The sequence below is a fragment of the Apium graveolens genome, chromosome 2 (genome assembly GCF_009905375.1).
Source record: "Apium graveolens cultivar Ventura chromosome 2, ASM990537v1, whole genome shotgun sequence".
In the NCBI taxonomy this organism is placed as follows: domain Eukaryota; kingdom Viridiplantae; phylum Streptophyta; class Magnoliopsida; order Apiales; family Apiaceae; genus Apium; species Apium graveolens.
In genome coordinates, this window is record NC_133648.1 from 265,938,779 (window position 1) to 266,082,957 (window position 144,179).

At 35.1% G+C, this 144,179-nt stretch overlaps 1 protein-coding gene and 1 long non-coding RNA gene across 8 annotated transcripts; one reads left to right on the forward strand and one right to left on the reverse strand.

The window, feature by feature from the left end:
* The first annotated feature begins 1,089 nt into the window (after positions 1 to 1,089).
* Positions 1,090 to 81,259, forward strand: LOC141708446 (uncharacterized). 7 transcript variants are annotated; one of them, XR_012569482.1, is made up of 5 exons: positions 1,090 to 1,336; positions 1,508 to 1,634; positions 5,592 to 6,739; positions 7,109 to 7,293; positions 10,138 to 10,798. It is a non-coding gene; the product is annotated as an uncharacterized LOC141708446 (long non-coding RNA). The 7 variants fall into 7 exon arrangements; XR_012569483.1 differs by lacking the exons at positions 5,592 to 6,739; positions 10,138 to 10,798 and adding exons at positions 70,107 to 70,263; positions 80,210 to 81,259 and having other exon boundaries at positions 1,100 to 1,336; XR_012569485.1 differs by lacking the exons at positions 5,592 to 6,739; positions 10,138 to 10,798 and adding an exon at positions 78,528 to 78,686 and having other exon boundaries at positions 1,103 to 1,336.
* A 50,937-nt stretch (positions 81,260 to 132,196) lies between these two features.
* LOC141708447 (trifunctional UDP-glucose 4,6-dehydratase/UDP-4-keto-6-deoxy-D-glucose 3,5-epimerase/UDP-4-keto-L-rhamnose-reductase RHM1) lies at positions 132,197 to 135,676 on the reverse strand. Its single transcript, XM_074512090.1, has 3 exons — positions 135,446 to 135,676; positions 133,039 to 134,608; positions 132,197 to 132,955 (listed from the first exon to the last, which is right to left on the reverse strand). The coding sequence occupies exons 2-3, from the start codon at positions 134,593 to 134,595 to the stop codon at positions 132,512 to 132,514; spliced, it is 2,001 nt and encodes a 666-aa protein (XP_074368191.1). The 5' UTR covers positions 134,596 to 134,608; positions 135,446 to 135,676; the 3' UTR covers positions 132,197 to 132,511.
* Positions 135,677 to 144,179: the final 8,503 nt, after the last annotated feature.

Below are 144,179 nucleotides of genomic sequence, written 5' to 3' on the forward strand. Positions count from 1 at the left end.
AAACAAAATTGCATTGGAAATTAAATCACAGATTATGAAATTTAAAATATAATTAAAATAATATGATATGTAGAATTCCAATAGTTTATAAATACAATTATAAATTACAAATTATAATTATAAATTTTAAGATATATGTAAAACGTGTGTAATATGAAATTATAGTATTTATGATTTGGTCTATTCGGTCCGGACCGAAATATTTGTTTAAAGAAGAGAACCAAACCAAATTTTATTACGGTCTATTTGGTCCAGACCGAATAAACCGAATTTCTGAAAAAATTAAGACCGAACCGAACCGAACCGAATTAACACGGTTTGGTTCAGTTTTTTGATTTCGGTTCGATTTTATTTAGCGCTACTGTCAACTTTACCTTTTTTTTTCGGGATTTGTTTATAGGGTCACGGACTCACGGGTCCCAACTCCCAGCACAGCCCTTTCATCAAGTGCTTTTCAAACGTTTACATTTATAAAGTAAAAGTTAGTTTGTGATAAAAAAATAGTTATAATACTCGGAATTACATTAATTTATGAAAATTTAAACTATTTTTAAACTCACGCTCGGTCTAGTTAATTATTTTACAACTTCAAGAAGAACCATTAAAAAAATATTTTCTTTGAAACTGGAAATAAACGTGTATTGATAAAAAAAACATGTACTATTATCAAAAGAGTAATCCTACAGCACAAAAAAATTATAAAAAATTGTCACAAATTAATATGACATGGATAATGTGATATAATAAAATAATTTAATTGATGCTATTAATATAAATGCAGAGAAGTTGATTTATATTTAGCTAACAAACACATAACATATGACAATTATAATTATTTTAATAACTCATTTTGTACCTTAAACAATTTTCTTATTAAAAACAATATTTTTAAAAAAAATTGGAAATTTATGGTTAAGGGAACAAAAGCGGGACCCAAGGAAGCAAAGAGTGACTAGATATCAAAGACCTAAAAGAAAAAAATGGGGACTGGCACCAATATTCGAGAATCGCTTTTCTTTTGTCGTGAATCGCTTTTTCTTTTATTTACCCTTTATTACTTTATTACTTTATACTATATCTGATAGAAACACAGATATCTATAATTAATCTATAATCATTTATATGTTGTGCACGTCTTAATATAACCACTTATTCTTCTTGCAACAACAATGTACATTACATTGTTAAGAGTTGATGAAATGGTAGTTAGAAGCAAGAAACTTATGAGGGCTGTCAAGAAATTGTTCCAAACTTGTGTTGGTGCAGTGGTGCTGGTCCCTGCTCTTCCTCTCCTTCTACACCTCCACCCTTTGTCCATCCCCTTGCTCTTACTGCTGTATGCCTCTCTCTCTCTCTCCCGCTCTCTCTCTCCCTCTCTCTCTCTCTCTCTCCCCCGCTCTCTCTCTCTCTCTCCCGCTCTCTCTCTCTCTCCCGTTCCCTATAATTCTTTGGTGCCTATTATTATCTTTTTAACTGTTATATTCTGTGATGCATGAATCGGTGATAGTTTCAACAGTTTATAGATTAAAGCTTGCAGTTCCTCTGTCAGAAACACGGGGCTTCTCTCTCTCTCCGTTTAAATATCAAGTATTTAGTGATGAAATGCCCAACTGCAACACCAGTGCTCCTCTAAGGTACTAAATCAACCTGTACACTAATATAAAAATATATGTATTTCTTTCATGCTGCAATTTGGATTATATCAAGTATAAGAATGATCCTATTTAATTATTTATGTTTGAAATAAGTGAGGTTCGTACCATGTTGGATTTTTTTAAAATAAGTAATGTATTACTTAAGGACTTATAAGTGATAAATAGATGAATCCTTGTGTACGTTTGAAAAATCTTAAAATAAGTAACTTATGGCATAAGTGACTTATAAGTGATAAATAGTTTTATGTAAGTGTTTGAATAATTTACTTAGAAGTGAGATTTTTTTTTACTTAAATGAACTAAAATAAATATTTTTTTAAACACAATTTTCTTAATTCGTGAATTTTAAATTTAAATAATATTTACAAACATATATTTTAAAATAAAAATTAATAAAAAAGTGAAAAAACAAAATAAGTTGAGAAAAAGTACGTCGTTACTAACATTCAACTTATCAGCTTATAAATTATAAATTGGGTCGACAAACACTCGTCGATAAGTAATTACGGGCTTATAAGTCAATAAGGTACTTATTTGGTGACAGCCAAACATGCACCTTATAAATTAATATAAGTGTTTTAATTATTTTATTTATAAGTCAGTTTTTATACTTAAATAAATTAAAATAAATAATTTTAAATATAATTATCTTATTTCGCGAATTTTAGATTAGATTAACATTTAAAAATATATATTTTTTAAACTAAATTTAATAAAAAAGCAAAATATCAAAATAAGTTTGAGAAAAAGCACGTCATTACTAACATTCAACTTATCGGGTAATAAGTTGGAAATTCGACTTATAAATTAGGTCGACAAACACACGTCAATAAATAATTACAGGCTTATAAGTAAATAAATTACTTATACAATGCTAGCCAAATAAAACTGGCTCTATATATTTTTATTTAGTTAACCCCCAACCGCTACCATTCGGATGCGTACTAGGTAAACCCTACTGGCTCACGCAATAGTCTGCAAACCACGTGAACCAAGAAGAAGGTAAACTGCATACTTCATGACCCCCTTAATTGCAGCAATGGTGCACCTGTAATATTCTTCTTATTGTCTTTGTTAATTACATTTTCAAGACCTATTACTTGGACCGTTTATTTATAAATTTAAAGGTAAATATATTAACAGCAAATATATAATATCTGAACATAAATAAATTGAACTTAAAGTATAGAACTACAAAAGCTACTTATTATATATGCATGTACTTATTTAAATTAATGTAGTTTAAAAGAAATGAGAACCTGTTATCCAATGACATGTATTAAGCAAAAAAATAATTGATCAAAATTCATTTAGGCAAGACATCAATATTATTAGAAAACAACAAAAACAAATAAATTAATCGCTTAACCGCGTTAATCTTTTCACGGCTCGTAACCGAATCACGTTTTGGGGATAATCGCAAAACGCAGATTGGTTAAGGATGAAAATTCATTTTGGATGTGCTTTTAAATTTTTAAAAATCGCAAACTACAAAATATATTTATAATAAAATAAATTTAATAATAAATAACCTAATAAATTTTTAATTTTATTTTGTTAGGTTTTTATTATTTAATATTATAATATTAATAGATAAACCTTTTTTTTTATACTTCAAACTTAATACATTACTTTAAAACTCAAGTTTTAAGTTTTAAACTCATTAGTCTAGTTCATTACTGTTGATATTTGTTATTAACAGGGTTGTTATTAACAGGGTCGGGTAGCCAAGCACACTAGAGTTTGAAAGAGTCCTGCAATTTACATTTGTTATCATACATCGGCCGGTGACTGTGTATTTTTTTAATTCTGAATGTTAACTTATTAAATAACTCAAATTTAAATTTAATAATGTTATTATCTTTTTTTTATTCTAAATATTTTTTGGTAAATATTTTTTGGTAAATATTTTTTGGTAAATGGTTAAATCGCAAATCGAGCCGCAATTAACACAAATTTATAACCGCAATTGATGCAGTTAACCACAACCAAATGTAGTTGTTGATGAAAATTTTCTAAAACCGCTCTTAGCGGTTTGGCGGTTTGGTTCGAATTTTACCCCGATTCGAAACGCGTTAACCCATTGATCATAGGCTAGTACTTATATTTGTCATTCTTGCACATCAAGAGTTCCAACCTAAACTTGTAATAATTAAAAAACCTGGGAACTTATTTTTTTTAAAACCGGAAAATTTCAGGACAAGATATGGGAAACAATTAAAAATTGAATGGTGAAACAATTGGGACTATGGGAGGGACTGAGGTAGTATATGATTAAGCATATTACCATTAAAGTAAAGTATTTAATAGCCCATTTCATCCCCTCGAATAGAGCCTTGTATAGGTTAAGGATATTATGAAAATTTCTTTACTTATTGTATAAAATAAGAATATTATAAAGAATTCTTTATTGTATAAGACAAGAATAATTTTAATTTTTATAAATTTGGAATCGACCTTCTTTTCCGATATTACAATTCAGAAACAACAAAAAAACTCACACATTCAAATAAAGACTGAGCAGAAAAGCGATAAATCGTGACTCGTAGTCGTTACTATAATAGCTAGCATGGCTTACCTGAAAATCATTAGCCCTCCTAGTGGCGTATTTGCTATGGATGCTTCAGAATCTCCGGCTCCGATTTCTGTTGATTCTTATCAACTTTTACCTGAAACTTTAATGTTAGTTTACTTCGACCCCATGTTGAGTAACATGTTTTGAATCTCTAGTGTCGTGACTTTCATGATTTCTATCATTGTCATATTGTAGTATAGGAGTGGTTTAAGTATTAGACTAATATTAATGATTGTGCTCCCATGACTATTAATATAATTAACTCTCAAAGCCAAATTATTTATCTTTTTTGTTGTAAATGTCAGTATACAAATTCAGACTTTTGTTCCATTTAATAATCTCAAAAATATCAGCGACACTTATTATAGTACTATTATGGTGGATGAGAATTTACCTTATTATTTTTGTTTATCATATGATCTCCTTTATTACGATGAGGTCTTGTCGGAAGAAGACAAGTGAAGAAACCACGAAAGTTACTATTGTTCTATGGTTTCTTTACTTGTTTTCTTTTGACAAGTCTTACTTATAATGAAGAAGATCACGCTATAAGCAAAAATAATAAGTGAAATTTCAATTCACCATAGTAATCCTATAAGAAGTGCCCCTAACGTTTTAAGATTATTAACCGGAATAAGAGTATGAATTGGTATAGTGGCATTTACAGGACTAAAAAGGCAAATAATATGATTGTAAGAGTTAACCATGTTAACAGTCGTGGAAGCACAACCACAATTGTTAGCCTAAGGCTTATACCACTTACATACATAAATATGACAGTGATAGAAGCCATGAATGCCACGATATTGAAGATCCAAAACTTGTTACTCAACGTGGGGTAAAAGTAAAGCTAATATTAAAGTTCCAGGTAAATGTTGATAAGAATCAACAGAAACCAAAGTCGGAGCTTCTGAAGTATCTATTTAAAACACACCACTATGAGGGCTAATGACTTCCTGGTAAGGCATGCCAGCTATCATGGTAGCTTCTACACGTAATGATTTGTCACTTTTCTTCTCGATCTTCATCTGAATATGTGATTTTTTTATTGTTGTTTCTGAATTGTAATTTCAGAATAGGAGGTTGATTTCATATTTATAGAAATTAAAATTATTCTTGTTTTACACAATAAGTAATTTTTTATAATATTCTTGTCTTATACAATAAGTAAATAATTCTACACAATAGGGTTAGCAAATTGAGGAGGTTTAGGGATGAGTTGGGGAGTACGAGTTGACACTCAGTGAGTTGTTGGTCATTGGATAAGGTGGGTTGAACTAGAATGAGTGAATTATTTTGTTGATGTAGGATGAAATCATGAAAACGGGAGATATTGATAAAAGTTCATTTTCTCTTACCAGAATCTCTAATTGATGAAATGCATAGGGCTCTTAATTTATTCCGGTTCGGTGATGGAAAATACAAAACCCAATTCGATGGTGTTGCCGGGCAGATTTTTGTGTTTCGAAGTATTATGGTGGAATATTTTCTACTTTATTCTACATCACTTTTTTCCAGATGTCTTGGGGTTGCAATGTTGACATTCAAGTTGGATGCCAAATTTGTTCGTCTCTTTTTTTCTTGTAAAAGAACTCTTGATGCGATCCAACAACGTTTTTGTGAAATAGTTGTTGTCTGGAAGCTACAATTTTCTTGTAATCCTCTTTGCTTAGTCCTTTGTCAAAATAGGAAGTCATTAAGGCATGAGTTATTGCTAGATTGGCTTTTAGTTTATCTTTTTTCTGAATGTTAAATAATTTATTGATTAAAATCAATAACTTATTTTCAGCAAGTTCTCTTAAAACATTTTTCTCCAAAATGGATTTCATAGCTTGATTTGGAGAATAGATTTTTTCTTTGGCAAAACCAACCGGAATATAATGAAATGGCTGATTTGCTGGATAATCATATCCTTCTTCGTTTTTTAATCATATAATTATGCTAGTAGTTTTGATGAAGATATTGATTTCCCGTCATTTAAAATAATTGTTTTTGAATGTCTTAACTGTCTTAAAAGACAGGAAAATGATATCTTTATCAAAACTATAAGTACAATTATATGCTAGGAAAACGAAGAAGAATATGATTATCCAGAAAATCAACCATTTCATTACATTCAGGTTGGTTCTGTCAAAGAAAAAATTTGTTCTCCAAGTCAAGCTATGGAATCCACTTTGGAGAAAAATGATTTAAGAGAACTTGCTGAAAATAAGTTATTGATTTTAATCAATAAATTATTTAGCATTTAGAAAGAAGATAAACTAAAAGTCAACTTAGAAATAACTCATTCCTTAATGACTTCCTATTCTCAAAAAGGACTAAGCGAAGAGGATTACAACAAGATTGTAGTTTTCAGACAACAACTATTACATAAAAACGTTTTCGATCGTACCAAGAGTTATGTTGCAAGAAAAAATAAAAAGAGACAAACAAGTTTGACATCCAGCTTGAATGTCAACATTACAACCCCACCATTAGCAAAGCATATGGAAGCGTCTACTTTAAAAAGGTGCATAATATCATAAGTAATGACGATGTTATTTTTATAAAGTAGATGTTTTCACTCGGAATGAATTATTGAGAGACAACTAGTATTTTAACAGGACCTCTTCCTTAGCCTATAAAAGGAGAGTTAAGTTTTTAGTTCAGGACATCGGTTTTTCAGAACACACAGTCTTAAATTCTGTGAGTCCATTGTAATGTCTTGACATCGAGTTTTCAGAGAACACACAGTCTTAAATTCCGTGAGTCCATTGCAATGTCTTGTGAGTAGAAACCCCTATGGGGTTTTAAGCAATGTATTATGTAATGGTTTGAGAAATAAATAATATTTGCCTTTTCTGATAATACTTATTTGGTGTCCGCGTTTTGGTATCAGAGCCTTGTTCATTTAATCCTTCAGTAGCAAGATTTGATTATATCCTAGAGGGAGTAAGTCATAGCGAAGTACCGTTTAGGCAGGAGGACGTCGAGGGAAAAAGTAGGTGCATCCTTGGAGTAATCGACACCCAGGTTAACTACAGAGTTGAATGAATGCTCAGATCATATCTTACAAAGACTCGGGTATGTCAAAATTAGTTATTATATTATTAAACCTTACTACAAATACAAATGCTTAGAACTCTGTATTTTTAATAAGTTTTAAATTCTTTTTAAATCTTCTCATTTCATGAGTAGCAATAATCATCCGTTGTTAGTAAATATATCTGGTAATGCCATGATTTCCATGGATAATCATCAATACTTAGAACAACTTTTACAGGTTTCTAAAAAGATCGTCAATAACAAAGACAATAGATAGATTAGATTTCTTATCTGGGATCTAGAAGAATTTAAAACTGAACAAATTCGATTTTATAATAGATATTCTGTGCAAATAGAAATAGAGATATCTTCTCTTAAAAGAATTATCAGTTATGATCATATTAAGAATCCGTAAATGAGTTTTTTAACAGAAAAACTTCTTGAGGAAACTCAAGATAAAAACATTTTGAAAATCGAATTTTCAGAGAATGAAAAAGGTTTTCAAGCAAGCTTTTTGGTAAAGCAAGAAATTCTCTCTAAAATCAAAAATAGCAGACTCGATTAAGAAAAGAAAATTATTTAACATTCCTATGTTAAATCGTTTTAAATGGAAAAACAATATCTTTTATTATATCTCTACAAAAGAAATGCATGTAGATATAAAAGATAGTACATATTTAGTTTATCTGCTTTTAATCACTAAGGAAGAGATAAACAAAAATTTGTTGAAAATAGACTCTAAGATAAGGTCTACTCTCAGTGTAGTTCACTTAGGTTCTATAAAATTTTTGCTTAAAGCGGAATTTTAAGAAGGAATAGATTCTCTTATTAAAATGGATTTAATAATGATAGAATCAATGACCGAAGAGACTGTATTTTAGGTGCTGCTAGAGGTAATTTAGCTTACCCAAAATTCATGTTTACTGTCTATCCTAAATTTGGTTTTAGTTTAGATACTAAAAATATTGATCAAATATTATCTTTCGTGCATGACTTTGAGAGATAATCTGATGAATGCAGGTGATAAAGTATTTAGCTTAACTTATGTTGTTGCTTATGCTTTAGCCACTAGTCATCATAGCATCGACTATAAGAAAAATGAATATATTGAATTAGACGATGTATTCTCATAAATAGGATCTGTGGAAGAAAAGCAATTTTCAGATATCAGTCCTTTAGATAATTCTTGGACAATTGATATTGCAAAGAATAAGCCAATTCTAGGACAAACCTAGAATGAGTTTTAGAGGAAAAACCTTGGAGGTTGGTGAATCTTCTAATACCTCTAATAAAGAACTACTTCATGACATGTCCAGAAGAGTTGATGATTTATGTCATAAATTGGACCATCTATAGTTGTTCTAAATACTAATATGCACCCGCATACTTATAAAAAAGGAAAAATTCTAGAGTTTAAGAAATTAAATGAAGGAATATACCTTGAACCAAGGAAGTACGTCTTCAGTGGTGTAGTAGGAAGTAATAGCCTTAACACTATTGTTTCTTCAACGAATAATCTTAACCAGATTACAGGAAAATGTTTACTAGGAATCTACAACTTACTGTCCTACTTCGGACTAAGTAAAGATCCCAGTGAAAAATTTTCAAAATCACCTAGTATCTTCAACAGATATTCCACTTAAATAGCTAATGTTATTTTTATCACTTGTGAAAAACTTGTGTTCCACGAAGTGTTCTTCAGTTGCAGTCCTTCCTAATTCGTAGAAATACTGGAAACTGTTGTAATGGTGTCACCGTTATCTTCTTCAAGGCTGCCAAACAATTTTGACCCCTTCAATGTATTCAACATCAAAGCTATATCGATTTAACCATTGTTGCCAACGGACAAGTCTTCCTTGCTTATTATCTCCCTGTAACTTAATATGAAGAAAATAAGTAAAATTTATATTATCAGTTCTAACCAAGAATTTGATAGGGGTTAGATAAATAGAAAATTTATTGATAACTCTAATTACTGCAAGATATTACTTTTCGTTGGAATGATAATTCTTTTCAGCGTCTTTAAAGCTACCAGAGAATTATCTACATATTAACTCTTTATCAGAATTAACTGCCTTGAGAACTCCTCCCCAGTACTCGCCTGAAACATCAGTCTCAATGATAAATTTGTCATTCAGCTCTGGATGGTAGAGTTTTGGAAAACCCTTTAGATTCCTTTTTACCTTACCAATATAATCGGTATCTGAAGCTTTCCATTCTCATGGAATATCCTTTTTGAGCTTAACCTACAAAGGTGCATGAATGGGTGCAAGTTTAGGGATATAATCAGATGCATAAGTTAATATACCTAAAAACCTTTGCAACTGTTTTTTGTCTTCAAGTTTGTCCGGGAATTATTGATATGTTCCAGAATATGAGCTTGAGGACAGTGAGTTCCTTGATCAATTTCTAATCCTAAGAAATTAATCTTTGTTTTGAAGAGTTGTGCTTTCTTCTTGGACAATATTATACCAAGATGTTGACATCTCTTTAAAACTACTGCTAAATGTCTTAAATGATCCTGTTCATTATCACTAAAGATAAGGATGTCATCAACATAAACGCAATAAAATGATTCAAATGACCTAAATGCATCCTGCATGTGTCTTTGAAAAATGAAAGGTGCCTGTTTGAGACCAAACAGTACGACGATCCATTGATAATGTTCTTGGGGATATGTAAATGCTGTCAGTAGTTGTGATTCTTCGTCTAGCAATACCTGCCAAAAATCATATTTACAATCTAATGAACTAAACATTTTCTTACCACGAATAAGGGTGAGAAGTTCATCCTTATTAGGTAGGTTATGGTTGTCTCCTATTGTAGCATCATTGATTGCTTTATAGTTGACTACTATTCTCTTTTTTCCTCTTCTCTTTTCAGCTTCATTTTCTACAAGAAATGCTGGAAACATATGAGGTGATTTGTTGGGTATGATGATCTTCATATCCAGAAGCTCTTGAATTTATATGCCAAATTCTTTACGATCTTATGGGCTGTATTTCATTGGTCGAACCTTGATTACATTTTTAGGATCTTTGAGCTTGATTGCTGCTTTCGTCCATTTCTTGGTCTTTGTCGGATCCAGTGGATTTTTTGAGCCTTCTTTTCTATGTTAAGAACTAAATATTTACAATCATTTAATTCTTTGAATTCTTTAATAGCATCCTTCCCCCTTTGTAAAAGAAAATTTTTATTAGTGCCGATATTAATAGCATCAGGTTTCTTGGTTTTAGAATTCTTTTTCATTGATTCTAAAAAACCCGGAACTCCAACTTTACGAGCTGTTGTTATTTTTCTGATATATACTTCTTGACCTGAAAGGGTTAGTATAATCATTTTTGTATACTTAGTGAATGGTTCATATAATTGGCAAAAATTATTACCAATTAAAAAATCTATTCCAGCTTCCTTTTGGTAAACAGTAGGAATATGAAATATTTCACCTGCTATTAGTATATTAAGGTCTTTACATACCTTGCTCATTGTATTGGTGCTCCCATTAGCAATTTTAGCTTGTATAGGTCTTTCTGCGTTAATCCAATATTCTGGTGGAATAACATGCTTACTTGCTATGCAAAGGCTGGAGCCTGTATCAACATAACAATGTAATTTAATTTGTTTATATCCTGTAAATTTTAATTTACCTGAGATATAAATAGAGTTTGGATTAGTGATGTTGGTCATCACTTCTTCTTCTTCAGTCGAATTCTGAGGAAGTTGATTCATTAGAATCTGACTCTATTGGTCCAGGGTCCAATTCTTCAATTGAATATACTTCTTGAGTATCTTCATAAGGGTCTTCGATAGGAATATATCCTAAAGAATAAACTTGTTCTAGCATTTGGACTTTGTCGTCATGCTTCTTCCTATTAGGGCATTCGTTCGCGTAATGTCCTTCTTCGTTACAGATCCAACACCTGCAATTTTTCTTGCCTTTTGGGCAAAACTTTTGCTTATCATTAGAAAATTTCTTGGAAGATTTTTTCTTGAAATACTTACCTGGTTTATAAGTCTTTTTCTTCTTGATAAACTTGTAATTAGTCTTATGTTTATAAGACTTCTTCCTGTAGGGCTTTTTGTAAGAAGATTTCCTACATCCATACTCAAATGGTTTTTCAATAATCCTTTCACAACATTGTTTGCTAAAAGATTTCAACTACTTTTGTTTCTTTGTTAAATCGCAAATTTTTGAGATTTCCTCTTTAACAATTCTTTGAGCATAAGCTAGACTATACTCTGCTGGACCAGTAGCTTCTAGATTAAATCTTTCTAGAGCTTTTAATCCTACCAGTGGAATTTTGAGGAGATAGTATTTTACATACTTCACATATTCCGCTTGGTCATCTAACCGGTATAGATATTTTTTATAATCACAAAAAAATTGATCTAGGAAACATATATCACAAAGCTGCATATTAGTGATCCTAGTTATTACTTTTTTTTATCCTTAATAACTCCTGCAGCTTATCAGATGCTTGATTAATTCCTAAGAACATTGTATAGATGACATCTAATATATTTTCAAAGGCTGTAACGGGGCTCATGACTGGCTCCCAAGTGGTGTTTTTAATAAAAGTAATAACAACACCTAAAGTCTTATGTTCAATCAATAATAAAACTGTGTTTTGATCATCATAAGCGTCTTTGTTAGTCTGAATAATAAGACTAATTTCTTTTGCCCAAGCGTCTATGAGCTCTTTCCTGTTTGGCTTTCCATCAATATTTAGATATTATTACCAAAAATATTAGAATTTCCTTTAACCTCAGAATTATTAAAAGGATAGAAATTACCTTTCCTTTTTCTGTTTCCTTCGGGTTTGTTTGTACCTGATGTTTCTCCTAATTCTCTTTTTGGTGAAGGAGGTGCTGAAGTTTGATGAGTGTCCATCATGAGGTTTTCCATTTCCTCATCTTCAGAACTATCAACTTCTTTTTCATAAACTTCTATTTCTTGAAGGTCTTCATGTTCTTCAGAACTGAAACTTTCAATTGTGTTAAGAATGTTGTAATCATTAAAACCAAATAAAGATTTTAATTCGTTACTGTCTTCTATTTCTTGGTTGGCTTTAGATTCATCATCTAACTCCATTAGCCTGATTGCTTGTTCGAGGACTTTATGGTTGTCATCGTTAACCTGCAATTCTTCTTCTATGTTATCCCAGAAGAATTTTTCTACCATTTTTATGTAATTCATGTTGATTTCTTATCAACACCGAATGGCCATGTCAGACTGCCAGGATTTTATCCTGTTCCTAGCTCTTCGTTACCGACACTATAGTTGGGGTAACTATATTTCCAGATTCTTGATTTGTGCTCTGGATCTTCATCTGTTGTGATGATTTATTTTCCTTTCTGCTGCCTTTCTTTGAGGGCTTCAAGGATTTCATGGTTGCAAGGACATTCTTGAATTGTTGCTTTCAATTCAGTAATAATCTTTGCTGCTGCTGCCTCAATGTTACCTGTAACATGTTTAGCCTGCTGATTTTTAAGCAACCTAAGTATTTCTCTGGCTTAATATTCTTATCGAAATCCTCTAGTAGTTCCTTAATGCTCATCCTAAGATTTTCTTAAGGTATTCTATGATTTCTTTGAATTTGCAGTCGATAACTTCATTATCATACTTAGTGTTTCTAAGTTGTGACAACTGAACTTCTAATTTTTCAATATTAGCGTTTTGTTTTACTAAGAACTTTTTTATGTCTCTTAGAATTTCTATTTCCACATTACTCCCCCCTCTAAAAGAAGTAAAATATATGTTGAAGATACTAGGTGATTTTGAAAAATTTTCACTGGGATCTTTACTTAGTACAAAATAGGACAGTAAGTTGTAGATTCCTAGTAAACATCTTCCTGTAATCTGGTTAAGATTAGTCGTTGAAGAAACAATAATGTTAAGGCTATTACTTCCTATTACACCACTGAAGACATACTTCCTTGGTTCAAGGTCTATCCCTTCATTTAATTTCTTAAACTCTAGATTTTTTCCTTTTTTATAAATATGCGGGTGCATATTAGTATTTAAAACAATTACAGATGATCCAGTTTCTGGCATAAATCACCAACTCTTCTGGACATGCTATGAAGTAATTCTTTATTAGAGGTATTAGAAGATTCACCAACCTCTAAGGTTCTTCCTCTAAAACTCATTCTAGGTTTTTATCCTAGAATTGACTTATTCTTTGCAATATCAATTGCCCAAGAATTATCTAAGGGACTGATATCTGAAAATTGTTTTTCTTCTACAGATCCCATTTCTGAGAATACATCGTCCAATTCGATATATTCATTTTTCTTATAGTCGATGCTATGATGATTATTGGTTAAAGCATAAGCAACAACATAAGTTAAACTAAATACTTTATCACCTGCATTCATCAGATTATGTCTCTCAAAGTCATGCACGAAAGATTATATCTGATCAATATTTTTAGTTTCTAAACTAAAACCAAATTTAGGATAGACAGTAAATATGAATTTTTGGTATGCTAAATTACCTCTAGCAGCACCTAAAATACAGTCTCTTCGGTCATTGATTCTATTATGTTAGGTCACACTTTCACTGTAGAGGGGGTGAATACAGTGTTTATTACAATCAAATCAAACTTCAAGAACTTATGTAACAGAAAACAAACTTTATTGAAACAATAAACTCTGTTACAATCTGGAACTGTTATCTCTCAGTGATGAACAAAATATCACGAGAGCTGCTAGGGTTACAGTAAATAATTTTCTCGATAATGATAACACTTATAGTGTAAACCCTATGTCTGTGTTTATATATTACACAGTTACAAGATAATCGCTAATTGATATGGAATATAATTCTGCTTCCTAATATATATCAATCAGATATTGTAAGTCATATGTCATAGCCTATTTGTATATTCGAGGATTCAACTCAACTCAAATAAGAATGTAATAAGTAAATAGTGGATTGACCGTCAGAGAGATCTCGCAAAATAATATCTGTCAAAGGATTCAGAAACAAGGTTCATCTACAGACTTGAGGAGGTAATTCACTGGAAGAAGTTCAAGAAGTTGATCATGCCTCAGTGATATAAATCAAGATCGTGGATTTAATCAAGTGACAGAGATCTCGTCAGAGTATCAATTAATTACAAGGATTTAATCTGAAGAAAATCAAAGTGTCAGAGTCAAGACATGAAGAAACGTCACGGAAGTTAGTCACTCATGAACCAGACAGTACATCGAGTGTCAACGTTGAAGTGGTGGAATTGATTCATAATTTTCAGTGATTTTCAGAAGATTTGCAGAAGAATGGTTGCTGCTCAAGACTAGAATTAATTCTCTATTAATTAATTAATTCATCTAATTTAATTAAGAAAATAAATTATATCTGCGAAGAATAATTTATTTATTAATTGAATTAGTTGATTAATTAATTCTGAATTAATTTTAGGAATTTTCAGAAGTTTAATTGGATTAAATTCAAATCTTAAATCAGCAAGACAAATGGAAATGAACTAGCATGACAATCTGGATTGTCATACCGATTGTCATGCTAGGCCATTTTCCATTGTCATACCGAAAGTTACTCTAGGAGGATAATTGTCTTGCTAGTTCATTCTGATTGTCATGCTAGTTCATTCAGATTGTCTTGCTAGTTCATTCAATTGTCCTACCGAAAGTCTTGCCAGCTATAGGATTGTCATGCCAATTCAATTCTATTGGTTTGTTGATTAAAAAGAAGCAGAAGACCTTCTTTCAATCATCTATCATTCAAACAGAAGAACAAAGAACAAGAAAAGCAGCCGCCTTGAAATATTACATTTTTCATCTGTTTAATCCAAGATTAAATTTCTAGATTGTAAAGTTAAATCCAATCAACTAGAAATCTTTATCTTGTTCTTGTGTAACAATCTAGCGGATCAAAATCCCTAGAACTTAATCTCAAATCGCGTTTAGCATTTGATTCTAATTATTGCAAAAATAGAAAAAGTTCATGTCGAATTTATTCTAGATTTGTGGTAATTGATTTGAGATTAATACCTTGTAATCGATACAGTTGTTGTAACACCTTTCAAGTTTAATAATATTTTTATTTAACTTGAATTTTGTTTCACATTTTTTATTCCGCATTTAATTTGATTATTCGGTACTGTTTGTATTCAACCCCCCCTTCTACAAACACATTGGGACCCAACAATTGGTATCAGAGCCTTCTGATTAACGAACAAATCAAGATCCTAGACTTTTGTGATTTTTCAACTCCTTGAATTTTTATTTATTCAAAAATTCATAATGACTTCACATAAAGTTGGAACCGTTAAAATTCCACAATTTGATAAAGAGAATTATATCATGTGGAAGAAGAAGATGCTATTATTTTTACAAGTTGCAAATCCCAAATATTCAAACTTGTTAAAGAAGGGTATAAAAACTCCGATGGTTATTGAACCGGAGGTAATAATAGATGGTGTGGTGACTACTGAAGCTAGAACCTATCCAAAAGAGCCTGAAGATTTTACTCCTGCTGAGAAGGAAGAAGCCTCCTTGGATGCCAGCCTTCAATTAATATTAATTGATTCCCTTGATCCCTTGATGAACAGACATGTGATGAACTGTAAAAATTCCAAACACATGTGGGAAACTATTGAGGTGATTAATGAAGGCACAGAGGAAGTTAGGGAGAACAAGTTGGAAATCCTAACCTCTGAATATGAACATTTCAAATCAAATCCAGGAGAAGGAATTACTGAAGTGTTTGAGAGGTACAATGCGTTGATCAACAACCTGAACATCAATGGAAAGTATTATTCAATCAGGGAGGTCAACAAAAAGTTCCTTTTAACACTGCCAGCTCATCTTGAACATAGAATCACTGCCATTAGAGAAGCTAGAGATCTGAGTGAGATTTCTTTGGACAGGCTCTATGGAGTGTTAAAAACCTATGAGTTGGAGCAGATTCAACAGAAGGAAGTCTACGGGAAGGATAGAATGGTCAGCACATCTACTGCACTTGTAGCTGAAGGTCAACAACAACAACAATCTCAACAGTTAGAAAGAATGGTACAGTTTTCCAAGGGTGAGGAAAATGAGTTAGTAGCAGAATATGATCCTCCTACTACAAATCAATCAAGTGATGATTTTTATTCCTTGGAAGAGCTGGAGCAATTGGAAGATGAATCAATGGCCCAAATTGTCAAGAGATTCTCCCATGTCAGATTCAGGAGGAATCCCAAGCTTAAGTACAAGTCCAACTACAACAAATTCCAGAAAGGTGGATCTTCATCCTCTAACACCAGCAGTGGTGGGTACAAAACAGGAATGGTTGATCGGAGCACCATTAGATGCTATAACTGCAATGAGTTGGGACACTTTGCCACAGAATGTAGGAAGCCAAAGCAAGTAAGAAAGAACTCTGAAAGGGCTTATCTGGCAAAAGGAAGAAGCTGGGATGATACTGACAGTGAAGATGAAGATGAAGGAAATCTTGCTCTTATGGCTATTGATGGAAAAGCTTCATCGTCAAGAATAGAGGTAAAACTTTCTGATGCTGAAATGGTTTATCATCTAAGAGGTAACTTAGATTGTGCACGTCGTGATAATGAACTGTTAAGTTTACAGATCACAGACCTTGAGAAAGAGGTCAATGAATTAAGACTTGTGCACATTAATCAAGACAAATTAAAAGAACAGGTATCTTTTCTAGAGAATAGAGTTGACTGTTATAGAAAACTCGAAACTATTCTCAAAGACAAGATCACCGGTCTTGAGACTAAGGTTAGAGCCTACTTCAATTCTTGTTCGAAGGCTAAAGAGTTCTACAGTAAGCAAGCTGTTAATCAAACATCTGGAATAGGTTATGATTACAATGCTGCTATTGGAGAATTAGGCATAAACTCCCCTCCTCATGTATGTGCTAAAGGAAGGGAAGTACCATATGTGCTTAAGGGTGTCGATGAACCCCTCTATAAAGCATCAATTGCTGAACCATTTGATGCGACCTCTTCTGTTATTCAAGAAGAAATACGTGCTGAGGATCATGCTTATGAGAAGATTGTTTCCAAGTCATGTGAGTCGAAAGTTCCAGTCAAAGTTATGAAAGCAACTGAGATTAACTCAGACACACATGAGTTGGATAACAATAATGCCATGTCTACCATGCATAAATTGCCTGCTGTTAATCACTCTCATAGAGCATGTAGTATTGCTAATTGTATGTCTTGTGCTTTTAATATGATGTATGCTTATTTTAATGGTAAGCATCTGTCTAATGATAAGACTACTCCTCGTCAGCATGTGAATAACAAGAAGCATGATAGGTCTAAGACTGCTAGTCTGTAATAACCCCAATTTTTGGAAATTTTTGAAACCCTTATGAATAGTGTTTTTGCTGAATTAGAAAACTTTTCATGCCACACTATGTAGGGGTTCTGTTATGGATATTCTAAGATCGTATTAGTATTCCATAAAGTAAATAAGTGTATGTAAAGATCGTCAGAATCCAATTCCGAACACTTTGATTTTTCTCGAAAATCCACCAGATACCGAAAGAATTGAGTATAAGGTAACATGATTAAAGGGATTTAAATTCAAGGATTATAAGAGAGGATAATAAAAAGGAATATAATGTATTGAGAAAGGTTAAGGGAACCCAAGTAATAAGATCCCGGGTATGATCCCTCAAACGATCAACGAGAAAGAGAGTTAAGCGAACCGTAAAACAAATAAACGTCCAAGGGGTAAGCACATGCAAGTAACATGAGAAGGAAGCTTCTAATATAAGCTAAAACATGTGGTTAGAAGCAAGGTGACATCATCACACCACAAGAATGAGACATGTGGCAAAGTAGTGATGCAAGCAATGACATAAGCAAGTGAAAACAAGATATTTAGCCAATAATTAACCACAACCATGCATTCTTTGCACAAATATCAAGGCAAGACAAGCAAGCAAAAGCTCTCCCCCATTTCTTTCTTCTTCCATTCGGCCTTTTCAAGAAATGAAGAAATAGATTTTCAAAACTCAAGTTCTAGGCCATGGAAAATTACAAGGCTTGTTTCCTTGGATCCTATATTTCATAACTTAGTTATACCATGAGTTTAAGATCAAGATTCCATGGTTTGCATAGATAATCCACTCATCAAAGATGATGATGAATAGTAGTGAATAGTAACTTACTTTGATTTTCTTGATTTTCATGAAAGCTTAAGGTTGATTAAGCATAGATCAAGGTTCCTAGAGGCTTGTTAGTGACTACCCACTCTCCAAGGAAGGTATAAACTCTTGAACCCTTAGTTTTAAGTTTGGTTTGTTTGGATGATAATAGTTCTTAGATGAATGGGTTTAGTTTGATGTTGATGGATGTTGGATTGTTGTTGAATTGGTGATGATTTGGTGTAGTTTAAACTTTGGAAATCGTTAGGTTATAGCCGTCGTAATGCCCGATTTTCTATAAACTGTTTTGTGATTAACTGTTGGACCCGAACACCCACTTCTATAAACTAACCACTTCCATTCTTAGATAGGTTATGTTTCAAGCTTCGTTTTGATATGTGGTTTGCTTGAATCCGATGTACGGTTTAGGAGAAACGACCGTTTTAAGTAACGGCGTTTCGCGAACGAAACTTTTTCCCTCGCCTTACTTTGAAACATAGGTTAAAGACCAAAAAGGGTTAATTAATGTATGAAACATTTATGGTAAGTGTGTTAGGCAGTTGGTAAGACACTCGCGAAGGAATCGCTTTAAAACTCGTAAAGGTTAAATTATTAAAAATGGTGGAGCCGAGGGTACCCGAGTGACTTAAGCGAATCAGTGAGCGCAAAACGAGCGTTAGAGTCTAAGCTAGTTAAAGTATAGATTTACAAGTGACTTTGGTTTAATTCCAACTTACTTGTTGCTTATAGGTTACCAGACTCGTCCCGAGCCATTCGTAACCCCCAAGTCGCTCAGGCAAGTTTTCTACCCGTTATAACTGTTGTTGTGATGTAAATATATGTATATGCATTATCTTGTGATAAGTGCATGATTGTTATTAGCAAATTTTGCAATATATTGGAGCATGCTGATATGGTATATATGCATGTCTGTTTTGTAATCTGGTTATCTATCTGTTGATTTCGATGCTTATAGTTGCATAATACCTATGCTAGAGATAAGCAGTAGTTGCGTGTACCCTTAGTATAGGGACCCAAAGGTGAAAACATATTTCTAAACCGGGAGTCGATGTTCCCGAGTATATTATATATATATATATTTATTTATATATATATATGGATATAGTTTTTAAAACTATTAATCGAATAAGGTTTATTCGATAACTTTAACTTTATTTTATTATTGAATATTATTTTGAATATTCATTCGAGGACTTATGACTCCTTTTACTTTATTAATGAATATTATTTTGAATATTATTGGAAGGCGTATGACTCCTTTTATTTATTTATCTGAATATTATTTGAATATTCATTCGAGGGCTTATGACTCTTTTATATTATTTATTGAATATTATTTGAATATTCATTCGAAGGCTTATGACTCAGTTTATATTATTTAATGAATATTATTTGAATATTCATTTGAGGATCTATGACTCCGATTATTTGTTGAAATATATTCTTTATTTTATTAAAGAATAAGGTGTTAATAATCAAACTTATTTTCGATTATTCAAATAAAGATAATACTTTTATATAAGTATATCTTTGGTTATTTAATACTCGTTTCAAGTATAAATTTCAATACTTCTACTTCAATTATTTTTATAAAGATTATTCTTTATGGGAATATTATTTAATTAATAATATTCAGTCATTTTCTAAATATTCTGGGGACTGATTTACTTCATTAAATCAGCTTTACTCCAAACACTCTATAAAGTGTTTTCGAGTCTTCAAAATGATTTTTAAAAGATAGAGCGGATCCCAAAACTCATTTTTATATTTAAGATCTTCCTTTTAAAGGGGATTTAAATACTCGTTCAAAACTTGAGGGATCCGGCTCAGTGGTGTATTTTACATTCGCAACGAGGTTGCTGTTTTGAGAAAACATCTTGATTACTTGCCCATCGTTCGGGAAGTAAGTCCATCTATTGAGTCGGCATAAGCAACATGGGCTCAGTGGGCGTCCATGATAGTGTAAGTGGCTCAGTGGGAGTCCATCAAATGCATAAGTGGCTGAGTGGCAGTCCAGCATAAGGTCCTAATTATGACCAGGGTGATGACCAGTGGGGAATTCGTCCATCTACTAGTAGAAAAGGTTACTTATGGGTATCTTTGCCTGATCAGCAAGATATCTGATTTATGCCAAAGGTTTTCTTTTCCTTCCAAATTCATTGGATATTGCAACTCTGTTCATACTTTACATAACAGAGGTTCCAGGAAATGTTTTAGAGATATATATATGTGGATATATATATCGGAACTAAATAAAGTATCTCATAACTTTTTCATTCAATAATATTTCAAAGATTGAATCTATTCAAATCTTGTCTTGTAGTCTCATCTATGTGATGAACTTTTGAAACTGTTTATAACTTGAACGGTGGTAGTTCAAGTAGTATTGGGAAAGATATAAGTATATTGGGGTATTTGGTAACCTCATCTTTTAAACTTATATCTAATTAATAATTGTCTTATGAATGACAAAGATTTTCAGAAAAAAACGTTGAGACAAGGTTAGATATACGAGATCACCTTGCAACGATATTTTTTATACAGTTATACACTGGGACTTTGTGTATATTATGCATGGAAGAGGACTTCCAATATTTTGAAAAGTATATGTGTATATATATTGAATATTTTGCGACTTCATCGCATTAAGATATCAAACTTGGTTCATTTCTTTTGACCAAGACTTTTATGAGTATTATGAGTAGGCTCATATATTGTAAATCATTATACATATTATTTTGGTGGGCTTGCTGCTCACCCTTGCTTTATTTCTTCATCACACAACAACAATTAGGAGAGATGGCCAGACTCCAGCAGACCCAGCGCAAGCGCGTGGGAAGCGTTCCGCGTCTTCCCGTTGATGTTGTAGCTGCTATAGCTGCAGAGGTAGATCTATTGTAGATCAGACCATCTACTTTTGAGAATCAATTATGTATAATTATAACTTGTGGCAGATAATGGCAATTAACTGTAAATTTATCAAGTAATCATTTTGGGTTGTAATAACTTTTAAATTGTGGATTGAAAGACTTGTACTTATTTAAATTTCATCTCTGAGACTATAACGTGTGGTGTGTGTATTTATTGTGGGGTCACAGTACAGAGTAGTTGAGTAATTATTAAGATTGGGTGTTATTAAGGGAAATGGAACTCGTGACAACCCGGATCCCCGACCCCGGATTTGGGGGTGTTACAGAAATGGTATCAGAGCTAAGCGTTATAAACCTCAGAGATGATGTGACGTTAAGATAATAAGTTCGTTAAGATAATAAGAACTCTTGCCAAGTTCATAGTCGGGCTACCTAACGTAGCACCGACAGTTAAAACCCTTATGGGAACCCTTATAAATATCGTGATAGAAGCGTAGTTCGTTATCGTATATGGTAGCGGGACTCCGAACCCTGAGGTTGCGGAGCAACAACGCGATGATGTTTTATTACTTATTGGAGATTAGATTGTGGATCCGATGGAGCGTCCTAATGCAGGACCGGATAATGTTGATATTGAGGATATAACAGTTGAGGATGTTGTCCTAGAAGGGATAGTTGCTGAGGAGGATCCCATGGAGGATCCTGACAAGAATGAATAAAGGACCACTGATGAATTGATGACCATGGTTAGGTCGACTACCAGAGGTAGGATTGGTCGATCACTACCGGAGGTTCGTTCAAGTTTGTAAAGATAGTAGCCCCCTTTAACGTGGCTTACTCGTAAGACTGAGAAGTTCGAATGGACAGAGAAATGCGAGAACAGCTTTCAAGAACTGAAGCAAAGGTTGGTGACGGCCCCTATGCTGGCGTTGCCGGATGGAAAAGGAGATTTTGTGAAGTGTAGTGACGCTTCGCACAAGGGCGTGCTTATGCAGCACGGTAAGGTAATCGTGTACACGTCAAGACAATTAAGGTAATATGAAATTCGATATCCCCACCCATGAGCTTGGGCTCGTGGCAATAGTTTTGCCCTAAATATTGGAGGCCCTACTTGTATGGAGAGAAGTGCGAGATTTACCTAAGCCATAAGTGCTCTAGTACATTTTCCCGTAGAGAGAGCTCAACATACGCCAGAGGAGGCGGTTAGAGCTAATCAAGAATTATGATTGAGAGATTCTTTATCATTCGGGGAAAGCCGATGTGGTGGCTGATGCCCTTGGTAGAAAGGAGAGACTCAAGATGATAATGTCCTTGGGAGAGTTATAAGAGATTTTGAGAAAATGGAAATAGAAGTGAAGGTAACCGGAGCCGGTACCGAAAAGCTGTTTGAGATTGCAATACAGACCGAATTATCGGAAAAGAACATATTGTGCCAGAAAAAGTGATGAATGAAGGCAGAGAGCCAACAAATAGATATGAGATTAATACCGAGAAAGATGATAAGGGAATAATGAGGTATTCCTATAGAATTTGGGTTCCAAATGTTCAAGAGCTTAAAGATGAGATCTTAGATGAAAGTCATAGTTCAAGGAATAAGATTAAGGGCAAACCCTGAATGTGATAGTCAGGGAGGACGCCATCAAGATAGAAGGAACCCATAACATAATGAAGTGGAAAATGAGGATTTTAACGTATAAGATAACCCCAAGTATGGGAGAAGGATGAAACATTTCATACTAAGGAAACAGAAAGTCGAGTAAGGAAAGGAGACCCGAGACGGTACTCCTATACGGCAATTCATGGACCTGTCTAAAAAGAACTTAGACTATTATCCCCAACCACCACCTTGAGGAAACAATGCGGTAGGAAATTCTTTCATGACCTTTAAGTCGCTAAGCTCTCAGAGTTCCAAGGAACAAGCTGACCTAGCCGAGGCAAGAGCCTAGCTAAAGGAAATATAGGAATCATTTGAGATTCAAAATGATTGAAGAACCACAAAAGACTGTTTTTGTCACTTACCCTCCTAAGAGAGAGACCACCCGCTGGTGAAAGGCCAAGGAAGGCACGGAGCAAGAGATTTTAATAAACTGATTTAAGTTTAGTCAATTGTTTTCGGGAAAGTAATTCCCAAAGATAAGGAGATAGTGTAAAAGCTTTAGAGCCAGAACAAAGACAGACGAGTATGATGAATTATGAATCTAAGATGTAAAAGTTGTCAAGATTCGTTCTGAAGACACGAATCCAGAATGACGGGATGTTTGAAATCAATGCTTATGTTGTGTTGGTTCATGAAATAATGATAAGAGAAAGGAATATAACGGCAATAGAGTTTGAGGAATGATAAGGGAGTTGGGTATGAGGAAACCCTAAAGACTCATAGAAATAGAAATAGAAGAGTATGTAATCGTCAGGATGAGGGTGATTCACCATGAGTTAAAATTGATGGTTGAGGGCATAAGAGATACATATATTTTATCCCCTGTAAGTTGGGAAGATTCGAGGAAACCTTGAGATAATTCGAAGGATAAATAATGAGACGCGGATAGACTGAGGAGACAAGAAAGTAAAAAATTAAGAAAATTGGATGAAGGAAGTGACCTTCAAGAAGGTGAAGTGTAAGACCAGTGGCATGATACCCAGAAAGGGAGACGCCAGATATGAAAGATATCCCAACATTGAGATGACTGTTGAGATAAACAACAAAAGTAAATAAGGAATTATTAAAAAGAGGTTCACGTTGAACACGACCAATATCTTCCAGATCATCCATGTGATCATTACCAAATCAGGAAAGAAAAGCGGATGACCATTGTTATCTTTTGGAGGCCATATGGATTGACCTCGATCTGAATAAGGATGTTATTATGAAGTTAGGTATAGACTATCGAGGTGGGAATGAGGAATAAGATAATCTATCAAGGATATATGACTTGATTTATTCGTGGAAGGATGCAGGTACCTTTTAAAGGTGGAATTAAGGATAGAACAACGGTAACTTAAAATGAATCCTAGGGGAATGCATACAGGTTGGCATTTCATCCTTAATAGGGATAGTATGAGTTTTGACAGTATGAATTGGAAAGGATTAAGGTAATAACAACCTTTAAGAATCAGTGGAGAAATTTTCAGAGGTATATAGACAATGGTTCTAGTAATAGTAAAAGGTATTTTGATATGTCCTGTATCTAGGGAATACAGGAGGAACGATTGAGGGATAACCTTAGAGGTTTTACAAGGAGAAAGGTAGTATTCAAAATTCTCAAGAATAGAAATGTTGATAGAGGAAATATGACGTAATTATAATGTTGCCAAGTGGGGCACGTGTTAAACCACGAGAAAGTATGGATCGAACCAGTAATGGTCGAAATTGTTCAGGGCAATTAGGACTTAAGATAAAAGATGTTCTAATTATGATTGAGAGTCAGTCATGACAGTGATTAACCTCTAAAGACTGAGACAATAACTTATGGAAAAATGGTGATTTTTTTTTTACTCATCAGATTTTAAGGAAAGCATTTTCACATAAGCTGTGATTGAATAAGGTAAAAAATTTATTTGGAGATGGTTAAAGTGACATTGACTGTAAGGAAATTTTACTATCAGGAAAGGCCAAAGAGGTGGCCGACACTTTAAAGGTAAGAGGATAATTATAGGCGCTTGTGCCAAAGGAATACAATGATGATGGTTAAAGCTATGCAGATTGTATTATGATTTGGAAGATTGACATTCCTCCTGATGACTGTGCAATACCCAACCGTAATAGTAGTTGGTAAAGGTTTAATTCGTGTAATCGCCATGAACGGGCTATCTATCTTATAAGGTCCTATCTTGAGATAAGCCAGAACCATGTTTCAAAAAGGATTAAATGAACCCTTGAGTTAATTCTTCTATTTAGGGCGTATGATTAAGAATGGTATTAACCTGCTATCGTTGCTTCGATTGAAACTCTTCTGCACTTTTATTTGCTTCATGTCATGTATGTATGTCAGGATCAGGAGTGTTCTTCATGAATCAGGAGTGGTGATTATGTTACCTCCTTAGAAGAATTTGATACGATATGTATGGACTCCGTATGGTTAGCTATTAAGACTTCCTGGAAAACGAATGACTATAGTAGGTCAGTGGTGGACCATAGTAAGGCAGCAATGATTCTGCGAGTATTGAGCTGATTACAACCATGAGAGTTGTATTGGAATGGGTGTTGAGATTGAGTACCACTAATCGGGTCGTGGTAGTGTATAAGTTATCATTGATAGACTAATTAAGTAGAGTATCTACCTAGTGAATAATTATTCTTTCTTATCAATAGAGAGTCGTATTATTATACGAGGAAGGTTGTGGTGCAAGCATAGAACTCTAGTAACGATGATGTCTAGAATGAGATCCCAGGTTCGATTTTCGAAATCGAGGGAGTTTCAAAGGTGATTGTGTATAAGCTCGAGGAAGAGCATGGGTCCATAGAATGATGGACGGAATAGCAAATATTTAGGCATGTGAAATACGATGCTATAATACTTGATGTTGATATAAATACTCATATGTTTCGTTCTCCTATGACAAACCTCTATAGTTCAGAGGTAGGTTCCAAGCCAGATATTTTGTGGCAGTATATTTTTTTTCATATATACAATTCTCTTCAATTCGTTCTTTTCTCTTCTTTTCATTTCATGTAAGCTGAGAAGAACAACCCTTCCAGAAAGGGGAGGTATTGCCGAATGACTATCTATCTGTGTGATAGAAGCCTAGTAGGATACCAGCTATTGTTTAATCACTTGTCAAGTACTAAAGGCTGGCCACCTTCTGTACTAACTATGCGATATAACAAGTGTTCATGATCATAGTGATCTCTCAACAAATTCCTTTACTTCTATATGATTAATCAAACTTTGGAAAATAGAAACAACTGAAAAAGGAGTAATAAAGTGGTGGTAGTATGCGGAATGGGAACACATTCGTGATACTAAGGTTGACGTGGTTATTAAAAGGTTATAGAACGCTAACGAGCAAAAGTATAACCCGTATAATATTAGGAACGGAAGGTAGTAGCGATTACGAACTGGAAAAGAATGGGTATTGAGAAGCAGAAGCTCTAATGTTAAAAGCAATAATGAGAGTCTGTGCAATAGACTTGAAAGAATTTGGAATGATCACTTAATTCGGATTGAGTTATCTTACGACAATAGATCATATGTCATTATCGAGATGTCACCTTATGAGATCATTGAGGGAAGACAATGTCGATCTCCCTTATGTTAGGATGAAGTTGTAGAGCGCAAGATGCTCGGACCCGCAGTAGTCCAAAGGACCAAGGATATAATAGATCTAATCAGAGGACGGCTGGTAGTAGCCCAAGATGGTCATGATAAGTATGTTGATTTGACACGAAAGGATAAAGAGTATGAAATAGGGGACCTAGTAATGTTATAGGTATCCCTTGGAAAGGATTGATGAGGTTCGGAAAGAAAGGAAAGCTAAGTCTACAATTTGTTGGACCCTTGGATATATTAAGACGTTTGGGAAGTTAGCATATGAGCTAGCCCTAACCCCGAACATGTAGCAGGTCGTAACGTGTTTCACGTATCAATGTTAAGGAAGTGTAATTCAGATGCCAAATAAATAGGGGCATATGAGCGCATAGATATGCAACCCGACGTAACCTATATGGAGCAACCAGGAAGGGTTATAGAGTGAAAAGGAACGAGTGCTTAGGAGAAGGATTATCAAACTAGGCAGAGTTTGGTGGTAGGACCACAATGTGGGAAAATTTACTCGAGAGTTAGAAAGTGCAATGCTAGGAGAGTATCCCTATTCATTTTCTATCTGATTCCGGGACAGAATCCTTTTAAGGAGGGGAGACTGTAATAACCCCAATTTTTGGAAATTTTTGAAACCCTTATGAATAGTGTTTTTGCTGAATTAGAAAACTTTTCATGCCACACTATGTAGGGGTTCTGTTATGGATATTCTAAGATCGTATTAGTATTCCATAAAGTAAATAAGTGTATGTAAAGATCGTCAGAATCCAATTCCGAACACTTTGATTTTTCTCGAAAATCCACCAGATACCGAAAGAATTGAGTATAAGGTAACATGATTAAAGGGATTTAAATTCAAGGATTATAAGAGAGGATAATAAAAAGGAATATAATGTATTGAGAAAGGTTAAGGGAACCCAAGTAATAAGATCCCGGGTATGATCCCTCAAACGATCAACGAGAAAGAGAGTTAAGCGAACCGTAAAACAAATAAACGTCCAAGGGGTAAGCACATGCAAGTAACATGAGAAGGAAGCTTCTAATATAAGCTAAAACATGTGGTTAGAAGCAAGGTGACATCATCACACCACAAGAATGAGACATGTGGCAAAGTAGTGATGCAAGCAATGACATAAGCAAGTGAAAACAAGATATTTAGCCAATAATTAACCACAACCATGCATTCTTTGCACAAATATCAAGGCAAGACAAGCAAGCAAAAGCTCTCCCCCATTTCTTTCTTCTTCCATTCGGCCTTTTCAAGAAATGAAGAAATAGATTTTCAAAACTCAAGTTCTAGGCCATGGAAAATTACAAGGTTTGTTTCCTTGGATCCTATATTTCATAACTTAGTTATACCATGAGTTTAAGATCAAGATTCCATGGTTTGCATAGATAATCCACTCATCAAAGATGATGATGAATAGTAGTGAATAGTAACTTACTTTGATTTTCTTGATTTTCATGAAAGCTTAAGGTTGATTAAGCATAGATCAAGGTTCCTAGAGGCTTGTTAGTGACTACCCACTCTCCAAGGAAGGTATAAACTCTTGAACCCTTAGTTTTAAGTTTGGTTTGTTTGGATGATAATAGTTCTTAGATGAATGGGTTTAGTTTGATGTTGATGGATGTTGGATTGTTGTTGAATTGGTGATGATTTGGTGTAGTTTAAACTTTGGAAATCGTTAGGTTATAGCCGTCGTAATGCCCGATTTTCTATAAACTGTTTTGTGATTAACTGTTGGACCCGAACACCCACTTCTATAAACTAACCACTTCCATTCTTAGATAGGTTATGTTTCAAGCTTCGTTTTGATATGTGGTTTGCTTGAATCCGATGTACGGTTTAGGAGAAACGACCGTTTTAAGTAACGGCGTTTCGCGAACGAAACTTTTTCCCTCGCCTTACTTTGAAACATAGGTTAAAGACCAAAAAGGGTTAATTAATGTATGAAACATTTATGGTAAGTGTGTTAGGCAGTTGGTAAGACACTCGCGAAGGAATCGCTTTAAAACTCGTAAAGGTTAAATTATTAAAAATGGTGGAGCCGAGGGTACCCGAGTGACTTAAGCGAATCAGTGAGCGCAAAACGAGCGTTAGAGTCTAAGCTAGTTAAAGTATAGATTTACAAGTGACTTTGGTTTAATTCCAACTTACTTGTTGCTTATAGGTTACCAGACTCGTCCCGAGCCATTCGTAACCCCCAAGTCGCTCAGGCAAGTTTTCTACCCGTTATAACTGTTGTTGTGATGTAAATATATGTATATGCATTATCTTGTGATAAGTGCATGATTGTTATTAGCAAATTTTGCAATATATTGGAGCATACTGATATGGTATATATGCATGTCTGTTTTGTAATCTGGTTATCTATCTGTTGATTTCGATGCTTATAGTTGCATAATACCTATGCTAGAGATAAGCAGTAGTTGCGTGTACCCTTAGTATAGGGACCCAAAGGTGAAAACATATTTCTAAACCGGGAGTCGATGTTCCCGAGTATATTATATATATATATATATTTATTTATATATATATATGGATATAGTTTTTAAAACTATTAATCGAATAAGGTTTATTCGATAACTTTAACTTTATTTTATTATTGAATATTATTTTGAATATTCATTCGAGGACTTATGACTCCTTTTACTTTATTAATGAATATTATTTTGAATATTATTGGAAGGCGTATGACTCCTTTTATTTATTTATCTGAATATTATTTGAATATTCATTCGAGGGCTTATGACTCTTTTATATTATTTATTGAATATTATTTGAATATTCATTCGAAGGCTTATGACTCAGTTTATATTATTTAATGAATATTATTTGAATATTCATTTGAGGATCTATGACTCCGATTATTTGTTGAAATATATTCTTTATTTTATTAAAGAATAAGGTGTTAATAATCAAACTTATTTTCGATTATTCAAATAAAGATAATACTTTTATATAAGTATATCTTTGGTTATTTAATACTCGTTTCAAGTATAAATTTCAATACTTCTACTTCAATTATTTTTATAAAGATTATTCTTTATGGGAATATTATTTAATTAATAATATTCAGTCATTTTCTAAATATTCTGGGGACTGATTTACTTCATTAAATCAGCTTTACTCCAAACACTCTATAAAGTGTTTTCGAGTCTTCAAAATGATTTTTAAAAGATAGAGCGGATCCCAAAACTCATTTTTATATTTAAGATCTTCCTTTTAAAGGGGATTTAAATACTCGTTCAAAACTTGAGGGATCCGGCTCAGTGGTGTATTTTACATTCGCAACGAGGTTGCTGTTTTGAGAAAACATCTTGATTACTTGCCCATCGTTCGGGAAGTAAGTCCATCTATTGAGTCGGCATAAGCAACATGGGCTCAGTGGGCGTCCATGATAGTGTAAGTGGCTCAGTGGGAGTCCATCAAATGCATAAGTGGCTGAGTGGCAGTCCAGCATAAGGTCCTAATTATGACCAGGGTGATGACCAGTGGGGAATTCGTCCATCTACTAGTAGAAAAGGTTACTTATGGGTATCTTTGCCTGATCAGCAAGATATCTGATTTATGCCAAAGGTTTTCTTTTCCTTCCAAATTCATTGGATATTGCAACTCTGTTCATACTTTACATAACAGAGGTTCCAGGAAATGTTTTAGAGATATATATGTGGATATATATATATCGGAACTAAATAAAGTATCTCATAACTTTTTCATTCAATAATATTTCAAAGATTGAATCTATTCAAATCTTGTCTTGTAGTCTCATCTATGTGATGAACTTTTGAAACTGTTTATAACTTGAACGGTGGTAGTTCAAGTAGTATTGGGAAAGATATAAGTATATTGGGGTATTTGGTAACCTCATCTTTTAAACTTATATCTAATTAATAATTGTCTTATGAATGACAAAGATTTTCAGAAAAAAACGTTGAGACAAGGTTAGATATACGAGATCACCTTGCAACGATATTTTTTATACAGTTATACACTGGGACTTTGTGTATATTATGCATGGAAGAGGACTTCCAATATTTTGAAAAGTATATGTGTATATATATTGAATATTTTGCGACTTCATCGCATTAAGATATCAAACTTGGTTCATTTCTTTTGACCAAGACTTTTATGAGTATTATGAGTAGGCTCATATATTGTAAATCATTATACATATTATTTTGGTGGGCTTGCTGCTCACCCTTGCTTTATTTCTTCATCACACAACAACAATTAGGAGAGATGACCAGACTCCAGCAGACCCAGCGCAAGCGCGTGGGAAGCGTTCCGCGTCTTCCCGTTGATGTTGTAGCTGCTATAGCTGCAGAGGTAGATCTATTGTAGATCAGACCATCTACTTTTGAGAATCAATTATGTATAATTATAACTTGTGGCAGATAATGGCAATTAACTGTAAATTTATCAAGTAATCATTTTGGGTTGTAATAACTTTTAAATTGTGGATTGAAAGACTTGTACTTATTTAAATTTCATCTCTGAGACTATAACGTGTGGTGTGTGTATTTATTGTGGGGTCACAGTACAGAGTAGTTGAGTAATTATTAAGATTGGGTGTTATTAAGGGAAATGGAACTCGTGACAACCCGGATCCCCGACCCCGGATTTGGGGGTGTTACAGAAATGGTATCAGAGCTAAGCGTTATAAACCTCAGAGATGATGTGACGTTAAGATAATAAGTTCGTTAAGATAATAAGAACTCTTGCCAAGTTCATAGTCGGGCTACCTAACGTAGCACCGACAGTTAAAACCCTTATGGGAACCCTTATAAATATCGTGATAGAAGCGTAGTTCGTTATCGTATATGGTAGCGGGACTCCGAACCCTGAGGTTGCGGAGCAACAACGCGATGATGTTTTATTACTTATTGGAGATTAGATTGTGGATCCGATGGAGCGTCCTAATGCAGGACCGGATAATGTTGATATTGAGGATATAACAGTTGAGGATGTTGTCCTAGAAGGGATAGTTGCTGAGGAGGATCCCATGGAGGATCCTGACAAGAATGAATAAAGGACCACTGATGAATTGATGACCATGGTTAGGTCGACTACCAGAGGTAGGATTGGTCGATCACTACCGGAGGTTCGTTCAAGTTTGTAAAGATAGTAGCCCCCTTTAACGTGGCTTACTCGTAAGACTGAGAAGTTCGAATGGACAGAGAAATGCGAGAACAGCTTTCAAGAACTGAAGCAAAGGTTGGTGACGGCCCCTATGCTGGCGTTGCCGGATGGAAAAGGAGATTTTGTGAAGTGTAGTGACGCTTCGCACAAGGGCGTGCTTATGCAGCACGGTAAGGTAATCGTGTACACGTCAAGACAATTAAGGTAATATGAAATTCGATATCCCCACCCATGAGCTTGGGCTCGTGGCAATAGTTTTGCCCTAAATATTGGAGGCCCTACTTGTATGGAGAGAAGTGCGAGATTTACCTAAGCCATAAGTGCTCTAGTACATTTTCCCGTAGAGAGAGCTCAACATACGCCAGAGGAGGCGGTTAGAGCTAATCAAGAATTATGATTGAGAGATTCTTTATCATTCGGGGAAAGCCGATGTGGTGGCTGATGCCCTTGGTAGAAAGGAGAGACTCAAGATGATAATGTCCTTGGGAGAGTTATAAGAGATTTTGAGAAAATGGAAATAGAAGTGAAGGTAACCGGAGCCGGTACCGAAAAGCTGTTTGAGATTGCAATACAGACCGAATTATCGGAAAAGAACATATTGTGCCAGAAAAAGTGATGAATGAAGGCAGAGAGCCAACAAATAGATATGAGATTAATACCGAGAAAGATGATAAGGGAATAATGAGGTATTCCTATAGAATTTGGGTTCCAAATGTTCAAGAGCTTAAAGATGAGATCTTAGATGAAAGTCATAGTTCAAGGAATAAGATTAAGGGCAAACCCTGAATGTGATAGTCAGGGAGGACGCCATCAAGATAGAAGGAACCCATAACATAATGAAGTGGAAAATGAGGATTTTAACGTATAAGATAACCCCAAGTATGGGAGAAGGATGAAACATTTCATACTAAGGAAACAGAAAGTCGAGTAAGGAAAGGAGACCCGAGACGGTACTCCTATACGGCAATTCATGGACCTGTCTAAAAAGAACTTAGACTATTATCCCCAACCACCACCTTGAGGAAACAATGCGGTAGGAAATTCTTTCATGACCTTTAAGTCGCTAAGCTCTCAGAGTTCCAAGGAACAAGCTGACCTAGCCGAGGCAAGAGCCTAGCTAAAGGAAATATAGGAATCATTTGAGATTCAAAATGATTGAAGAACCACAAAAGACTGTTTTTGTCACTTACCCTCCTAAGAGAGAGACCACCCGCTGGTGAAAGGCCAAGGAAGGCACGGAGCAAGAGATTTTAATAAACTGATTTAAGTTTAGTCAATTGTTTTCGGGAAAGTAATTCCCAAAGATAAGGAGATAGTGTAAAAGCTTTAGAGCCAGAACAAAGACAGACGAGTATGATGAATTATGAATCTAAGATGTAAAAGTTGTCAAGATTCGTTCTGAAGACACGAATCCAGAATGACGGGATGTTTGAAATCAATGCTTATGTTGTGTTGGTTCATGAAATAATGATAAGAGAAAGGAATATAACGGCAATAGAGTTTGAGGAATGATAAGGGAGTTGGGTATGAGGAAACCCTAAAGACTCATAGAAATAGAAATAGAAGAGTATGTAATCGTCAGGATGAGGGTGATTCACCATGAGTTAAAATTGATGGTTGAGGGCATAAGAGATACATATATTTTATCCCCTGTAAGTTGGGAAGATTCGAGGAAACCTTGAGATAATTCGAAGGATAAATAATGAGACGCGGATAGACTGAGGAGACAAGAAAGTAAAAAATTAAGAAAATTGGATGAAGGAAGTGACCTTCAAGAAGGTGAAGTGTAAGACCAGTGGCATGATACCCAGAAAGGGAGACGCCAGATATGAAAGATATCCCAACATTGAGATGACTGTTGAGATAAACAACAAAAGTAAATAAGGAATTATTAAAAAGAGGTTCACGTTGAACACGACCAATATCTTCCAGATCATCCATGTGATCATTACCAAATCAGGAAAGAAAAGCGGATGACCATTGTTATCTTTTGGAGGCCATATGGATTGACCTCGATCTGAATAAGGATGTTATTATGAAGTTAGGTATAGACTATCGAGGTGGGAATGAGGAATAAGATAATCTATCAAGGATATATGACTTGATTTATTCGTGGAAGGATGCAGGTACCTTTTAAAGGTGGAATTAAGGATAGAACAACGGTAACTTAAAATGAATCCTAGGGGAATGCATACAGGTTGGCATTTCATCCTTAATAGGGATAGTATGAGTTTTGACAGTATGAATTGGAAAGGATTAAGGTAATAACAACCTTTAAGAATCAGTGGAGAAATTTTCAGAGGTATATAGACAATGGTTCTAGTAATAGTAAAAGGTATTTTGATATGTCCTGTATCTAGGGAATACAGGAGGAACGATTGAGGGATAACCTTAGAGGTTTTACAAGGAGAAAGGTAGTATTCAAAATTCTCAAGAATAGAAATGTTGATAGAGGAAATATGACGTAATTATAATGTTGCCAAGTGGGGCACGTGTTAAACCACGAGAAAGTATGGATCGAACCAGTAATGGTCGAAATTGTTCAGGGCAATTAGGACTTAAGATAAAAGATGTTCTAATTATGATTGAGAGTCAGTCATGACAGTGATTAACCTCTAAAGACTGAGACAATAACTTATGGAAAAATGGTGATTTTTTTTTTACTCATCAGATTTTAAGGAAAGCATTTTCACATAAGCTGTGATTGAAATAAGGTAAAAAATTTATTTGGAGATGGTTAAAGTGACATTGACTGTAAGGAAATTTTACTATCAGGAAAGGCCAAAGAGGTGGCCGACACTTTAAAGGTAAGAGGATAATTATAGGCGCTTGTGCCAAAGGAATACAATGATGATGGTTAAAGCTATGCAGATTGTATTATGATTTGGAAGATTGACATTCCTCCTGATGACTGTGCAATACCCAACCGTAATAGTAGTTGGTAAAGGTTTAATTCGTGTAATCGCCATGAACGGGCTATCTATCTTATAAGGTCCTATCTTGAGATAAGCCAGAACCATGTTTCAAAAAGGATTAAATGAACCCTTGAGTTAATTCTTCTATTTAGGGCGTATGATTAAGAATGGTATTAACCTGCTATCGTTGCTTCGATTGAAACTCTTCTGCACTTTTATTTGCTTCATGTCATGTATGTATGTCAGGATCAGGAGTGTTCTTCATGAATCAGGAGTGGTGATTATGTTACCTCCTTAGAAGAATTTGATACGATATGTATGGACTCCGTATGGTTAGCTATTAAGACTTCCTGGAAAACGAATGACTATAGTAGGTCAGTGGTGGACCATAGTAAGGCAGCAATGATTCTGCGAGTATTGAGCTGATTACAACCATGAGAGTTGTATTGGAATGGGTGTTGAGATTGAGTACCACTAATCGGGTCGTGGTAGTGTATAAGTTATCATTGATAGACTAATTAAGTAGAGTATCTACCTAGTGAATAATTATTCTTTCTTATCAATAGAGAGTCGTATTATTATACGAGGAAGGTTGTGGTGCAAGCATAGAACTCTAGTAACGATGATGTCTAGAATGAGATCCCAGGTTCGATTTTCGAAATCGAGGGAGTTTCAAAGGTGATTGTGTATAAGCTCGAGGAAGAGCATGGGTCCATAGAATGATGGACGGAATAGCAAATATTTAGGCATGTGAAATACGATGCTATAATACTTGATGTTGATATAAATACTCATATGTTTCGTTCTCCTATGACAAACCTCTATAGTTCAGAGGTAGGTTCCAAGCCAGATATTTTGTGGCAGTATATTTTTTTTCATATATACAATTCTCTTCAATTCGTTCTTTTCTCTTCTTTTCATTTCATGTAAGCTGAGAAGAACAACCCTTCCAGAAAGGGGAGGTATTGCCGAATGACTATCTATCTGTGTGATAGAAGCCTAGTAGGATACCAGCTATTGTTTAATCACTTGTCAAGTACTAAAGGCTGGCCACCTTCTGTACTAACTATGCGATATAACAAGTGTTCATGATCATAGTGATCTCTCAACAAATTCCTTTACTTCTATATGATTAATCAAACTTTGGAAAATAGAAACAACTGAAAAAGGAGTAATAAAGTGGTGGTAGTATGCGGAATGGGAACACATTCGTGATACTAAGGTTGACGTGGTTATTAAAAGGTTATAGAACGCTAACGAGCAAAAGTATAACCCGTATAATATTAGGAACGGAAGGTAGTAGCGATTACGAACTGGAAAAGAATGGGTATTGAGAAGCAGAAGCTCTAATGTTAAAAGCAATAATGAGAGTCTGTGCAATAGACTTGAAAGAATTTGGAATGATCACTTAATTCGGATTGAGTTATCTTACGACAATAGATCATATGTCATTATCGAGATGTCACCTTATGAGATCATTGAGGGAAGACAATGTCGATCTCCCTTATGTTAGGATGAAGTTGTAGAGCGCAAGATGCTCGGACCCGCAGTAGTCCAAAGGACCAAGGATATAATAGATCTAATCAGAGGACGGCTGGTAGTAGCCCAAGATGGTCATGATAAGTATGTTGATTTGACACGAAAGGATAAAGAGTATGAAATAGGGGACCTAGTAATGTTATAGGTATCCCTTGGAAAGGATTGATGAGGTTCGGAAAGAAAGGAAAGCTAAGTCTACAATTTGTTGGACCCTTGGATATATTAAGACGTTTGGGAAGTTAGCATATGAGCTAGCCCTAACCCCGAACATGTAGCAGGTCGTAACGTGTTTCACGTATCAATGTTAAGGAAGTGTAATTCAGATGCCAAATAAATAGGGGCATATGAGCGCATAGATATGCAACCCGACGTAACCTATATGGAGCAACCAGGAAGGGTTATAGAGTGAAAAGGAACGAGTGCTTAGGAGAAGGATTATCAAACTAGGCAGAGTTTGGTGGTAGGACCACAATGTGGGAAAATTTACTCGAGAGTTAGAAAGTGCAATGCTAGGAGAGTATCCCTATTCATTTTCTATCTGATTCCGGGACAGAATCCTTTTAAGGAGGGGAGACTGTAATAACCCCAATTTTTGGAAATTTTTGAAACCCTTATGAATAGTGTTTTTGCTGAATTAGAAAACTTTTCATGCCACACTATGTAGGGGTTCTGTTATGGATATTCTAAGATCGTATTAGTATTCCATAAAGTAAATAAGTGTATGTAAAGATCGTCAGAATCCAATTCCGAACACTTTGATTTTTCTCGAAAATCCACCAGATACCGAAAGAATTGAGTATAAGGTAACATGATTAAAGGGATTTAAATTCAAGGATTATAAGAGAGGATAATAAAAAGGAATATAATGTATTGAGAAAGGTTAAGGGAACCCAAGTAATAAGATCCCGGGTATGATCCCTCAAACGATCAACGAGAAAGAGAGTTAAGCGAACCGTAAAACAAATAAACGTCCAAGGGGTAAGCACATGCAAGTAACATGAGAAGGAAGCTTCTAATATAAGCTAAAACATGTGGTTAGAAGCAAGGTGACATCATCACACCACAAGAATGAGACATGTGGCAAAGTAGTGATGCAAGCAATGACATAAGCAAGTGAAAACAAGATATTTAGCCAATAATTAACCACAACCATGCATTCTTTGCACAAATATCAAGGCAAGACAAGCAAGCAAAAGCTCTCCCCCATTTCTTTCTTCTTCCATTCGGCCTTTTCAAGAAATGAAGAAATAGATTTTCAAAACTCAAGTTCTAGGCCATGGAAAATTACAAGGTTTGTTTCCTTGGATCCTATATTTCATAACTTAGTTATACCATGAGTTTAAGATCAAGATTCCATGGTTTGCATAGATAATCCACTCATCAAAGATGATGATGAATAGTAGTGAATAGTAACTTACTTTGATTTTCTTGATTTTCATGAAAGCTTAAGGTTGATTAAGCATAGATCAAGGTTCCTAGAGGCTTGTTAGTGACTACCCACTCTCCAAGGAAGGTATAAACTCTTGAACCCTTAGTTTTAAGTTTGGTTTGTTTGGATGATAATAGTTCTTAGATGAATGGGTTTAGTTTGATGTTGATGGATGTTGGATTGTTGTTGAATTGGTGATGATTTGGTGTAGTTTAAACTTTGGAAATCGTTAGGTTATAGCCGTCGTAATGCCCGATTTTCTATAAACTGTTTTGTGATTAACTGTTGGACCCGAACACCCACTTCTATAAACTAACCACTTCCATTCTTAGATAGGTTATGTTTCAAGCTTCGTTTTGATATGTGGTTTGCTTGAATCCGATGTACGGTTTAGGAGAAACGACCGTTTTAAGTAACGGCGTTTCGCGAACGAAACTTTTTCCCTCGCCTTACTTTGAAACATAGGTTAAAGACCAAAAAGGGTTAATTAATGTATGAAACATTTATGGTAAGTGTGTTAGGCAGTTGGTAAGACACTCGCGAAGGAATCGCTTTAAAACTCGTAAAGGTTAAATTATTAAAAATGGTGGAGCCGAGGGTACCCGAGTGACTTAAGCGAATCAGTGAGCGCAAAACGAGCGTTAGAGTCTAAGCTAGTTAAAGTATAGATTTACAAGTGACTTTGGTTTAATTCCAACTTACTTGTTGCTTATAGGTTACCAGACTCGTCCCGAGCCATTCGTAACCCCCAAGTCGCTCAGGCAAGTTTTCTACCCGTTATAACTGTTGTTGTGATGTAAATATATGTATATGCATTATCTTGTGATAAGTGCATGATTGTTATTAGCAAATTTTGCAATATATTGGAGCATACTGATATGGTATATATGCATGTCTGTTTTGTAATCTGGTTATCTATCTGTTGATTTCGATGCTTATAGTTGCATAATACCTATGCTAGAGATAAGCAGTAGTTGCGTGTACCCTTAGTATAGGGACCCAAAGGTGAAAACATATTTCTAAACCGGGAGTCGATGTTCCCGAGTATATTATATATATATATATATTTATTTATATATATATATGGATATAGTTTTTAAAACTATTAATCGAATAAGGTTTATTCGATAACTTTAACTTTATTTTATTATTGAATATTATTTTGAATATTCATTCGAGGACTTATGACTCCTTTTACTTTATTAATGAATATTATTTTGAATATTATTGGAAGGCGTATGACTCCTTTTATTTATTTATCTGAATATTATTTGAATATTCATTCGAGGGCTTATGACTCTTTTATATTATTTATTGAATATTATTTGAATATTCATTCGAAGGCTTATGACTCAGTTTATATTATTTAATGAATATTATTTGAATATTCATTTGAGGATCTATGACTCCGATTATTTGTTGAAATATATTCTTTATTTTATTAAAGAATAAGGTGTTAATAATCAAACTTATTTTCGATTATTCAAATAAAGATAATACTTTTATATAAGTATATCTTTGGTTATTTAATACTCGTTTCAAGTATAAATTTCAATACTTCTACTTCAATTATTTTTATAAAGATTATTCTTTATGGGAATATTATTTAATTAATAATATTCAGTCATTTTCTAAATATTCTGGGGACTGATTTACTTCATTAAATCAGCTTTACTCCAAACACTCTATAAAGTGTTTTCGAGTCTTCAAAATGATTTTTAAAAGATAGAGCGGATCCCAAAACTCATTTTTATATTTAAGATCTTCCTTTTAAAGGGGATTTAAATACTCGTTCAAAACTTGAGGGATCCGGCTCAGTGGTGTATTTTACATTCGCAACGAGGTTGCTGTTTTGAGAAAACATCTTGATTACTTGCCCATCGTTCGGGAAGTAAGTCCATCTATTGAGTCGGCATAAGCAACATGGGCTCAGTGGGCGTCCATGATAGTGTAAGTGGCTCAGTGGGAGTCCATCAAATGCATAAGTGGCTGAGTGGCAGTCCAGCATAAGGTCCTAATTATGACCAGGGTGATGACCAGTGGGGAATTCGTCCATCTACTAGTAGAAAAGGTTACTTATGGGTATCTTTGCCTGATCAGCAAGATATCTGATTTATGCCAAAGGTTTTCTTTTCCTTCCAAATTCATTGGATATTGCAACTCTGTTCATACTTTACATAACAGAGGTTCCAGGAAATGTTTTAGAGATATATATATGTGGATATATATATATCGGAACTAAATAAAGTATCTCATAACTTTTTCATTCAATAATATTTCAAAGATTGAATCTATTCAAATCTTGTCTTGTAGTCTCATCTATGTGATGAACTTTTGAAACTGTTTATAACTTGAACGGTGGTAGTTCAAGTAGTATTGGGAAAGATATAAGTATATTGGGGTATTTGGTAACCTCATCTTTTAAACTTATATCTAATTAATAATTGTCTTATGAATGACAAAGATTTTCAGAAAAAAACGTTGAGACAAGGTTAGATATACGAGATCACCTTGCAACGATATTTTTTATACAGTTATACACTGGGACTTTGTGTATATTATGCATGGAAGAGGACTTCCAATATTTTGAAAAGTATATGTGTATATATATTGAATATTTTGCGACTTCATCGCATTAAGATATCAAACTTGGTTCATTTCTTTTGACCAAGACTTTTATGAGTATTATGAGTAGGCTCATATATTGTAAATCATTATACATATTATTTTGGTGGGCTTGCTGCTCACCCTTGCTTTATTTCTTCATCACACAACAACAATTAGGAGAGATGACCAGACTCCAGCAGACCCAGCGCAAGCGCGTGGGAAGCGTTCCGCGTCTTCCCGTTGATGTTGTAGCTGCTATAGCTGCAGAGGTAGATCTATTGTAGATCAGACCATCTACTTTTGAGAATCAATTATGTATAATTATAACTTGTGGCAGATAATGGCAATTAACTGTAAATTTATCAAGTAATCATTTTGGGTTGTAATAACTTTTAAATTGTGGATTGAAAGACTTGTACTTATTTAAATTTCATCTCTGAGACTATAACGTGTGGTGTGTGTATTTATTGTGGGGTCACAGTACAGAGTAGTTGAGTAATTATTAAGATTGGGTGTTATTAAGGGAAATGGAACTCGTGACAACCCGGATCCCCGACCCCGGATTTGGGGGTGTTACAGAAATGGTATCAGAGCTAAGCGTTATAAACCTCAGAGATGATGTGACGTTAAGATAATAAGTTCGTTAAGATAATAAGAACTCTTGCCAAGTTCATAGTCGGGCTACCTAACGTAGCACCGACAGTTAAAACCCTTATGGGAACCCTTATAAATATCGTGATAGAAGCGTAGTTCGTTATCGTATATGGTAGCGGGACTCCGAACCCTGAGGTTGCGGAGCAACAACGCGATGATGTTTTATTACTTATTGGAGATTAGATTGTGGATCCGATGGAGCGTCCTAATGCAGGACCGGATAATGTTGATATTGAGGATATAACAGTTGAGGATGTTGTCCTAGAAGGGATAGTTGCTGAGGAGGATCCCATGGAGGATCCTGACAAGAATGAATAAAGGACCACTGATGAATTGATGACCATGGTTAGGTCGACTACCAGAGGTAGGATTGGTCGATCACTACCGGAGGTTCGTTCAAGTTTGTAAAGATAGTAGCCCCCTTTAACGTGGCTTACTCGTAAGACTGAGAAGTTCGAATGGACAGAGAAATGCGAGAACAGCTTTCAAGAACTGAAGCAAAGGTTGGTGACGGCCCCTATGCTGGCGTTGCCGGATGGAAAAGGAGATTTTGTGAAGTGTAGTGACGCTTCGCACAAGGGCGTGCTTATGCAGCACGGTAAGGTAATCGTGTACACGTCAAGACAATTAAGGTAATATGAAATTCGATATCCCCACCCATGAGCTTGGGCTCGTGGCAATAGTTTTGCCCTAAATATTGGAGGCCCTACTTGTATGGAGAGAAGTGCGAGATTTACCTAAGCCATAAGTGCTCTAGTACATTTTCCCGTAGAGAGAGCTCAACATACGCCAGAGGAGGCGGTTAGAGCTAATCAAGAATTATGATTGAGAGATTCTTTATCATTCGGGGAAAGCCGATGTGGTGGCTGATGCCCTTGGTAGAAAGGAGAGACTCAAGATGATAATGTCCTTGGGAGAGTTATAAGAGATTTTGAGAAAATGGAAATAGAAGTGAAGGTAACCGGAGCCGGTACCGAAAAGCTGTTTGAGATTGCAATACAGACCGAATTATCGGAAAAGAACATATTGTGCCAGAAAAAGTGATGAATGAAGGCAGAGAGCCAACAAATAGATATGAGATTAATACCGAGAAAGATGATAAGGGAATAATGAGGTATTCCTATAGAATTTGGGTTCCAAATGTTCAAGAGCTTAAAGATGAGATCTTAGATGAAAGTCATAGTTCAAGGAATAAGATTAAGGGCAAACCCTGAATGTGATAGTCAGGGAGGACGCCATCAAGATAGAAGGAACCCATAACATAATGAAGTGGAAAATGAGGATTTTAACGTATAAGATAACCCCAAGTATGGGAGAAGGATGAAACATTTCATACTAAGGAAACAGAAAGTCGAGTAAGGAAAGGAGACCCGAGACGGTACTCCTATACGGCAATTCATGGACCTGTCTAAAAAGAACTTAGACTATTATCCCCAACCACCACCTTGAGGAAACAATGCGGTAGGAAATTCTTTCATGACCTTTAAGTCGCTAAGCTCTCAGAGTTCCAAGGAACAAGCTGACCTAGCCGAGGCAAGAGCCTAGCTAAAGGAAATATAGGAATCATTTGAGATTCAAAATGATTGAAGAACCACAAAAGACTGTTTTTGTCACTTACCCTCCTAAGAGAGAGACCACCCGCTGGTGAAAGGCCAAGGAAGGCACGGAGCAAGAGATTTTAATAAACTGATTTAAGTTTAGTCAATTGTTTTCGGGAAAGTAATTCCCAAAGATAAGGAGATAGTGTAAAAGCTTTAGAGCCAGAACAAAGACAGACGAGTATGATGAATTATGAATCTAAGATGTAAAAGTTGTCAAGATTCGTTCTGAAGACACGAATCCAGAATGACGGGATGTTTGAAATCAATGCTTATGTTGTGTTGGTTCATGAAATAATGATAAGAGAAAGGAATATAACGGCAATAGAGTTTGAGGAATGATAAGGGAGTTGGGTATGAGGAAACCCTAAAGACTCATAGAAATAGAAATAGAAGAGTATGTAATCGTCAGGATGAGGGTGATTCACCATGAGTTAAAATTGATGGTTGAGGGCATAAGAGATACATATATTTTATCCCCTGTAAGTTGGGAAGATTCGAGGAAACCTTGAGATAATTCGAAGGATAAATAATGAGACGCGGATAGACTGAGGAGACAAGAAAGTAAAAAATTAAGAAAATTGGATGAAGGAAGTGACCTTCAAGAAGGTGAAGTGTAAGACCAGTGGCATGATACCCAGAAAGGGAGACGCCAGATATGAAAGATATCCCAACATTGAGATGACTGTTGAGATAAACAACAAAAGTAAATAAGGAATTATTAAAAAGAGGTTCACGTTGAACACGACCAATATCTTCCAGATCATCCATGTGATCATTACCAAATCAGGAAAGAAAAGCGGATGACCATTGTTATCTTTTGGAGGCCATATGGATTGACCTCGATCTGAATAAGGATGTTATTATGAAGTTAGGTATAGACTATCGAGGTGGGAATGAGGAATAAGATAATCTATCAAGGATATATGACTTGATTTATTCGTGGAAGGATGCAGGTACCTTTTAAAGGTGGAATTAAGGATAGAACAACGGTAACTTAAAATGAATCCTAGGGGAATGCATACAGGTTGGCATTTCATCCTTAATAGGGATAGTATGAGTTTTGACAGTATGAATTGGAAAGGATTAAGGTAATAACAACCTTTAAGAATCAGTGGAGAAATTTTCAGAGGTATATAGACAATGGTTCTAGTAATAGTAAAAGGTATTTTGATATGTCCTGTATCTAGGGAATACAGGAGGAACGATTGAGGGATAACCTTAGAGGTTTTACAAGGAGAAAGGTAGTATTCAAAATTCTCAAGAATAGAAATGTTGATAGAGGAAATATGACGTAATTATAATGTTGCCAAGTGGGGCACGTGTTAAACCACGAGAAAGTATGGATCGAACCAGTAATGGTCGAAATTGTTCAGGGCAATTAGGACTTAAGATAAAAGATGTTCTAATTATGATTGAGAGTCAGTCATGACAGTGATTAACCTCTAAAGACTGAGACAATAACTTATGGAAAAATGGTGATTTTTTTTTTACTCATCAGATTTTAAGGAAAGCATTTTCACATAAGCTGTGATTGAAATAAGGTAAAAAATTTATTTGGAGATGGTTAAAGTGACATTGACTGTAAGGAAATTTTACTATCAGGAAAGGCCAAAGAGGTGGCCGACACTTTAAAGGTAAGAGGATAATTATAGGCGCTTGTGCCAAAGGAATACAATGATGATGGTTAAAGCTATGCAGATTGTATTATGATTTGGAAGATTGACATTCCTCCTGATGACTGTGCAATACCCAACCGTAATAGTAGTTGGTAAAGGTTTAATTCGTGTAATCGCCATGAACGGGCTATCTATCTTATAAGGTCCTATCTTGAGATAAGCCAGAACCATGTTTCAAAAAGGATTAAATGAACCCTTGAGTTAATTCTTCTATTTAGGGCGTATGATTAAGAATGGTATTAACCTGCTATCGTTGCTTCGATTGAAACTCTTCTGCACTTTTATTTGCTTCATGTCATGTATGTATGTCAGGATCAGGAGTGTTCTTCATGAATCAGGAGTGGTGATTATGTTACCTCCTTAGAAGAATTTGATACGATATGTATGGACTCCGTATGGTTAGCTATTAAGACTTCCTGGAAAACGAATGACTATAGTAGGTCAGTGGTGGACCATAGTAAGGCAGCAATGATTCTGCGAGTATTGAGCTGATTACAACCATGAGAGTTGTATTGGAATGGGTGTTGAGATTGAGTACCACTAATCGGGTCGTGGTAGTGTATAAGTTATCATTGATAGACTAATTAAGTAGAGTATCTACCTAGTGAATAATTATTCTTTCTTATCAATAGAGAGTCGTATTATTATACGAGGAAGGTTGTGGTGCAAGCATAGAACTCTAGTAACGATGATGTCTAGAATGAGATCCCAGGTTCGATTTTCGAAATCGAGGGAGTTTCAAAGGTGATTGTGTATAAGCTCGAGGAAGAGCATGGGTCCATAGAATGATGGACGGAATAGCAAATATTTAGGCATGTGAAATACGATGCTATAATACTTGATGTTGATATAAATACTCATATGTTTCGTTCTCCTATGACAAACCTCTATAGTTCAGAGGTAGGTTCCAAGCCAGATATTTTGTGGCAGTATATTTTTTTTCATATATACAATTCTCTTCAATTCGTTCTTTTCTCTTCTTTTCATTTCATGTAAGCTGAGAAGAACAACCCTTCCAGAAAGGGGAGGTATTGCCGAATGACTATCTATCTGTGTGATAGAAGCCTAGTAGGATACCAGCTATTGTTTAATCACTTGTCAAGTACTAAAGGCTGGCCACCTTCTGTACTAACTATGCGATATAACAAGTGTTCATGATCATAGTGATCTCTCAACAAATTCCTTTACTTCTATATGATTAATCAAACTTTGGAAAATAGAAACAACTGAAAAAGGAGTAATAAAGTGGTGGTAGTATGCGGAATGGGAACACATTCGTGATACTAAGGTTGACGTGGTTATTAAAAGGTTATAGAACGCTAACGAGCAAAAGTATAACCCGTATAATATTAGGAACGGAAGGTAGTAGCGATTACGAACTGGAAAAGAATGGGTATTGAGAAGCAGAAGCTCTAATGTTAAAAGCAATAATGAGAGTCTGTGCAATAGACTTGAAAGAATTTGGAATGATCACTTAATTCGGATTGAGTTATCTTACGACAATAGATCATATGTCATTATCGAGATGTCACCTTATGAGATCATTGAGGGAAGACAATGTCGATCTCCCTTATGTTAGGATGAAGTTGTAGAGCGCAAGATGCTCGGACCCGCAGTAGTCCAAAGGACCAAGGATATAATAGATCTAATCAGAGGACGGCTGGTAGTAGCCCAAGATGGTCATGATAAGTATGTTGATTTGACACGAAAGGATAAAGAGTATGAAATAGGGGACCTAGTAATGTTATAGGTATCCCTTGGAAAGGATTGATGAGGTTCGGAAAGAAAGGAAAGCTAAGTCTACAATTTGTTGGACCCTTGGATATATTAAGACGTTTGGGAAGTTAGCATATGAGCTAGCCCTAACCCCGAACATGTAGCAGGTCGTAACGTGTTTCACGTATCAATGTTAAGGAAGTGTAATTCAGATGCCAAATAAATAGGGGCATATGAGCGCATAGATATGCAACCCGACGTAACCTATATGGAGCAACCAGGAAGGGTTATAGAGTGAAAAGGAACGAGTGCTTAGGAGAAGGATTATCAAACTAGGCAGAGTTTGGTGGTAGGACCACAATGTGGGAAAATTTACTCGAGAGTTAGAAAGTGCAATGCTAGGAGAGTATCCCTATTCATTTTCTATCTGATTCCGGGACAGAATCCTTTTAAGGAGGGGAGACTGTAATAACCCCAATTTTTGGAAATTTTTGAAACCCTTATGAATAGTGTTTTTGCTGAATTAGAAAACTTTTCATGCCACACTATGTAGGGGTTCTGTTATGGATATTCTAAGATCGTATTAGTATTCCATAAAGTAAATAAGTGTATGTAAAGATCGTCAGAATCCAATTCCGAACACTTTGATTTTTCTCGAAAATCCACCAGATACCGAAAGAATTGAGTATAAGGTAACATGATTAAAGGGATTTAAATTCAAGGATTATAAGAGAGGATAATAAAAAGGAATATAATGTATTGAGAAAGGTTAAGGGAACCCAAGTAATAAGATCCCGGGTATGATCCCTCAAACGATCAACGAGAAAGAGAGTTAAGCGAACCGTAAAACAAATAAACGTCCAAGGGGTAAGCACATGCAAGTAACATGAGAAGGAAGCTTCTAATATAAGCTAAAACATGTGGTTAGAAGCAAGGTGACATCATCACACCACAAGAATGAGACATGTGGCAAAGTAGTGATGCAAGCAATGACATAAGCAAGTGAAAACAAGATATTTAGCCAATAATTAACCACAACCATGCATTCTTTGCACAAATATCAAGGCAAGACAAGCAAGCAAAAGCTCTCCCCCATTTCTTTCTTCTTCCATTCGGCCTTTTCAAGAAATGAAGAAATAGATTTTCAAAACTCAAGTTCTAGGCCATGGAAAATTACAAGGTTTGTTTCCTTGGATCCTATATTTCATAACTTAGTTATACCATGAGTTTAAGATCAAGATTCCATGGTTTGCATAGATAATCCACTCATCAAAGATGATGATGAATAGTAGTGAATAGTAACTTACTTTGATTTTCTTGATTTTCATGAAAGCTTAAGGTTGATTAAGCATAGATCAAGGTTCCTAGAGGCTTGTTAGTGACTACCCACTCTCCAAGGAAGGTATAAACTCTTGAACCCTTAGTTTTAAGTTTGGTTTGTTTGGATGATAATAGTTCTTAGATGAATGGGTTTAGTTTGATGTTGATGGATGTTGGATTGTTGTTGAATTGGTGATGATTTGGTGTAGTTTAAACTTTGGAAATCGTTAGGTTATAGCCGTCGTAATGCCCGATTTTCTATAAACTGTTTTGTGATTAACTGTTGGACCCGAACACCCACTTCTATAAACTAACCACTTCCATTCTTAGATAGGTTATGTTTCAAGCTTCGTTTTGATATGTGGTTTGCTTGAATCCGATGTACGGTTTAGGAGAAACGACCGTTTTAAGTAACGGCGTTTCGCGAACGAAACTTTTTCCCTCGCCTTACTTTGAAACATAGGTTAAAGACCAAAAAGGGTTAATTAATGTATGAAACATTTATGGTAAGTGTGTTAGGCAGTTGGTAAGACACTCGCGAAGGAATCGCTTTAAAACTCGTAAAGGTTAAATTATTAAAAATGGTGGAGCCGAGGGTACCCGAGTGACTTAAGCGAATCAGTGAGCGCAAAACGAGCGTTAGAGTCTAAGCTAGTTAAAGTATAGATTTACAAGTGACTTTGGTTTAATTCCAACTTACTTGTTGCTTATAGGTTACCAGACTCGTCCCGAGCCATTCGTAACCCCCAAGTCGCCCAGGCAAGTTTTCTACCCGTTATAACTGTTGTTGTGATGTAAATATATGTATATGCATTATCTTGTGATAAGTGCATGATTGTTATTAGCAAATTTTGCAATATATTGGAGCATGCTGATATGGTATATATGCATGTCTGTTTTGTAATCTGGTTATCTATCTGTTGATTTCGATGCTTATAGTTGCATAATACCTATGCTAGAGATAAGCAGTAGTTGCGTGTACCCTTAGTATAGGGACCCAAAGGTGAAAACATATTTCTAAACCGGGAGTCGATGTTCCCGAGTATATTATATATATATATATATATTTATTTATATATATATATGGATATAGTTTTTAAAACTATTAATCGAATAAGGTTTATTCGATAACTTTAACTTTATTTTATTATTGAATATTATTTTGAATATTCATTCGAGGACTTATGACTCCTTTTACTTTATTAATGAATATTATTTTGAATATTATTGGAAGGCGTATGACTCCTTTTATTTATTTATCTGAATATTATTTGAATATTCATTCGAGGGCTTATGACTCTTTTATATTATTTATTGAATATTATTTGAATATTCATTCGAAGGCTTATGACTCAGTTTATATTATTTAATGAATATTATTTGAATATTCATTTGAGGATCTATGACTCCGATTATTTGTTGAAATATATTCTTTATTTTATTAAAGAATAAGGTGTTAATAATCAAACTTATTTTCGATTATTCAAATAAAGATAATACTTTTATATAAGTATATCTTTGGTTATTTAATACTCGTTTCAAGTATAAATTTCAATACTTCTACTTCAATTATTTTTATAAAGATTATTCTTTATGGGAATATTATTTAATTAATAATATTCAGTCATTTTCTAAATATTCTGGGGACTGATTTACTTCATTAAATCAGCTTTACTCCAAACACTCTATAAAGTGTTTTCGAGTCTTCAAAATAATTTTTAAAAGATAGAGCGGATCCCAAAACTCATTTTTATATTTAAGATCTTCCTTTTAAAGGGGATTTAAATACTCGTTCAAAACTTGAGGGATCCGGCTCAGTGGTGTATTTTACATTCGCAACGAGGTTGCTGTTTTGAGAAAACATCTTGATTACTTGCCCATCGTTCGGGAAGTAAGTCCATCTATTGAGTCGGCATAAGCAACATGGGCTCAGTGGGCGTCCATGATAGTGTAAGTGGCTCAGTGGGAGTCCATCAAATGCATAAGTGGCTGAGTGGCAGTCCAGCATAAGGTCCTAATTATGACCAGGGTGATGACCAGTGGGGAATTCGTCCATCTACTAGTAGAAAAGGTTACTTATGGGTATCTTTGCCTGATCAGCAAGATATCTGATTTATGCCAAAGGTTTTCTTTTCCTTCCAAATTCATTGGATATTGCAACTCTGTTCATACTTTACATAACAGAGGTTCCAGGAAATGTTTTAGAGATATATATATGTGGATATATATATATCGGAACTAAATAAAGTATCTCATAACTTTTTCATTCAATAATATTTCAAAGATTGAATCTATTCAAATCTTGTCTTGTAGTCTCATCTATGTGATGAACTTTTGAAACTGTTTATAACTTGAACGGTGGTAGTTCAAGTAGTATTGGGAAAGATATAAGTATATTGGGGTATTTGGTAACCTCATCTTTTAAACTTATATCTAATTAATAATTGTCTTATGAATGACAAAGATTTTCAGAAAAAAACGTTGAGACAAGGTTAGATATACGAGATCACCTTGCAACGATATTTTTTATACAGTTATACACTGGGACTTTGTGTATATTATGCATGGAAGAGGACTTCCAATATTTTGAAAAGTATATGTGTATATATATTGAATATTTTGCGACTTCATCGCATTAAGATATCAAACTTGGTTCATTTCTTTTGACCAAGACTTTTATGAGTATTATGAGTAGGCTCATATATTGTAAATCATTATACATATTATTTTGGTGGGCTTGCTGCTCACCCTTGCTTTATTTCTTCATCACACAACAACAGTTAGGAGAGATGGCCAGACTCCAGCAGACCCAGCGCAAGCGCGTGGGAAGCGTTCCGCGTCTTCCCGTTGATGTTGTAGCTGCTATAGCTGCAGAGGTAGATCTATTGTAGATCAGACCATCTACTTTTGAGAATCAATTATGTATAATTATAACTTGTGGCAGATAATGGCAATTAACTGTAAATTTATCAAGTAATCATTTTGGGTTGTAATAACTTTTAAATTGTGGATTGAAAGACTTGTACTTATTTAAATTTCATCTCTGAGACTATAACGTGTGGTGTGTGTGTGTTTATTGTGGGGTCACAGTACAGAGTAGTTGAGTAATTATTAAGATTGGGTGTTATTAAGGGAAATGGAACTCGTGACAACCCGGATCCCCGACCCCGGATTTGGGGGTGTTACATAGTCCTTCTAAGGCTAGAAAGGAGACATTTGTGCCTAAGCTTAAACAGAAATTTGTTAACGCTGTTTACAAGGTCAAATGTTCAGTCATTGAGAAAGTTGAGATCATTAAAATTAAAAATGTTGTTTTGCATGACAAAGGACAGTTCTACAAGTATGCCAGGCCCAACCAAGTATGGGTTCCGAAGAAGGTCTAATCCATTTGTAGTGCAGGGCATTAAACAAGTGTAACCGGTAGTGTGGATTCTTGACAGTGGATCATCAAGACATATGACCGGAGATAGAGCCCTGCTATCAAATGTGGTTGAGAAAGCTGGCCCCCTGATTACCTTTGGAGATAACAACAAAGGTTTATCTGAGGGATATGGCTGTTTGCAAGCTGGGAATGTTATCATTGTAATTTTGTATATTGTGCTAGGTTATTATCAGGAAGCAGTATCTAACATATAGCACCAGTGACGAGACTTGAGAATATTACGACATATCAGACACCTGCTGCACATTACACTTGGAATTGTACTCTAGTAAGATGTGTACAAGTGTACTCCTGGTTGGTAAGTCAAAAGAGAAAGTCAATGCACCACAGTTCATGGACTTTGCAGCTGCAGATCTATTGGACTATGCAATTTCTTCTTCACAATCTCACTTCAGGTTGGTATGAACTAGTATACTGCTCAAGCAATCGTCAAGGACATGGTATGGCACTCTAACAGAAGTTATAATTTTATATGGATAAGTAGAGTCGTCATATTAATAACTATCTTATCACTAAGCACAATCATATTGTTTTATATGTGCAGTGGTATATTGTTTATGCAACATAACATTTAGTATCTAAAGTACTTGACAAGTATCGGTCAATGATATCTTGTTAACATTATGTTGCAGATATTTGTAAGCTTTTGACATGAATGAGAATTACTTAGACTTTACCCTAAGTGATCAATGTTTTATCAAAAACTCATTCATATTGAAAAACAAAAATTATACTTCTTTCTACATTAGTGATTTCTTATTTCATGTAAAATCTTTTGAAATCACTATTGTAAATCATTTTCTCTCTATTACCATATATTCTGTGTTACAGGTTCAGTCTCCAATGACTTTCTTTCATTGACAGTCATGAGGTTGAAAACCCACAACGTCTATCCCAGACTGTAAAGACAAACACAAAAACAGAACCAACCAACACTCTTTTACCACTAAAAGTAGTATGAATGAGCGTGAGGGAGATAGTGCCTTAGTGCACCACATAAGGAAGGTTCTGTAGTCAACCCAGTAGCTCTGTCTCCTACATAGATGAGTAGTATTTAAACCGAGACAACTGCTAGCCCCCATACATCTTCTCAAAAAGATGTAATGGCTGAAAAGGCACAAAAACAAGTTACTAGATTCATTCTCTCAACAGGGTGAGTCTATTGAATTTTGCCTGTCGGCCAAGGTATCCGATGTAGTGTCACCACTTCAAACATAATCAATTCCTGATGCACAAGGAGAGGTTACACACACAAAGGATGAGTTGACGGAAACAAGAGTTTCGACCATTTTAAGGTCAGATTCGATTGTTTAAGGTTCGTTAGTGGACCAATTGCCTTTACAGGTATTAGGAGAGGATACTGATCCAAAAGCCATATGTCAGTGGTCAGTATCTACCTCCCCAGGCTTAAATCCCCTGGATGCATCTGCGGATAGTGGATCTGACATAGGTGCAGATCGGCAACTTGTTGACAATGATTCAGATATTACCTGATAAGTCACAAGGAAATGTCTTCACAGACATTAGAAGGGAACTTTGATCTTTATGCTAAATTCGGTGGATCATTGTTTACCTTCCAAGAATTCAAATCTGGAACCCTAAAAGGGAAACTAGCAACTTGTAGATTATGACTCAGATTCATCTGACGAGTTTAACAAGGATGGGGATTTGTGAACTCCCATTGCACCACCTGTGACCTCCTTAAGGATGGCTAAGGTGATTTTCCTTGCAGGTACAGCTGGATTATGGAGCTATGAGAGAAGAGTGATACACTCGTGAGAATGAGTGTAAACATGAGTGGAGAGAAGAGTGAAACACATGTGAGGTACACTAAAACAGGATCACACACTCACAGTGAGGAAGAAAGAGAAACTACTTGTTATTTCTTTTCCAACCAAGTGAAATATGAGAACTCCTTCAGACGACGGCATACATTCCTTCTTTAAGGGGGAGATAGAAGCTTAAGTAATAGTTTGGAGGATTCCTCAACTAAGGGGGAGAAATAGCAGGGAGTAAGAAAAAGATCCTACTTGTACACTACACCACACCATTGTTGTTTGTAACTACGGATCCTATTGTACGGGAGAGGTGGTAAACACAAGGTGATTTCCTAGTAAGGGAAGAAGCTGTTAGGGGAGTACCATTGGTTTTTATCTGCGGATCCTATTGTACGGGAGAGGTGGTAAAATGAAGGTGATCTTCTTTAATCAGTTGATTCTCATAGGGGGAGAAGCAAGAGAGATATGTGCTTCTCAACAGGAAATGTGGTTGTACAAAAGAAGATGAAACTACTTGAAGATATGTTCAGTCTAGAGGAACATCTACTTGGAATCTGGAAAATGTTAAATCTAGTCCAGAACTTTTCTACTATTTACTTTGCATGTATATTTATATCTTTTTCTTATTTGTTAGTTGAGTTATCCTCTAGGTATTTGTGTGTTATTGTCTAACAAACAAATAGGGGGAGATTGTAAGTCATATGTCATAGCCTATTTGTATATTCGAGGATTCAACTCAACTCAAATAAGAATGTCATAAGTAAATAGTGGATTGACCGTCAGAGAGATCTCGCAAAATAATATCTGTCAAAGGATTCAGAAACAAGGTTCATCTACAGACTTGAGGAGGTAATTCACTGGAAGAAGTTCAAGAAGTTGATCATGCCTCAGTGATATAAATCAAGATCGTGGATTTAATCAAGTGACAGAGATCTCGTCAGAGTATCAATTAATTACAAGGATTTAATCTGAAGAAAATCAAAGTGTCAGAGTCAAGACATGAAGAAACGTCACGGAAGTTAGTCACTCATGAACCAGACAGTACATCGAGTGTCAACGTTGAAGTGGTGGAATTGATTCATAATTTTCAGTGATTTTCAGAAGATTTGCAGAAGAATGGTTGCTGCTCAAGACTAGAATTAATTCTCTATTAATTAATTAATTCATCTAATTTAATTAAGAAAATAAATTATATCTGCGAAGAATAATTTATTTATTAATTGAATTAGTTGATTAATTAATTCTGAATTAATTTTAGGAATTTTCAGAAGTTTAATTGGATTAAATTCAAATCTTAAATCAGCAAGACAAATGGAAATGAACTAGCATGACAATCTGGATTGTCATACCGATTGTCATGCTAGGCCATTTTCCATTGTCATACCGAAAGTTACTCTAGAAGGATAATTGTCTTGCTAGTTCATTCTGATTGTCATGCTAGTTCATTCAGATTGTCTTGCTAGTTCATTCAATTGTCCTACCGAAAGTCTTGCCAGCTATAGGATTGTCATGCCAATTCAATTCTATTGGTTTGTTGATTAAAAAGAAGCAGAAGACCTTCTTTCAATCATCTATCATTCAAACAGAAGAACAAAGAACAAGAAAAGCAGCCGCCTTGAAATATTACATTTTTCATCTGTTTAATCCAAGATTAAATTTCTAGATTGTAAAGTTAAATCCAATCAACTAGAAATCTTTATCTTGTTCTTGTGTAACAATCTAGCGGATCAAAATCCCTAGAACTTAATCTCAAATCGCGTTTAGCATTTGATTCTAATTATTGCAAAAATAGAAAAAGTTCATGTCGAATTTATTCTAGATTTGTGGTAATTGATTTGAGATTAATACCTTATAATCGATACAGTTGTTGTAACACCTTTCAAGTTTAATAATATTTTTATTTAACTTGAATTTTGTTTCACATTTTTTATTCCGCATTTAATTCGATTATTCGGTACTGTTTATATTCAACCCCCCCTTCTACAAACACATTGGGACCCAACAGATATCTTTTCTTCCAAGTATTCTATTCTTTACGGAATTCCTTCTTCATGCATATCTCTTCTTATGTTTATCTTGATCTTCTTAACTTTAATCAGCTACTGTCCTTATCTGATCGTCCTTCAGCACTTAAGTTCTGATATCTATCTCCTGATGCTTATCTCCTGATAACATACTGATATCCCTTAAGTCCTGACGTCCAGTATAAGTACTGATCAGTTAAGTACTGATTTGTCCTGTTCAAATAAGATCTGAAATCTAAACATAAAACATATTAGCCATGACATTATCAAATATATCTAACAATCTCCCCCAACTTGTAAATTAGCAAAATATACAAGTTTAACAGATATTTGATGATGTCAAAAACATTAAGTACAAATGCATGAGAATTAGACAAGATAACTACAACTTACAGTCCTTAAAGCTTTTACCAATTCAACTTCTGATAACAACTTTAGTCTGTATACACATCAGAATTTAAGCAGTTGTAGATCTTCGACTTGGCTTCATCATTTTCTGATCTCTCTGATGTCAGGAGTTGTTCTGAGATAATTCTTCAATAAACATTTCTCAGCATATCTGAGTTCATCAATCATTCTCCGTTTGACATCTTTAAGCTCTGCAGTATCTTCACCAGTTTGAAATATTGCAGCTCTGAGATCATTAATCTTTGCTTTTCTCAACTCCTGATCTAGTCTTATGACATAAGCTTTGTCAGACTCTAGATTAAATTCAAGCCCCTTAATACCAAGATATGTTCTGATCTGTGCAGTATTAGGCTTCATATCAACAATATCACCATTGTGATTTCTGTACTTTGGAACATATATGCTGTCAGACTTAACAGAATAAAGTCTTTTCTGTCTCTGAATCTGTTCTTTCAAATAGTTTGCAGCAGTCCCTGTCAATCTGTCATCCACTTGAAGTAAGAATAATACATGCTCCAATTCTTCAAAATACTTCAATGGAATGGCATTTTGTCTTATATGATATACCCTACCATCTGTCATGAAATACAACAAGATGTGTTCCTTCAAGTAGGTATGGTAAACCATTTGTACAGATTCCAGTTGATTCAATCTTTCAGGAGTTGCTCCAATACCTGGTGCACTCAAGGAAGTTGGATCATTGGTAGTGTTGTGTACTCTTCTTTCATCAGCACTTCCCAATCCAGTTTTATCTCTTGCTTCCTTTCCAGTAACTACTCTAACTTCAAAACGACTTGCAGTAGTCTTCAAAGGTTGAGTTTGTTTTGCTTTAGTGAATCCTGGTAGGAGTGTTTTTGATCTTCCTTCTGATATCAAGTTAACTTGAGCTGTGTCAGAGGTTACTTGCTTCTTTTGAATATCAGAACTTTTAATTTCTTGACTCTGAACAACTTGAGCCATGTCAGAGGTTGTTTTAAGAACTTTTCTTGAAGTCAGAGCAAGATTATCTTTGTCATCAGTAATTTCTTCATCTTCAGGAGGTACATAAACTTTAACAGGTTCACCAACCTTTTCTTTACCCTTGGATCTTGGATCTATCTTTGGTTGTGATTTAGCAAATGTTGCTTCAGTTTGTGCCTTTTCTTTAATCACAATACCTTTAAGTTTTGGAAGTGACTTTTTACCAGAAGCTTCAGATTTAGATGTGGCTTTCTTTGATTTAAGTCTAGCTTCTTCTTCCTTTAAACTTTCCAAGTCCATTCCTGGATTTTCTTGAAGAAATAACTGTCTTGACATTTCTTCATCAAGATCTAGAAGTTCATCAGAATTTATTCTTTTACCAGTATCAGAACTTAATCTCTTCCCAGTATCAGAACTTATCCTGTGACTTGCAATTTCAGCATTTCTTGATGAGAATCTTTTACCTTGACTATGACCTCCACCCATTCCAGAGTTTCCTTGGTCATCTTTTTCATCATCCTTTCCTTGCAGTGTCTTGTCATTCTTGCATTTGGACTTAATTACTTTCTCCTCCTTTTTGGCATCAGCAGGAAGTAGAAGAGAGATAAGCAATTCCACTGAAGATTGGATTTCAGTCAATTGTGATTGCTGAGAAGCTTGATTTTGCAGAATTTGATCAATCTGTGCTTGTTGACGATCTTGAGTCTTCTCAATATCAGCAATCCTGTCAATAGAAGGTTGAAAGAACTTTTTCTTATCAAGTTTCCAAACTTGTTCCTGCTTGATTAAGTTCTCCTGAATCTTGTGTATTTCTGCATGAGTAGTTGAATGAAGACCTTGTAGATGTTTAGTACTCAATGCAGTGACACGAAGCTGGGTTTTGAAATCATCAGAATTTAACATTTCATCAGCTTTAGTCAAGTGCTCAGTAAGATGTAACGCAGATGGAATACATGAGACTGAGTTCCATTCCTTAGTCCACTCCTGACCTGCAGGAGTTTCACTCCAAGGCACTGGTGGTTCCTCTGTAACAAACTTCTTTACTAGTTCAGACTTAGAAAGAGAAATATGTCCTGAAGGACCTGCTGCATCAGTATCTGTAGTTGGAGCAGCATCACCAGTATCTCCAGCATGTGCAGCATCAGAACTTATAGAATCAGTATCATCTGATATAATAGCAGTGTGAGTAGCAATGGAGGCTTCAGCATCCTCTAATTGCTGAGCTGATGCTAAGTTCTGATCAACAGCCATATCCTGATGCTCACCTAAAGTCTGATCATCAGTGTCTAGATGCAGAGAAGGTGACTTAGATAATTCCGGAGTTTGAATAGCATCAGGAACAGGTGTTGGCAAAAGATTTGTTGCTGTTGGAGCTTCTAAGAAAATTACTCCAGGCACAACTAAGTGTTGAGCAGCATTATCAGCACTTGTGCCTTGATTACCAAGAGACACAGAAGGGGAATTAGCCTTGTCAGATACTGTTTCCTGAGATGGAGTGGATGGAGAAGAAGTAACTGGAGCACATTCTTTTTCTTGTGAGATCAGAGATTCCTGATCCCCTTCCTTAGCTGCTTCCTCCTCATCATCTGAAACTGGCCTTTGTGCCCTCTGTTTCTTGTATTTCCTTGGTAATTTAGAGTCCTTGGAAGTTTCAGGAATTGTCATTTTTCTAAGCCTCTTGAGAAGCTTAGATCCTCCAAGTTCAGAATCCTTCTGAGAAATCTTTTTCTCAGCTGCAGTTACCACAGGTTCTGAAGAAAGAATCTGTTCCTCAGAATCTGATTCATCTCTCAAAGTAATCCTCCTCTTCTTCTGAGGTGTTTGAGAAACAGTCTTTGTTCTCTTTGACTTAGAAGATGTAGGCTTCACATAGGACTTGAGATATGTTCTGAGAGATGGTTGAGAGGTTTGAGGTGGCTGAGTAGAGGTGGTAGGTGCTGATGAACCAGGTTCTGATGTTTGAACATCAGGATAAAGTGCAATGTACTTCACAGGATCATAGGTGATTAAGGCTTGTTTGACAGATAAAGGTATTAAGAGGGGTCTTAACACAGCCTTTTTATTATCAGAAGATAATAAATCAGTAAAAGCTCTCTTAGCTATTCTGAAAGATGGAATTAGATCACCAAAATTTTGGGGCTGATTACAACAAAAACTATAAATAAGCTGACAAAATCTTGCAAAATATACAGTATTGCGATCTTCTGTCATCCTATCCCCAATAAAACCTAAGACTGCTCGTGCATAATCAAAATCAGTGTGATTTAGAAGTGCATACCCGATTTGTTGGCTGAATATGGGAATTGCATCAAAATTTGAACATTTGTTGGCGAAAGCTTTGGTAATGCAATCAAAGAAGAAACTCCATTCCCTCCTTATGAAAGATCTCTTCAACTGTCCAAGCTTGATCAATGTTCCTTCATATCCCAGACTAACCATCATGTGTTGAAGAACTGAGTCATCAACAGTAGAATAAACACAGTCCTCAGATAGCTGTAATGCCTGTCTAACCGTAGACAGAGTCACAACATACTCATGTTCCCCTGATGAAAATATTAAACTTGGGGACCCTTGAGCACCACCATTGTCATATACTCCACTCCTCCAAAACTCCAGTACTTGAACTCCAGAAATGGATGTAGGCTCAGTTAGAGCAAACCCAATATCAGAACTAGTGAGAAAGTCCTGAATGAAATGAAGTTCAGAGGGTGCCTCTGTAGTGTTTAGTATCGCAGAGAAGTTATTAGGAACAAACTTTGCTCCATCAAAGAGAATGTCCTTGGGTGCCATTATGTTTGGAAAGAAATCGGTAACCTGTAATTTGTTTGAGAAAATGCCTCTTAAAAGAAAATCGTCAGTAGATGAGAGAGGTGAAAAGTAAAGAGAGAGATAAAATATAAAGGTAAATAAAAGATTTGACAATCTTTGCTCTCTTTTACTTATACACAAAAAGTAACCGTTGAGGACACATGGCAGACATGCATTTAAAAGTAGTGGTAAATACCTTGACACCTGTTATACATAGAGAAGGCAAAAAGTAATGGGCACGGTAAATAAGGAATAATTACCACCCATTTGCAGTTTTTCAAGGAAAAACCGTTCCACTTACCCAGATTCCATTAATCAAGGTGAATCAGTTTTAATTGAAAATTGAAACTGTTCCCACTAATTCAAATATTTTACTCTGCAATATCAATATTCTGAAAAAAAAACTGTGTGTGAGAATGAGTAAAATCAATCAGTTAAGTAAGTACTGATAAAACATTATCAGAACTTAAAGTCAGACACAATTTATACGATCATCAGAATATTTATCAGGATTTATCAATGCGTATCAAAATTTCTCAGAGACAAGATCATAAGACAAAAACAAATTCCATTAATATATCAAAATAATACATTGATGAAATTGAAATTACATCAGAACTTTTACAATCTTGTCCTAAGCTTCTAAATCTAACATCAACAGCCTTAGTCCTAGCTAAGAAGCCTGACAAAGCTGAGGATGAAGAAGAACAGGAAGAAGATGAGATTAAGTCATCTTCCTCTTCCTATCTTCGATAAACAAGATAGCGAGTCGAATGATTCGCTCTTGCTGACGGATAGCTTCCCGCCTTTTCTCCTCCAATCGATCAAGATGAAGCTGGTAGTCCATCTCGAAGAACAGAAGTCGGTTCAGCACCGCCTGTGGGACAGAGCCCCATATCTCTTCAGGAATGGCAGTTACATGCCACTCCTGCTGCCAGTCGGCGCAACTTAGCTCCATATGAAAATTTTGGTAATTCAAAAACATGTTGAATCAGACCATGATGTTTTTGAAAAAGAATATGAAGTTAAGATTGTGAGAAAAATTGATGGAAAGGCTAATGTGAAGTGGCTGTTTATATAGGCAAGAGAATGCCAGGAGACGCGAAGATATTTAATGCTGACAGATAGAGTTAAGTCTACCTCGTCTCCCTAGACTTGAAAAAGAATAACAGTCATTTGAAAAGGAATGTGCACATGTAACAAGAGTGAACTGTTCAAGGACGAGTGCCATTAGTCCTAACCATAGACTATTAATCTTCCACTTCAACATATTCTTAATTAATCTGAGACTGTTACCAAATTTTACTCACAGATAAGTCAAGTAAAGGGTTAGACTGAAAAATCAGAACTTAGACCTATACCAGAACTTAACAGTCATCAGAACATAATGTCTTAACTCGAACAAGGAATATCTATCTTAGTAAGTTTTCATACAAGTTCTGAGTTATAGTCTTCAGAACTTAATCATCAGAACATATAACTAGAACGTGTCCTCAGAATTTGTGCAAGGTGACACAGTGACTGTTTGTCTAAAAGAACATAGACCACCACAAAAATTTCATCATTCATATGGAGTGATTTGTGTGTGCATTAAGCTAAATGACTAATAAAGAGTAAAGTCTGATTTACTTCAGTACATCTTAGAAATAAGTCATAATTAAAATTTTGCTAAAGAGCTGTCATTATCCTGAAACCTACTGATAAATGAGTTCATGCATGAGTCCACCTCAACTGTTTTTGTGCTAATTTTATGCATCTTTTTAAATTCTATTTTACAGTGGCTTCTCAGTGTAAGTGCGTTACGACTGCTTATCAGAATTTATGCTATTATCAGAGTATTTCTCCAGTAATCATAGAGTGTGAAAAGTCACCAAGAAAACATTTTGCTTTTCTAATGCATATTTACTTAATACCAGCTATGCACTTGGGTCGTCCCATTCACATTTTTACTCTAGATCTCAAAGGAGTACCTGATATTATTCTTTGATTCTTTTTCTTCTTCTTTTGATAAGTGAGGTTTATCAGCACTTAGTACATTCAGCAGTTTTACTAGAATCAGAACTTAAACAGATGAGTAGCATTATTCTAATTTGGGACTTAGTAATAAGATGAATAAAGTAAACTAAACTAAGCTCAAGTATCAGAATTTGCTTGTGTCATAAGATTTCCACAGAAATAATTACTGCTTTCATGGGATCATTTGTTTATTGAAGACTAGTAGGTCAGTATCTAGCACAATTATCCTCATAGGATTGAATGATTACTTAAACAGATATATCACTTATTAGAGTTAAGAGATATATATCAGACAACAGTCAGTACTTAAAAACATTTATCAATTAAGCACAAAATACACAAAGAGATTAATTCTGTAAATACTGATCATAAAGTCTGATAACATAGAACAAGTTTAAGCAGATTTAGAGAAAGAACCTGAAATCATTCCAAGTTCATTTACCAATCTTGTAAAGGTAGCTTCACACAGTGGTTTTGTGAAGATATCTGCTACTTGTTGATCTGTGGGAACAAAATGCAATTCCACTGTACCTTCATCCACATGTTCCCTGATGAAATGGTACCTGATGCTGATGTGCTTTGTCATAGAGTGTTGAACTGGATTACCTGTCATAGCAATAGCACTTTGATTATCACAGTAAATAGGGATTTTGAATTAAGTTAACCCATAATCCAGTAACTGATTCTTCATCCAAAGAATCTGTGCACAGCAGCTTCCTGCAGCAATATACTCTGCTTCTGCAGTTGATGTGGAAATTGACTTTTGTTTCTTGCTATACCAAGAAACCAATCTGCCTCCAAGAAATTGGCAGCTTCCACTTGTGCTTTTCCTGTCAATTTTGCAACCTGCAAAATCTGCATCTGAGTAACCTATTAATTTAAAATCTGATTCTCTAGGATACCATAATCCTAGATCAGCTGTTCCTTTAAGATACTTAAAGATTCTTTTTACAGCTGTTAAGTGAGGTTCTCTTGGATCTGCTTGAAATCTTGCACAAAGACAGGTAGCAAACATGATATCTGGTCTACTAGCAGTTAGATAGAGAAGTGAGCCAATCATACCTCTGTAATCAGTAATATCTACTGAATTACCAGTATCCTTATCCAGTTTTGTTGCAGTGGCCATGGGAGTGGATGCACTTGAACAGTCTTGCATTCCAAATTTCTTCAGCAAGAGTCTGGTGTACTTAGATTGACAAATAAAAGTGCCTTCTTCACTCTGCTTGACTTGAAGGCCCAGAAAATAACTAAGTTCTCCCATCATACTCATCTGATATCTTGACTGCATTAGTTTGGCAAACTTTTTGCAAAGTTTGTCATTTGGTGACCCAAAGATGATATCATCAACATAAATCTGGACCAAAAGTAAGTCCTTGCCATGGTTGAGATAGAATAGTGTTTTGTCAATAGTTCCTCTGTTGAATCCACTTTCCAGAAGAAACTGAGCTAAAGTCTCATACCATGCTCTAGGAGCTTGCTTAAGTCCATAAAGTGCTTTATCAAGCCTGTAGACATAATCTGGATGTTTGGAATCTACAAAGCCTGGAGGTTGTTCAACATATACTTCCTCCTCCAATTCTCCATTGAGAAAAGCACTTTTCACATCCATTTGAAAGACAGTAAACTTTTTGTGAGCAGCATAAGCCATGAATATCCTTATGGCTTCTAACCTAGCAACTGGCACAAATGTTTCATCATAGTCAATTCCTTCCTGTTGAGAATATCCTTTTGCAACCAGCCTTGCCTTGTTCCTTGTAATTATGCCATCACTATCAGTTTTATTTCTGAATACCCATTTTGTACCAACAACAGATCTATTCTTAGGTCTTGGCACTAAGGTCCAGACTTTGTTTCTTTCAAATTCATTCAACTCTTCCTGCATTGCTTGCACCCAATCAGCATCTTGAAGAGCTTCTTCCACTTTTTTTGGCTCAGACTGAGAGAGAAAAGAATTGTAAAGACATTCATTAGAAGTACCTATTCTAGTTCTGACACCTGCATCAGGATTTCCAATTATCAAATCAGGTGTATGTGATTTTGTCCACTTCCTTGCAGATGGAAGGTTTTCTCTAGAACTGGATGCTCCCCCATGATTCATGCTGTCTTCATTTTCATTTTCTGATGCTCCCCCTGAAACTATGCTCTCTGAGTTGAATTTTTCAGCATTTAGATTTTCAGCACTATCAGTACTTGGCTTATCAGAACTTGACGAATCAGAACTTGAAGAGCCAGATGTGTGTTCTGATGCTTCTTGAGATGTGATAATATCTTGAGTATGCTCCCCCTGCATTGGTGCATCTTCCTTTGACGTAGTCACCACAGTTTCAATAACATCAGAGTTTACAGTATCAGGACTTAGACTGTCAGGACTTAAGTTATCAGAATATGAATCTTCATTTTCAAATCTCAGCTGATCATGATCAATGCAATCTTCAAGTCCAGTGATCTTCTTGTCATCAAAAGAGACATTAATAGATTCCATGACCACTTTTGTTCTCAAATTATAGACTCTGAAGGCTTTTGTGGAAAGTGGATATCCAACAAAGATTCCCTCATCAGCTTTTAGATCAAACTTGGATAGCTGTTCAGGATGAGTCTTGAGAACAAAACACTTACATCCAAATACATGAAAGTATTTCAGATTTGGCTTCTTGTTCTTCACCATCTCATATGGTGTTTTTCCATGCTTGTTAATGAGTGTTGCATTTTGAGTAAAACAAGCAGTCTGCACAGCTTCAGCCCAGAAATAGGTTGGAAGCTTTGCTTCTTCAAGCATTGTTCGTGCAGCTTCAATGAGAGTTCTATTCTTCCTTTCAACAACTCCATTTTGCTGTGGAGTTCCAGGAGCAGAAAATTCCTGCTTTATTCCATGATTTTTGCAGAACTCTTCCATTATCAGATTCTTGAATTCAGTGCCATTATCACTCCTCAAAATTTTCACAGAATCTTTGATCAATTTATCCAGACATTTGACATGATCAATCAAGATAGATGCAGTTTCACTTTTTGTGTGCAAGAAATACACCCATGTGTATCTGGTGAACTAATCTACTATGACCAACGCATATTTCTTCTTTGCAATAGACATGACATTCACTGGACCAAATAGATCAACATGAAGTAGATAATAAGGCTCAAGAATTGATGATTCAGTCTTGCTCTTGAATGAAGATTTTCTTTGTTTGGCCTTCTGACATGAGTCACAAAGACCATCAGGAGCAAACACTGATTTTGGCAGTCCTCTCACAAGATCTTTCTTGATCAGTTCATTTATCTTGTTGAAGTTTAAATGAGAGAGTTTCTTGTACCAATTCCAGCTTTCTTCAATTGAGGCTCTACTCACTAAACAGATTGCAGAACCATCAGAACTTGTTGAAAGCTTAGCTTCATAAATGTTACCACGCCTGAATCCCTTCAGAACAACTTTTCCTTTAGATTTACTAACTATTTCACAATGTTCTGCAAAGAAATCAACATGATAACCTCTGTCACAGATTTGACTTATACTCAGTAAGTTGTGTTTAAGTCCTGAGACCAGAGCTACATCTTTAATGATGACATTCCCAAGATTGATATTGCCATATCCCAAAGTTTTTCCAATGTTGCCATCTCCATAAGAAACACTTGGGCCAGCTTTCTCCACAAAGTCTGATAGCAGGGCCTTATTTCCAGTCATATGTCCTGAACATCCACTGTCCAGAACTAAAATATTTTTCCTGTTGCCCTGCAATCAAAAAGACCACTAATTATTAGTTTTAAGGACCCAGACTTGCTTGAATCCTTTGGCCTTTTTAGGTTTGTTAACATTTGCAGCGGATTTAGCATCAGATTTTATGTTAACAGTTTTCTTACCAGAACTTATACTACCAGACTTTGAATCAGAACTTACACTAGAAGGAACAACAGAAACTTTCTTTAAAGAAGGTTTTATTTGATAATAATCATAGTACAAACTATGATATTCCTTACAAGTATAAATGGAATGCCATAAACTACCACAATGAAAACAAGGATTTTGTGGTTTGTATCTAACAGACTGACTCTTAACTCCTGATTTTGAAGATAAGGAGTTAATATTCTCATTCTTCCTGCAAAAAGAAGCCAGATGGTTAGAACTTCCACAGTTATGACATGCTTTCCTAGGAGCATCAGGAACAGATTTATAGTTATTGCTTTTATTCACACCTTCCTTTCCATTCCTGTTTTTCCTAGGTGATTTTACCTTGTTTGCATTCTTAACATCTTTCAGCTTATGCTTGAGCTGCTTCTTTGTCATTAAGCCTATGTTAACTTCAGCTGTCTTTTCCTGTTTTAGTTTGTCAGAAGCTAATTCCTTTTTAACTTCTGATTTCTCATTTTCAAATTTTTCAGTTAAAAACTTAACAAGTTTTAACTTCGGCTGTTGCTTATCAACAGGCTTAATTTCTACAGTTCCTTTTTCATTTTTATTTTCTCCATAACCTAAGCCCTCTTTCCAGTTTCCACTGCTTAGCAAATTTTGAGTTGTTTTGCCAGAGTTAGTCCAAGTCCTAATAATCTCTCTCTCCTTTTCTAACTCAGTTTTTAGAGATTCATTCATTTTTAGCACTTCATCCCTAACATAAAAAGCATCATCTCTATCCTTTTGAGTTTGATGGAGCATGACTAACTCTTTTTCTAAGAAATCATTTCTTTTCCTAAAAGCAAGATTTTCAGAAGTTAATCTTTCACATGTTAAAGTTTGATCTCTATAACTAACAAACATGGTTTTAAGATATCTTCTCAACTCATTAATATCATCAGTATGAAAAGCATAAGTAGTCTGAGGTACCTTTGTTTCAGCAGCTTCAGAACTGCTCTCAGAACTTGATTTATCAGCATTTGCCATTAATGCATAGTTCTCCTCACTTTCAGAGTCTGAGGTGTCTGTCCAGCTTTTCTGCTTTGTGACAAGAGCTTTGCCTTTGTCACTCTTGGTCTTCTTGCAATCAGGAGATATGTGGCCTTTCTCACCACAATTATAACATTTAACATTGGCGTAATCTCCTCTGTCAGACTTTCCTCCTCTTCCTTCAGATCTTCTAAAATTCTTCTTATCAGAACTTATGCCTTTCCTGGAAAACTTCTTTCCCTTCCTGAACTTCCTGTATGCAATCTTTGTGATTCCTTTCACCATAAGAGCACACAGCTTCATCATCTCCTCATCAGCATCAGTTTCAGGCAAGCTTTCAGAATCTGAGTCATCATCACTCTCAGAACTTGATGACTCAGTATCAGACTTTATGAAAAGAGCTTTACCCTTGTCTTTCTTTGAGGAAGGTGCTTTGGGGGATTCCTCTTCAGCCTTGAGAGCAATTGTCCTTGACTTTCCTCCTTTCCTCTTGCTTCTTTGTTCCATCTCAAGTTCATGAGTCTTGAGCATTCCATAGATTTCATCAAGAGTTGTTTCATCAAGATTGTAGTTGTCTCTTATTGTTGTTGCCTTCAAATCCCAACATTCAGGAAGAGCTAACAGGAATTTTAGGTTGGTATCTTCAAGATCATACTCTTTATCAACCAATGACAAATCATTCAAAAGTTTGACAAATCTATCATATAAATCATTCAATGACTCATTAGATTTTGAGTCAAAATGTTCATACTCTTGAGTGAGTATTGTCTTCCTGTTCTTCTTAACTGTTTCAGTTCCTTGACACCTTGTCTCCAGTGCATCCCATATCTCCTTGGCAGTCTTGCAGTTGATTACCCTGTTTGACATTACATTATCAATGGCACTATGCAGTAAGTGTCGTACCTTGGCATCCTTAGCAATAGATGCTATATCTTCAGCAGTGTAATCACTCTTTTCCTTTGGTACAGTCTGTGCTGCTTCACCTGCAACTACAACAGCGAGCTTGGTAGGTTTGTGAGGCCCTTCCTTGATTCTATCAAGGTATTCTGGATCTGTTGCTTCCAGAAACATGGTCATCCTTACCTTCCATATGGGATATTCAGATGGTCTCAATATGGGAACTCTGATGGTCTCATATCGACTCTAAATTGATGTCTTTGATGATTCCTCAGTTTTGGTAGGCTTAGTTGGAGTTTCTGTGTCAGACATGATTGTGTTTGGATCTTTAACTGTATGTGTGTTAACAGAAGGCTCTGATACCACTTGTTAGGTCACACTTTCACTGTAGAGGGGGTGAATACAGTGTTTATTACAATCAAATCAAACTTCAAGAACTTATGTAACAGAAAACAAACTTTATTGAAACAATAAACTCTGTTACAATCTGGAACTGTTATCTCTCAGTGATGAACAAAATATCACGAGAGCTGCTAGGGTTACAGTAAATAATTTTCTCGATAATGATAACACTTATAGTGTAAACCCTATGTCTGTGTTTATATATTACACAGTTACAAGATAATCGCTAATTGATATGGAATATAATTCTGCTTCCTAATATATATCAATCAGATATCTTTTCTTCCAAGTATTCCATTCTTTACGGAATTCCTTCTTCATGCATATCTCTTCTTATGTTTATCTTGATCTTCTTAACTTTAATCAGCTACTGTCCTTATCTGATCGTCCTTCAGCACTTAAGTTCTGATATCTATCTCCTGATGCTTATCTCCTGATAACATAAGTACTGATATCCCTTAAGTCCTGACGTCCAGTATAAGTACTGATCAGTTAAGTACTGATTTGTCCTGTTCAAATAAGATCTGAAATCTAAACATAAAACATATTAACCATGACATTATCAAATATATCTAACATATTATTTATTAAAGCCATTTTAATAGGAGAATCTATTCCTTCTTGAAATTCAGCTTTAAGCAAAAAATTTATAGCACATAAGTGAACTACACTGAGAGTAGATCTTATCTTAGAGTCTATTTTCAACAAATTTTTGTTTATCTCTTCCTTAGTGATTAAAGGCAGATAAACTAAAGATGTAGTATCTTTTATATCTACATGCATTTCTTTGGTAGAGATATAATAAAAGATATTGTTTTTCCTTTTAAAACGATTTAACATAGGAATGTTAAATATTTTTTCTTTTCTTAAATCGAGTCTGCTACTTTTGATTTTAGAAAGAATTTCTTGCTTTATCAAAAAGCTTGCTTGAAAACCTTTTTCATTATATGAAAACTCGATTTCCAAATTGTTTTCATCTTGAGTTTTCTCAGGAAGTTTTTCTGTTAAAAAACTCATTTACGGATTCTTAATAAGATCATAACTGAGAATTCTTTTAAGAGAATATATCTCTGTTTCTATTTGCATAGAATATCTATTATAAAATCGAATTTGTTATGTTTTAAATTTTTCTAGATCCCGGATAAGAAATCTAATCCTTTTATTATCTTTGTTACTGACAATCTTTCTAGAAACCTGTAAAAGGTGTTCTAAGTATTGATGGTTATTCATGGAAATAATGGAATTTCCAGATATATTTACTAATCACGGATGATTATTGCTACTCATGAAATGAGAAGATTTTAAAAAGATTTTAAACTTATTAAAAATACAGAGTTCTAAGCATTTGTATTTGTAGTAAGGTTCAATAATATAATTCCTAATTTTGACATACCCGAGTCTTTGTAAGATATGATCCGAGCTTCATTCAATTCTGTAGTTAACCTAAGTGTTGATTACTCCAAGAATGCACCTACTTTTTCCCTCAACGACCACCTGCCTAAACGGTACTTCGCTATGACTTACTCCCTCCAAGATATAATCAAACCTTGATACTGAAGAATTAAATAAACAAGGTTCTGATACCAAAACGCGGAACACCAAATCAGTATTGTCAGAAAAGGTTTATATTATTTATTTCTCAAACCATTACACAATACATAGCTTAAAACTCCGTTGGGGTTTCTACTCACAAGACATTACAATGGACTCACGGGATTCAAGAATATGTGGTGTCTCCCAAACTGATCCTTGAACTAGAAACTTAACTCCCCTTTTATAGACTAAAGAAGAGGTCCTATTACAAGACTAGTTGTCTCTTAATAATTCATTCCGCGTGAAAGGATAATATTCCTCTTGTTTTCTTCCACTGCTTTTCATAAAGTAGATGCATCTTTTCATAAAGTAGATGCCTTTACTTTTCATAAAGTAGATGCCTTTACCTTTTCATAAAGTAGATGCCTTCTGCTTTATTCTTTACTTTACCTTTTCATAAAGTAGATGCATTTTGCTTTTATCTTTAGAAAAAGATATGATGCTTCACTAAAATCGACTTCCCGATCTTGTTTTGAGTAGTATGCCTGTTTCCGGCAAAAGTACTTTGTCTTCTGCTGTACTGGTGGAATCTTCAGTAGGGGAAGGTCCACTGTTGTATGCGACAACTTTGTCTTTTACTTCGGTAGTTGTCTTTTTCTCCTTGGAGTTTTGACAGAAAAAACAGAGTAGTTCAACACTAAATTCTGCTTTCTTTATTATTCGGTTTATGTCCCTACACAAAGGTGGATAGTGGGCACCGAACATTTCTCTTCCATTCATGATTTTCTTCTGAATTTTTGAAAGAGCATCTTTTTCTTCAGCGGTCATCTTTTGATGAGACTATGAAGTAATCAAGCAATTATTAGTTGCATAATTGATCTTGATCTTTTCCTCTTTGCTAAGACTGAGGACTTTTTCCAGTATGCTAGCATATTTGTGAAATGCTAACTTTTGCAGGTCTTCTTTCTTCAGGGAAACCGGCATTGATTTACTAGGGTTGTAAAACTTCTCTTTTACTATCCCGATTTGAATATAGTGAAAAGGTTTCACTAATCGATAGTCCTCATCCCAGAAATGTGTAAATAGAAATTCTAAGAGACATAAAAAAGCTCTTAGTAAAACAAAACGCTAACATTGAAAAATTAGAAGTTCAGTTGTCACAACTTAGAAACACTAAGTATGATAATGAAGTTATTGACTACAAGTTCAAAGAAATCATAGAACACCTTAAGAAAATCTTAGGATGAGCATTAAGGAATTACTAGAAGATTTTGATAAAATATTAAGCAACAAATAGGAGAAATCCTTAGGTTGCTTAAAAATCAGCAGACTAATCATGTTACAGATAACATTAAGGCCGCAGCAGCAAAGATTATTATTGAATTAAAAGCAACAATTCAAGAATGCCCTTGCAACCATGAAATCCTTGAAGCCCTCAAAGAAAGGCAGCAGAAAGGAAAAGAAATCATCACAACAGATGAAGATCCAGAGCACAAATCAAGAATCTGGAAATAGAGTTACCCCAACTATAGTGTCAGGAACGAAGAGCTAGGAACAGGAAAAATCATGGCAGTCTGACATGGCCGTTCGGTGTTGACAAAAAATCAACATGAATTACATAAAGACGGTAGAAAAATTCTTCAGGGATAACATAGAAGAAGAAGAATTGCAGGTTAACGATGATAACTATAACGTCCTCGAACAAGCTATCAGGTTAATGGAGTTATATGATGAATCTAAAGCCAACCAAGAAATAGAAGATAGTAATGAATTAAAATCTTTATTTGGTTTTAATGATTACAACATTTTTAACACAATTGAAAGTTTCAATTCTGAAGAACAGGTGAACCTTCAAGAAACAGAAGTTGATAGTTCTGAAGATGAGAAAATAGAAAACTTCATGATGGACACACATCAAACTTCAACACCTCCTACACCAAAGAGAGAAATATGAGAAACATCAGGTACAAAAAAACCTGAAGAAAACAGAAAAAGGAAAGGTAATTTCTATCCTTTTAATAATTATGAGGCTAAAGAAAATTCTAATATTTTTGGTAATAATATCTTAAATATTGATGGAAAGCCAAATTGGAAAGAGCTCATAGACGCTTGGGCAAAAGAAATTAGTCTTATTATTCAGACTAACAAAGATGCTTATGATGATCAAAACACAGTTTTATTATTGATCGAACATAAGACTTTAGCTGTTGTTAATACTTTTATTAAAAACACCACTTGGGAACCAGTCATGAGTCCCGTTACAACCTTTGAAAATGTATTAGATGGCATCTATACAATGTTCTTAGGAATAAATCAAGCATCTGATAAGCTGCAGGATTTATTAAGGATAAAAGAAAAAGCAAGAACTAGGATCACCAATATGCAGCTTTGCGATATATGTTTCCTAGATCAATTTTTCTGTGATTATGAAAAATATGGATACCAGTTAGATGACCAAGCGGAATATGTGAAGTATGTTAAATACTACCTCCTCAAAATTCCACTAGTAGGATTGAAAGCTCTAGAAAAATTTAATCTAGAAGCAACATGTCCAGCAGAGTATAGTTTAGCTTATGATCAAAGAATTGTTAAAAAGGAAATCTCAAAAATTTAAGATTTAACAAAGAAACAAAAAAATTGAAATCTTTTAGCAAACAATGTTGTGAAAAGATTATTGAAAAACCATTTGAGTATGGATGTAGGAAATCTTCTTACAAAAAGCCCTACAGGAAGAAGTCTTATAAACATAAGACTAATTACAAGTTTATCAAGAAGAAAAAACCTTATAAACCAGGTAAGTATTTTAAGAAAAAATCTTCCAAAAAATTTTCTAACAATAAGCAAAAGTTTTGCCCAAAAGGCAAGAAAAATTGCAGGTATTGGATCTGTAATGAAGAAGGACATTACGCAAATAAATGCCCTAATAAGAAGAAGCATGACGACAAGGTCCAAATGCTATAACAAATTTATTCTTTAGGATATATTCCTATTGAAGACCCTTATGAAGATATTCAAGAAGTATATTCAATTGAAGAATTGGACCCTGGACCAATAAAGTCAGATTCTAATGAATCAACTTCCTCAGAATCCGACTGAAGAAGAAGAAGTGATGACCGACATCATTAATCCAAACTCTATTTATATCTCAGGTAAATTAAAATTTACAGGATATAAACAGATTGAATTACATTGTTATATTGATACAGGCTCCAGCCTTTGCATAGCAAGTAAGCATCTTATCCCCCAGAACATTGGATTAACACAGAAAGACCTATACATGCTAAAATTGCTAATGGAAGCACCATTACAATCAGCAAGGTCAAGAAGTATATATCAGAAAAATAACAACAGCTCGTAAAGTTGGAGTTCCAGAGGGGGAAAGATGTTATTAAAAATTCAAAGAATTAAATGATTGTAAAAATTTAGTTCTTGACATAGAAAAGAAGGTTATAATCGAAGGTTATTAGACTCTCTCTGCTCAGAAAATCCACCGGATCTGACAAAGACAAAGAAATGGATGAAAGTAGCAATCAAGCTCAAAGATCCTAAAACTGTAATCAAGGTTCGACCTATTAAATACAGCCCACTAGATCGTAGAGAATTTGGCATACAAATTCAAGAGCTTCTGGATATGAAGACCATCATACCCAGCAAATCACATCATATGTCTCCAGCATTTCTTGTAGAAACTGAAGCTGAAAAGAGAAGAGGAAAAAAGAGAATGGTAGTCAACTATAAAGCTATCAATGATGCTACAATAGGAGACATCCATAACCTACCTAATAAGGATGAACTTCTCACCCTTATTCGTGGTAAGAAAATGTTCAGTTCATTAGACTGTAAATCTGGTTTTTGGCAAGTATTGCTAGACGAAGAATCAAAGATACTGACAACATTTAAATGTCCCCAAGGACATTATCAATGGATCGTCATAATACCGTATGGTCTTAAACAGGCACCTTCCATTTTTCAAAGACACATGCATGATACATTTAGGTCATTTAAATCATTTTGTTGCGTTTATGTTGATGATATCCTTATCTTTAGTGATAATGAACAAGATCATTTAAGACATTTAGCAGCAGTTTTAAAGAGATGTCAACATCTTGGTATAATATTGTCCAAGAAGAAAGCACAGCTCTTCAAAACAAAGATTAATTTCTTAGGATTAGAAATTGATCAAGGAACTCACTGTCCTCAAGCTCATATTCTGGAACATATCAATAAATTCCCAGACAAACTTGAAGACAAAAAAATAGTTGCAAGGGATTTTAGGTATATTAACTAATGCATTTGATTATATCCCTAAACTTGCAGCCGTTCGTGCACCTTTGCAGGTTAAGCTAAAAAAGGATATTCCATGGGAATGGAAAGATTCAGATACCGATTACATTAGTAAGGTAAAAAAGAATCTCAAGGGTTTTCCAAAACTCTACCATCCAGAGCCGGATGACAAGCTTATCATTGAGACTGATGCTTCAGGCGAGTATTGGGGAGGAGTTCCCAAGGCAGTTAATTCTGATAAAGAGTTAATATGTAGAGATGCTTCTGGTAGCTTTAAAGACGCTGAAAAGAATTATCATTCCAATGAAAAGGAATATCTTGCAGTAATTAGAGTTATCAATAAATTTTCTAATTATCTAACCCCTATTAAATTATTGGTTAGAACAGATAATAGAAATTTCACTTATTTTCTTCGTATTAAGTTACAGGGAGATAATAAGCAAGGAAGACTTGTCCGTTGGCAATAGTGGTTAAGTCGATATAGCTTTGATGTTGAACACATTGAAGGGGTCAAAAACTGTTTGACAGACTTTCTAACAAGAGAATACCAGCAATAATGTTAATAATTGTTGCTTTTTGCAGGTATCCAAGGCATAAAATGCCTATAAATACAAGAGGATTTAGAAAAAAGAGAGCAAACCTCTCCTTACATCAACATTATCATATATATAAGTTTCTCTCAAAAGAAATGAATACCATTACAGGTATAAAAACAATCCCTTTCTTTGGGACCCCATAGCCCTCTATGGAGAAACTCTTATTGCAGGAGACCATTATTCTCAAGAAAATTGAGAATTTTAACAATGATTTACAAGTCATTAGAGCAGAAATGGAATTCTTAAGGAAGTTTCATGAGAATCAACAAAAGGACATTTCATCCCCTTCCTCTTCACAAAGCAAAGATGAAGATATTCCTGAGCAAACGGCTCCATGTAAAGAAACAACAAATCCTTTGAAAGTTGTGGATTTACTAAAAATCCAGTCAGAGGTACAGACCTCAACAATGTTAGTTCAATCTTTAGATTTAAATCTAAGACCTAACGGGGGAATTCAAATCCCTGCAAAGACTAAAGAGAAATCTATAGCTACCTCGCAAGAGGATATTAGAACTTTAGGTTCTAAAAATTTATATGTTGTTTATATTGGTCCAAATCCCGGTATTAAAAAAGAATGGAGTATTGCTTCAAAAGCGGTTTCAGGAATTTCAGGCGTCTCCCACAAGAAGTTCAAAAACTTTTAAGGTTTCAGCAAATCTCTACACCATAGAAATGATGAAACCACCAATTCAGCTAATCAACACGGCTGAAGGATTAAAGCCCACTTATCAGCAAGCTTTGAAAAGAACTGACAAACCAATGACAGTTCTAGGTATGAAGTCAACCGACACTTCTATCATCAACCTTGAAGAAGATAATGGTGACACCATATATGACAATTTCTAGTATTTTTACGAATTAGGAAGGATTGTAACTGAAGAACACTTCGTGGAACATAGGTTTTTCACAAGTGATAAAAATAACATTAGCTATTTTAATTATTATCCAAATGCAAATAAGGAAATAATTTATGAAGCTTTTGCAAATAGATTGGTTAGCACGGTCTATCCGTCAAAAAATCTGTTAGAATTATCTGAATTCCCAAAAGGAATTAGAGAAGCTATTAAGAATTTCAAGACTAAGTGCTTGAAAAAAATCAGACAAAGAGATATTTGTCAAGATTCAGTCTACAGTTCCGTTCTAGGATGAGGACTATGGATTAGTGAAACTCTTTCACTATATTTAAATCGGGAAGTAAAAGAAAAGTTTTACAACCCTAGTAAATCCATGTCGGTTTCTCTGAAGAAAGAAGACATGCAAGAGTTAGAATTTCACAAATATGCTAGCATAATGGAAAAAGTCCTCAGTCTTAGCAAAGAGGAAAAGATCAAGATCAATTATGTAGCTAATAATTGCTTGATTACTTCACAGTCTCATCAAAAAATGATCACTGAAGAAAAAGACGCTCTTTCAAAAATTCAGAAGAAAATGATTAATGGAAGAAAAATGTTCGGTGCCTACTATCCATCTTTGTGTAGGGACATAAACCGAATAATAAAGAAAGCATAATTTAGTGCTGAACTACTCTGCTCTTTCTGTCAAAACTCCAAGGAGAAAAAGACAGCTGCCGACGCAAAAGACAAAGCTGTCGCAGGCAACAGTGGACCCTCCACTACTGAAGATTCCACCAGTACAGCAGAAGACAAAGTACTTTTTCCAGAAACAGGGATACTACTCAAAGCAAGATCGGGAAGCCGATTTTAGTGGAACATTTTATCTTTTTCTAAAGGTAAAAGCAAAATGCATCTACTTTATGAAAAAGTAAAGGAAAGAAAAAAGCAGAAGGCATCTACTTTATGAAAAGTGTGAAAGAAAAAAGCAGAAGGCATCTACTTTATGAAAAGTAGAAGTCAACTACTTTATGAAGAAGCAGTGGATGAAAAGAGGAGGAATCGTATCCTTTCACTCAGAATGAATTATTAAGAGACAGCTAGTCTTGTAATAGGACCTCTTCCTTAGTCTATAAAAGGAGAGTTAAGTTTTTAATTCAGGATATCGGTTTTTTCAGAGAACACACAGTCTTAAATTCCGTGATTCCATTGTAATGTCTTGACATCGATTTTTCAGAGAACACACAGTCTTAAATTCCGTGAGTCCATTGTAATGTACTCGCGGAATATAAGACTGTGAGTCCATTGTAATGTACTCACGAAATTAAAGACATTACAATGGACTCATGAAATTTAAGACTGCGTGTTCTCTGAAAAACCGATATCCTGAACTAAAAACTTAACTCTCCTTTTATAGACTAAGGAAGATGTCCTATTACAAGACTAGTTGTCTCTTAATAATACATTCCGAGTGAAAGGATAAGATTCCTCCTCTTTTCATCCACTGCTTCTTCATAAAGTAGATGCCTTCTACTTTTCATAAAGTAGATGCCTTATGCTTTCCTCTTTCCTACTTTTCATAAAGTAGATGCCTTCTGCTTTCTTCTTTCCTTTACCTTTTCATAAAGTAGATGCCTTTTGCTTTTACCTTTAGAAAAAGATAAGATATTCCACTAAAATCGGCTTCCCGATCTTGCTTTGAGCAGTATCCCTGTTTCTGGCGAAAGTACTTTGTCTTCTGTTGTACTGGTGGAATCTTCAGTAGTGGAGGGTCCACTGTTGTCTGCGACAGCTTTGTCTTTTGCGTCGGCAGCTGTCTTTTTCTTCTTGAGTTTTGACAGAAAGAGCAGAGTAGTTCAACACTAAATTCTACTTTTTTTATTATTCGGTTTATGTCCCTACACAAAGGTGGATGGTGGGCACCAAACATTTCTCTTCCATTCATCATTTTCTTCTGAATATTTGAAAGTGCATCTTTTTTTTCAGTGGTCATTTTTTGATGAGATTGTGAAGTAATCAAGCAATTATTAGCTGCATAATTGATCTTGATCTTTTACTCTTTGCTAAGACTGAGGACTTTTTCCATTATGGTAGCATATTTGTGAAATGCTAACTCTTGCAGGTCTTCTTTCTTCAGAGAAACCGACATGGATTTACTAGGGTTGTAAAACTTTTCTTTTACTATCCCGATTTGAATATAGTGAAAGGGTTTCACTAATCCATAGTCCTCATCCCAGAACGGATCTATAGACTGAATCTTGACAAATATCTCTTTGTCTGATTTTCTCAAGCACTTAGTCCTGAACTTCTTAATAGCTTCTCTAATTCCTTTTGGGAATTCAGATAATTCTAACAGATTTTTTGACGGATAGATAATGTTAACCAATCCGTTTACAAAAGCTTCATAAATCATTTCCTATTTGCATTTGGATAATAATTAAAATAGCTAATGTTATTTTTATCACTTGTGAAAAAACTGTGTTCCACGAAGTGTTCATCAGTTGCAGTCCTTCCTAATTCATAAAAATACTGGAAACTATCGTATATGGTGTCACCGTTATCTTGTTCAAGGTTGATGATAGAACTGTCGGTTGACTTCATACCAAGAACTGTCATTGGTTTGTCAGTTCTTTTCAAAGCTTGCTGATAAGTGGGCTTTAATACTTCAGCCGTGTTGATTAGCTGAATTGGTGGTTTCATGGTGTAGAGATTTGCTAAAACCCTAGCTTCTTGAAAGTTTTTGAACTTCTTTTGAGAGACACCTGAAATTCCTGAAACCGCTTTTGAAGCAATACTTCATTCTTTGTAATTACCGGGATTTGTACCGTTACAAACAATATAGAAATTTTTAGAACCTAAAGTTCTAATATCCTCTTGCGAGGTAGCTAAAGATTTCTCTTTAGTCTTTGCAGGGATTTGAATTCCCCCGTTAGGTCTCAGATTTAAATCTAAAGATTGAACTTACGTTGTTGAGGTTTGTACCTCTGACTAGATTTTTAGTAAATCCACAACTTTCAACGGATTTGTTATTTCTTTACCTGGAGCCGTTTGCTCAGGAATAACTTCATCTTTGCTTTGTGAATATGAAGGAGATGAAATGTCCTTTTGTTGATTCTCAGGAAACTTCCTTCGGAATTCCATTTCCGCTCTAATGACTTGTAAATCATTATTAAAATTCTCAATTTTCTTGAGAATAATGGTCTCATGCAATAAGAGTTTCTCCATAGATGGCTATGGGGTCCCAAAGAAAGGGATTGCTTTTATACCTGTAATGGTATTCGTTTCTTTTGAGAGAAACTTATATATATGAGAATGTTGATGTAAGGAGAGGTGTGCTCTCTTTGTTCCAAATCCTCCTGTATTTATAGGCATATTATGCCTTGGATACTTGCAAAAAGCAACAATTATTAACATTATTGCTGGTATTCTCTTGTTAGAAAGTCTGTCAAACAGTTTTTGACCCCTTCAATGTGTTCAACATCAAAGCTATATCGACTTAATCACTGTGCCAACTGACAAGTCTTCCTTGTTTATTATCTCCCTGTAACTTAATACGAAGAAAATAAGTGAAATTTCTATTATCGGTTCTAACCAAGAATTTGATAGGGGTTAGATAATAAGAAAATTTATTGATAACTCTAATTACTGCAAGATATTCCTTTTCATTGGAATGATAATTCTTTTCAGCGTCTTTAAAGCTACCAGAAGCGTATCTACATATAAACTCTTTATCAGAATTAACTGCCTTGAGAACTCATCCCCAATACTCTTCTGAAGCATCAGTCTCAATGATAAGCTTGTCATCTGGCTCTGGATGGTAGAGTTTTGGAAAATCCTTGAGATTCCTTTTTACCTTACCAATGTAATCAGTATATGAATCTTTCCATTACCATGGAATATCCTTTTTGAGCTTAACCTGCAAAGGTGCACGAACGGCTGCAAGTTTAGGAATATAATCAGATGCATAAGTTAATATACCTAAAAACCTTTGTAACTATTTTTTGTCTTCAAGTTTGTCCGGGAATTTATTGATATGTTCCAGAATATGAGCTTGAGGACAGTGAGTTCCTTGATCAATTTCTAATCCTAAGAAATTAATCTTTGTTTTGAAGAGTTGTGCTTTCTTCTTGGACAATATTATACCAAAATGTTGACATCTCTTTAAAACTGCTGCTAACTGTCTTAAATGATCTTGTTCATTATCACTAAAGATAAGGATATCATCAACATTAACGCAACAAAATGATTTAAATGACCTAAATGCATCATGCATGTGTCTTTGAAAAATGGAAGGTGCATGTTTAAGACCAAACGGTACGATAATCCATTGATAATGTACTTGGGTACATGTAAATGCTATTAGTGGCTGTGATTCTTCGTCTAGCAATACTTTCCAAAAACCAGATTTACAGTCTAATGAACTGAACATTTTCTTACCACGAATAAGGGTGAGAAGTTCATCCTTATTAGGTAGGTTATGGTTGTGTCCTATTGTAGCATCATTGATTGCTTTATAATTGACTACCACTCTCTTTTTTCCTCTTCTCTTTTCAGCTTCATTTTCTACAAGAAACGATGGAGACATATGAGGTGATTTGTTGGGTATGATGATCTTCATATCCAGAAGCACTTGAATTTGTATGCAAATTCTTTGTCTTTGTCGGATCAGGTGGATTTTCTGAGCAGACAGAGTCTAATAATCCTTCGATTATAGCCTTCTTTTCTATGCCAAGAACTAAATTTTTACAATCATTTAATTCTTTGAATTTTCTAATAACATATTTCCCCCTCTCTAAAAGAAATTTTTTATTAGTGCTGATATTAATGGCATTAGGTTTCTTGGTTTTAGAATTCTTTTCCATTGATTCTAAAAAAACCTGGAACTCTAACTTTACGAGTTGTTGTTATTTTTATGATATGTACTTCTTGACTTGAAAGGGTTAGTATAATCATTTTTGTATACTGAGTGAATGGTTCATATAATTGGAAAAAAATTATTGCCTAATATAAGATCAATACCTATGTCCTTATGTTGATACAGGTATTGATCTTATATTAGGCAATAATTTTTGTCAATTATATGGACCTTTTACTCAGTTCACAAAAATGATTATACTAACCTTGTCATGAGAAGAAGTATATATCGAAAAGATAACTACCACCCGAATGGTTGGAGTTAAAGGATTTCTTGAATCTATGAAAAATAATTCTAAGAAACCTAAAACTGACGCTATTAATATCAGCCCTAATAAAATTCAACTTTTTGAAAGGGGGAAAAATAGCATAAAAAGATTAGAGAATTGAATTTTATTTGTTATAATTTAATTCTTAAATTGATAAAAAAAAAATCTATAATTGAGAAATTATTAGATTCAGTTTGTTCAAAAAATCATTTGGATCCCACAAAGACCAAGCATTGGATGGAGGCAAGTATCAAGCTCAAAGATCCCATGACAGTAATAAAGGTAAAGCCAATGAAATACAGTCCTCAGGATCGAGAAGAATTTGGTAAACAAATTAAAAAATTACTAAAGATGAAAATCATCAAACCCAGTAAATCACCTCACATGTCTCCAGCATTTTTAGTTGAAAATAAAGCTGAAAGGAGAAGAGGTAAGAAAAGAATGGTAGTCAACAACAAGGCAATCAATGAAGCCAAAATAGGAGACACCCATAATCTACCAAATAAGGATGAATTTATCACCCTTATTAGAGGTAAGAAAATGGTTAGTTCATTAGACTATAAATCTGGATTTTGGCAGGTTTTGCTAGATGAAGAATTATAGCTATTGACAACATTTACATGTCCCCAAGGACATTATCAATGGATAGTTGTACCATTTGGACTCAAACATGCACCATCCATATTTCAAAGACATATGCAAAACGCATTCAGGTCTTTTGAAAAAAATTGTTGTGTTTATGTTGATGATATTCATATCTTTAGTGATAATGAACAGGATCATCTCAGGCATTTAGCAGCAGTATTAAAGAAGTGTCAATTTCTTAGTTTTATTTTGTCCAAGAAAAAGGCTCAAATCTTCAAAACAAAGATTAATTTCTTAGGACTAGAAATTGATCAAGGAACTCATTGTCCTCAAACACATATCCTTGAACATATTCATAAATTCCGGGATAAAATTGAAGACAAAAAGCATATATAGAGGTTTTTAGGTATTTTAACCTATGCTTTTGATTATATTCCCAAACTTGCTTCTATTCGTGCTCCTTTACAGGCAAAACTCAAGAAACATGTAGCATGGGAATGGAAAGATTCAGACAATAGTTATATCAGCAAGGTGAAAAAGAATCTAAAGAGTTTTCCAAAACTCTATCATCCAGAACCAGATGATAAGCTTATCATTGAGACTGATGCCTCAGGTGAATACTGGGAGGAGTGCTTAAAGCTATTAATTCTGATAAATATTTAATATATAGATATGCTTCAGGAAGCTTTAAAGACGCCGAAAAGAACTATCATTCAAATAAAAAAGAGTATATGGCAGTCATTAGAGTAATTAATGAATTTTCTATTTATCTAACACCAGTTAGATTCCTGGTTAGACCATATAATAAGAATTTTCCTTATTTTCTTCGTATCAAGTTACAGGGAGACAATAATCAAGGAAGGTTAGTAAGATGGCAATAATGGCTATCTCGTTACAGCTTTGATGTACAGCATATCGAAGGAGTTAAAAACTGTTTAACAGATTTTTTAACAAGAGAATTCCAGAAAGATCAGGTAAACACATTCTTATGACGATGTGATCTTTTACACTGTTTTACACTATTTTTCAGGAATCCAAAGCCACTTTTCAGGCTATAAATACAGAGGAATTCAGGGTAAAAAAAGCACCGACAAATCTTTATCCAAAACCTTGAATACATATAAGGCTTCTTTGCCTACATACATCTCTTTCTTTGAGATTACAATAAGCCAGTAGCTAAGGATAAACTAGCAATGCAAGAAGCTATTGCTATGAAGAAAATTCAGCTGTTACAAGATGAACTTCATATAATTCGTGTTGAAATGGAACTTGTGAGAAGGTTTCAATCTTCTGAACAACAAAAGGTTATTTCAGAACCTTCTTCAGTAATGAACAATTCTGAAACTAGCCCGGAGCAAACAACTACCGGTAAAGGCTCAACAAATCCATTGACACCTGTGGATTTGGTAAAAATCCAGACTGAGGTTTACACCTCAAAACAAATGGTTACTTCATCACCATCTTCAGAAATGAACAAAGATAAGTCTATTCCTGAGCAAACGACTCCAGGTAAAGAAATAACAAATTCGTTAAAGGTTGTTGCTTTGCCAGAAAGCAAGACTGAGGTTCAAACCTCCATAACGTTAGAAAAAACCTCTAATTTAAATTTGAGGCCTAACGGGGGAATTCAAATCCCTACAAAGACTGAAGGTCATACTTCAGCTGTCTCGAACGGATACAAAGGCCCTAAAACCTATATGTAGTGTTTAATGGTTCTAATGGAGGAATATACACTACATGGGAGATATCTAAGAAAGCTGTAAAAGGATTCTCATGCACCAACCATAAGAAGTACAAATCCTTTGCTGAAGCAAAAGTTGCAACAAATATTTATCCTACACAAGAATTCAAGCCACCTCTCCAATTGATTAGTTCTGTAGAAGCATTACACCCAACTTAGGCGGGGGAAATAACTCACCAAAAAGAAAGTTCTAGCAAAACTATTTGAGGACATATCCCAAAATCTCAGCAGCTGTTAATACAGACGGAAGAAGATACCACTAAATCTTCTTTTTCAGGATTTAATTATCTTTATCAATATGGAAGAATAGCCACTAAACATGAATTTGTTAGTGAACATTTCTTCACCACGGACAAGAAGAATGTCAGCTACTTCAATTTATATTCAAATGTTGATCCAGACATGGTTTATGAAGCATACCAATATGGACTATTAACACAAGTTTATCCAGCTAGTAACCTTTTGGAAATTTCCAGGTTCCCCAAGGAATTTAGAAAGGCAGTCAAGCCATTTAAAAACAATTGTCTTAAAGGAAAAGAGATCGACCTCTTCATCAAAACCACTAGTACCATTATATGCTGGGAAAATGAAGAAGAATATGATTATCCAGCTAATCAACCTTTACATTATATTCAGGTTGGTCCTGCCAAGGAAAAGATCTATTCTCCAAGCCAAGCAATGGAGCCTACATTGGAGAAGAATGATTTAAGAGAACTTGCTGAAAATAAGTTATTGATTTTTAATCAATAAGTTATTTAGTGTTCAAAAGGAAGATAAGCTAAAAGTCAATTTAGCAACAATGCATGCCTTAATGACCTCTTATTCCTATAAAGGATTAAGTGAAGATGACTACAATAAAGTTGTCGCTTTCAGAAGACAATTATTACATAAAGATGTTGTCGGATCGCATCAAGAAATCTTCTACAAGAAAAAGCAAAAGGAAATAAACAAATTTGGCATCCATCTCGAATGTCAAATCTGCGGTATCACCACTCCAGAAAAAGAATCTGGAAAAAGAATAATGGAGGACAATTCCACTTCAGTAGAAGACAAATGACTTTTGCCTAAAGCAGGAATACTGCTCAACGCAAAATTCTCAAACCAACCAGACTTAGCAACAAACCCAGCACGGTTTGGGGTGCTGGTTTTGTTGCTAAGTCTGGTTGGTTTCCCAATTTTGTGTTGAGCAGTATTCCTACTTTAGGCAAAAAGTCCTTTGTCTTCTGCTGAAGTGGAGGGGTCCTCCATTATTCTTTTTCCAGATTCTTTTTCTGGAGTGGTGATACCGCAGATTTGACATTCGAGATGGATGTCAAATTTGTTTATTTCCTTTTGCTTTTTCTTGCAGAAGATTTCTTGATGCGATCCAACAACATCTTTATATAATAATTGCCTTCTGAAAGCAACAACTTTGTTGTAGTCATCTTCACTTAATCATTTATGGGAATAAGAGGTCATTAAGGCATGCGTTGTTGCTAAATTGAATTTTAGCTTATCTTCCTTTTGAACATTAAATAACTTATTGATTAAAATCAATAACTTATTTTCAGCAAGTTCTCTTAAATCTTTCTTCTCCAGTGTAGGCTCCATTGCTTGGCTTGGAGAATAGATCTTTTCCTTGGAAGGACCAACCTGAATATAATGTAAAGGTTGATTAGCTGGACAATCGTATTTTTATTCATTTTCCCAGCATATAATGGTACTGGTGGTTTTGATGAAGAGGTCGATCTCTTTTCCTTTAAGATAATTGTTTTTAAATGTCTTGACTGCCTTTCTAAATTCCTTGGGGAACCTCGAAATTTCCAAAAGGTTATTAGCAGGATAAACTTGTGCTAATAGTCCATATTGGTATGCTTCATAGACCATGTATATATCAGTATTTGGATAGAAATTGAAGTGGCTGACATTCTTCTTGTCTGTGGTTAAGAAATGTTCACTAACGAATTCATGTTCAGTGGCTATTCTTCCATATTGATAAAGATAATTAAATACTGAAAAAGAAGATTCAATGGTATCTTCTTCCGTCTGTATTAATAGCTGCTGAGATTTTGGGATGTGTCCCAAAATAGTTTTGCTAGAACTTTCTTTTTGGTGAGTTATTGCCCCCGCATAAGTTGGATATAATGCTTCTACAGAACTAATCAACTGGAGAGGTGGCTTGAATTCTTGTGTAGTATAAATATTTGCTACAACTTTTGCTTCAGCAAAGGATTTGTACTTCTTATGTTTGATGCCTGAGAATCCTTTTACAGTTTTCTCAACTATCTCCCATGTAGTGTATATTCCTGCATTAGAACCATTAAACATCACATAATAGGTTTTAGGGCCTTTATATCCGTTCGGGACAGCTGAAGTATGACCTTCAGTCTTTGTAGGGATTTGAATTCCCCCGTTAGGCCTCAAATTTAAATTAAAGGTTTTTTCTAACGTTATTGAGGTTTGAACCTCAGTCTTGCTTTCTGGCAAAGCAACAACCTTTAACGAATTTGTTATTTCTTTACCTGGAGCTGTTTGCTCAGGAATAGACTTATCTTTGTTCATTTCTGAAGATGGTGATGAAGTAACCATTTGTTTTGAGGTGTAAACCTCAGTCTGGATTTTTACCAAATCCACAGGTGTCAACGGATTTGTTGAGCCTTTACCGGTAGTCGTTTGTTCCGGGCTAGTTTCAGAATTGTTCATTACTGAAGAAGGTTCTGAAATAACCTTTTGTTGTTCAGAAGATTGAAACCTTCTTACAAATTCTATTTCAGCACGAATTATATGAAGTTCATCTTGTAACAGCTGAATTTTCTTCATAGCAATAGCTTCTTGCATTGCTAGTTTGTCCATTGCTACTGGATTATGGTAATCTCAAAGAAAGATATGTATGTAGGCAAAGAAGCCTTATATGTATTCAAGGTTTTGGATAAAGATTTGTTGGTGCTTTCTTTAACCTGAATTCCTCTGTATTTATAGCCTGAAAAGTGGCTTTGGATTCCTGAAAAATAGTGTAAAACAGTGTAAAAGATCACATCGTCATAAGAATGTGTTTACCTGATCTTTCTGGAATTCTCTTGTTAAAAAATCTGCTAAACAGTTTTTAACTCCTTCGATATGTTGTACATCAAAGCTGTAACGAGATAGCCATTGTTGCCATCTTACTAACCTTCCTTGCTTATTGTCTCCCTGTAACTTGATACGAAGAAAATAAGTAAAATTCTTATTATTTGTTCTAACCAGGAATCTAACTGGTGTTAGATAAATAGAAAATTCATTAATTACTCTAATGACTGCCAGATACTCTTTTTCAATTCAATGATAGTTCTTTCGGCGTCTTTAAAGCTTCCTAAAGCATATCTACATATTAATTATTTATCAGAATTAATAGCTGTTAGGAATATATGTGCATTAGTTTGATGATATGTTTAACAAAACACTTAAGTAGAAATTCAGTGTCTGTAGCCTCAACGGATAAGACCACTTTGGCTATCCGTTGATGGTGTAGCTTTACTTAGAAATAAGTCTAGTGTTGTAGCATATTTCAGTCTCTGTATTTAAGATGTAATTCTTAGAAGTTGAGAGAAACTATGAGTCATGTTGACTACTAGAAGATATGCAGATAGGAAGGCCAATTGTAAATATTTCATGCCTTGTAAGTTTGTATAAATGAAGTGGTATCAACGGATGACTTAAAGACCTTCAACGGATGAGAAGCTAAGCTTCAACGGATGTCTCTAAAGCTTCAACGGATAACATCCTTCAACGGATGAGTGCATCAATGGATGAAAGCTTCAATGGATGTTCTGTTGATTAACCGTTGATAAGTGGTAGTTGTACCTACAAACAGAGGCACGTGGGTGAACAGAGATAACTGAAATGTGGCAGCCTAATTTCAGGAACATCAGAAAAAGCAGCCGTTCTACTCTAGTATAAAGAGACATTAAGTCAACAAAGTACTGGAGTGAACTGGAGAAGAAACAAGTGGAGATCTTACTTTATTATTTTATATATCCTTGTCTTCACTTGTAAACTTGGTAATATAAAAACCAAGTAGTAGCTAGTAATTAGAAAGGAATTTTTCCAGAGCTGTTTAGAAAAATCTTGAGAGAAAAATTATCTAGTTTGTACTAGGATGCAGCTGTGATCAAATTCTTAGATCACAGAATTTCTGAAATACCATCTCTGGTGGAACAACAAATCCACCAGAAAAGTTTTTAAAGGTTTATTGTGTTCTTTACATTTGTGTTTGAATATATATCTGTCTGTATCAGCTTAAAGCAATTCACACACTTGTTCATCTTGAACACACAGTCTTTATAAACTGCTCAAAACTTGATAAAGTTTTGAGATTTACATTCAACCCCCCTTCTGTAAATCTCATTGTTAGTTCTCTAGAAATAACAATTGGTATCAGAGCAGGCTCTTGACAAACAAAGAGTTTAAAGATCTTGGAATCTAACAAAGATGAGTAAGAAGGATATTGGAGTAAAAATCCCAGTTCTTGACAGAGACAGTTATCACCACTGGAAGGTGAAAATGCACCTTCATCTACTCTCCCAAGATGAAGGTTATGTAAACTGTATTGAGAATGGTCCTCACATTCCCCACAAAGTAGCCACAGTTGCTACGGCCACAATTGCTGTTGGTCAATCCATTCCAAAACCTAGAGCAGAATGGACAATGGAAGACACAGAAGAAGTCCACAAGGATAAGAAGGCTATGAACATTTTGTTTAATGGTCTTGACAAGGATATGTTTGATAATGTGATAAATTGCTCAACTGCCAAAGAGGTTTGGGACACAGTTCAGCTGCTGTGTGAAGGTACAGAACAAGTAAAAGAGAACAAGATGCAGCTTCTCATTCAACAGTATGAGTATTTTCATTTTGAAGAAAATGAATCTTTAAATGACACATTTAACATATTCCAAAAGCTGTTGAATGGATTGAAGCTGTATGGTAGAGTGTACCAGGTGAAGGATTCAAATCTTAAATTCTTATGATCCTTGCCAAAGGAATGGAAACCCATGACTGTCTCCTTAAGAAACTCTCAGGATTATAAGGACTTCACTCTTGAAAGATTATATGGAATCTTGAAGACTTATGAACTAGAGTTGGAACAGGATGAGGTATTGGAGAAGGGGAGAAAGAAAGGAAGTTCAGTTGCATTGGTAGCTGAAAATGAGAGGGAATGCAGACAAGAAACTGTGAGATCTACATCAAACTCCAAAGATGGTACAAGATATCAGGAATCAAGCAAAGGAAAAGAGCAAGTTGCTGAGAATGAAGACAACTCCAGTCAAGATGACTCTGATAGTGTTGATGAGCATCTTGCATTTCTGTCCAGGAGATTTGCAAAGATGAAGTTTAAGAAAAACACTAGAGCCACTAAACCTCATAAGAACATGGTGGACAAATCAAAGTTCAAGTGTTTCAATTGTGGTATAAGTGGACACTTTGCAAGTGAGTGCAGAAAGCCAACTTCTGAAAAGAAGAAATTTGACCAAGTAGATTACAAGAAGAAATATTTTGATCTGCTCAAGCAAAAGGAAAGGGCTTTCATTACTCAAGAAAAAGATTGGGCAGCTGATGGAGAGGAAGAGAATGAAGATGTGGAGTATGTCAACTTAGCTCTCATGGCTGATTCTGAGGAAAATGAAGTTAGTTCATCAAGCAATCAGGTAACAACTCAGGTAATCACTACTGATGTAACACAACTTACTAAAGAAGAGTGCAATGATGCTTTTAATGACATGTCTACTGAATTGTATCATTTGCGTGTGTCTCTTAAATCTCTTGCTAAAGAAAATAGTAGGATTAAAGAGAACAATCTGTTTTTAAGTAATAGAAATGCTATGTTAGAAGATAAGTTGATTGACCTAGAGAAAACCAAGCTGCATTGTATATCTGTTGAGAATGAACTAGCTGAATCTATTAAGAAAGTAGAAATACTTTCTAATCAATTAAAGAGAGAGCAAGAGGTGATTAAAGCCTGGAAAACATCTAGGGATGTTAGTGCTCAAATTGCCAAGGTCCAAGGAATTGAATCATTCTGTGAAACTGCCTGGGATAAAAACAAAAAGAAACTGGAATTAATTGATGGGCTGTCAATGGATGTGGAATCAACGGATGATGAAGGTTATCCGTTGAAGGAAGAAAATGAGCATCCGTTGAAGGTTCCTCAATTAAAACAGGCAGATGTTTCTAATAGTGAAAATCTAAAGAAACTCAACAAAAAGTTTGGTTCAACTTCCAAGAACTTTGTTAAAGAAGAAGCAAGCACATCCAAAGATGTCAGTAAGGTGAATATAGGGCACATGACCTTAGAACAGTTAAATAATAGGCTCAAGATGGTTGAGGATAAAAAGGAAACTAAAAGAAAATCTAACAGAAATGGGAAGGTAGGTGTTAACAAACATAACAATTACACACCTGATAGGTATGCTCCTAGAAAAAGCTGTGTGCATTGTAGTAGTGTTAATCATCTATCTGCTAATTGCAAATCTATTAAGAAAACCCCCATAACTGTACCCTCTTCCATGCCTAACATGTCTGCATCATCTCTACATGCTATGCCTACTATGTCTCAACAGAATCCTTATGCACATTTTGCAAACATGCCATATTTTAACAATCCTTATCTTGCTGCATTTAGTATGCCTCAAATGCCATACAATATGCCTATGTGGAATAACATGTATGCACAATCCATGCCTTATCATATTCCAAATGTGCTAAATGATTCTGTGACTAACCCTACACCTCAACCAACTACATCCAAGACCAAGGTTGACTCAAAGTTACCTAAGTCTAGAGATGCAGGAGGAATGAAGTCTAGGAGAAAGGCTAACAAGAATGGACCCAAGGAAACTTGGGTACCAAAATCAAATTGATTGATTTTATGGTGTGCAGGGAAATAGAAGAAATCTATGGTACTTGGACAGTGGCTGTTCAAGACACATGACAGGAGATTTCTCCCTGCTCACAGAGTTTAAGGAAAGAGCTGGCCCTAGCATAACCTTTGGAGATGACAGCAAAGGGTTTACTATGGGATATGGCTTGATTTCAACAAGGAATGTCATCATTGATGAAGTTGCATTAGTTGATGGTCTCAAACATAACTTACTGAGCATCAGTCAACTATGTGATAAAGGGAATACAGTTTCCTTCAATTCTGAAGCCTGTGTTGTCACTAGTAAGAAAGACAACAAAGTGGTTCTAACTGGAGTTAGAAAAGGAAATGTGTACTTAGCTGACTTCAACTCTGCAAATGCAGAATCTATTACTTGTCTCTTCAGCAAAGCAAGTTCAGTTGAGAGTTGGCTATGGCACAAGAAGCTATCCCATTTGAATTTCAAGACAATGAATGATCTAGTCAAAAAGGACCTAGTAAGAGGAATTCCTCTTGTTGAATTCTCAAGGGATGGTTTGTGTGATGCTTGTCAGAAAGGCAAACAAAGGAAAGCATCATTCAAAAAGAAGCTTGAAACAACAATTGATGAACCATTACAGCTGCTACATATGGATTTGTTTGGACCATTCAATGTATTGTCAATTGCAAGAAAAAGATATTGCTTAGTGATTGTAGATGATTTCTCAAAGTTTTCATGGGTCTATTTTCTTGGATCAAAGAATGAAGCAAGTGAAATCATTATCAATCACATCAGGCAAGTCAATAATCATCCTGACCTGAAGGTTAGGAATATCAGGAGTGACAATGGAACTGAGTTCAAGAATTTATCAATGAGGCTGTTCTGTGAAGAAAATGGAATCATGCATGAGTTCTCAGCTCCAAGAACACCTCAGCAAAATGGGGTAGTTGAAAGAAAGAACAGATCTTTAATTGAGGCTGCCAGAACAATGCTTGAAGAATCAAAGTTACCAACATATTTCTGGGCTGAAGCTGTTAATTGTGCCTGTTTCACTCAAAATATCTCTTTGATCAATCAAGCTAAAGGCATGACTCCTTATCAGTTGTTCAAGAGAAGAAAACCAACTCTAAACTTTCTTCATGTCTTTGGATGTAAATGCTTTATACTAAGGAATCAATCTGACCATAAAGGGAAGTTTGATGCAAAGGCTGATGAAGGGATATTTGTTGGTTATTCAGCTGGAAAATCTTATAGGGTCTACAATCTAAGAACCAACATTGTTATGGAATCTGTGCATGTTGTGTTTGATGATAAAAAGATTGATGGACTAACAGATGAGGGACAATATGAGAGACTCAAATTTGACAACATTGAGATATATTGTGATGATAGTGAAGAGGAGACTGATGGAGATAACACTTCAAAAGGGATTCAAAACATGCCCTTGGATAATGCACAAAATACTGCATCCGTTGAAAGTCAGAATTCTGCATCAGTTGATAGAGGCAATGCAGTATCCGTTGAAAGACATGGTGTATCATCCGTTGAAGTACTAAATGAAGCATCCGTTGATCATAGTTTATCAATGGATAATCGATTTACATCATCAGTTGATAGAACTCCAAGTTCCCTGCAAAGGACCAACAACTCAGGGGGAGTTTCAACTAGTCAACACTCTGTCTCACATCATGACAATACTGAGGCCACCTCATCTAGAGCACATCTTCCACTTCAAAGAAAATGGACCAAGAATCATCCCTTTGAACTGATCATTGGTGATGCATCATCTAAAGTGCAAACAAGAAGAGCTACTCAAGATGAATGTCTGTATAGTAGCTTTCTATCTCAGGAGGAACCTAAGAAAGTGGAAGAAGCCTTATTGGATCCAGATTGGATATTAGCTATGCAGGAAGAGCTAAACCAATTTGAGAGAAACCAAGTTTGGAAGCTGGTACCCAAACCAAAGAACAAGAGTCCTATTGACACAAAATGGGTATTCAGAAACAAGATGGATGAAAATGGCATTATCATAATAAATAAAGCCAGATTGGTTGCTAAAGGCTATTCTCAGCAAGAGGGAATAGATTTTGATGAGACATATGCTCCTGTTGCAAGACTTGAAGCCATCAGAATTTTTCTAGCCTATGCAGCTCATGCCAATTTCAAAGTCTATCAAATGGATGTCAAGAGTGCATTTCTAAATGGGAAATTAGAGGAAGAAGTCTATGTAAGTCAACCTCCAGGATTTGAAGATCCAAATTTTCCAGACTATGTGTATTATCTGTTGAAAGCACTCTATGGACTGAAGCAAGCACCTAGAGCCTGGTATGAAACCTTATCAAAATTTCTTTTGGAGAATCACTTCACTAGAGGTACTGTTGATAAAACTCTCTTCTTTAGAAATGTTAATGGCTCTAGTATACTTGTTCAAATTTATGTAGATGACATAATATTTGGTTCTAAAGATGATAAACTTTGTAAAAAGTTTGCTAAGCTAATGCAAAGTAATTATGAAATGAGCCTTATGGGAGAACTAACCTATTTTCTTGGTTTACAAATTAAACAAGTTAGTAATGGAATTTTCATTAGTCAAACTAAATATATTCATGATCTTTTAAAGAAGTTTGACTTAATGGAATGTTCATCTGCAAAAACTCCCATGGTCACTGCCACCAAACTTGAATTAAATAAGACTGAAAGGTCTGTGGACATTACAAGTTATAGAGGCATGGTTGGTTCACTTTTATATTTAACTGCTAGCAGACCAGATATAATGTTTGCTACATGTCTGTGTGCTAGATTTCAAGCTGATCCTAGGGAGTCTCACTTAATAGCTATCAAAAGGATTTTCAGATATCTCAAGGGTACACCAAATTTAGGTATTTGGTATCCTAGAGAATCTGGCTTTGATCTAATTGGTTATTCAGATGCAGACTATGCAGGTTGCAAAATAGACAGGAAAAGTACAACAGGCTCCTGCCAATTCCTGGGAAACAAGCTTGTATCATGGTTTAGCAAAAAGCAAAATTCAGTCTCTACTTCTACAGCTGAGGCTGAATACATTGCTGCTGGAAGTTGCTGCTCTCAAGTGTTATGGATGAGAAATCAACTCCTTGACTATGGACTTCATGTTGATAGAATTCCTATCTTTTGTGACAACACAAGTGCCATAGCCATAACAGAGAATCCTGTACAGCACTCAAGAACCAAGCACATTGATATCAAGTACCACTTCATTAGGGAGCATGTCATGAATGGTACAGTGGAACTACATTTTGTTCCAAGTGAACAACAAATTGCAGACATATTTACCAAGCCACTTGATGAATCAACATTCACAAGATTAGTAAGTGAGCTAGGTATGCTTAATTACTCTTAAAATTCATGTCCTTATTGCAATTTGACTTGAAGCCTGAAATATATTAGTTGCTAGAACAAATTTGACTTTTAACAAAGTTTATACCATCAACGGATGTTTCCTATCCGTTGAAAGTCAAAATTGCTCTATCAACGGATATTCATTATCCGTTGAAAAACAAATACATTTCTGGAATTTTTATCCGTCAACGGATAAAACTGAAGTACCTTTCAACGGATGACAATTTGCCTTATCCGTTGAAATGTCACATCAGTCGATTCAGGTGTTTCACAGCCGTTGATTCTATTTTCTTAACCGTTGATACTCATACATACATCTGTATGTATTGGTTTTAAAGGTAGTTGTTAGAATACTTACAGTTTATTCTTAAACGGCTGAAATTCACTAACATATACTTATTGATTAATCTTTTACTAATTTTTTTTTTTGAAAGCATATAAGCCCTTCTGATTTTTCATTTTTACTTTACGCTTTCTTAAAATTTCAAGCATTTACCATTTTCTCTCTGCAAAACCTTCAAGTTATTCTCTGCAATTTCTACTCACAACAATGGCACCAGTCGTGAAAATTATGTCTCAATCTGGGTTCATCTATGAGAAGAACAATTTCATAGCTTTGGTAGAAAAGAATGAAGCCCATTCAGACTATCACAAAATGATGGACTTCATCAAAAACTGTAAACTTAGCTATGCAATGCTGGAAGCCCCAACGATTTACTGTGAAGTAGTTGAGGAGATTTGGACAACTGCTGAGTTCAACTCCATAGATATGACTATCTCCTTCACTCTCAAAGGTAAAAATCACTGTATTAACTGTGATAATTTACAAGCATGTTTTAAATTACCTGAGAACAATGCCATGACACCACACACTGATAATGATGTATCCAGCATGTTAGATTCCATAGGTTATTCTCTTAACTCTGCTAGTTTAGGGAGTATTAGAAGAAAAGGCCTTAGGAAAGAATGGAGTTTTCTTGGGGATGCCTTTATAAAGGTTTTCTCTGGGAAAATTAGTAATTTTGATGCCATAACTTCATCTCTTGTTAATATGCTCTATATGCTTGTTTCTGATATGTATTTTAACTTTAGCAACTATGTGATGCTAGAATTGGGTACTAGATTAGGTAACAAAGCTAATAGACCTAATAACATCTATTATGCTAGATTCTTTATGTTATTGGCTAACCATGTTGCTGAAGGTTTGGTCATAATCAATGAGAATAATAAACTCAAGTGTTGGGCACAAGAGAAAAGAGTTCTTGCAGATTTATTGAGAATGGATCTCAACAGCAGTGTGCCATTGGTATATTTACCAATCATGAATGCACCTCAGGTAGGTGAGGTAATTGCTTCTACAACCCCTACTTCTTCCAACCCCTCTATTTCTTTATCTTCTAGTGTGGCCATGAAATCTGTGACAATGCCCCAACAGATTTCTACCAAGGTCACCAAAACTAAACTTTCAAAATCAAAGACAAAGAAAACCACCTCTGTTGTTTCTCAAAAGACAACAGTTGTAACACCAACCATTAACCCTGAGGGGAGTGAACAGGGTGTGAGTGGTGAGGGGAGGGGTGAACATCAAAGAAACCCCCAGGATAAGGAAGGAGAGTTAAGTGCTTCCCAAGCTAGCCAAGCCACAGTTTCTCAAAAAGCTGTGGTGGTTGAAAAGGTATCTAGCACATCCCTAGTTGCATCCTCCCAAAAGGATGTTACTATTGAAAATAGTTCCCAACCAGGAACACAGAACAAACGAGGGAGGGACACTGAAGCCAAACACTCACCAACAAAAGCTTTTATTAGAAGAAAGAAGGCTAGAACCCAATCTTCTACACAGGGTGCACACACTGCACAGATACATCCATCTGTATCTATGCCTTCTCAAACTCAGTTTGATGTGGCTCCAATAAATGTGGAGTCACAGCCCCATTCTCTCACAATAATCACACATCAATCACCAAACACTTCATCACCATCTCTGGATGTGGATATGTTATTCCCATCAATTCCTGATTCTCCCTCTTTACAACTCAGGGAGGAGCCCCACTCAAATACAGGTGATCATCATCTCTTAGATGATTTGTTGGATCACCCGCAAATTCTTTCAGATATAATTGAAGGATCTGTGTCACCACATCTCAAATCAATCTACACAGATTCAACAGTTATATCACTTTCAATTTCAACTTCTTTTCCTTCTTCAACGGATATCACTCATCCGTTGACAAGTGGTTGCTCTTCAACGGATAAGCTTAACAGCAGTTATCCGTTGATAACATCAGTTTCACCTTCAACGGATATTCCACATCCGTTGATAGTCTCTCCACACATAACTGAATCAATTCCAAGTGTAGAAGACATGAATACTGTGCAATCACTCTTAGGATTGAGGGAAGGGTGTGAAAATTTGAGTGAGAGGCTGGGTTGCTCCCAGGCAAAAGGAGAGATTGAGAGCTCAAAAATGCATGCTATTTCTTCCAGCATGGCAAAAGTAAGTGAGAGGAGTACCACCTTAGTAGGTGAAGGTGAGGGAGTGAGTTGTGTGAGCCAGGGGGAGCCCCTGATGCAAGAAAATAGAGAAAAAGAGAGAAAGGCAGGTACAGTAGATATAAGGGTGGAACCAGCCATTGCTAGTGAGTCAATGATTGTGGATGATGCTGAAAAGGAAAGACAATTTTAGCAACATTACAAAGCTGTAATTGATAACATTTCCTTGGATGCTGACACTTTTACTCATCCTGTGTCAGCCTATCAAATGTTGGCTGCTCAGGGCAATGAGGAGGCAGAAAAGACACTACATCTAGTACACACAACAGAATCTCTTCAAAGGGATAAAGCTGCTATTAACAAGATGCCTTCTACAGCTGGTGAGCCATCTGAGGAATTTGGAGTAAATTTTGATGATGATAACTCTGTTTCTTTTGATGGAAGCATGAACTTAGGGGGAGATGAAGGCCCTAGTTCAATTCCAAATCTACCTGAATGGGCTTTGACAAAGGAGTATAGATCAGGGGAATTCAATGTCTCCTTAGTCAAACAAATCAACACTATTCAACAGGCCATTCAGAACACTTCACATGCAAGTATCAAGGCTATCCTTCAAGCTCACCTGGACTCACTGCATCTCATGAAGTTGCAGCAAGTAAAGCAGAATCTGAGTATGGATGATCTCAGGAAGGATATTGCTGACTTGAAATCCTACAGTTCTGAAAAATTGGATTCAGTCATGCCCTATGGTACATTGCAGGACTTGGTTTTGAGATTGAAAAAGGAATCAGTTACTGAGAAAAGGCTGGCCAAGTTGGAAGACAGAGTTCAAGTTATTGAAGATTCTGTGGCCACCATTCTTCACAACCAAAAATCTCAAACCAGTCTCCTAATGCAGCTGGCAAAAGCACAAGGCTTGACCCCTCTCCTTGATGATAACAAAAAGGGGGAGAGTAAAAGGGAAGGGGAAGGAGAGCCATCTACAAAAATCAAAATATCTAAAGTGCTAGTTCCTGCCATCACTACTTCTCCAATCATTCAAATCAAAGGAAAGCCTGATGGAATTGATTTGATTCAGCTAGCAGCAGCTGAAATTCAAGTGAAAGAGCAAAGGAGGAGAATTGATGAAAGGTTGCAACTATTGTTTGGCTCTACACAAGATAAATCAACATCTGTGAAATATAGCACAAAGATTGAACCAATCAACATGGAGCTCAAGCCAGTAGGGAGACATAAGGATGGAGAAGCTTCTTCCAAAGAACTACAAGCTATAATTCTCAAGCCCAATAAAAGATCCAATAAGGACTCTACAAAGAATCCTTTAAAAGAAGTGGACTTTCCTCCTCCAAAAGCTGATGAGAACAAGCTTTTAGGTAGGAGTATTGCTTATCTCAAAGAGACCATGGATGAGGCTGTAAGGAGAAATAGGGCTATTATCTCTAGAGAGGGAAAGAGCATATGTGTGATGCAAGGACATCCCAAATTCTCAATAGCCAAGAAGGAAGAAGTCAAGCAACTAAAGGCTGACAAAAGAGCACAAGCAAAGCTTGAACAACAGCTAAAGTCAAGTCAAGTTGAAGAAGAGAAAGGAATTGAAGTCAGGGGTGAAGACAAGATTGCAAACCTAGATGAGGTTTTTGGGAGTATATTTGGTGAGAATATGGAAGAAAGAGAGGAATGGTAGAAGGGAAACAGAAGAAAGGCCAAGGCACATAGAAGGAGTGAAGATAATACTGAAGTAACCAAATCTATATCTAAACCACTACCTTCCATACCTGAACCTCTTGTTGCTAATCCCACTATAAACATCCATGGTGAACCAATCATTCCAAAAGAGGAACCTATTGATTGGGACACCATCAAAGTGCCTACCTTCCTAACCACTCTTCCACTACCAAAGAAACAGAAAAGAAAACCCAAATCTACACCTCCCATAACCTCTAAGAAATTCACTCAAAAACAAAAGCCTAAGCCTAAGCCATCCATTTCTAAAGATGATTATGTTCACATCTGTGACATAAAAGAAATTTCAGACATTGAACTCTATCTGGATGAGCTGGAGGATGTAAGAGGAATAGCTGCTTACAGACAGCTACCAGAGAGATTAGTGTTCAGATACAAAGGAGCTGGGGAAAGAACATGGCCTCTCCACAGGATTCTGAATGAAGGCTACTCTACCTTGATTAGAGTCTTTTCAGCTATACAAAAGGATTCTGGCTTTACCAGAACTGCCAAGACTGAAATTCTCAACAAGATTGCCAATATAAGGAAAACTTGGAAGGAGCCCAATGCTTTACCCAGGACTTTACTCATTTAAGAAAGGGGAATTACAATTCACAAATCACCTCATTGGTTGATGGAATTTAGAGATGATAAAGGAGTCAGAAGATTTTTCAGACTTGAAGACCAACTCAAGATTGCCAGCAATGAAACTCTCAAGGAAATGCAATCTAAGTTGGATATCAGTGTTGAAGATGAAGCTGAATTCTTCAGACAACTCCAACTCCAAATTGAGGAAAATGACAAAGGGCTAGGAAAGAAAACCAGGGAACAAAGAAGAAAAAGATGATTTGCTCAGGCTAAAGGAGTATCCTTGGAAATACTGTAAATCTTCAATTTCCTCCTAGTACATACATTTTTGCAGCATTTTCAAATTTCTACTTAGTTTCAATTCATATATCTGTTAAGTGTTTTGTTATCATCAAGATAACCCTGAATTTATGCCTACAATTCTTATAGACATAAATAGGGGGAGATTGTTAGGAATATATGTGCATTAGTTTGATGATATGTTTAACAAAACACTTAAGTAGAAATTCAGTGTCTGTAGCCTCAACGGATAAGACCACTTTGGCTATCCATTGATGGTGTAGCTTTACTTAGAAATAAGTCTAGTGTTGTAGCATATTTCAGTCTCTGTATTTAAGATGTAATTCTTAGAAGTTGAGAGAAACTATGAGTCATGTTGACTACTAGAAGATATGAAGATAGGAAGGCCAATTGTAAATATTTCATGCCTTGTAATTTTGTATAAATGAAGTGGTATCAACGGATGACTTAAAGACCTTCAACGGATGAGAAGCTAAGCTTCAACGGATGTCTCTAAAGCTTCAACGGATAACATCCTTCAACGGATGAGTGCATCAACGGATGAAAGCTTCAACGGATGTTCTGTTGATTAACCGTTGATAAGTGGTAGTTGTACCTACAAACAGAGGCACGTGGGTGAACAGAGATAACTGAAATGTGGCAGCCTAATTTCAGGAACATCAGAAAAAGCAGCCGTTCTACTCTAGTATAAAGAGACATTAAGTCAACAAAGTACTGGAGTGAACTGGAGAAGAAACAAGTGGAGATCTTACTTTATTATTTTATATATCCTTGTCTTCACTTGTAAACTTGGTAATATAAAAACCAAGTAATAGCTAGTAATTAGAAAGGAATTTTTCCAGAGCTGTTTAGAAAAATCTTGAGAGAAAAATTATCTAGTTTGTACTAGGATGCAGCTGTGATCAAATTCTTAGATCACAGAATTTCTGAAATACCATCTCTGGTGGAACAACAAATCCACCAGAAAAGTTTTTAAAGGTTTATTGTGTTCTTTACATTTGTGTTTGAATATATATCTGTCTGTATCAGCTTAAAGCAATTCACACACTTGTTCATCTTGAACACACAGTCTTTATAAACTGCTCAAAACTTGAAAAAGTTTTGAGATTTACATTCAACCCCCCTTCTGTAAATCTCATTGTTAGTTCTCTAGAAATAACAATAGCTTTAAGCACTCCTCCCCAGTATTCACCTGAGGCATCAGTCTCAATGATAAGCTTATCATCTGGTTCTGGATGATAGAGTTTTGGAAAACTCTTTAGATTCTTTTTCACCTTGCTGATATAACTAGTGTCTGAATCTTTCCATTCCCATGCTACGTCTTTCTTGAGTTTTTCCTGTAAAGGAGCACGAATAGAAGCAAGTTTGGGAATATAATCAGAAGCATAGGTTAATATACCTAAAAACCTCTGTAACTGCTTTTTGTCTTCAATTTTATCCACGAATTTATGAATATGTTCAAGGATATGTGTTTGAGGACAATGAGTTCCTTGATCAATTTCTAGTCCTAAGAAATTAATCATTGTTTTGAAGATTTGAGCCTTTTTCTTGGATAGAATAATACCAAGTAATTGACACTTCTTTAATACTACTACTAAATGCCTGAGATGATCCTGTTCATTATCACTAAAGATATGAATATCATCAACATAAACACAACAAAATTTTTCAAAAGACCGAAATCCGTTTTGCATATGTCTTTGAAATATGGATGGTGCATGTTTGAGTCCAAACGGTACAACTATCCATTGATAATGTCCTTGGGGACATGTAAATGTTGTCAATAGCTGTGATTCTTCATCCAACAAAATCTGCCAAAATCCAGATTTACAGTCTAATGAACTAAACATTTTCTTACCTCTAATAAGGGTGATCAATTCATCCTTATTTGGTAGATTATGGTTGTCTCCTATTGTGGCTTCATTGATTGCCTTGTAGTTGACTACCATTCTTTTCTTACCTCTTCTCCTTTCAGCTTCATTTTCAACTAAAAATGCTGGAGACATGTGAGGTGATTTACTGGGTTTGATGTTTTTCATCTCCAGTAATTCGTTAATTTGTTTACCAAATTCTTCTCAATCTCGAGGACTGTATTTCATTGGCTTTACCTTTATTACTGTCTTGGGATCTTTGAGCTTGATACTTGCCTTCATCCAATGTTTGGTCTTTGTGGGATCCAAAGGATTTTCTGAACAAACTGAATCTAATAATTTCTCAATTATAGATTTTTTATCAATGTTAAGAATTAAATTATAACAAATAAAATTCAATTCTCTGAATTTTTTATGCTACTTTTCCCCCTTTCAAAAAGTTGAATTTTATTAGGGCTGATATTAATAGCGTCAGTTTTAGGTTTCTTATAATTCTTTTTCATAGATTCAAGAAATCCTTTAACTCCAACCATTCGGGCGGTAGTTATCTTTTTGATATATACTTCTTCTCCTGACAAGGTTAGTATAATCATTTTTGTGAACTGAGTAAAAGCTCCATATAATTGACAAAAATTATTGCCTAATAGAAGATCAATACTTGATTCTTGCTGGTAAATTGTAGGAATATGAAAGATTTCTCCTGCAATTAATATATCAAGATTTTTACATACCTTGTTAATGGTAATATGATCTTCATTTGCTATTGATACCTGTATAGGTCGTTCTGCATTAACCCAATGCTCTTCTGGGATAACGTGTTTACTTGTTATGCATAGGCTTGCACCTGTATCAACATAACAATATAATTCTATCTTTTTATATCCTAAATTTTTTATTTTACCTGAGATATAAATAGAATTTGGGTTAGTGATGTTTGGCATCACTAAATCTTCTACTTCTTCAGTCTGATTATGATGAAGATGATTCATTAGTATCTAAATCTTCTGGTCCGGGATCTAGTTCTTCCTCTAAGATGTACACTTCTTGTAATATGATCTTCATTTGCTATTGATACCTGTATAGGTCCTTCTTCATTGCAAATCCAACATCTGCAATTTTTTTGCCTTTTGGGCAAAATTTTGTTTTTTCGTTAGAAGATTTATTATAAAAAAAATTCTTAACGAACTTACCTGGTTTGAAGGTCTTCTTTTTCTAACAAACCTGTATTTTTTCATATGTCCTTTATATGAGATTTTCTTAGAAGACTTTTTAGTCTTCCTACAACCATATTCAAATCGTTGTTCTATAATCTTTTCGCAACATCTTTTGCTAAAAGTCTTGAGCTGCTTTTTCTGTTTAGTTAAATTACAAATCTCGTTGATTTCTTATTTAACTATCTTTTGAGCATAGCCAAGGCTCAACTCTTCAATCTCTGAAGCTTCATTATTGAACCTTTCTAGAGCTTTTTCTCCGATTAATGGAATTTTAAGAAGATAATCACGAACAAACTTCTTATAATCCTGCTGATCATTCAACTGATATAGATATTTTTCATAATCACCATAAAACTGATCAAGAAAACATATATTGCACAGTTGCATTTTTGTAAGCATATATTTTGCTTTACTAACAATCTTTGCTAATTCTAGAATTTTGTTTTATTCTAGATTTATTCCTAGGAACATAGTATATAGTGCATTTATAATCTATTCATAAGCAATTATGGGATCCGTTACTAGTTTCCATTTAGTGCTTTTAATCATTCTATTAACAACACCTGTAGTTTTATGTTCCATCAATAACATAATTGTTTGTTGATCGTCATAAGCTTTACTATTAGTCTGAATTATCAAGCTTATCTCTTGAGCCTATTTATCTATGAGTTCTTTTCTATTAGTTTTATCATCAATATCTAAAATAGTACTACCATAAATATTATTGGTCGTATTTTCAGTATTTGCAGTAGAATAAAAATTATTTTTTTTTCTTTCTACCTGTATCTTCAGGTTTGCGTTCTGAAGATTCTCCTTCTTCATTTTTGAAGGGACTTTGGTTGTTCAGTCTGAAATTGTCTGATAAAATTTCATCTTCTAAACTTTCATGATCTGATTCTTCTTCAGTGCTGAATTTTTCAATGACATTTAGAGTTTCATAATTAGCAAAACCAAATAAAGATTTTAACTTACTACGTGTCTCTATTTCTTCGTTGGCTATAGATTCATCATCTATCTCCATTAGTCTGATTGCGTGTTCTAGAATGTCAACATTGTCATCTGAAATCTGCAATTCATCATCCTCTTGATTTTTCCAGAAGAATTCTTCCACTGTTTTTATGTAGTTCATGTTAATATCTTAAATGGTCATGATAAACCTCCTGAATTTCTTCCAATACCCATTTCTTCGTTTTCTACACTGAAATTTGGATAACTATATTTCAAGGGTTTCCTGAATTTTTCATCTGGTATGATGATTTTTTTGCTTGATGTACCTGTCTGAAGAGCATCAAGAATTTCTTTATTGCAAGGACAATCTTGAATAATAATTTTTATTTCCTTGATAATCTTTGCTGCTGCAGCTTCAATGTTATCATTATACTGCTGATTTTTAAGCAACTCAAGAATTTCTTCTAAATGTGGCTTAATCTCCTTGTTGAAATCTTCCTATAATTCCTTAAGGCTCTTCCTAAGATCTTCCTGAGGTATTCTTCGATTTCTCATAATTTAGAGGTAAAATCTAGAACTTCCTTTCTAGATATAGGTATGGCGGGCTTGTTATTGCAAAGTCGTTCTATCTGTTCTGCTAATCTTTTGATTTCTTCGTTATTATTAACTGAAAGATTCATAATTTTAGCATTTTGTTCTGTTAAAAGATTTTTCATACCTTCTAACTTCTTACTGCTGTTGCTACTACTACTATTACTCTCACTTCTGTAAACTTAGGTGGCACAATATATTCCAAAGACACTGGAGCCTTTTGAAAATTTATCACTGGGGTTTTTACTGAGCCAAAAATAGGACAGAATCTTATAGACTCCAAGGAGTATTCTTCCTGTAATCTGATTAAGATTATTAGTAGATGCAATTATAGTAGTAATTCTAGCACTACCTGGAAGACTGCTGAAGATGAAGTTCTTCGGCTCTTTCCCTGTCCTTCATTCAATCGTTTGAAGTTAAGGATCTTTCCTCTTTTGTAAATGTGAGGGTTTGTGGCTAAAGAATTAGACATTTAACTAAGAAGTTCAAGCTTTTGGCTTAAATTGTCTATTCTAGTTGAGATATTCCTTAAAAGGTTGTCAGTAGTTGAGGATTCTCCAATTAATAGATTTTTCCCTCTAAAACTCATTCTAGATTTTTCTCCTAAATGAGGTTTATATGTCTATTGACCAAGAAGTCTATAAAGGACTAATTTCCGAGAATTGCTTCTCTTCTACTGATCCTATATCAGAGAATACATCTTCTAACTTAATATATTTTGACTTTTTGTAGTCTGCACTGTGATGACAGTTAGTCAAGGCGTAAGCTACAACATATGATATGCTAAAGACTTTATCTCCGTCATCCATAAGGTTTTCTCTTTCGAACTGATGTACAAAAGATAAAACTGTGTCTAGAGTTTTAGTATCTAGGATAAGTCCAAACTTAGGGTAGACTAAGAACATGAATTTTTGGTATGCTAAGTTTCCTCTTGCAGCACCTAAAATACAACCTTTTCTGTCTTTGATTCTATTATCAATTAAAGCCATTTTAATAGGTGAATCAATTCCTTCTTGAAACTCTGATTTTAACAAAATCTTAACAGCTCCTAGATGGACTGTGCCGATGGTTGATCTAATCTTAGAGTCAATTTTTAAAAGGTTTTTCCAAATTTCTTCTCTATTGATAAGTGAGAGGAAAACTGAACTTTTAGTATCTTTTATGTCCACATGCATTTCTTTTGTGCTGACAAAATAAAAGGTATTATTTTTTCTTTTCAGAATATTTAAAGAAAAAGGAATTCTACATATTTTTTTTCTTTTTTAATATCAAGTGTTAAACTCTTGATTTTTGAAAGTATTTCTTGCTTAACAAGAAAGTTTCCTTGAAATCCTTTTTCATTTTCAGAAAACTCTATATCAAAATCTTGATTCTCATCAGGATTGTGATGATCATCATTCTCCCCTTCTTAAAAAACTCATGGCTCTGATACCAAATGATGATCATCGCAATCCTAATGAGAATCAAGATTTTGAAATAGAGTTTTATGAAAATGAAAAAGGATTTCAAGGATCGGTATATTAAGGTCTTTACATACCTTGCTGATTGTAATGATGCTCCCATTAGTAATTTTAGCATGTATAGGTCTTTTTGCATCAATCCAATATTATGTTGGGATAACATGCTTACTTGATATGCAAAGGCTGGAGCCTGTATCAACATAACAATGTAATTCAATCTGTTTATATCCTATAAATTTTAATTTACCTGAGATATAAATAGAGTTTGGATTAGTGATGTTGGTTGTTATTCCCAGGGAACTAACAATGAGATTTACAGAAGGGGTGTTGAATGTAAATCTCAAAATTTTTTCAAGTTTTGAGCAGTTTCAAAGGCTATGTGTTTTGATGAACAAATGTGTGTGAATTGCTTTGAGCTAATGCAGACAGATATATATATATATTCAAACACAAATGTAAAGAACACAAAAGACTTAAAAACTTTTCTGGTGGATTTGTTGTTCCACCAGAGATGTGTTATTTCAGAAAATCTATGATTCAAAGAATTGATCACAGCTGCGTCCTAGTAAAAACTAGATGATTTTCTCTCAATGTTTTTCTAAACATCTCTAGAAAATGCACGCTCTAATTACTAGCTGCAACTTGGTTTATATATCACCAAGTTTACAAGTGAAGACAAAAATATAAAATACAATTGAAAAGATTCTTCACATGTTTCTTCTTCATTTCTCTATCCAATGCAATCTAGGATAATCTGTGAATCTTTGAATACTTCCTTGTTTGCACCAGAATGGAAATGCTGCATTTTTTTGATTCCTCCAAGAGGCTGCCACATTCCAATTATCTCTGTCAACCCATGTGCCTCTGTCAGCTTATGAATTATCACTGTCAGCTTATGAATTGTCACTGTCAACTGCTATTGAACTTAGCATCCGTTGAAGCTTTCATCCGTTGATGGCTTTATCCGTTGATGCATTAGCAGTTGAAACTTTATCCGTTGATGCACTCATCCGTTGATGGATGTTATCCGTTGAAGCTTTAGAGACATCCGTCGAAGCTTTATTTCTTATCCGTTGAAGACCTTTAACTTATCAGTTGATACCACTTCACTTATACAAAATTACAAGGCATGAAATATTTACAGTTAGCCCTCCTATTTGCATATCCACTAGTAGTCAACATGACTTATAATTTCCCACAACATCTAAGAATTATAACTTGAATATAGAAACTGAAATGTGCTGCAATACTAAACTTATTTCTAAGTAAAGCTACTCCATCAACGGATAGCCAGAATGGTCTTATCCGTTGAGGCTACAAATACCAGATTTCTACTTAAGTATTTTGTTTAACTTATCATCAAACTAATACACATAATCCTAATAATCTCCCCCTATTTATGTCTACTAGAATTGTAGGCATAAATTTGGGTTTAACTTGATGATAACAAAACACTTAACAAATATATGAATTGAAATCAAGTAGAAATTCAAAAGTGCTGCAAAAGTGTATGTACTGTCATAGAATTGAAGGATTACATTGTTTCCAAGGATGCTCCTTTAGGCTGAGCAGATTACTTTCTTTTCCTTTGATCCCTTATTTTCTTCCCTAGCCTCCTGTCATTTTCCTCTACTTGGAGTTGAAGTTGTCGGTAGAATTCAGCTTCATCTTCTTCACTGATGTCCAACTTAGATTGCATGTCCTTGGGAGTTTCATTACTGGCAATTTTAAGCTGGTCTTCAAGTCTGAAGAATCTTCTGACTCCTTTATTGTCTCTGAACTCCATCAGCCAATGAGGTGATTTGTGAATTGTAATTCCATGCTCAGGGATGAGTAATGTTCTAGGCAAGGAATTGGGCTCCCACCAAGTTTTCCTTATGCTGGCAATCTTGTTGAGAATCTCAGTTTTGGGAATCCTGGTAAAGCCAGAATCCCTTTTGATAGCTGAGTAGACTCTAACCAAGGTAGAATAGCCTTCATCCAGAATTCTGTAAAGGTGCCAAGTCCTTTCCCCATTTCCTTTGTACTTGAACACTAATCTTTCTGGTAGCTGTCTGTAGGAATCTATTCCCCTTACTTCCTCCAGCTCATCCAGGTAGAGTTCAATGTCTGTCTGTTCCTTTATGTCACAAATGTGAACATAATCATCCTTTGAGGCTTGTGGCTTAGGCTTGGGTTTCTAAGTGAATTTTCTTGAGGTTAGGGGAGGTGTTGATTTGGTTTTTCTTTTCTGTTTCTTTGGTGGTGGAGAAGTATTTAAGAAGGTGGGTAATTTGATGGTGTCCCAATCAATGGGTTCCTCCTTAGGAATGATTGTTTCATCATGGATATTTAAATAGGGATCAGGCACAATGGGTTCAGGAATAGAAGGTAGTGGTTTAGATTTAGATTGGGTTTCTTCAGTGTCATCTCCACTCTTCCTTTTTGCATTGGCCTTCTTTCTGTTCCCTTTCTGCCATTCCTTTTTTCCTCTACACTCTCACCTACCACATTCCCCATATCCACATTTTTGCTTTCAATCTTGTTTTCTTCACTCTTGTCTTCAATCTTCTCCATTTCTTCAGTCTGACTTGACTCTAGCTGTTTTTCAAGCTTTGTTTGTGCTCTTTTGTCAGCCTTCAGCTTTTTAGCTTCTTCCTTCAGCCTTTTGGTCTCTTCCCTCTTGGCTTTTGAGAATTTGGGATGTCCTTGCATCACACAGATACTCTTTCCCTCTCTATAAATGATAGCCATATTCATTCTTTCCACTACATCATTGGTCTCTTTGTGCTTTATGATGTTGCCACCCAGAACTTTGTCTTCATCAGGCTTTGGAAGAGGAAAGTCCACTTCTTTCAATTGAGCAAAGTTAAGGGGATTCTTTGTAGAGTCCTTGTTAAGTCTAGTGTTGGGCTTGAGTACCACAGGCTTGAAGTTCTTGAAGGAAGTTTCTCCAACCTTATTCCTCCTTACTGGCTTGTATTCCATAGTGATTGGCTCAACCTTTGTGCTATGCTTTACAGATAAGGATTTTGTTGTTGTAGAGCCAAACACTTGTTGCATCCTTCCATTAATTCTCCTCCTTTGCTCTTTAACCTGCATCTCAGCTACTGCTAGCTAGATTAGATCAATTCCATCAAGCTTTCCTTTGATCTGAAGTGTTGGAGAAGTGGTGATGGCAGGAACTAGCACTTTGGATATTTGAATGTTGGTAGATGGCTCTCCTTCCCTTTCCCCTTTATTCTCCCCCTTTTTGTTATCATCAAGGAGAGGGGTCATGCCTTGTGCTTTTGCCAGCTGCATGAGTAGACTTGTTTGAGACTGTTGATTCTGAAGAATGGTGACCACAGAGTTTTCAATGACTTGAACTCTGTCTTCCAACTTGGCCAGCCTCTTTTCAGCATCTGATTCTCTTCTCAATCTCAGTAACAAGTCCTACATGGTACCATAGGGCATGACTGAATCCAGCTTCTCAGAATTGTAGGACTTTAAGTCAGCTATATCCTTCTTGAGTTCATCCACACTCAGATTGTGTCTTAGTTGTTGTAGCTTCATGAGATGTAGAGAATCTAGGTGGGCTTGAAGAATAGCCTTGATACCAGCATCTGAAGTTTCCTGAAGGGCCTTTTGAATAGCCATAACTTGTTTGACCAAGGAGACACTGAACTGTCCTGGTGTAGATTCCTTAGTCAAGGCCCAGTCAGGTAGATTTGGAACTGAACTAGGGCCTGCATCTCCCCCTAAGTTCATGCTTCCATCAAATGAGACAGAGTCATCATCATTAGAATTTACTCCAAATTCTTCAGATGGCTCACCAGCTTGAGAAGGCATCCTATTGACAGCAGCTTTATCCCTTTGTAGAGATTCTGAAGTATGTACTAGGTTCAAAGTCTGTTCTTCCTCCACATTGCCCTGAGCAGCCAACAATTGATAGGCTGACACAGGATGAGTAAACGTGTCAGCATCCAAGGAAATGTTATCAATTACAACTTTGTAATGTTACTGAAATTGTCTTTCCAATTCAGCATCAACCACAATCATTGACTCACTAGCAATGGCTGGATCCACCCTTATACCTTCTGTACCTGCTTTTTCTCTCAATTTCTCTATATTCTTGCATCAGGGGCTCCCCCTGGCTCACACACCTCACACCCTCACCCTCACCTACTAAGGTGGCACTCCTCTCACTTTCTTTTTCCATGCTGGAAGAAATAGCATGCATATTTAGACTCTCAAGCTCTCCTTTTGCCTGGGAGCAACCCAGCCTCTCACTCAAATTTTTACTCCCTTCCCTCAATCCTAGAAGTGATTGTACAGTAACCATGTCTTCTACACTTGGAATTAATTCAGTTATTTGTGTAGAGACTATCAACGGATAGGGAGTATCCATTGAAGTAGGAACTGATGGTATCAACGGAAAACTGCTGTTAAGCTTATCCGTCGAAGAACAACCACTTGTCAACGGATGAGTAATATCTGTTAATGAAGGAAAAGAAGTAGAAATTGAAAGGGACATGATTGTTGAATCTGTGTGGATTGATTTTAATTTAGGAGACACGGATTCTTCAACCAAGTCTGAAAGAATTGGCTGATGATCTAACAAATTATCTAAAAGATGATGATCACCAGTATTTGAGTGGGGCTCCTCCCTGAGTTGTAAAGAGGGAGAATCAGGAATTGATGTGAATATCATGTCCACATCTAGAGATTGTGATGGAGAATTTGGTGATTAATGTGTGTCAATTTTGAGAGAATGGGGAACTCCACATTTGTTGGAGTCACATCAAGTTGAATTTGAGAAGGCATAGATACAGGTAGGTGTATCTGTGCAGTGTGTGCACCCTGTGTGGAAATTAAGGTTTTAACCTTCTTTCTTCTTGTAAAGGCTTTTACAGGTGAGTGTGTGGTTTCAGTATCCCTTCCTCTTTTGTTCTGTGTCCCTGGTTGGGGACTATTTTCAATAGTTGCACCCTTTTGAGAGGATGCAACTAGGGATGAGTTTGAATCCTTTTCAACCACCACAGTCTTTTGAGAAACTGTGGCTTGGCTAGCTGAGGTACCACTCACCTCTCCTACCTTATCCTGGGGGGTTTCTTGATGTTCACCCCTCCCCTCACCACTCACACCCTGTTCACTCCCCTCAGGGTTGATGGTAGTTGTAACAACTATTGTCTTTCGAGAAACAACAGAGGTGGCTTTCTTTGACTTTGTTCTTGAAATTTTAGGTTTGGTGGCTTTGGTAGGAATCTGTAGGGACAAAGGCACAGATTTTATGGCCACACTTGAAGGCAAAGAAATAATGGGGTTGGAAGTAGTAGGAGTTGAAGAAGTATTTACCTCACTTACCTGAGGTGCATTCATTATTGGCAAATATACCAATGGCACCTGGCTGTTGAGGTTAATTCTCAAAAGGTCTGCAAGGACCCTTTTCTCTTGTGCCCAGCACTTGAGTTTATTACTCTCATTGTTTATGACCAAACCTTCAGCAACATGGTTAGCCAATAACATAAAGAATCTAGCATAGTAGATGTTATGAGGTCTATTAGCTTTGTTACCTAACCTGGAACCTAATTCTAGCATGGCATAGTTGCTAAAATTAAAGTACCTATCAGAAACTAGCATATAGAGCATATTAACAAGAGATGAAGTTATGGCATCAAAATTACTAATTTTCCCAGAGAAAACCTTGATAAAGGCATCACCAAGAAAACTCCATTCTTTCCTAAGGCCTTTTCTTCTAATGCTCCCTAAACTAGCAGAATCAAAAGAATAACCTATGGAATCTAACATACCAGATACATCATTATCACTGTGTGGTATCATGGCATTGTTCTCAGGTAATTTAAAACAAGACTATATATCATCACAATTAATACATAAATATTTACCTTTGAGAGAGAAAGTGATGGTCATATATGTGGGATTGAACTCTGCAGTTGTCCAAATCTCCTCAATTACCTCACAGTAAATAGTTGGGGCTTCCAGCATTGCATAGCTTAGTTTGCAGTTTTTGATGAAGTCCATCATCTTGTGATAATCTGAGTGGGCTTCATTCTTTTCCACCAAAGCTACGAAATTGTTCTTCTCATAGACAAATCCAGACTGGGACATTATCTTTACTACTGGTGCCATTGTAGTGAGTAGAGGTTACAGAGAAAAGTTAAGAGTTTTGGGAGAGAAAGAGAGTAAAAGCTTTTGAAAGATTGCAAGAAAGCGTAAAGTGAAAATTAGAATTCAAAAGGCTTTTATACTTTCTCGAATTAAAACGTAAGGAGAATGATTAAATAATACTTTTAAGTAAATTACAGCCGTTTGAGAATAAAGAAAACTGTATGAATTCTAAAACTGCCTTTAATACAAATACATACAACTGTGTGTATATATATATATGTATCAACGGTTAATTAAAAGAATCAACGGTTGTGACTTACTTAAAACAACTGATGTGACACTTCAACGGATAAGGTAAATAGTTATCCATTGAAGATTAACACAGTTTTATCCATTGAAGGATAAAATTACCAGAAATATATTTGTCTTTCAACGGATAATGGACATCCGTTGATAGAATAATTTTGGCTTTCAACGGATAGGGAATATCCATTGATAGAATAAACTTTACTTAAAGCCAACTTTGTTCTTGTAGTAAATTCATTTCAGGCTTCAAAGCAGATTATAATAAGGACATGAATTTATGAATAATTAAGCATACCTAGCTCACTTACTAATCTTGTGAATGTTGATTCATCAAGTGGCTTGGTAAATATGTCTGTTATCTGCTTTTCACTTGGAACAAAATGAAGTTCCACTGTACCATTCATCACATGTTCCCTTATGAAGTGGTACTTGATGTCAATGTGCTTGGTTCTTGAGTGCTGTACTGGATTTTCAGTAATGGCAATGGCACTTGTGTTGTCACATAATATTGGAATTTTGTCAACAGTTATCCCATAGTCAAATAGTTGATTCCTCATCCAAAGTATCTGTGCACAGCAACTACCAGCAGCAATGTACTCTGCTTCAGCTGTTGATGTAGAAACAGAATTTTGCTTCTTACAGAATTTTGCTTCTTGCTGAACCATGACACAAGCTTATTCCCTAGAAATTGACAGGTGTCAGTTGTACTTTTCCTGTCTATTTTGCAACCTGCATAATCTGCATCTGAGAAGCCAATTAGATCAAAACCAGACTCTCTAGGATACCAAATTCCTAGATTTGGAGTCCCTTTGAGATATCTGAAAATTCTTTTAATAGCCACTAAGTGAGATTCTTTAGGGTCAGCTTGAAATCTAGCACAGAGACATGTAGAAAACATTATATCAGGTCTACTAGCAGTTAAATATAGAAGTGAGCCAACCATGCCTCTATAGCTTGTAATATCCACAGACTTTTCAGCCTTGTTTAATTCAAGCTTGGTGGCAGTGGCCATGGGAGTTTTTGCAGATGAACAATCCATTAAGTCAAACTTCTTTAAAAGATCATAAATATATTTAGTTTGACTAATGAAAATTTCACCACTAACTTGTTTAACTTGTAAACCAAGAAAATAAGTTAGCTCTCCCATCATGCTCATTTCATATTTACTTTGCATTAACTTAGCAAACTTTTTACAAAGCTTATCATCTGTAGAGCCAAATATAATATCATCTACATAGATTTGAGCAAGTATTGTAGAGCCATTAACATTTCTAAAGAAAAGAGTTTTGTCAATAGTACCTCTTGTGAAGTGATTATCTAGAAGAAATTTTGACAAAGTCTCATACCAGGCTTTAAGTGCTTGCTTTAGTCCATAGAGTGCTTTCAATAGATAATACACATAGTCTGGAAAATTTGGATCTTCAAATCCTGGAGGTTGGCTTACATAAACTTCTTCCTCCAATTCTCCACTCAGAAATGCACTCTTGACATCCATTTGATAGACTTTGAAATTGGCATGGGCTGCATAGGCTAGAAAGATTCTGATGGCTTCAAGTCTTGCAACTGGAGCAAATGTCTCATCAAAATCTATTCCCTCTTGTTGAGAATAGCCCTTTGCAACCAAACTGGCTTTATTCCTTATGACAACGCCATTTTCATCCATCTTGTTTCTGAATACCCATTTTGTATCAATAGAGCTCTTGTTCTTTGGCTTGGGTACCAGCTTCCATACCTTGTTCCTCTCAAATTGGTCTAGCTCCTCTTGCATTGCTAAAATCCAATCTGGATCCAATAGAGCTTCTTCCACTCTCTTAGGTTCCTCATGTGATAGAAAACTACTATATAGATATTCATCTTGAGTAGCCCTTCTAGTTTGCACTTTAGATGTTGCATCACCAATGATCAATTCAAAAGGGTGATTCTTGGTCCATTTCCTTTGAGGTGGTAGATTAGCTCTAGATGAGGTTGCCTCAGTATTGTCATGATGTGAGATAGAGTGTTGATTGGTTGAAACTCCCCATGAGTTATCGATCCTTTGAAAGGAACTGGGAGTTCTATCAACTGATGAAGTGAATTGATTATCCGTTGATAGACTATGATCAACGGATGCTTCATTATGTACTTCAACGGATGATGCACTTTGTCTTTCAACGGATGCTGCATTACTTCTTTCAACGGATGCTGAATTGTGACTTTCAACTGATGTAGCACTTTGTGCATTATCCAAAGGCAGATTTTGAATTCTAATCGAGGTGACTTCTCCATCATTCTCATCTTCACTATCATCACAATATATCTCAATGTATCAAATTTGAGTCCTTTCATGATGTCCCTCATCTGTTAGTCCATCAATCTTTTATCATCAAACACAACAGCACCAGATTCCATGACAATGTTGGTTCTTAGATTGTAGACCCTATATGATTTTCCAGCAGAATAACCAACAAATATTCCTTCATCAGCCTTTGCATCAAACTTCCCTTTGTGATCAGGTTGATTCCTTAGAATGTAGCATTTGCAACCAAAGACATGAAGAAAGTTTAAAGTTGGTTTTCTTCTCTTGAACAATTGATAGGGAGTCATGCCTTTTGCCTGATTGATTAGAGAAATATTCTGAGTGTAACATGCACAGTTAACAGCCTCAGCCCAAAAGTATGTTGGGAGTTTTGACTCTTCAAGCATTGTTCTTACAGCTTCAATTAGTGATCTGTTCTTCCTTTCCACCACACCATTTTTGTGGAGTCCTTGGAGCTGAGAACTCATGCATGATCCCATTTTCTTCACAGAACAACTCATGGTAGAATTCCTGAACTCAGTTCCATTGTCACTCCTGATATTACTTACCTTGAAATCTGGATGATTGTTGACTTGCTTGATATGATTGATGATGATTTCACTAGCTTCATCCTTTGATCCAAGAAAGTAGGTCCACGAAAACTTTGAGAAATCATCAACAATCACTAGGCAATATCTTTTCCTTGAAATTGACAATACATTGACTGGTCCAAAAAGATCCATGTGTAGCAGTTGTAATGGTTCATCAATTGCTGATTCAAGCTTCTTACTGAATGATGCTCTCTTTTGCTTTCCTTTCTGACAAGCATCACACAGTCCATCCCTTGAGAATTCCACTAGAGGCATTCCTCTAACTAAGTCCTTTTTGACTAGATCATTCATTGTCTTGAAATTCAAATGGGACAGCTTCTTGTGCCATAGCCAACTTTCATCTGGACTTGCTTTGCTGAGACAAGTAATTGATTCTGCATTTGTAGAGTTGAAGTCAGCCAAGTACACATTCCCTTTTCTAACTCCAGTTAGAACCACTTTGTTGTCCTTCTTACTTGTGACAACACAGGCTTCAGAATTGAAGGAAACAGTATTCCCTCTGTCACATAGTTGACTGATGCTCAATAGATTGTGTTTGAGACCATCAACTAATGCAACTTCATCAATGATGACATTTTCTTTTGAAATCAAGCCATATCCCATAGTGAACCCTTTGCTGTCATCTCCAAAGGTTATGCTAGGGCCAGCTCTCTCCTTGAACTCTGTGAGCAGGGTGAAATCTCCTGTCATGTGCCTTGAACAACCACTGTCCAAGTACCATAGATTCCTTCTTTTTCCCTGCACACAACAAAATCAATCAAGTTGATTTTGGTACCCAAGTTTCCTTCGGGTCCAGCCTTGTTAGTCATTTTCCTAGACTTCATACCTCCTGCATCTTTTGACTTAGGTAACTTTGGGTCAACCTTGGTCTCAGATGTAGTTGGTTGAAGTGTAGGGTTAGTCACAGAATCATTTAGCACATTTGGTTGAATTTGATAAGGCATAGATTGTGCAAACATATTATTCCACATAGGCATGTTGTATGGCATTTGAGGCATACTGAATGCAGCAAAATAAGGATTATTAACATATGGCATGTTTGCAAAATGTGCATGAGGATTCTGTTGAGACATAGGCATAGCATGCAGAGGTGACATAGACATGTTAGGCATGGAAGGAGTTAAAGGCATGGGAGCATTCTTAACAGACTTGCAGTTAGCAGATAGATGATTAACACTTTTCAATGCACACAACTTTTTCTAGGAGCATACTTATCAGGTGTGTAATTGTTGTGTTTGTTAATCCCTACCTTCCCATTTCTATTAGATTTTCTTTTAGTTTCCTTTTTATCCTCAACCATCTTAAGCCTATTTTTCAACTGATCTAAAGTCATGTGTCCTATATTCACCTTACTGGCATCTTTGGATGTGCTAGCTTCTTCTTTGACAAAGTTCTTGGAAGTTGAACCAAACTTCTTATTGAGATTTTTCAAATTGTTCTTTTTAGAATCACTTGCCTGTTTTAATTGATGAGCCTTCAACGGATGCTCCTTTTCTTCCTTCAACGGATAACTTTCATCATCCGTTGATTCCACATCCGTTGATAATCCATCAATTAATTCTACTTCCTTTTTGTTTTTCTTCCAGGCATTCTCACAGAGTGATTCAATTCCCTGAACCTTGACAATCTGAGCACTAACATCCCTAGATGTTTTCCAGGCCTTGATTACCTCTTGCTCACGTTCTAATTGTTTAGAAAGAATTTCTACTTTCTTAACAGATTCTTCTAGTTCACTCTCAACAGTAAGCATTTGATTTTAATCTTTTCAAGCTCAATTACCTTACCCTCTAACACAGCATTCCTATCACTTAAAAACAAATTATTCTCTTTGATTCTTGTGTTTTCTTTAGCTAGTGATTTAAGGGAAACACGCAAATGATATAATTCATTGGACATATCATTTATGCTTCATTGCATTCAATCTTAGAAAGCTGAGAGAGGTCAGTAGTAATTACCTGGTTGCTTGATGAACTAGTTTCATTTTCATCAGAATTAGCCATCAGGGCTAGGTTGACATATTCCATATCATCATCTTCATTGGCTCCATCTGCTGCCCATCATCCTGAGTCAGAAAAGCTCTTTCCTTTTGTTTGAGCAAATCGAAATATTTCTTTTTGTAATCACTTGCTCAAATTTCTTCTTATCAGAGGTTGGCTTTCTGCACTCATTTGCAAAGTGTCCACTTATGCCACAGTTATAACATTTGAACTTAGATTTGTCCACCATGTTCTTGTTTGACTTAGTGAATTTAGCATTTTTCTGAATTTCATCTTTGCAAACCTCCTGGACAGAAAAGCCAGATGTTCATCAACATCATCAGAGTCATCTTGACTGGAATATCTTCAACCTCAGCTACTTGCTCCTTTCCCTTGCTTGATTCTGATTTGCTTGTGCCAATTTTGAGACTTGGCATTGTCTTTTCTTCATTCCTGGCTTCAGTCTTCTCATTGTCAGCTACAAGTGCAACTGATCCACCTTTTCTCTTTCCCTTTTCCAACAGCTCATCTTGCTCCATCTCAAGTTCATAGGTCTTCAAAATTCCATATAATCTTTCAAGTGTGAAGTCCTTATAATCTTGAGAATTCCTTAGTGAAACAGTCATAGGCTTCCATTCCTTTGGTAGAGACCTCAGAAATTTTAAGTTGGAGTCCTTGACTTGGTACACTCTGCCATACAGCTTCAATCCATTCAACAGTTTCTGAAATCTATTGAAGGTATCATTCAGTGATTCTCCTTCTTCAAATGAAAGTATTCATACTGTTGAATGAGAAGCTGCATTTTGTTTTCTCTAACTTGTTCAGTACCTTCACAGATAAGTTGCACAGTATCCCAAATTTCCTTAGCAGTTTGGCTGTTAATGACATTATCAAACATATCTTGATCTAGACCATTAAACAGAATGTTCATGGCTTTCTTGTCCTTGTGAACCTCTTCAATATCTTCATCAGTCCATTCTGCTTTTGGCTTGGGAATAGACTGTCCAATAGCAACTGTGGCAGTTGCAGCTGTGGCCACCTTGTGAGGGATGTGAGGACCATTTTCAATGCAGTTGATGTAGCTTTCATCTTGAGAGAGAAGATGTAGATGCATCTTCACTTTCCAGTGATGATAATTATCTCTTTCCAGGATTGGAATCTTTACACCAATATCCTTCTTACTCATGATGTTAGTAGAATAGATCTTTAAACTCTTTGTAAGTTAAGAGCTTGCTCTGATACCAATTGTTATTCCCAAGGAACTAACAATGAGATTTACAGAAGGGGGGTTGAATGTAAATCTCAAAACTTTTTCAAGTTTTGAGCAGTTTCAAAGGCTAAGTGTTTTGATGAACAAGTGTGTGAATTGCTTTGAGCTAATGCAGACAGATATATATTCAAACACAAATGTAAAGAACACAAAGACTTAAAAACTTTTCTGGTGGATTTGTTGTTCCACCAGAGATGTGTATTTCAGAAAATCTGTGATTCAAAGAATTGATCACAGCTGCGTCCTAGTACAAACTAGATGATTTTCTCTCATGTTTTTCTAAACAGCTCTGGAAAATTCACACTCTAATTACTAGCTGCAACTTGGTTTATATATCACCAAGTTTACAAGTGAAGACAAAAATATAAAATATAATTAAAGATTCTTCACATGTTTCTTCTTCATTTCTCTATCCAATGCAATCTAGGATAATCTGTGAATCTTTGAATACTTCCTTGTTTGCACCAGAATGGAAATGCTGCATTTTCTTGATTCCTCCAAGAGGCTGCCACATTCCAATTGTCTCTGTCAACCCATGTGCCTCTGTCAGCTTATGAATTGTCACTGTCAACTGCTATTGAACTTAGCATCCGTTGATGGCTTTATCCGTTGATGCATTAGCAGTTGAAGCTTTATCCGTTGATGCACTCATCCGTTGATGGATGTTATCCGTTGAAGCTTTAGAGACATCCGTTGAAGCTTTGTTTCTTATCCGTTGAAGGCCTTTAACTTATCAGTTGATACTACTTCACTTATACAAAATTACAAGGCATGAAATATTTACAGTTAGCCTCCTATTTGCATATCCACTAGTAGTCAACATGACTTATAATTTCCCACAACATCTAAGAATTATAACTTGAATACAGAAATTGAAATGTGCTGCCAATACTAAACTTATTTCTAAGTAAAGCTACTCCATCAACGGATAGCCAGAATGGTCTTATCCGTTGAGGCTACAAACACCAGATTTCTACTTAAGTGTTTTGTTTAACTTATCATCAAACTAATACACATATTCCTAACAGTCTTAAGCATCTAATTTTTGACATCAAAAGTACTAATAATATTGCTTACGCTTTAAATATTGGAATGAATCATAAATGCCAAAAATATAACACTAATCAAACATCTATTGTTATTACGAAATGAACTATGAACACGGAGGTTATAAGTTACATTTAGAGTTAGAGATATATGGATCTATGTAAATGGCCTAAACATAATTTTGGATTAACTTATTACCATGTACATATATATTTTAATCGGGTTGGGTTTGGTTTAAAATTATCGAAAACCATATCCAACCCAATTAAATCGGGTTGACATTTTTTCAACCCAATTATATATCGGGTTGAAAAAAAATCGTTTGGTTCTGGCCAAAATAGGGTCGGTTCGGTTTGGATTGGTCGGGTTGGCCAAACCGTGTACACCCCTAAATATAACATTAGAACAGATTTATGTCAAAAGCATTTTGCTGAACATAATTTCTAAACTAAATTATTCCAGTTTTTCATACTTTTTACTTCTTTTGATCAGTTATTTATTAACTTCATATATTTAGTGATATGAATTAATAAATATACAGTTTACTTAATATTTTGAAAAATTCCAAGTTAAAATATGTATCGAGAAGTCTGGGTATTTATAGTAAAAGCAGATGACTTGTCGAGAACTCAAGAATAGACGTTTGGAGTTTACTTATCGAGAAGTCATTTTAAGAATTGAAATACATATCGAGAAGTCATTTTAAATACTCTTATAGAGAACTAAAAATTTACTTATCGATATGTCAAATAAATACCCAGTTTGTCCAAAAATGGACTGAATTAATTCCAACTTTTATTTGAATAAATTCAAATTAAATTAGAATAACTTTTCTAAAAGTATTTTTACCAAAATAATTTATTAAATTATATAAGTTCGAGTTATTGATAAGTCAAAAATTGTACTTGTAGAGAACTCTGTGAATTAATGCTACTAGAGAACTCTACAAGGACTTATCGATAAGTCATTTTTAAGCCTATCGAGAAGTCAGTAAATTGACTTGTCGAGAACTCACTCGAGATGTCCTAAACATGACTTGTCGAGAAGTAAATTAGAATCTATCGAGAACTCAGTTCTCTATATACTTTTGATTTTTGTAATTCTGCCTTGTGTTAATTTTACATATTAAGAATGTAAATTAACAACTGAGCAGTTTACTTAGAATTTGAAAAATTCCAAGTTGAATTTGATTTGAAAAATAAATATGCAGAGATTTCTGAAATATTCATAACTCATATTTCAGTTAATTTCCAATTAAATCAAATTAATTTTCATTTACTGGAGATTAATCTGCTGCAAAACATTAGCTGAGTTTTTGCCTTAGGATGAAGAATTAAGGCATTTCAATTTCACCTACAAGTTTAGTGAAAGTTGCTTCATCCAAAGGTTTTATAAAAATGTCAGCTAATTATTTTTTAGTTGGAACAAAAATGAGCTCAATGGTACCATTGTAGCATGTTCTCTAATAAAATGGTACCTTACATCAATGTGTTTATCCTAGAATGATTAACTGGATTAGCTACTATAGATATAGCACTAGTATTGTCACACATAATAGGAATTTAATGTAACATTAGGCCATAATCCATTAGCTGATTTCTAATCCAAAGCACTTGAGCACAACAACTTCCTGAAGCTATGTATTTAGCCTCAGCTATAAAAGTTGATACAGACTGTTGTTTCTTGATGTACCAGGATACAAGTCTTTGTCCAAGAAATTGATAGCTTCCACTAGTACTATTCATGTCAACCCTGCATCCAGCAAAATCTGCATATGTGTAACCAACAGCTCCAAAACCAGTTCCCTTAGGATACCATAATCCCAAGTTTGGAGTCCCCTTCAAATATCTGAAAATCCTCTTTACAGCCATCAAATGTGATTTCTTTGTATTGGCTTGAAATCTTGCATATAGACATGTTGCAAACATGATGTCTGGTCTACTTGCTGTTAAATAAAGCAATGATCAAATCATCCCTATATAGCATGAGATATCTACATTTTTGCCCTTTTTATCTTCATCCAACTTTGTTTCAGTAGACATAGGTGTAGATGCAGGTGAATAATCAACCATACCAAACTTTTTCAATAGATCCTTGATATACTTAGTTTGGCTGATGAAGGTACCATCACTTCTTTGACTGGCTTGAAGTCCAAGGAAGTAACTCAGTTCCCCCATTATACTCATTTCATATTCACTTTGCATAAGCTTGGAGAATCTTTGGCAAAGCTTTTCATTAGTAGAACCAAAGATGATATCATCCACATAAATCTAAACTAGGATCATATCTTCACCATGTTTCTTATATAAGAGAGTCTTGTCTATGGTACCTCTAGTAAAACCATGCATCAGTAGGAAATATGACAGTGTGTCATACCAAGCTCTAGGTGCCTGTTTTAGTCCATATAGAGCCTTGAGTAACTTGTACACAAAATTTAGAAATTCTGGATCTTCAAAGCCAGGTGGCTGTTGCACATAAACTTCTTCTTCTAGCTCACCATTCAGAAAGGCACTCTTGACATCCATTTTATACACTTTAAAAATTTAAATGTGCAGCAAATGCTAGAAAGATTCTTATTATTTCAAGTCTTGCAACTGGAGAAAAAGTTTCATCATAATCAATTCCTTCTTCTTGTGAGTAGCCTTTTGCAACAAACCTTGCTTTGTTTCTGGTAACTATACCATTTTCATCCATTTTATTCCTGAACACCCATTTTGTTCCAATAATGCTTCTATTATTTGGTGTAGGAACTACCTTCCAGACTTTGCTTCTTTTAAACTGATTCTACTCTTCCTGTATGGCAGATATCCAGTCAGGATCCAGTAGAGCTTCATCAATTTTCTTAGGCTCTACTTGAGACAGAAAACATACATGTAGGCACTCATTAGCAGTTGCACTTCTAGTCCTCACACCAGCAGTAGGATCACCAATAATTGCTTCTCTAGTATGACTTCTATCCTACTTCCTTGTATGAGTTTGTTGATTGTGCCTTCATCATTTTCTTCATTGTTGGTATGACTGCTAGATCCTTCATCTCTTTCTCCCCCTGAGTTTGTGCTATCAAATTCAGGTGTTTGAGATGAGCTTCCATTTTCATGATTTTCCTGTTGAGTAGTCTCTTCATTTAATATCTGTTGTGCATCAACTTCATCTTCCCCGTCAGAATCACTATCAATGTTGAGGCAAATGCAAGGGCTTCAGCTTCATTATCATCAAGGCATTCCAAGCCTGGACACTTGTCATTATCAAAAGTCATATATGTGCTCTCCATAATCTTCTTTTGATCAATCACATAAACTTTGTAGGCTGTTCTTTCCAGTGAATATCCCAGAAAAATTGCTTTAAAAACCTTTGAGTCAAATTTTCCCACATATTCAGAGTTGTCTTTCAAAATGTAACACTTGCTTCCAAACACATGAAGATGCTTTACAGTAGGCTTTCTTTTAGACATGATTGAGTAAGGTGATTTGTCATGTGCCTTGTTAATGAGATATATGTTCTGAGTGTAACATGCAGTGTTAACAGCTTCTTCCCAGAAACTTGTTGGCAACTTGGCATCTTGCAGCATTGTCCTAGCAGCTTCAACTAATGTTCTGTTCTTTCTCTTAACTACTCCATTTTGTTGAGGTGTTCTAGCAGATGAGAATTCTTGAACAATGCCTTTTTCTTTGCAGAATTCACTCAATGATGCATTTTTGAATTTTGTTCCATTGTCACTTCTCAGTCTTTTCACACAATTGTAATCTTCAGCCTGTTTTTCTATCTTCTTGATGTGCTCAATTATGATATGTGGAGTTTCATCTTTAGAGTGCATAAACTCTACCTAAGTGTATCTTGAGAAATCATCCACCATCACAAGTGCATATTTGTTCCTTGAAATTGATAAGACATTTACTGGCCCGAACAAGTCCATATGAATTAGTTACAAATGAGTACTTATAAAATTCACAGTTTTTGACTTGTGATTTGATCTTTTCATTTTTCCTTTCTGACAAGCTTCACAAACTTCAACTTGAGCAAACTCCAGTTTAGGCATGTCTCTTACCAACTCCTTTTTGACCAAGGTGTTAATTGCCTTGAAATTCAAGTGAGACGGCTTTTTATGCCAGAGCTTGCTTTGTTCTTCTGATGCCTTGGTGTAGAAGCAACACACACCATCCTTATTTGTTGCCTTTCCTTGTTCCTTTCAGAGCAACTTTACCAGTTTTCTTGCTGATAAAAGTGCATTCTTCTTTATTGAATAAAACTTCAAAGCCTTTATCTGCAAATTGGCTAACACTGAGAAGATTCACTTCAAGACCGGCTACCAGTGCTACATCATCAATGACAATATTTTCAGAAATAATCTTGCCATATCCCATTGTGAATCCTTTGTTGTTGTCTCCAAAGGTCACCAAAGGGCCAGCCTTCTCCTCAAATTGTGATAGCAGGGCTTTATCACCTGTCATATACCTGGAACATCCACTGTCTATGATTCAAATGACTTTCTTCACTTTGTCCTGCAAATAATGAGTTTTAAGTGTGTTTAGCAACCCAAGCATTGTTGGGTACTTTCTTCTTGTTAACTGATTTATCAGAAGTAGAATGAGTTGTTTTAGAAAAAATAGAGTTCAATGACTGTTGTGCATGTTTTCCATCTGATGCAGACTCAATTCTTGTTTTTTAAGGTCTAATCTCAGTTTGTGGAAACTCTTCATTACTTTCAAGTTGCATGGAATGCAGTCAAACTTGTCACAGAATGAATGGGGATCATTTGCATTTGCTTCATTGTATTTGCAGGCTCCCTCAGTTGGCTTACTAACTGCCTTTTATAAAGGTGAGTTAGGTGATTCACAGAGCCATATTTTTCACACTTCTTTCTTGGAGCATCTGCAACATAAGCAAAATTGTTGCGCTTTTGTTTATCCCTATTTTCCCATTTCTATTTTTCTTTTTCTTTCTTGCATCTTCACTTTTGGTTTCTTTGACAGGAATCTTGGGACTTTGTTTGTCCATGGGCTTCTCTTCAGTATTGGAAGACTGAGTTGATTCTGCAGTTTTCTCCTCTTCATCCTCATTAGCAATTTCTTGCTTGATTATCAATTCCTCTTCACTAAAGTTGACTTCACATACTTTGAATATAGGTGCATTAACCTCCTTCAAAAAGGTTGGAGCATTTTCAGTTTTCTTTGCTTTCCTTTTGTCACCTACAGTCTTCTTTTTATCATTCAAAGCATCATAGTCAAGGCCAATAGCAATGTTTGCACATGGCTTGTTTTTCTCATGGTACTGTCCAACCAGTTCAGATGCATTTCTGAAAGATTTCAGCTGCACTTCATTCTTTTCCAGCTTCTCCCTTAGCACTGCCTCAATTTCACTTGCACACTTGAGCTTGTTCTTTAGATATGCATTTTCTTGTTTTAAAGCTTCAAGCTCCACCAACAACAATTCAGTTTCTTGCTTCTCAATTTCAAGCTTCTCATTTATCTTTGTTAATCTGCTAACTTCTTCATTAGTAGCAACCATGCTTGTGTGGATGTGAAACATTTATGTGCTCATCTTTTCAACAGTTTCCTTATATTGATTCACATTTAAATCAATGGTGGTAAGAGTTGGTACATGTGATTTAGATGAGGATGATTCTCCTTGCTCCAAGGCCATGAGTGCATAATTTCCAAATTCTTCATCTTCATCATTTTCAGAGTCATCCCAACTTTTACCCTCTGCAATATGAGCTTTGCTTTGTTATTTCTTTAGAAGAGCTTCATACTTTGCTTCAAGTTCAAGATAAGATTTATCCTTCTTTGCATTATTGGGTTTCCAGCATTCTGTAGCAAAGTGGCCTAGTTCATCACAATTGAAGCACCTTATCTTAGATCTGTCAACAGATCCAGTTTTGTAGCCATTCTTGCTATCTGAACTGTACTTCCCTTTTTCTTTCCAGCTGCTGTCTTTGTTGAAAGACTGTCCTTTGCTCTTGAAAAATCTTGACTTCTTTACTCTAATGTTTGAGAATTTTCTAGCCAAATAAGCCATTAACTGATCTAGCTCATCCAGTTCTTCAAGAGTGTAGAACTCATCTTTTTCCAATTCCAGAATGACTTTTTCCTGTGAATCATTTGTTCTTTGCACATTTGTTGAGGCAACTGGAATTTGAGATCTTGGCTCATCAGTAGATGTTTGGCTTTCATTGACAATTAAAGCACTTGAGCCATCTACAACATGTCATTGGCCAGATCTCAATGGTTTTATCTGAATCATTTCAAGTTCATATGTTTTAAGAATCCATACAGAACTTCCAGTGTTATTCTACTCAAGTCTCTCCCTTCCCTAATTGCTGAGATTTTCTGTTCCAAATGATCAGGGAGAGTAAGCAAGAACTTCAGGTTCACTTCTTCAGCTTCATAATATTTGTCATGAAGCTGCAAATCATTTATCAGCTTGTTAAACCTTTCAAACACATATGTTATACTTTCCTTTGGCTTTGCCATAAAACCCTCATACTGTGAAATCAGTATTCTTCTTTGGTTTGACCTAACTTCTTCAGTTCCCTCACACAATATCTCTAACTTTTCCCATATCTGTTTTGCAGTGTCACAGTTGATAATGTTATTATACATTACATTGTCAAGTGACTCAATTAAGATTAACTGCAAGCTACTATCCAGGGAGACTTTCTCTTTCTTAGGCTCAGAGTATTCTGCAGGGTCCTTGGGAGCATAATGAGCTGGAATAACCATATCTCCATCTGTAGATTCCTCAACTCTAACCATAGGAGTGAAGGGCCCATTCTTGAGGATCGGAATGTAGAGTGGATTGGCCATCCTGATAAATAACATCATTTTTTTTCCAAAGAGTGTAGTTAGCTTTGTCAAAGGTAGGAATTTTGATGCTACTGATTTTTTGTGTATTCATTCTTCCAAGATCTTGAATCTGTTTACTTTCAGATTTTGCTCTGATACCACTTGTTAGGAAATGAATAACACATAGGGGGTGAATGTGTTTTACTGTTTTGGGCTTTTCTTGAATGTTTATGGTTGAATAAAGTAAATTAATTTTTGTAGTAAAATGTGTTCATGCAGAAATTAAGCTTATAGAAAATAAAGAACACAAATCTTCAAAACTCGCTTAATTTTATATTAAAATTAAGAATGTTTTGCTATAAAATTTCTAGGCTCTTTGTTGATAAATAGCTTAGCTTCTCCTTGAGAGTGTTACAAGAAATTTGATCTAAATTGTTACAACTGACTGAACGACCAGTGTTAACTTTATAATCCAGTTAACTGCTGGTTTACACAGTGTACAATAAGACATGCTATTAGCTTTTCTAAATTGTCACTTGTCATTTCTATTTATAGAAAAGTAGATCTTCCATTTCTGGCTTAGCATATCTTTAGCATCTTGTGATAATTTTAATCTTCCTCTGTCAGTTAATCTTCACCATAGATCTTGCACATTCTTCAAGCTGCTTTTTGTAGACTTGTCAATCCAGCTGTTTGGATTGTTTGTTGATTGTTAATCTTGAATATTGAACTGGTCTGTGATTTTGTACTTTGAGAATTTCACTCGAGATCTCCCATTAGGCATATAGAGATCTTGACATCTCGATAAGTATAATGACTTATCGAGATCTCTAATGCTCTAGTGAATTTGACTTATAGAGGTCTCTGAGTTCTCGAATGAAACTTTAGCTTGTCGAGATCTCTCAGCATCATGTCTTCACTTTGTCTTGTCGATAACTTAGAGTTCTCTAGTGAATTTTGACTTATCAATATCTTTGAGTTCTCTAGTGGACTTTGACTTATCAATAACTTAGAGTTCTCTAATGAATGTAGACTTGTTGATAACTCTGAGTTCTCTAGTGAAGAAATGATTTGTCGATATCTCAAACCTTCATGTCTTCTTGACTTGTCGATATCTCTCTGAGTTCTCTAATAGCTTTCCTGACTTCTCGATAAGTCATTTAGAGTTCTCGAATGACTTCTCTATAACACTAAATCTGTGACTTGTAGAGATCTTGACTTGGTTATTTTTATCCAAACAGATTTATTCAACTCCAAGCTTCTTCAAAATTCTTCTGAGGCATGATCATCTTGATCTTCTTCCAGATAGAATCCTTAGGCTTGATACTGTTTCAGGAAAAAGACTCAAGTCTGCTCCTTTACATTTTTACAGACTTTAAGTGTTACAAGTACAAATATAAACAGAGATAACAATACAACTTACTTAGGGTTGTCAATATGACTTTGTCTTATTGAGATACAGGCATGTCTTGCACAACAATCTCCTCCAATTGGTGAGAAGATTGTTTAACACACATTCATGCCTGTTAACAAGACTAACCCCAAGCTTAACAGATTATGAAAAGTAACAGTTCATTATTCTCCTTAGATCAGATGTCCATTTAGTTTTGCTTCACACTTTTATCAGGAACACTAATGATATTGTTATCTTCAGTAATCTTTGACATCATCACTTATATATTACAGTTTTTAAAATTATATATTTGAATTTCGGGTGTGTAAATTTCTTTCTAAACTAAAGTTCATATATTGTTTCTAAAATATGGATTTATTGGCTATTTGAGTTTAAGTGTTATGTGATTAAGTGGTACATGTGGTTTCGATCGTATGATTAGTTGGGATAATTTATGAATATTATGTAAGTATATGTGAATATGTTATGTAAAGTTATTGTTGAATGATTCTCCGTAATTACGATTTATACCTGCCACAATGGTGAATTTTGATTATTAATATTCTCGGAATGAGTCAAATATTTTTTCGATATTTTACAAGTGAATTATTGATTGTTATATGATTTTATAAATGATTTGAAGAATTATTTGATAATTTTTCTAATTAATTATTAATTATTTGTGATTATTCGGAAACCCGCAACTTCAACGGCGTGGGGAAACTACAAACCGAAATATTTTTGAAAAATATTTCTAGACTAATTTGGTAATTCCGATCATTTTTAGTGTTTTGATTTTTCAATCCGAAGTACGGTTTTACCTATACGGTCCCAATACAAATTTTACGATATTATATTTGTTTCGGTAAACCGATAAACCAGATATTTTTGATATACGAGATATTTTGATTAAAATCCTATCTTATCTTTTCGTAGTACGTGCAATCCTATCTTATCTTTTCGTAGTATGTGCAATCCTATCTTATCTTTTCGTAGTACGTTTAATCCTATCTTATCTTTTCGTAGTACGTGCAATCCTATCTTATCTTTCCATAATTATAAATGGCCCTCACAATACTTTGTTTTATAGAGAAAAACATAAACAAACAGAAAAATCATATAATTACCCAGAGAATATAAGTATATTCATAGTGTTCTTCATAATCAAATAAGGATTCGAAGGCATTATCGAAATCCAATTTTGGCGTGCAAGTAGTCGAATTGGAAGCTCATGACAAGTAGAATCAAGTTTTATCAACCATATCACTGCAAATTTAAGGAGAGAGGGGGGAGAGATAATATTGATTAAAGGTGAAGAGTTTGTGTGTGTGTTTATGTTTAAGTGTGTGAGTATATTAATTGTTGTGTGTGCTATTGTTGATTGTGTTGATGGAGGTTGGTGGTATTATTTGGAGTTGATTGTGGCGTGATCTGAGTGGAGTATGGAAGCAGTTGTGGATGGTCATGTTTAGGCTGGAAGTGACGAGCCCAACGATGGCGTAACACAGTAATATGAGATGATTACGGAGTTGGATGTTGGTTGTTCAATGGGCAGTGGTGGGGTGAAAGTCGGCGGCGTTAATGATTGTTGTCACTGGAGGGAGTAAGGCAGCGGAGAGACAAGAAAAGGGAGATGGTGGATCGGTGAGATTGCAGGGACGGTTGTTGTTGGTTGGTATGATAGTGAATGACAATGATGATGTGTAAAGAAGGCAAATAGGGAGAGATAAGGAGACGACGATGTTGGTTGTGTGCTCTAGGTGGAGATAGAGGAAAGCCGAATGGTACGTCTAGCGATTGAAATGTTATTCAACTATCTTGTGGAATTGATCGAGACGTGCAATATCGAAGACGTTCAGAAATAAATCGAATGATTTTGCAAGCCAAGTGAAGATCAAACTGAGGAAACATAGCTTACTAAATTTGGAAATAAAGTTGTTGGACTCGAGATTTAAATTAAAATATTGTGCACGGTAAGTATATACTGTACCCTTTACTGTTGATAATTTATGATGTTTTGGTGAATATTTTATTGATGATTTTCTGATGAGAAATGAGTATTCTTACACTTCTTCTGTGAATTGTGATGCTTTTTTAAGGAAGTAAAGCTAAACCAATTGTTTAGTTGGCCGGGATCCCCACTAGTAGAACTTGTGAACATGTGAACGTGTTTGAATACTCATACTCATTTTTCATCTGAGAAATATTTTGATGACTCTGATCAAAATATTGATTTTGTTATTAAGTATTGTGAATAAAACTCAGTGGAATCGTGCGATATATGCTTACTGAGTTTTATGAGGTCACCCCTATTTATGTTACTAACTCTACAGGAAAGAATTTCGGAGAGGAATATTAAGACTAATATTAGGCGAAGAGTATGAGTTGTTGAGTATCCAATGGTCAAAAAGATATGCAGAGAAATGTTCAATGTTGATGATAGTTAGAGTTTTAGTTATAATTTAGTTGTAAAATCAGAGTTGTAAATGGATTAACGGTGATTCTTCTTATCGAAGTTAATCTGATGTTGTAAAAGATGTTATTTGATTAATAATAATGGTGGTTGATTCTAATTTCAATATTGTAACCTGTATGCGATCTTGTTTTTAGGGGGTTAAACTGTTTTCTTTTAAATTTTTTAATTTTTATTATCTTTTCAAAAAAATACAGGTTTTCAAAAGTGTTTTAAAAAGGTTTTTCGTTTGGTAACGTCAAATCCAGATCCCCGGATTTGAGGGACGTCACACAATGTCTTTTCATCCCTTACTATAATAAAAATTCTCCTTCAGATGATCCTACCGGTGATTTAAATTCTTTAGGGTCCTCTAAATCATCAATAACAACCAAATTTTTTGTTGAACAAGTTAGAAAAATATGAAGATGGTAAGTTGATTTAAAAAGAAATTACAACTTTTTAGAGAATATTAGGATGACAAGTTAATTTCAAAAAATTTAATGGAAGATGTTGTAGAAATTTAAAGAGAATATTACGAATGATGATAAGTATTTAAAAATATACGTCTTTTAATATTACATAGGCTAAAAATTAAAATAATTTTTTTAGAAAAATATAACATAATAAGTTGATTTTAGGAGAACGATGAGAAATTTTATTAAAAGGGAAATTTAGGAGAATATCAAGATGGTAAGTTGATTTAAAGAGAAAATAAAAGTTTTAGCAGAATATTACGAGGGTAAGATAATTTCAAAAATCTTAATGGAAAATGTTGTAGAAACTTTAGGAGAAAATTACGGACGACGATAACATATACAGAAAAATATAAGGTAATTATAATTTTTGATATTTATTAACTCAAAAAATTAAGAAAAGTAGGAAGATAAATTAGACGATTTACCAGGCGTCATCTAAAGCATTCATCTTCTCCTGTATATTGATATATATAGGGGGTTGTTCAAAAAGAAACTGCCTTAAAATAAAAACTAGAAACTAAGGTCCATCCCACCTCCATTTAGTACTATCCACCCACCTTACTTTTAATTTCTTGTACCTGACCCTCCGACTTTTCCCCCAAAATCCCTCACTTCAAACTTAACTCATTATTCCACCCTACCACCATCGTCACCTCTACCACCACCATCACCCCCTCGTTACTACCATTATACATACATGTTCGTTACTTTTTATTTACCACATATATTCCTCCTTTCATATTTTCTGAACTTTTTTTATGAGCTTTTTCTTTTTCCACCTCTCTACATATGGTAATTATTGTATTAATAGTTAAAGTCCTGTTTGATATTATGGCTGTTACAGTCATGGTGATGACGGTGAGATAGGTGGTGGTGTTATAATGATTGTGTTTAACGATCAGTATAAATACCATATGTGCTATATTCCGGTGATAAATCACTAATTATACTTACAAGAATCACTAAAATTTAGCTAATTTAACTAATAATATAAAAGGAACAGAGAGATATATTGAACTTTATTGGGGCTGGTCCACTTATCTGGGCTATGATTTTATTAAACTCAAATAATAAATAAATAAATAATACATGAAAAGGTCTGAGAGCAGATTAAAAAATTAAAAGGGGGGAGACAAAGCGTTGCTGTGAGTATGGTATTCATACTGATATACTCTTCAATCACTAAATCGTATGACGACAATCACTAAACTGTGCATAATAATCACCAAATTACACATAGTAATCACTATATTGTACATGGAAATCATTGTTTACATGATCTGATTTCGAGGGTTTAGGGCCTCCAGGGTTTAGGGCCTTTAGTTTCTAGGGTTTAGGGCATTTAGTTTCTAAACCCTAGACTAAATTAGGGTTTAGGCAACCCTACACCCTAAACCCTAAATAGATGGAATGTTATCAACTAATTTCTTATTATTGGAAAGAGCTAAATATTTTTAAAACCTATTTAAGAAATTGGTGAACCCTAAAAAATTAACAACTATTAAATTAAGTTCCAATTTAAATTTTAGATAGTAATTTCTAGATCATGAGTTATTAAATTTTGTAAACAGACAAAATACACTATTCAAAAGAATGATAAGGAGAAAATGGAATTTTGAAGAAACTAAAATACAAGAAAGTCAAGATCAATTTTAAGAGAAAGAACCAAACAAGAAACCAAAAATGAACAAGTAGAAGAAGAGGACAGTGAAAAAGATTAAAAATTTACTATATTACATATATTATTCACTAAACCGGTAGTTTGCGTGTAAAAGGTAAAAACGTATAGTAGGAGATTAATGGTGTATGATGGGGGAGAGAGATGGGATACCTAGAGAAAAGTGTGGTACATGAGAAAGTCGATAAATCACTAATTATGCTTACGAGAATCACTAAAGTTAAGAAAGTTATGAAATTATAGTAATTCTGATTTAGTGATTATGTTAAGTATAAATAGTGATTTATAGTCGGAATATAGCAAGTATGGTATGCAAATTGATCGTTTGGAGATTGAGAAAAATATAGTGAAGTCGGATTTCAAAAAAAGTTTATCGATTAATAAAAAATATTAAATTAAAAACAAATATAAAAGTACTTACGTAGTATAGATGTACAAGAGCGAATTTACAGTTGGAATTGGAGGGAAAAGAGATAAAAGGTTGGATAAAACTTGTGTGGTGGAGATTCAATTCAAAGCTATAAAATTAATGGTTGTCATTGATTTCTAGTTTTTAGAATAAGGTTGATTTCTATTTGAGTATCTATATATATTGATTGGAAAATGATCAAATAGAAACCAATATTAAAATAGAAACTAGAAACTAATCTAGTTCACTCATTTTTCGCGTCTCATTCATAATCGTCTCTGCCAAACCCAAATCTGATATTTCCGTCAACCTTTTTCGATCAATTTGTTATCGGAGTCATCACCTCTCTCTCCCGCCCATCTCCCTCCTCTAACCCCATCCATTGACAAAACTATGCTTGCATATATATACAAGCTTGTATGTATATATCATCCTCTAGTAGTAAATAACATTAATTTCGTCACTAATTGATATGAATTTGACCCCAAACACGTTTAATATAGAGATGCTGCGATTTTCACAATGGTGGTTGTGTGAATTAAAAGTGTTGGTGAAGAACTGTTTTGATTTCATTTTTTCTAATTTTGATACCTAAAACAAAAATTAAGAAATGGAGGTGGTGAGTTTTATTAGAGATGATAGCTGTTATAGGTAAATGTGGGAAAAAATCACAGGTAGATGTTGGTGATGCAGGAAGTGGTGGTGGTGTAATGCATAGACACACATATATATGGCTATTCTTTTTAGTGATTTCAATATTACAAATTAGTGAATTTCTTAATATTATTAGTGATTTTTCGGAGAAGCTAAACCATATAAATATTATAAAAATAATTTTTTATTAATTAATTCCATAATTTTTACTATTTAATGTGATTATAAGGTGATTTTAATAAATTATAATAATGATATCGCATACAATTTTTTCATTTAAATTATCTAATTTGATCATTTCTAAATCAATTTCAGTGATATGTTAAGGCATTTATTTTATACTTAATTTTTTTAAAGACACTTGTAAAATAAATATTGAGGCTTCATATGTTTACCAAGTTATTTAAAATGCCGAGTAATTCGTACTACTTAATTGGCCGATTTTCATTAATTTTAACTAGTAATATGTATAAAAAGATTCAGTGATTTTGAAGCTTATAATTAAATATTAATAAAAAAATTTAATTACGAAAATTTATTGTATTATTTTTTTAGTGATTTTGATTATTTAATATTAGTGTTTTGGAGAATATAAGTGGGTAAGTTAGAGAACTTTAAATTGAGATTGATGATTTATATTTTACAGTGTTTACCAAATTTTTGAATGATAATTTTTTTTTAAAATTTGATGTTATTCTAATTATTGTAGTTTTGAGATGAATTGTAACTATAAATATTTTTTTATCCAAACAAAATATTTGTATAATTAATGCTTTCAAAATTGTGATTTTTATTTTTAAGATATTTTATTGATCCCAAAATTTATGATTTTCTTTCTAGTTTTATATTTTAATAAATAGTGTTTTGAAATTTGGTAAATGATATTTTTTGATAACAAATTAATGTTTGAAATGACTACAAAAATATGAACCCTGTATTTTGAATGCACGGGACTTGGGAGAAGAGGCAACGTTCGTTGTTGGTTCGCTAACGTTTGCTGCTGTTGGTTAGCAGCCCGCAAGAGGGGAAGTGGACTGCTGGACTTGGTAGTTTTTAGTTTCTATTATAAATTAGTTTTTACTTGAGTAGGATCTTATATTAATTTATTGATTAATGATTTAATGATAGTTCGGAGAATGGGAGCTATTTTAATTGTTTTGTCAAATACTACCGATAAGAGCATATTTAATCATGCTCCTATTTACTGTGAAAAGTCCTATATTTTAGACCTAACAAGTTTCTTTAAAACGCCCTGTGAAACCAACTCACATTATTTGAAGATTTGATAAAGTTTTTTATGAATTATTATATTATCAAAATATTTAAAATTTTAAAATCAACTCACATTTGAAGTTTTGATAAAGTTTTTTGAACTAATGACCCGTAATTTTCTTGTGATTTTTAGGTGAGCTATCTAGTGAACTGGATTAAGTGTTATCTTTTCGGACATTAAAGTCTTATTAACTAAGTGCCAGGAGCCGCCGTAGAAGATTAACTTTCTTGAATGAAAAAAACTTTCTTCTCCTCTTGGTAATACATTTCAAGGCTATTTATGAACGAATAAGTCATTCTTGACAAAAAAAAATGCCCTATAAAACCCGAGGAAGTATTAGTTTTTTATATGTTTTTTGGGAATTCAATAAAAGTCACGGCCTGAATTGTTGTACATTTCCAGATGAATATCTAATAAAAGCCTGATCATAAGAGCTTCCACTTTTCTTTGAATAAAAACTGGACAACTAGTAATTTAAATGTATTAACATATCTACTTCTAAAACGAAAATTGTCTTTACAATACAGAATTTACAGGTACATAAAAATATTTTAGTGTTTGAAAGTCATTTTTCATATGAATAAAAATAGAGTTTAAAAGAAGAGGGCAAAATGGGTGTTGTAAATTAACCAATACTAATAACTGGCAAATAACTCAACTAACTGAACCAGATGTTACAGAAGTATTACAAGCCAGAAGAAAGCATAAACTATTACCTGACGGAACACCTATTAAGCTTCTGGAGAGGGACTGATACTGATTGTAAAAAAAATATTTAAACAAAAATAAATTGAAAATCCAAATCCTCAGAAAATTTATAATGGACACTGATAATGACCTCAACCTATGAATAAATTATAGTAAGGTAATCGAGATTGTAAACGTACCCTGAAGTTTACTATCCTAGAGTGCCCAAGCAACTAGGCTTTTTTGTTGGGTTCAAAAACATACTTGAGTAATGATTCTTTGATTGATAACAACTCAGGGAACTCTGCCTTCAACTTGGATCCATCCATCTCATTATTGCTTCGAGCTGCCACAATCACCTTGGCTTGCTCTTCCAGCGTGAAGTTTGCCCATTTAAAAGACGGGTCAATGTATTTTTTGTACATCTCCAGAATTTCGTTATGGCTTACAACTCCAGGATTGGTAAAGTTCCATATGCCTCTAAGGTTCCGCTTAGCCATCTCGATCGAGATAGGTAGTAGCTCATCCAAGACTGTCATACTGTTAGGAATATTGACTACTTTATTGTAACGACTAATCTTTGTGATGAAGTTGCGTGGGTTGCTGAGGTCAGATGATATGGGCATACGAACTCTGAGTGTGCAGACATTGTCATATTCTTTCAATAGTTCTTCGACCTGTTTATGACGTTGAGCACATTAGTCTATATATTTTACATCATGTATACAAACAAAATTGCATAATAATCTAGCAAACTTACCATGGCTTTCGTCTTCGAATAAAATGATCCATGAAAATTGGGCGTGTCCTCTTCTTTGAATCCAATGCCAGAACCTTCTGGATGTGCAGCATCGTACTCGAATATGCATCCAGTAGCAAAATTAATCATCAGAATCCCTTGCTCCCTGCATATATCTGCTAAATTCAGTGTGCCAGTAACATTCGTACGAATTGTTTCAGTTTTGTGTGATTCACACCAATCAACATTGGGTCTACCGGTCAGACCAGCAGCATTAAAAACATGTGTGGGCTTAACTATCTGGAGATCAGACAATAGCTGTGATCGACTTTCTAGACGCCCCCTTCCATATTCATACTGGATTCCTTGTTCATCACATAATTTTCCAAGCAGACCACCAATCCAACCAGTCCTACCATAGATCAAAAACTTAATGGCTGCTTTCTGAGGGATGATGCCTTTGGGGTTTGTAGAAGATGCCTGTGATGCAGCAGATTTATTTACAAAACTAGAAGATTCAGATCCATCAAAGTGTTTCTCGTTTCCACCAGGCATCATCAGCATTCTTGGATGAGGAAGCAACGCTCCAGATACATCTCCCCACCAATCAGGGTTACTAGTATACCAATCCATGGTCTTTTTCAGCCCTTCTTCCCATGTAGTGCGCTCAGCCCAGCCCAAGTTTTTCAACTTCTGGTCGTCTAGGAAATACCTCTGATCATTGAATGGCCTGTTCTCCACATACTTGATGTTGGTTTCAGGATCCATGGAAAAAAGTTTACAGATGTCTTGTGCAACATCAGTAACTCTCCTCTCCTTCTTTGTCCCGATATTGTAAACATGTCCAACTTCTCCCTTGTGAAGGACAACCTCAAATGCCTCGGCGACATCCTCACAATAGAGATAACTCCTCACATTGGCGCCATCACCATGAATAGGAAGTTGCATTCCTCTCATGGCTAAAAGGATGAACTTTGGAATTAACTTTTCAGGAAACTGATTAGGACCATATACATTATTTCCTCGGGTTGTTATAACAGGTAGGCCATATGACCTTCCATAAGCCATAACAAGCATTTCTGCCCCAGCTTTTGTGGCCGAATATGGATTAGTAGGGAGGAGTTGTGAAGCTTCATGATTACCCACAATAGCATCCTCATCTGTCTCCCCATAGACCTCATCTGTACTTACATGGATGAACCTTCTGATTTGTCCGGTCACTTTGCACGCCTCTAAAAGCACGTGAGTGCCATAAATATTGTTCTTGGTAAACTCAAAGCTGTTACCAAAGGAATTATCAACGTGGGTCTGGGCAGCAAAGTGCATAATAGTATCAATGGACTCGGTAATGAGCAGGTAGTTGACAAGATCAGCGCTGCCGATATCACCCTTGACGAATTTGAAGTTTGGAGCTGACCGAGAGGGATTAAGATTCTTCAGATTTGAACAGTAATCAAGCTTATCAAGCACAACGATCTTGTAATCAGGGTAGCTCCGAACAAGACGATTGGCGACATGAGATGCAATAAAGCCAGCAGCTCCAGTTATAAGGATATTCTTAGGGGTATAACTAGTCATATCGAACCAATTTCTAGCATACAAGAAACATTTAAAAAAATCAGATCCAATCCCAATCAGGTAGCTCCAAAAGAAAATAACTCAAATAACAACTTACAGTGAAACCAAATAAACAAACAGAATGGATCTTAAACATAATCATCAGGAAGTAGGTTATGTAGATCAAGAAATAAAATGGCCTATAATCATCTCAAATGCAGAGAATAAATCATTACCTATATAATTATATGTATGCAAGTGACAAGCAAGTAACAGACGGCGCAAAAACACCTATCAAAATCGCAAAACCTAGCCTTCTTAACACATAAACCGATAAACCTATAAAAGAATGGGAAGGTTGCTTGATCTGAGTCAGCTCTAGAACCAATCACATTCAGATTTACGCTAAACTAAAAAACAAATGCAAATCATGTCATCACCAATAAAAAATATTTCGATATACACGCGGGAAACGAGCATCAATATACGCGCAAAAGAATGAACCTAAACATAAATTTCTTAATCCTATCTACAAAATACTGCTAAAGACAAAGAAAAAGCATAATTTCCTGAATTTGGGTCATTTTTAAGAGGGATCACAATCAGATCCGCCATAATAAAACAACAATCAAGAACCTGAAACTCTTAGATCCAACACAAAATCCAAAACCAACAATGACCCATCACTCAATTTTTATCAAAAAACAAAACCCACGTATCATTATGCATATAATCAAAGATCCAGATCAAAACAAGCAAATTCAGTCATAAATCAAACTGCAACAAATAAATAAAAATAAACAGCATTATAAAAATAATAATTAACTTAAATTGAAAATCATAATATAAAAGAGATATAGAGAAAACTCACAAAGAATGATAGTTTGAAATGAAGGGAAGACCACACAGAGACTTGTTGAATGATGGTTCGTATATGTAAAGAAATGAGAATTATACGTATAGGAAATTGTATGTATATATATGTAGGTGGGGGTGTGTTAATTCTTCTTAATTGGTATGGGATGTATAGAGTGGGAAAGAGATAGATAGATGTGGAAAGTGGAATATACGAAGAAGGGTAGGCAGTAACGTAGGAATATTGGATGCTGCTATGTAAGGAAATAAACAGGGGAGAGAGATAGTTAAGGATAGCCAACAGGTAAATCAAGCAGGTAGTAATAATTTCATGATACCATCATTTTTTTCATTTATTTTAGGACGATTATTTTCATTAATTTTAGCCCACCATAAACATGATTATTATTAAGTAAAAGAATTAATAGTATTATAAATCTAGGCCATACTTTGTAAGTTTTAGAATAATACTACGTACTCGAAGATAAGTTTTTAAAAATGCGGACAAATAGCGCGTCTTTTTATTTTTTGGACTCATAGATAAGTGGTAAAAAAATAATAGTATTCTGACAATCAAGTCTTCTCAAATAATTTTAGAATTAAAATATATCTATGAATTTGTTTTATTTTTTTTTAAAATTTAAAAAATATAGCCAAGCTAAGATTAATATTTGACGCTTTAAAAATATAAATAATTTCTAATGTACCGTGTGCACCCAATAAATTAGAGTATAAAAATGTAAGATTTACGGAATAAACCGCATAAGCATGCACAGGCAACAAACAGGCTGTAAACATAAAGCGCGACATGTACGGGTTGTATGCATTGTCGGAGATGCGTCGGTGACTTCTTTATTCCCAATCACACTTTTATTGTGTTGCGCGCTTTTCATTGCCATATATTCTTATTTTAGTTTCCAGATTTGGCTTTTAAGAAAATGAATCCAGATTTAACATGAACAAATTTTTCAAATTCTTTAATTAAATTACAGTTGATAATTATGGAGATAACCTAGTTTCTCCAATGTTATCCATGTCCTAATGAATATTCTCCTGTTCTAACTACTGTCCACATTAAACTTTTACTAAAAATTAAATGCAGAGCAAATAAACTAAACCAAATAAAACATACCCTCATAGAGTAGGGTAAGATGTACGCGGTCTGTCTTCGTCTCATTCAAAAGAATGAAGATGTTGTTTTCCGAAAGACCCCCGATTTATGTGTATGCATGTGCACAATATTTAAAAAGTGTAACAATTTGAAATAAACTAAAGTTTGATAGCATAATATAAATATAAATTCAGACAAACCTTAGAGTATGACGTTGTTCACATAGGACTTACCAAATTCAAATGCATTTTTCTCTTGGCCACGAAATTATTTTACTACCCGTCGACGATGAACTAAAATTGCAAAATAATTCACCAACCACACCCGTTTTTTTTCCCTTTTTATCATTCTAACTTTTAATAATATCCTCCAAAATGCCTTTGTTGTAGAGATCATCATATTTCTTCACGAACTGTGCCATTTCTCTTTATGAGTTCTTGCCAGGCAGTTTTTTGTGAGTATGTATAGATTATTTATGTGTATCTATTGGGATAGTGGAGTCGGGTAATGAAACTATGGGTCACCAGTGAGACAATAATTTTATGCCCCCGGAATACCAAATACTCTTCTCCTGGATTCCAGATCTTATTGACAGAGAAATCATATGTATGCAAATTCACGTCCTCTTAATCTCTCTTTGTAAGTAAAACGGTAGTAGATCTGAGTAGACTATGATTGAAGTTATTGGGCAGGGCAAATTTTGTAACCGTCGCAGAGAAAAACACAGAAGATACAAGAATGATTATGTTCATCATTTTTTAGTGTAAATTTGAGTCTATGTGAAATAGATGGGATTTAAATGCAGAGCAAATCTTAAATTAATTTGAATCTGTAATTTTTTCATATAAAATAACTTTTAAAATTTATGATAATCTTGTATAAAATTTACAAAAAGAATTACTCAATAATCTCTACTTTTTCCAGGATTGGTTGTTTGTGGATACAACGGGAGAAAAGTAAAAATTTCACCAGTTTATGGATATTTCGACAAGAAGAAATAATTGACAATGGTCAAGTGCTTGCAATAGTTAACACATGGTCGAGAGACGGCTTCAGATGTAACTTCAAAAATCTAACCATAATAGACGTAATTTGTTGGAGATCAATTAATTATTTAGCTCATCGTGTCATGTGGCCGTAAAGACAATGGTTTGATATCATCATTTGCTTTATTAAAAATAAAAATTTAAGGGGATGTTTGTTGGGGGTAAATAACAAAAAAAGGGAAACAATTCGACTTATTTTCTTTATTGGTCTTTGTTTTATAAAAATATTCATTACCTTTCCCCATTTTCAGTTTTAGATTTATCCACTTTTTCTCGATCCTCATTATTCACCTCCTATTAGGTATTTTCTTTCCTTTTTCCTATTTTTTTCATTTTCAACTACAATTTATATATTAAGTCACAAAAGAATAAATTAATATGTAAATAAATTACATTGTTATAAATGTACATATTTATTTGATTTTTTTTAATTGTGTAATGCCATAAAAATAAGATAAAAAATAATCATGTAAATTTTCATTCCGCTTCCGGATCTGAACCAAAATGGTAATATAATTCGATATCATTCATTTCCTTTCTGGTCGTTTCCCTTTTTAAATTTCACTTAGTTTCTCTGTTACGAATTGATCATTTCTAGTCATTTCCCTTTTTTATTTCATTCCGTTTTTTTGTTACGAACCGAACGCCTCTTCAGCACGAGACCAGAAAAATTAAGAATGGAAGTGATAGTATAAAATATCAAGAAGGAGGAATGGTGTAAATTGTAGTAATTTAAATGGGTGTTTGTTGAGGTTATTTAAAAAAGTAAAAGTAAACAAGAGACCTTTTGTTTATAGAAAGTTCATTTATTTATGGATTCGATTTTCGTTCACCCTAAAAAAATTTAAGGCAGATATTGTGCAAGACATGTCTATACAATAGAAAGACTGAGTCAAATTGATAGCCCTAGTTGTTTGATAATCAACTTTGTATTTTTTATTGTATTACTTGAGTCTGTAAAATGGTAAGAAGATTAGACTGGAGTATTTTTCTGTAAACAATTCAAATCTAAGGAATAAATTCTGGAAGAAGATCAAGTTAGATCATTGTTGTGTAAGACATGCATGTACTATAACAAGACTAAGTCAATTTAACAGCCCTAAGAATTAGTTGTATGATAATCTAAGTTTGCATTTTGTATTGTATTATTTGAGTCTGTAAAAGTGTCAAAGATTAGACTGAAGTATTTTTCTGTGAACAGTCTCAAGCCTAAGAATAAACTCTGGAAGAAAATCAAGAAGATCATGCCTCAGAGAAATTGTGAAGAAACTTGGAGTTGAATAAATCTGTTTTAGGAAAAATATTCTAAGTCAAGATATGTACAAGTCACAGATCAAGTCATATAGAGAAGTTATCTGAGAACTCCAGAATGACTTATCGAGAAGTCAACAATGACTTATCGAGAAGTCAAGAATAACTTATCGAAAAGTCTCAGAGATATCGACAAGCCAAATGAAGATATGAAGATTGGAGATATCAACAAGTCATTCCTGCATTCGAGGACTCGGAGATATCGATAAGTCAAATTGAAGATATGAAGATTGGAGATATCGACAAGTCAATTTTCTGATTAGAGATCTCAGAGATATCGACAAGTCAAAATGCCTATCGAGAACTCAGAGATATCGACAAATCGATTATACATGCAGAGATTTGGACACCTCGACAAGTCCAGTTCATATTCGAGAACTCAGAGTCCTCGACAAGTCAAAATACTTATAGAAAATTAAGAGATCTCGATAAGCCATTATACTTATCGAGATGTCAGTTCTTTATAGTTCAAACTGGAGATCTCGATATAAACCTCAAAGTACAGAATGCCATTATATTCCATGAAATCTTAATATTTAACCATACAGAGTCCATACCTACCGTATCGAATTCTTCTAAGGAGGTAACATAATCACCATTCATGATTCATGAAGAACACTCCTGAACTTGACGTACATATGACATGAAGCAGATAAAATTGCAGAAGATTTTCAATAAAAGCAACAATAGCAGGTTAATACCATTATTAACCATATGTCTTTATTGGGAGACATGAAGCTCAAAGGTTTATTTAGTCCTTTCGTAACATGGTCCTGACTTATCTCAAGATAGGACCTTCTAAGATAGATAACCCGCTCACGGTGATTACATGAATTAAATCTTTACTAAACTACTATTACGGTTGAGTATCACACAATCATCAGAAGGAATGTCAATATTTCACACCATAATACAAGCTTTGTGGCTTTAACCATCATCACTGTATTCCTCTGGCACGAGCGCCAATAATTGCTCTTTTACACTTAGAGTGTCGGCCACCTCATTGGCCTTTCCTGATAGTAACAGTTCCTTATAATCAATATCTTTTGAATGATCTCCGACTAAATTTTCTACCTCATTTCCAATCACTGCTTGTGTGGAAATGCTCTTCAGTAAGCTTTGGTGAGAAAGAAAAAAAAAGTATCACCATTTTTCCATACGTTATTGCCTCGGTCTTTAGAGGCTAACTTTGTCACGACTGACTCTCGATCATACTTAGGACGTCTTTTACCTTAGGTCCTAATTTCCTTAAATAATTTCGACCTTTACTGGTTTGATCCATACTTTCTCATGGTTTAACACGTGCCCCACTTGGCATTATTACTATTTCATCATATTTCCTTTACCAAAGTTTTTATTTGTAAAAACTTAAATATCACCACTCTTTTTGTAACTTCTCCAAGGTTATTCTTAAATCATTCCTCTTGTACTCCCTGGGTACATGGCTTATCAAGATACCAGTTACTAATACTAGAACCATTATTTATATAGTTCTAAAAAACTTTCTCCACTAATCTTTAAAGATTGTTGTTACTTTAATTCTTCCCAATTCATACTTCGATACTCATAATGTCCTTATTAATGGTGAAATGCCAACCTTATGCATTCCCCTAGGTTCATATTAAGTTATCGGGTATATATCCTTAATTCCACCTTTAAAAAGGTACTTGCATCCGTCCATGGATGAATCAAGTCATATATCCTTGATAGATTATCTTATTCAATCATTCCCACCTCGATAGTCTATACCAAATTTCACAATAGCATCCTTATTCAAGTTGAGGTCAATCCATATGGCCTCCAAAAGATAACAATGGTTATCCACTTTTCTTTCCTGATTTGGCAATGATAACAGGGATGTTCTGAAAGATATTGGTCATCTTCAAGGTGAACTTTTTAATTCTAACTATTCATTTATCTCCATTATTAATCTCAACTGTCATCTTAATGTTGGGATATCTTTTATACATGGCGTCTCCCTTTCTGGGTATCAAGTCACCGGTCTTACATACACTTCACATTCTTGAAGGTCACTTCCTTCATCCCATTTTCCTAATATCTTGTTATCCTGTCTCCTCATTCCATCCGTGTTTCTTTATTAATCCATCGGTCTATCTCAAAGTTTCATCGAATACTCTCAACTTAAAGGGGATTAATTATACGTATCGCTTACGCCTTCAAACCTTGACTTTATCTCATGATCAGTCATCATCACGCTGATGATGACACACTTCTCTATATTTATTGCTAGGGTTTCCTAGGGTTTCACATACCTAACTCCCTTATTGCTTCTCAACTCTATTTCCTTTATATCCCTTTATACTCCTTTCCCTTTCAGTCTTTTATTTTCGTTTCTATTACATCCATTTCATGAACCAACACAACATAAGCATTTATTTCAAACATCCCGTCATTCTGGATTCGTGTCCTTTAGACGCACCTTGATGACTTTCACAACCTAGATTTAAGATTCATCATACTTGTCCGCCTCTGGCCTGGTTTTAAAACTTCTACACTATCTCTCTATCTTCCTTAGCCTTCCACCAGCAGGTGGCTTCTCTCTTAGGAAAGTAAGTGGCAAAAATAGTCTTTTGCGCTTCGTCAATCATTTAGAATCTCAAATGATTCCTCTATTTCCTTTAGCGGGGCTCTTTCCTTGACTGGTTCAACTTGTTCTTTGGAACTCTGAGAGCTTAGCGACTTAAAGGTCCTGCAAGAATTTCCCACTGCATTATTTCCTCAGGGTGGTGGTTGGGGGTAAAAGTATAAGTTTTGTTTAGGCAGGTCCATGAATTTCCCCATAGGATCTCCCTATCTTGCTCGACTTCTATTTTATCAGTATGAAATATTTCATCCTTCTCCCATAATCGGGGTTATCTTATACGTTAAAATCCTTGTTTTCCACTTCATTATGTTATGGGTTCCCTCTTTCTTGATGGCGACCTCCCTGACTATCATATTCAGGGTTTACCCTAAATCTTATTCCTCGAACCATGGCTTTCATCTTAAGATCCCTTCCTTAAGCTTTTAAACATTTGGAACCCAAATTCTGTAGAAATCCCTCATTATTCCCTTATCATCTTTCTCGGTATTAATCTCTTCTCTATTCATTGGCTCTCTTCCTTTATTCATCACTTTTTCTAGGCACAATATGATCTTTTCCAATAATTCAGGCTGCATTACAATCTCAAATAGCTTTTCAGTACCGGCTCCGGTTACCTTCACTTCTATTTCCATTTTCTCGAAATCTCTTATCAACTCTTCCGAAGACATTATCATCTTGAGTCTCTCCTTTCTACTAAGGGCGTCAGCCACCACATTGGCTTTCCCTGGATGATAAAAATCTCATAATTGCAATCCTTTATTAGCTCTAACCATCTCCTCTGGCGCATGTTGAGCTCTATCTGCGTGAAAATGTACTAGAGCTCTTATGGTTTGTGTAAATCTCGCAATTCTCTCCATACAAGTAGTGCCTCCAATCGTTAGGGAAAAACTATTGCCACGAGCCCAAGCTCATGGGTGGGATATCGAATTTCATATTCCCTAAATTGTCTTGACGTGTACGCGATTATCTTTCCACGCTGTATAAGAACGAACCCTAATTCCTTGTGCGAAACATCACTACAAATCACAAAATCTCTTTTTTCCATCCGGCAACGCCAATATAGGGGTCGTCACCAATCTTTTCTTTAGTTCTTGGAAGTTGTTCTCACGTTTCTCTGTCCATTCGAACTTCTCAGTCTTACGAGTAAGCCGCGTTAAAGGGGTTGTTATCTTTACAAACTTGAACAAACCTATGGTAGTAACCGGCCAATCCTACCTCCGGTAGTCGCCTTAACTACGGTCATCAATTCCTCAGCGGTCCTTTCTTCATTCTTATCAGGATCCTCCGCGAGATCCTCCTCAGCAACAATCCCTTCTAGGACAACATCCTCAACCGCTACATCCTCAATGTGAACATCATTTGGTCCCTCATTAGGGTGCTCCATTGAATCCACAATCTGATACCCAATATGTAGTAAAACATCATCATGTTGTTGCTCTTAAACTTCAGGGTTCGGTGCCCCACTACCTTATATGATGACGATCTATGTACTCTCATGATATTTATAAGGGTTCCCGTAAGGGTTTTAACTGTCAGTACTACGTTAGGTAGTCCGACTATAAACTTGGCAAGAGTTTTTATTATCTTAGTGAACTTATTATTTTAACGTCGCATCATCTCTGAGGTTTATAACGCTTGGCTCTGATACCATTTCTGTAACACCCCCAAATCCGGGGTCGGAGATCTGGGTTGTCATGAGTTCCATTTCCCTTAATAACACTTAATCTTAATAAACAACCAACTACTGCGTACTGTGATCCCATAATATACACACACCACAAGTTACAATCTCAGAGATGAATACCAAAAATAACACAAGTCATTTTATTCCACAATTATAAGCCATTACACCTCAAAAGGATTTCTGAATAAATTTATATTTTCTTTGCCATTATTACAGTTCATAAATATACATAAGTCTGATACATTAACAGTTGAAAACCTAGCCTATTGGTAGTTCCTACCTCAGCTACAGCTACATCAACGCCTACAGGAAACTGCGGAACATTTCCTATCCGCTCGTGAATTGGGAGCTTGGTCATATTCATCTTGTCTAGCTGTTGTTATGTGATGAAAGAATAAAGCAAGGGTGAGCAACAAGCCCACCATAATAACATGTATAGAAATTAACAATATATGAGCCTTCTCATAGTACTCATGAAAATCTTGGTCAAGCAAACAAGAACCAAGTTGATATCTTAACGCGACGAAGTCACAAAATATTCAGTATATATATATATATACTTTTCAAAATCTTTGAAATTCTCTGTCATGCATAATATACACAGAGTTCCAGTTTATAATTGTATAAAAATATCGTTGCAAGGTGATCTCATATATATAACCTTGTCTCAACGTTTTTCTGAAAATCTTTATCATGCATAAGATAACCATTTACTAGATATAAGTTGAAAAGATGAAGTTACAAGATACTCCAATATACTTATATCTTTTCCGAATACTACTTGAACTACCACCATTCAAGGTATAATCAGTTTCAAAAGTTCATCATATATCATTGAAGTTACAAGGTAAGACTTGTATATAACTCATTTTCACAAATACTCTTGAGGGCTTTTATCAGCTCAAGGAAACTCAAATCTTAGATCGTTAACAAAATATGAAGTTACTAGATACTTCAATTGATGGAAACATCATTTTGAAAACTCACTGATAT

Excerpts from the sequence above, each read along its gene's own strand:
- LOC141708447 (XM_074512090.1), bottom strand. The coding sequence starts at position 134,595 with ATGACTAGTTATACCCCTAAGAATATCCTTATAACTGGAGCTGCTGGC. Across the intron at positions 132,956-133,038 it reads ATTCGAAGACGAAAGCCATG|GTCGAAGAACTATTGAAAGA; the intron begins GTAAGTTTGCTA and ends CGTCATAAACAG.